We start from the raw sequence: 144,179 nt of genomic DNA on the forward strand, positions 1-144,179 counted from the left end.
AGTTAGATAATTTCCATCAATGCCAAACTATGGGGTAAGATCTTTCAGAACAATCTTTGCACTATTGTACTTGGTGTGATATGGAGGAAACATCACAGTCTATAAAAGTTAATGAAATAGGAATTTCAATCTCTGCCCCCAACATTAAATAAACCAGAAAATTGGGTAATTCTTTAAACTCTATGAAATTCTACCTTCTCATCTAAAAAGAAGGGTATAATAATTCTTCCCTCGTAAATTATTTCCAGAATTAGTATAATATAGTTGATATATGAATTCCTTCTGTTCTATCACTTATGCTCTTACCAAGCAACTATTAAAATGACTTTTATAGAGTAGACAGCAATCAATTGAATGATATATAAGTTGTGCTTATGTTTACCATCGTGAGGCAAAATGACATGAAAGTTTAGAGAGGATCTTTGGCATCAGACTGACCTAATTCAAATTCTAACTCTGCAGTATAGTAGCTGATGTTAGTAGTTGTTACCAAAATGAATGAAAAATGAAAACCATGTCAGTTACCTTCAAGAGAAATAAATATTTTTCATGGCTATCTTGACAGATGAGTACATTCATGACTTATCTACCTTGTGTCATCTTTTCTCATGGTAACAACTTAGAATATTAATGGAAGATATAGAAGAATTACCTAGAATTACACCTATAATTTTGAAATAGAATAAGAGAACAGTCTTTTTAAAGCACTACATTTTGAGACATCAATAGATAAGGAATAGATATCTAGAAATCCCTTAACCTAAAACTCTATCTCCCATCCTCAAGAATCTGATTTACAAGGATTCTCAGCTTTCATGTGAGAAAATCTCATTTACATATTCAAACAAGGATTCCTGTAGAATTCACAAGGTTAATGTGAAATATGTCATTTGAGACAGAGAAAGGAAATCAAGGTTGGTGTGTGGAAACTGCAGATGGGGGAGAAAAAACTTTAGAGTTGAAGCACTGTGGAGAGGACAGCTTCATGGGCTGGGTGAGGCAGGGAGGCATTTGTGAGGTCAGAAAGGAAACCACTAAAAAAACACATGAGAATCTGATGGGGAAAAAAAGGGAGATATAAAGTAGAAATAGCAAAATAAAGTGTAAAAATAAAATAAAATAAAATAAAATAAAGCAAGGAGATAAAGGACAAAAATGGAAGTGAGAAAGTGGCAGGTAAAATGGGTGGTAAGATGAGGAATGTGAAGATATTTATGGAAGCAGGGAAAAAACGGAAATCGATCCTCCCCTAGAGACTCAAAAAAATATGCAGCCCTGACAAAATTTTACCCAGTGATTCCAGTGTTGAAGTTTGTCCTACACACATAACCTATAAGGTAGTAAATATACATTGATTAAACTGCAAGATTGTGTTGTTATAGCAACAGCCAAAAACTAATACAGTTGTAAAGGCCCACACAGCACCATCCTGCATCCTCATCCCTCAATTTTCAATAAATCTTGTCTCCAGCACTGCTTTGAGAAGCCCTACCCCTACCCCACTGTCTGTCTGCCTAAGCTCCCTGTCAATTAGATGTTTATTTTTATCCTCATCCCTCATTACTATCCAGAATGGCCTAAACTCCTTTTCTATTAGTGGCCCTGTTCTGAAAACTCATTCCTGATATAGGTTCTATAGAAAGATTTCTCGGTTAGCAATTCCCAGCTCCATCAATATTTAGTGACAGAACCCATTTTCACTATCTTTATTGTGAAGTTTTTGCCTCATGTCTCTCTAGCATTATTGTGTGATGGTGTGGGTATGGGCAGGCTTGAGCTTGGTGGCATCTATGAAGTCTGATCTTCTCAGAGATGAAGGATGTGACTCATGCATTACAAGGGAACTTGATCCTTGGAGTGGACAACTATCATACTCCCTTCACTTTTGTGTATTTTTTCTCACAGAAGTCAGAGACATGTCCATTCTTCTGGTAAATTCTCAAAGATAAATTTGCCACTAAAAGGTAGATATCTCTTTTTCAGCTTACTCTTTTGATCCCTAATTCTCAAGATGCCATGGTAGAACTGACCATCAAGCATGAAGAGGGTGCTTGCTGTGGTTCAGGGTCTACATACCCTGATTCCCCAGATCTCCAATTGCTGGATCAGGGAAGGAGGAAAAAAATCTCCAAGTGGAAACTCTGGGTCCAACCCTGGCCATGCACCCAACCTGCCATAAATATAGTCCAGCTGGGAAAATCCCTTTATGTTATTCCACGATCTCATTTTTCTTCCACAGTACTAAGAGGAAGGAAATGAGCAAAGGAATCAGGCACTGATATAGAACTGAAACTGACAGATCCATACAATAGCCCTAGAAACTAAGTACTATTACTATCTATCTTGATTTTACAGCTTAGTAATTTGAGGCTCAGAGAGGATAAGTAATTTGCTTATGGAAAATAGTAAGTAATAATAATAATATGCATCATGGATTTATAACATATATGCATGTAATATTTATAACAATAATGACACAATGGGGAAGGAAACAGCTATATATGAGAAACATTTCTGTATCTTATTGAAAAATACCAATGTAAATATGAAGTAGACTCTGGTTAATTAAGATGAAGATAGTACATTCTAGAACAACCTCTAAGAAAATTATTTAAAATATATAGTGAAGAGGGTACACAGGTGGTTCAGTGGTAGAATGCTCGCCTTCCATGCAGGAGACCAGGGTTCAATTACCATTCCATGCACGCCCCGCCCCCCAAGAAATATATATAGTAAAGAAAATCTTACAAAGATTAAAATGTTACACTGGAAAATATTCACACTGAAAAAGTAAAATAACTGCAATTAATATGTTAGATGATAGAGTGGAAAAGTGGGAAATATGCATGCGGTTGATAGGAATTTTAGGAGAAATAAAAAGTATAAGAAAGAAACAAATACAAAGATTAGAAATATGAAACGGTATGAAGATTGAAGAATTCCTTTCATGGACTCATTAGTGGATTCAACACATCTGAGAAAAGGGTCAATACACTTGAAAACAGGTCATATGATATGCACAGATAACACTAACTATTTCTGGTGTTATCTAGTTCATTGGAACACACTGAAACCATCAGCAATGATTGAGAGCTCCTATACCCTCCCATCCATGTCAACACTGGTATTGCCAGAGTTTTAGTTTTCCCCAAGCCAATAAGTGTGATACAGTTGATTGCTAAAAACACTTTGACAAGTAACCTAACTTGTCTGACATATATTTTCTCATCTGTTAGATGAATTGCATCCAAGGTTATCATCAGGATTGAATAGCAAATAAAGAATTAACATGGTCCTTAGCATATAATCCATACATACCAGTTCCTTTCTCCATAATGCTTCACACCCATAGAGTGTGCAGTAGGTGTTCAATACATAGGAATGAATCAAAAATTTTAAAATTATATTTTTAGTGTCTTTACCGGAAATATTTTTTCAGAGTCATTGGTCAAAATAACCAGGAGGTAAAAAGCACGTTGGAGTCCAACAAATGAGTAAAATCACAGTTCTGTGTGGTATTGGTATTTATTGCTAATTTTCATAAAATATCAAAGATATTTCAGTCAGGTTCAAAGAAAATAGATATTTGTGATGGCTAACCAAGAATATAAGAACTTGATTTTAATGCATACCACTGTTTTCTTATTCTTCATCAGCCAAGAAGTACTATTAATATAAATTTAATATTTTGAAGTATTTAATAAATGCCCGCATTCATGTAATATTAAGTATAGATCTAGAGGAATGTCTGTAAGAAAAAATAAATAGAAAAACGGAGAATTTTCTCAGGGATACACCATAGGTACTAGTTGGGAAACAATATTACTTTCACTATGGACATTTTACAGAGAAATAACTATTAAAAGATTAGTGGTTGAAAGCACTACTTGCTTGAGTTTTGCTTTTGTTTTTACTACGAACATATAACTAAGAAAACAGTCTGCATTATCTGGAGTCATGTATAAATTAAGTCAAAATATCAGCACATTTAATTATTTAATTTAAATCTCAAAGTATACGTAGGAATTATTTTGTGCTATGGTTACTGCATGTGTAATTCAAGTAAAAGTACATAATAAGCATTTCCTTATAGATACCTACATTGAGTATGTCTGTGCACATTAGTGAGGAGTAGAGAGGCAACACCATTAGGGCAAGAGCTATTGGGGTTTCATGGTTGTGTATGTGATAGTGGTGTTTGTGTGAGGAGATGCCAGCAACATGGAAAATAAGAGTTCTCAGCAGGTAGATATATCTGTCTCCCAGCTCCTAAGGCAAGGAAAAATAGGCACTCTGGCCCAAATAAGCTTGGCTTGCAAAGAAAGTGTAGAAGAATAGCACTCTTTCATCACTTAGGAGCAAAGGCCAGGCAGCAAAGACTGGGTCTTGGCACAAGATAATTTTAATGCCCCAGTGCTGCAGCTCTCCTCCTCCTATGTCAAGCCTTGGCATAAAGGAATTTCCTAGCTCTCTTGTTAGACAGATGTATTTGAGAAAATAAGCAAAAAGCCAAGGCATTATTTTACCACTTGAGATATAGGACAAGAATGGAAATATTAGTTGAGGAGAGGGGAAAAGAAGTGATAAGAATGTACGAACAGAGGGAGATCAGAGCCTTAACTCATGGTGAAAGGGAAGGGCAGGAAAGATGGAGAAAAGAGAGGATCTTAAGAATAGGGAAGGAAATGGAGACAGGTAGAAGGACAGGGGAGTTGGAGGAGGAATGAATGATGAATGAAGCAAGCAGCAAGAAGCGTGGGTGATGGCAAGGTTATGGAACTGTGGAAAGTATCTAAGGCACCAGTGTTCTTTTTTCTGCCCTCTTAGTTTGCCTCCACCAGCCCAGAGATAACTTAGGCCAATCAGAGTCTTTGTGCAAATTAGAAAAAGTCACCTTCTCTGGGCTAACAAATTAGAAAAACGGTATTCCTTCTGGTCAGAAAAAAACTCTCACAAACTAGACTTGGAGAGCAAAGACATTTATTTATGGAAAAAGGTTCCCTAGTCAGATGTACACCCCTCCTTCCAGGACACAATGCATTGTCAACATAGAGGGGATGCATTCAAGTCTCCACTCACAACCTTATTTGGTTCTTTCATGCAGTGGAAACTCCTCAGTAATGGGCATAGCTGAACAAAAATACTGGCTTTAAGCCTCTGTAAAGCATAGGATATTACCTGTAGAATAGTCATTTAACTCTTATTTAATTCTGCCCCCATATGCACCACAAAGAATATTAAGTAATAAGAAGAAGTTTAAGGTTTTCTTTCTCCGCCGGCCGCCGCCCGACCTCCTTCCCCCCTCTCTTTCTCCGCCGGCCCGCCGCGCGGCGCCCACGCCCCGCAGCAGCCGAGCCGCCCGACCTCCTTCCCCCCTCTCTTTCTCCGCCGGCCCGCCGCGCGGCGCCCACGCCCCGCAGCAGCCGAGCCGCCCGACCTCCTTCCCCCCTCTCTTTCTCCGCCGGCCGGCCGCGCGGCGCCCACGCCCCGCAGCAGCCGAGCCGCCCGACCTCCTTCCCCCGCCTCTTTCTCGGGCGGCTCGGCTGCTCTCCAACCACCACGGTGCCCTCTTCCCCCGCCTTCACCGTGCTCCTCCGCCACCAGCCTCGACAGCCTTGCCGCCCTCACCTTTCCTCCTCCAGAACAGCTACTGGGGGAGTGGAGATAATACAGAGCAGCTCCCGGAGCCACGAGGGAGATCAAAGGGACAGCGTACCCCATCCTGGAACGGCTGACTATCTGGGAGAACCAGCTCCGGTGAGATCACCAAGGGGCACGGGCTTTCCTGGGTGGGACGGCAAGCGACCGGAGTCCCTCCCTTCCACCTTCCCAGGCCAGCTGGTAGAATTGGACAGGCGGTCCCCTTAGGCCGCGGCGGCTGGTGCCCCCACCACACGAGGCCCCCCGGAACAACTGAGATAGTTGGGTCGGAAATCCCCAGACTGCGGAGAACAGTGACCGGGGGATCCCTTCCAAACACGTGACTCCCCCGTCGGCTGGGAACAGTGCACTCTCCCGGGCTGCGACAGCTGGCGCCCTCCCACCATGCTTGGTGCCCCGGGCCGACTAGCTAATTTGGCCGGACGCTCTCCGGTGCTGCGACGGCCGGCGACCCTCCCCGCATTCGGAACCCCAGCCCGGCTGGCATTCTTCCAAGACGCTTTGGCTGCCGAACCTCCCCTAAGGCAAGAATTTTCCAGAGTTAAAGGACCTACAGCAACTTTCACTGGTGGAACCCACAGACAAACGTGTGCCACGAGCGCCACCTACTGGGCAGGATAAGAAAAACAGAACCCAGAGATTGCACAGAAAAATCTTTCAACCTGTGGGGTCGAACACCCGGGGAAATCTGACTAAATGCCCAGACGCCAGCAGAAGATAACGGATCACGCTCAGAAAATTGAACATATGGCCCAGTCAAACAAAGAAACCAATAGTTCAAATGAGATACAGGAGCTGAAACAACTAATGCTGAATATACGAACAGAAATGGAAAACCTCTTCAAAAACGAAATCGATAAATTGAGGGAGGACATGAAGAAGACATGGGCTGAACATAAAGAAGAAATAGAAAAACTGAAAAAACAAATCACAGAACTTATGGAAGTGAAAGATAAAGTAGAAAAGATGGAAAAAACAATGGATACCTACAATGACAGATTTAAAGAAACAGAAGATAGAATTAGTGATTTGGAGGATGAAACATCTGAATTCCAAAAAGAAACAGAAACTATCCGGAAAAGAATGGAAAAATTTGAACAAGGTATCAGGGAACTCAAGGACAATGTGAACCGTACAAATATACGTGTAGTGGGTACCCCAGAAGGAGAAGAGAAGGGAAAAGGAGGAGAAAAACTAATGGAAGAAATTATCACTGAAAATTTCCCAACTCTTATGAAAGACCTAAAATTACAGATCCAAGAAGTGCAGCGCACCCCAAAGAGATTAGACACAAATAGGCGTTTCCCAAGACATTTACTGGTTAGAATGTCAGAGGTCAAAGAGAAAGAGAGGATCTTGAAGGCAGCGAGAGAAAAACAATCCGTCACATACAAGGGAAACCCAATAAGATTATGTGTAGATTTCTCAGCAGAAACCATGGAAGCTAGAAGACAGTGGGATGATATATTTAAGTTACTAAAAGAGAAAAACTGCCAGCCAAGACTCCTATATCCAGCAAAATTGTCCTTCAAAAATGAGGGAGAAATTAAAACATTCTCAGACAAAAAGTCACTAAGAGAATTTGTGACCAAGAGACCAGCTCTGCAAGAAATACTAAAGGAAGCACTAGAGTCAGATACAAAAAGACAGAAGACAGAGACATGGAGAAAAGTGTAGAAAGAAGGAAAGTCAGATATGATATATATAATACAAAAGGCAAAATGGTAGAGGAAAATATTATCCAAACAGTAATAACTCTAAATGTCAATGGACTGAATTCCCCAATTAAAAGACATAGACTGGCAGAATGGATTAAAAAACAGGATCCTTCTATATGCTGTCTACAGGAAACACATCTTAGACCCAAAGATAAACATAGGTTGAAAGTGAAAGGTTGGGAAAAGATATTTCATGTAAACAACAACCAGAAAAGAGCAGGAGTGGCTATACTAATATCCAACAAATTAGACTTCAAATGTAAAACAGTTAAAAGAGACAAAGAAGGACACTATATACTAATAAAAGGAACAATTAAACAAGAAGACATAACAATCATAAATATTTACGCACCGAACCAGAATGCCCCAAAATACGTGAGGAATACACTGCAAACACTGAAAAGGGAAATAGACACATATACCATAATAGTTGGAGACTTCAATTCACCACTCTCATCAATGGACAGAACATCTACACAGAGGATCAATAAAGAAATAGAGAACCTGAATATTACTATAAATGAACTTGACTTAACAGACATTTATAGGACATTACATCCCACAACAGCAGGATACACCTTTTTTTCAAGTGCTCATGGATCATTCTCAAAGATAGACCATATGCTGGGTCACAAAGCAAGTCTTAACAAATTTAAAAAGATTGAAATCATACACAACACTTTCTCGGATCATAAAGGAATGAAGTTGGAAATCAATAATAGGCGGAGTGCCAGAAAATTCATAAATACATGGAGGCTCAACAACACACTCTTAAACAACAAGTGGGTCAAAGAAGAAATTGCAAGAGAAATTAGTAAATACCTAGAGGCAAATGAAAATGAAGACACAACATATCAAAACTTATGGGACGCAGCAAAGGCAGTGCTAAGAGGGAAATTTATTGCCCTAAATGCCTTTATCAGAAAAGAAGAAAAGGCAAAAATGCAGGAATTAACTGTCCACTTGGAAGAACTGGAGAAAGAACAGCAAACTAATCCCAAAGCAAGCAAAAGGAAAGAAATAACAAAGATTAGAGCAGAAATAAATGAAATTGAAAACAGGAAAACAATAGAGAAAATCAGTAAGACCAGAAGTTGGTTCTATGAGAAAATCAACAAGATTGATGGGCCCTTAGCAAGATTGACAAAAAGAAGAAGAGAGAGGATGCAAATAAATAAGATTAGAAATGAAAGAGGAGACATAACTACTGACCTCACAGAAATAAAGGAGGTAGTAACAGGATACTATGAACAACTTTACGCTAATAAATACAACAATTTAGAAGAAATGGACAGGTTCCTGGAAAGGCATGAACAACCAACTTTGAGTCAAGAAGAAATAGACGACCTCAACAAACCAATCACAAGTAAAGAGATTGAATTAGTTATTCAAAAGCTCCCTAAAAAGAAAAGTCCAGGACCAGACGGCTTCACATGTGAATTCTATCAAACATTCCAGAAAGAATTAGTACCTACTCTCCTCAAACTCTTCAACATAATCGAAGTGGAGGGAAAACTACCTAATTCATTCTATGAAGCCAACATCACCCTCATACCAAAACCAGGCAAAGATATTACAAAAAAAGAAAACTACAGACCAATCTCTCTAATGAATACAGATGCAAAAATCCTCAATAAAATTCTAGCAAATCGTATCCAACAACACATTAAAAGAATTATACATCATGACCAAGTAGGATTCATCCCAGGTATGCAAGGATGGTTCAATATAAGAAAATCAATTAATGTAATACACCATATCAACAAATCAAAGCAGAAAAATCACATGATCATCTCAATTGATGCAGAGAAGGCATTTGACAAGATTCAACATCCTTTCCTGTTGAAAACACTTCAAAAGATAGGAATACAAGGGAACTTCCTTAAAATGATAGAGGGAATATATGAAAAACCCACAGCTAATATCATCCTCAATGGGGAAAAATTGAAAACTTTCCCCCTAAGATCAGGAACAAGACAAGGATGTCCACTATCACCACTATTATTCAACATTGTGTTGGAAGTTCTAGCCAGAGCAATTAGGCAAGAAAAAGAAATACAAGGCATCAAAATTGGAAAGGAAGAAGTAAAACTATCACTGTTTGCAGACGATATGATACTATATGTAGAAAACCCAGAAAAATCCACAACAAAATTACTAGAGCTAATAAATGAGTACAGCAAAGTAGCAGGCTACAAGATCAACATTCAAAAATCTGTAGCTTTTCTATACACTAGTAAAGAACAAGCTGAGGCGGAAACCAAGAAATGAATCCCATTTACAATCGCAACTAAAAGAATAAAATACCTAGGAATAAATTTAACCAAAGAGACAAAAAACCTATATAAAGAAAACTACAAAAAACTGCTAAAAGAAATCACAGAAGACCTAAATAGATGGAAGGGCATACCGTGTTCATGGATTGGAAGACTAAATATAGTTAAGATGTCAATCCTACCTAAATTGATTTACAGATTCAATGCAATACCAATCAAAATCCCAACAACTTATTTTTCAGAAATAGAAAAACCAATAAGCAAATTTATCTGGAAGGGCAGGGTACCCCGAATTGCTAAAAACATCTTGAGGAAAAAAAACGAAGCTGGAGGTCTCGCGCTGCCTGACTTTAAGGCATATTATGAAGCCACAGTGGTCAAAACAGCATGGTATTGGCATAAAGATAGATATATCGACCAATGGAATCGAATAGAGTGCTCAGATATAGACCCTCTCATCTATGGACATTTGATCTTTGATAAGGCAGTCAAGCCAACTCACCTGGGACAGAACAGTCTCTTCAATAAATGGTGCCTAGAGAACTGGATATCCACATGCAAAAGAATGAAAGAAGACCCATCTCTCACACCCTATACAAAAGTTAACTCAAAATGGATCAAAGATCTAAACATTAGGTCTAAGACCATAAAACAGTTAGAGGAAAATGTTGGGAGATATCTTATGGATCTTACAACTGGAGGTGGTTTTATGGACCTTAAACCTAAAGCAAGAACACTGAAGAAGGAAATAAATAAATGGGAGCTCCTCAAAATTAAACACTTTTGTGCATCAGAGAACTTCATCAAGAAAGTAGAAAGACAGCCTACACAATGGGAGACAATATTTGGAAATGACATATCAGATAAAGGTCTAGTATCCAGAATTTATAAAGAGATTATTCAACTCAACAACAAAAAGACAGCCAACCCAATTACAAAATGGGAAAAAGACTTAAACAGACACCTACCAGAAGAAGAAATACGGATGGCCAAGAGGCACATGAAGAGATGCTCAATGTCCCTGGCCATTAGAGAAATGCAAATCAAAACCACAATGAGATATCATCTCACACCCACCAGAATGGCCATTATCAACAAAACAGAAAATGACAAGTGCTGGAGAGGATGCGGAGAAAGAGGCACACTTATTCACTGTTGGTGGGAATGTCAAAGGGTGCAACCACTGTGGAAGGCAGTTTGGCGGTTCCTCAAAAAGCTGAATATAGAATTGCCATACGACCCAGCAATACCATTGCTAGGTATCTACTCAAAGGACTTAAGGGCAAAGACACAAACGGACATTTGCACACCAATGTTTATAGCAGCGTTATTTACAATTGCAAAGAGATGGAAACAGCCAAAATCTCCATCAACAGAAGAGTGGCTAAACAAACTGTGGTATATACATACGATGGAATATTATGCAGCTTTAAGACAAGATAAACTTATGAACCATGTAATAACATGGATGGACCTAGAGAATATTATGCTGAGTGAATCCAGCCAAAAACTAAAGGACAAATACTGTATGGTCCCATTGTTGTGAACGGACATTCGAGAATAAACTTGAAATATGTCATTGGTAACAGAGTTCAGCAGGAGTTAGAAACAGGGTAAGACAATGGGTAATTGAAGCTGAAGGGATACAGACTGTGCAACAGGACTAGATACAAAAACTCAAAAATGGACAGCACAATAATACCTAATTGTAAAGTAATCATGTTAAAATACTGAATGAAGCTGCATCTGAGCTATAGGGTTTTTTTTGTTTTTGTTTGCTTGTTGGTTTGTTTGTTGTTGTTGTTTTTTACTATTACTACTACTTTTATTTCTTTTCTTTATATTAACATTTTATATCTTTTTCTGTTGTGTTGCTAGTTCCTCTAAACCGATGCAAATGTACTAAGAAACAATGATCATGCATCTATGTGATGATGTTAAGAATCACTGAGTGCATATGTAGAATGGTATGATTTCTAAATGTTGTGTTAATTTCTTTTTTTTTCTTTCCGTTAATAAAAAAATAAAAAAAAATAAAAATAAAAAAATAAAGAAGAAGTTTAAGAAAATGAATCTCTTGTCCTATTCCTCTCCCAGAGTATTTCTATCTTCACCCCCAAACAAATATTTGCTAAATGAGAAGCATGCCTATCCTCATATTACCAATTTAGATTGGTTCTGGGACAAAATGTATACAATGTTACACATACTTTACAGTAGCAATGTGTTCTAGTTTGCTAGCTGCTGGAATTCAATATACCAGAAACAGAATGGCTTTTTAAAAAGGGGAATTTAATAAGTTGATAGTTTACAGTTCTAAGACGGAGAAAATGTCCCAATTAAAACAAATCTATAGAAGCGTCCAATCTAAAGGCATCCAGGGAGAGATACCTTGGCTCAAGAAGGCCGATGAAGTTCAGGGTTTCTCTCTCAAGTGGAGGGGCACATGGCGAACACAGTCAGAGTTTCTCTCTCATCTGGAAAGCCACATGGTGAGCATGGTCAGGGTTTCTCTCTCATCTGGAAAGGCATGTGGCAAACATGGCGTCATCTGCTAGCTTTCTCTCCTGGCTTCTTTTCACAAAGCTCCCTGGGAGGCATTTTCCTTCTTCATCTCCAAAGGTCGCTGGCTGGTGGACTCTTCTTCTCATGCTATGTCATTCTGCCCTGCTCTCTCTGTATCTCTCTTTCTCCAAAATGTTTTCTCTTTTATAGGACTTCAGAAACTAATCAAGACCCATCCAAATGGGTAGAGACACATCTCCAGCTAACCCAGTTTAACAACCACTCTTGATTAAATCACATCTCCAGGGAGATGATCTAATTACAGTTTCAAACTTTCAATACTGAATAGGGATTAGGAGAAACACCTGCCTTTACAAAATAGGATTAGAATTAAAACATGGCTTTTCTAGGATACATACATAATTTCAAACCAGCACACATGGGACCAGGAAAGTAAGCTATATGTCCAGTAGGAGAGGGCCTTAGAGCATTTGAAAATGCATGTGGCTATCTTGTAAAGAAACTGCTGTAAATTATTCAAAAGTACCTGGCAACAGGTCATGATGCAACAAAATGAGCATCTCTAACTTCATCCCCTCATTATGACACCTGTCCCACCCCAAATCTTCCCCGATTTCCTTCCTCTTCCACAAAATGCATTTTCAGAAATTGTTTATAAGAAAATTTATTGGGCTAATAGAGGCCTGCGCAAACATGCAAATTTCATTTCTCTAGGTCCTTCCCCATCACAAGGATAAACTTCCTTGACTTCAAAAGAGGAAACTAGCAGAACTTAATGCTGTAAGTTTCTACTAGCAGAGAATGGGTTTCCTTTTTCTCTATTTTGTCTACTTCCAAGAATTGAGGGTTATTTGTGCACACTATATAATTTTTTATGAGAATGATAATGATAAGAGAGGAGTTTAAATAATCTAGGATATTGAAAAATCCATAGCCCTTAGAACTGACTTAGAAAGTAATTAGTCCTTGAGGAGTTGACAGCAGTGATCCACATCACTTCAAATGGCCTCTTTGACTTTGTCATTTCTGAGAGTGAAGATGAAAGTGTTCAAGCAAGGAGTTACCACAGAAATCAACAAGGAAACTATCTTGTTGTACTTGGCTGCCTGTGTTTACTTGGGTTTCACATAGAGAAAGAAGCGGCTGCCAAAGCCATTCACAACACAGGTGAAGTGGGAAGCACAAGTAGAGAAGGGTTTCCTGTGGCCAGACTCTGAGGGGGTCTTGAAGATGGTGGAGATGATGAAGGTGTAGGAGACAACTGTAGGCATCAAAGAACCATCGATGATAAAAACAGCCATCAAGGGGGGTGCAAGTGTAGTTCATTGACAGAATTCTCGCCTGGCATGTGGGAGACCGAGGTTCGATTCTTGGCCCATGCACTTCCCAAACAAGCAAACAAACAAAGAAACAAATAAAAACCCCAACAAACAAAAATTCAGCAAATGGTGCTGCAATAAGTCACATGGAAAAAGAATGAAATGTGACCACTGCCATACAGCATTTAAAAAACAAACATAAGAAAAGAATTAATTGTGTGAAAATTGTGTCATCATAGGAGAAATTGAGCAATTATCCTCTGTCACTGAAAAAAATGGTCTAACATATTTTATTTACAATAGTTAAACTGAAAAGAGGCATAGACAGTCCAGTTCTGAATAGAACCCATATGTCCATGACAAAATCACTGCCAAAGATGCAGATGTGCATGTTCATAATGATGTTGTACTTCAAAGGGTTACACACAGCCACAAAGTGGTCCACAGCCATAGCTCTCAGTAAGGCAAACCCTATGGTCTCTACAGCAAGGTAGAGGAAGAGTTGGGTAGCACATGCAAACAAAGGTATTGTCTGCATTCCAGGAATCAGCAACCCCCATAGCATCACAGGGAAAGTGAAGTTTGTAATCAGGATCTCTAGGATGGAGCAATGACCAAGGAAGAAGTACATGGGGGACTGCAGACATTTATCAAGATTGACAATGATGATAACTGTGTTTCCCATCAATGTCACTGAGTAGGAAAATAATATAGCAAAAAGGACATGATGTGCTTTGGGGAACCCACAGAAACCCAGAAGGTGGAATTCGGAAGCACTAGAGAGATTGCCCCTAAGTTTGACTTTGCTTCTTTTCTTTGTGAAATCTGAAGATCAAAAGAGAGGTAGGTTCCACACGGTCCTGCTTTCAAAAGGGAAAAAAAGACAGATTAGGATGAGGAATTCTTTCCCACCTCGTGATTAGGTGAGTTGTCTCTACTAATATACACCCTATATAGCCAGAGCTAATGCTAAGTTATCTTAAATCTAGTAGTGCGGCTCCCACATTACTGTGTAGCTAGTTCCCAGGGATGGATGAATACCCCTTCCTCTCTCTTGGTGTGATGAAAACCTTCCTTTTCTTTATCTGCAATCTCTGCCTTCTCATAGGGAGCAAATACTAACAATTTTAAGCTGGATAGTTTTTGAAGCTAACTCAATTAGGCTCCTCTGCTTCTGGAATGGTCCTACTTCCTCTTAGATTAACTGTACCAATTCCAGCACTTCATATGATCTGATGACAGTTCAGATGATGTAGAAATGATGGAACTTTTGAAAGTTGTCTCATCTTTACTGCATAGAACCAACCTGGAGCCAGCAAAAAAGAGGCAAGGAGTATGACCAACTTCCATCTTTCCCTACATTACAGTTCTCTTGTTTCACAGACACAAGATCTCCAAATGGTATCACTGGAATCCTCAGGTTTGTCACAGTGTTAATTACACAGAACACTTCGGAATAATTTCCAAGGGCAGACTATGTTTAAGGACACCACCCCCCATCTTGTTCCCCACATTCCTAGGAAGAAGGAGATATGCCACGTGGCACTGCAAAGGAATAAATCTTAGGCCATCAGCTACCTCTGATGGGATTTCTGCCCCTCCCTTTATTTAGCCCATTAATCTAGCATCACCTCCTCAAAGGAATGTTACCAATCACATTACCCAAAAAGGGAAAAGAAAGACACGCTATTGGGCTTCAGTTTTCTGTGTATCACTTATTACCTTATATTATATCACATATTTAATTGTTTATCACATTTTAGAACAAAAGATTAATATACAAAAATCTATTGTATTTCTATAAACTAGCCATGAATTTTAAATATGGAAATAAAAAGTATAGATTACAATATCCAAAAACATGTAAAACTAAGAATGCAAATCTATATACTTGTAATGGCAAAACATAGCTGATATAAATTGAAGAAGCATTAAGTGGATGGAGGGGTATTGGATAATCATAAATAATAACACTACTTTGTAGAATTGATAGAGTCAATGAAATTGCGGTCAAAATCTCATAATGCTTTTTGTTACAATTGACAGGCTGATTCTAAAATTTGTATGCAAATGTGAAGGATATAGAATAAGCAAAATAGTTGAAAAACAAGAATAAATATGGGGGATTTAAAATATCTTATTTTGAGACTTACTGTAAAGCTAAAATAATCAAGACAGTGTGGTATAGGCAGAATATATCAATAGACATATAGGGCAATAAAATTTAATAGAGAATTTGTAGACAGGCTCAAATATAATTAGTTAATTAATTTCAACTCAACTAAGTGTTGATAAAGATGTGTAGCAAGTGGAACTCTCATATATGCACTGGGAAAGTGCAATGGTACAAAAAACAGCAATTAACCATATACTTATGATGCAAATCTAATGGAATTCTGCTCCACTATAAAACAAACAGACAGACAAACAAAACCAGAAAACTACTAGTACTGGAAAGGATATGGAGAAATAGCAAAACTTAATCACTGCTAGTGACTCTGGAAGGCAGTTTAGTGGTTCCTCAGGAAGTTAAGTATAGAATTGCCATTTGGTCCAGCAATCCCATTATGAGACATATATTCAGAAGAACTGAAGGCAGGGACACAAACAGATATCTGTACACTGATGTTTATAGCAGTATTATTCATGATTGCCAAAAGCTGGAAACAGCCCAAATGTCCATCAACGGACAAGTGGATAAGCATGCTATGATGAATACATATGATGGAATATTAGGCACCTTTAAGACAGAATAAAGTTTTGATGCATGTAACAATGTGGATGAACCTCGAAGACATTAGGTAGAGCAAAATTAGCCAGAAATAAAAGCACAAATTCTGTATGGTCTCGCTAATATGAACTAACTATAATCATCAAACTCTGAGAAGTAAGGTAGAGAACACAGGGTGGGCCACGGTGGCTCAGGAGGCAGAGTTCTTGCCTACTATGCCGGAGACCCGGGTTCTATTCCCATTGCCTGCCCATGCAAAAAAAAAAAAAAAAAAAACTAGAGAACACAGGTTATCAGAAGATAGAAAGAGGATAGAGATAGGGCATTTGATGCTGAAGGAAACAGAATGTTCAACAGGATTGATTGTAAAGATCCAGAAATGGATAGCATGATACTATCTGATGGTAGTACAATATTATAAGTACACTACACAAAACTGAGTGTGAGTATGGTTGAAAGAGGCAGGCAAGGAGCATGTATGACACCAGAAGGAAAGATAGAGGATAAAAATTGGGACTTTATAACTTAGCAAAACCTGGAGTGGGCAATGATGGTGATAAAATGTACAAATACTAGAAAGTTTTTATATGAGGGAGAACAAATGAATGTCACCATTGCAAGGTGTTGAAAAAGGGATGGCATATGGAAAAAATGCATTCAATGCAAACTAGGGTCTATAGTTAACAGTAACATTCTAATATTCTTCCATTAGTTGTAACAAAGGCAAAACACCAAAGCTAAATGTCAATAAGAGGGGGATATAAGGGAAGGGTATGGTATTCTGGTTGTTGTTTTTCCTCCTTTTTCATTTTTCATTCTTTCTTTCTTTTATCATTTTCTTTTTCTTTTTTAATTTTAATTATTTTTATTTTTATTTTGCCTCTTTGTAGACAGAAGAAATGGAAATGTTCTTATATAGATTGTGGTGGTGAGTGCATAACTGTGTGATTATACTAGGATGATTGATTGTACAATAATGGATTGTATGATGTGTGAATAAAGCTGTTTAAAATATATACAGATAGAAACAAGTGCTGGAGAAAAAAGAAAAATGCATCTATTCACTGTTGATAGGGAAGAAGCATGGAGGAACCCCTCTGGAGGACAGTGTGGTGGATCCACAGGAGGCTAAGTACAGGGTTCCCATATGGTCCTACAACCCCATTATTTGGTATATACTTGGAAGAACTGAAAGCAAGGTCATGAATAAACATTTGCACACTGGTGTTTATGGTGGCATTATTCACAATTTGCAATGGATGGAAGTAAAATAAGGGTATATTGATGGATAAATAGAAGGGTGAACTGCAGTGATAATAAAGTAGAATATTGAGCAGCTGCAATAAGGAATTAAGTTGTGAGGCATGCAACTAGATGAATGGACCTTGAGGACATTATGTTGAGTGAAATAAGCCAGAAACAAAAGGACAACTATTGCAAGGTCTTGCTAATATGAACTAACTATAATGAGCAAATGCTGAGAATTGAATTCAAAAGCCTAAGTCATCAGGGGATAGAATGTGGGCAGAGATTGGGTTATTGATGATTAGGAGTACAGAATGTTCAATAAAATTATTTGAAAGGTTCCTATATTGTAAGTTCTTACAAAAGTCACATCTGTTCCTGAGTTTAATTATTATTTCTAAATTCTGAGATGCTGAGATCTTTGTGTATAACCTGGTAGTTCCCTGGAATTGTGGCTATCTGTTTTAAACTTGAGAGTTGTACAGCTATGAAAGTCAGCATTACTCCATACAGCAACTGTTAAAGAAGTTGAAAAAGAGATCAGACTTCAATTAGAGGTATGAATGAAATGGACTTGCTTAGGATTAAGATAAATCAGAATACAAGGTAACGGATGATACTGACTAGTTCAACTTGTGCGAAAACAAAGAAAAAGATGTTTATTTGGTACAAAACATATTTCTGTAGCACACTATTTAATTTAACTCATACTGCCAGTTTATTTAAATAACATAATTAAATGGAAACTAGAAAAGGGAATTAGATCTTGTTTTTCTGTACAAGTTAGTATAATACCCTAATACATTCCAAAATATTTGGGACAAAAAGTAAAGTATTTACATAGGCCCCTCAAGGAAAAATGTGGAAATCTTAAACTTCTCCACCTTGGGAATTCCTGATGTTCTCATAAGCATTAGGAACTTTCAATTTAATAAGTCAAGCCCTTGATCTTGTAGACTGCCTTTCTGAAACTTATTCCCAAAAAGGACAATCTAAGCCTATGTATAATTATGCCTCAGATTCACCCCCAGAGAACCTCTTTTATTGCTCAGATGTGGCCTCCCTCTCTCAGCCAACTTTGCAAATAAATTCACTACCATCCCTGCTATATGGGTGTGTAAGTCTCCATGGAAACACAGGACATGACTCCCAGGAATGAGGCTTACCCTGGCATGATGCAATTGAGAATTTCTTGACTAAAAGGGAGAAAAGAAATAAAACAAAACAAAGTTTCAATGGCTGAGGGATTTCAAATAGAGTTGAGAGGTCATTCTGGAGGTTATTCTCATGCATTATATAGATATTCCTTTTTAGTTTCTAGTGTATTAGAAAACTAGAAGAAAATACCTGAAACTGTTGAACTGTAATCCAGTAGACTGTAGTCTTGATGATGATTGTATAACTATATAGCTTTTATCATGTGACCATGAAAACCCTGTGACTGGCACTCCCTTTATCCAGTATATGAGCAGATGAGTAAGAAAATAAAGACAAAATAAATTTTAAAATAATAGGGATATAAGGAAATAGGGTATTTTGTGTGTTCTTTTTTATTATGTTTTTTTCTTGGCATAATAAAAATGTTTTAAAATTGATTATAGTGATGAATATACAACTGTATTATGAAACTGTGAGCCGTTGATTATATACTTTGGATGGATTATTTGGTATATAAATATATCTCAATTGCAACTTAAAAAAAGAAATATAAATCCAAAGTATATATCAATGGATATTGCCCACCATTGGGGGTCTGTTGGGGAGAGAAATCATGCAAGCGCAGGGGGAGGATAAAGACAACATTGTAGTGAATAAGAAGGGCCATTAGAATAAGTAGACAGAGTGAATTGAGTAGATTATGACTCTGATTGATGTAAGGCAACTAAACAAGAAGAAAGATGTGAGGGCTTATTTACGCTAACTATTTCACAATAGGACAAGTATCTCCCAAGACCTTTCCCCAAACAGAGGTCTCTTTGGCAAGTTCTGTCAAAACTTGTTTGAGTAAGTTTCTGCAAATACCTCTTCAGGTAAGAAGAAATTGTATCTGTACAGAGGAAGATACCTCCATAATGTAGAATTTATAAGGGGCAACTTCAATGAAAGTGAAAGTGAAAAGATCTCAAGATAGTATAAGATCATGAAAGATGCATTAGAATTGGAATTATGAAATCAGAATCTAATTTCTTTTCTTTGTTATTACCTGTACAATATTCAATATGATACTCATCCTTCTGGGTCTGGTTTGCTCATCTAAAATTGCAGATCACTAATCTGCATGATATCTAATTTTTTCCAACTTTAATTATACAAAGTCAAGGAGGAAGGAACAGAAATGGAGCTCATTCCTCAATCCCACATGAAATAACTGGTTGACGCAAAGGTACAAATGCCCAGCACCCATGTTTCAATTTAGGGCTCAATTAAGTACAACTCTGAAGCGTTCTCCTAGCCACAGAATTCCCTTTGGATTGGTTGAAATCTGCCCTGGAACTTGATGGCAATTTACCTGCTTTTTCTGACCAAACATCTGCCTCACATCTTTATGGGAATTGTTTTGAAGATCACCTCCAGACCTCAGATAACCTTATTTTCTTTTAAAAATCACTATTTGAAATGGTTATTCATATTTTAAAACTTCAACTCCTCTGTGAGACTAAAGCAAGAAATGTTTATTTGGTGCAAAATTTGTATTTTGACTAGTGCATTTCCTAATTGAACTTCTATGGACAGTTTAATTGAACACCATAAGTACATGGAACCTTGAGTAGGGCCTGAGATTTTGGTGATTTGTCCAGGTTAGTGTGATGCCCTAATAAATCCCAGAGTGATTTGAACAGTGAATAAAGAAGTATTTTCAAAGTCTCCTTGGAAGAATGGGGAGAAAGAGGGGAAAATTCAACTTCCCCACATAAAGAATTCCGGATAGTCTTGCAAGCAGTGGGGACAACCAATTCAATAGGACAAGCCCTCAATCTTAGTATTTGCCCCTATGAAACTTATCCCTGCAAAGGATAGGCTAAGCCTACTTAAAATTAGGTCTAAGAGTTACCTCTAGAGAACCTCTTTTGTTGCTCACATGTTGCATCTCTCTCTCTCTCTCTCTCTCAGCCAACTCACTGCCCTCCCTGACTCTACATGGGACATGACTCCCAGGGGTATAAACCTCCCTTGCAAAATGGGACAGAAATCCTAGGATGAGCTGGGACTCAGTATCAAGGGATTGATGAAACTTTCTCGACCAAAAGGAGGAAGAGAGAAATGAGACAAAATAAAGTGTCAGTGGCTGAGAGATTTCAAACAGAGCCAAGAGGTTATCCTGGAGGTTATTCTTATGCATTATATAGATATCCTCTTTTGAATTTATGGAGTATTAGAGTGGCTAGAGGGAAGTACCTGAAACAGTAGAGCTGTGTTCCAATAACCATGCTTCTTGAAGATGATTGTATAACGATAAAGCTTTTGCAATGTGACTGTGTGATTGTGAAAACCCCATGTCTGATGCTCCTTTTATTTACTGTATGGACAGATGAGTAAAAAATGTGGATAAGAAATAAACAAATAATAGGGGAACAAAGATTAAAATAAATTGAGTAGATTGAAATATTAGTGTTCAGTGAAAGGGAGGGTAAGGTGTATGGCAAGTATGAGTTGTTTTTTTTTATTTATTTCTTTTCTTGGAGAGATGTAAATGCTCCAAAAAAATGATCATGATAATGCACACACAACTGTGTGATGACATTATAACCCATGTCAAGAATGCTTGCATGTCAAGAATGTTTGTATGTTGGTTTGCTGTTTACAATAAAAATACTTTTAAAAATCACTGTTTGTACTTGTATTTGTGTGAATGTGAAAAATGACTGTGATTCAAAAACTATTCTTATTAATTTTGTGATCTTTAATTTTAAGTAAGATTAAGCAATTTTCAAATGCAATTTATCACTTTTTACGTTTAAATTGATTTGAACAACCTGAAATTTATTTTGTTGAAAACATGAAGTGTTAGAATCATAGTTATACTTTTTTCACATAACCTGAATATTCAAAAATGTTTCTAGGATAAAGTGAAAGGATGAAGGGAGGAAGTGAGAAGGAGATAGGGAACGCTATAAAAAGAAGAAGGGAAGGGAGAGAAGATGGAAGGAAATAGAGACAGGGAAAGAAAGCGATAGGGGGAACAAGCACTTCCTTAGAAACCTGCCAAGGCAAAAAAAAACACAACTTTCTCTGGGTTGGGACAAAGAAATTGCTACATTGGGAGTTGGTAGAACAAAAGATTAGAATGACCAGTGTTTCTTTGGCTGCTCAAGAAAATACCATGCAATGGCCTGAACATGAGAAAAAGCAAACATAAAATAGAAACAGAAAACAAAATGACCAGCAAGAAGATAAAGGGGGGAGTGGGCCACAGTAGCTCAGCAGGCAGAGTTCTTGCCTGCCATGTTGGAGACCCAGTTCGTTTCCTGGTGCCTATAACATGCAAAAAAAAAAAAAAAAAAAAAAGAAGATGAAAGGAGAAAGTGGGAGGAAAAAAGCTGGTAGGTGAAATGGATGACATGGTTGAGGAATGTGAAGAAATTGCATAGGAGCTGTAAAACACAAGGGAATAGATACTCCTCTAGAGGCTCCAAAAAGGAATGCAGCCCTGCCAAAACCTTGATTTTAGTCCAGTAACACCTATGTTGAACTTCTCACCTGCAAAGCATGCAAGATAATAAATATGTATTGTTTATGTTACCAAATATGTGGTATTTTGTTGTAGCAGCAATGGAAAATGCAAACAGCCATAAAGATCCATATAACACCGCCCTGCACCATTATTCCTCAAGTCCCAATGCATCCTGCCTCCAATTGCACTTTAACAGCTACCCTGTTTGCCTGCCTGAACTGCCTGTTAACAAGATGCGCATTTTCTACCATCATTCCTAATACTATCCAGGATGACCTAAACTCTTTCTTTGTGTCATTGCCCTGTCCTGAAAATACAGTTCCAAGTTCAGAGCCTACAGAAAGATTTTCTTCCCAATAGCTCCCATCTCTGGCAGTTCTTAAACTCAGGGCTCATTTGCACAATCTTCATTTTGAAGTTTTTGCTAGATATCTCTTTAGCATTAACTTAGTGTGTTGATGGGGGTGTCAGCAGGCTTGAGCTTGGTGCCATCTATGAAATCTGAATTTTTCTGAGATGAACAACTGTGACTCAGAGATTACCAGGGAGCCTGATCTTTGGAATGGGTAAGGATCTTTATTCTTCACTTTTATCCTTTAGCTTTATGTGTATATATTCTCACAGGAGTCACATATGTGACCTTCATTTTGGCCATTTCCTAAGAGGTATCTATCAGAGACTCTGCCTATATCAACTCCTAAGCTTGCTCTTTTGATTCCCCAACTTCTCCAGATGGCACTTGAGAGCCAGAAGACAAGAGAGTGCTGTGGTCTAGACCTACATACCCTGATTACCCAGATCTCTAATCTCTGGATCAGAGAAGGAGAAAAAAAAATCTCCACATGGAAACTCTGGGTCCAGCCCTGGTCATGTACCCAACTGACCATGATTTTAGTACAGGTAGGGCAATTCCCTTCTGTTTTTCCATGATCTCATTTTTTCCCACTGTCCCATGAAGAAAGAAATGGCCCAGGCCCAGGCACTGAAATGGAAGTGATCCTAGTCCATCAGCTGCTTAGGTAGACCCAGGTCTCTGCCCCTTTCTTCATTCAAGTATTTTCCACAAACTTTGCCCCCCCAGAATGGAGGACCTATCATTATTCTCAGGAATAATAGCAGCTTCTCATAAGTCCCTAAAGACTCCTTCCTTTTACATCATTACCACAGAGATTGCTGGGCTGAAGTCTAAGTTTCCCATCCAGCCTAAGTTCATTTCTAAGAACCATCAAGAAACCAAAGCTTGGAGACGTGGTGGACAGAGAAAATCAAGAACACTGATCCTTAGGAGAGAAGAACAGAAACAGACACTTTTTCCTCTGGTCTTGTGAAGATTTGATTCCCACCTTCCAGCCCCACATAAGTGTTTCCCCCTTGGCTTTGTAGTGAGACAGAGTAAGCCTTTAATTAGAACATCGGCTTAAGCATTGGAGATATTTTAGCTTATGGAGTCACTTGCCCCGTGGTGTTCCCCCTTTCCAGCTTTGGACAAATTCCCTGTCTGCCCCTACAAGTTGCAAGATACTAACCAGGGGCAAAGGCCTGGGTTTCTCATGTAACGTGACATACAGGAATTTCCAGGCGTAGGTCTTAACCTGAGCAGCTCAAGAAGAAGCCACTGTTTAGAGGCTAAGGTGAGTACTTTAGGTTTGTTTTTCAGTCAGATTCTTGAACAGTGCAGACATAAGGAATAGGCTTGAATTTAGTTATTGCTGTGTATAGACTTTAGACTTAATCTTTCTTTATTTTATTTTACATGATTTATTTAAAACTGTATGGGTGGTGCAACGGTGGCTCAGTGGCAGAGTTCTCGCCTGCCATGCCAGAGACTGAGGTTTGATTCCCAGAGTCTGCCCATGCCAAAAAAAAAAAAAAGTTTACAAAGACTGAATTGTTCAAGTGAAGTTTTACAATCTCATTTTCTTTCAAACTTTCCAAAATAGGTACTATTTCTAAGAATATCAGTTACCATTTCCTGTCTCTGACCCATTTGACATTTGTTAATTAGGTGGACTCTAGACTTCATCTTAAAGCATGTGAGTAGGATGGATGCAGAGCTGCTGGGGAAGCAAACCTTCTTTATATTGTAATGCCATTGCTGGGTGGCCAGCACTCAACTTCAAATGAACCATTTATTGGGCCAGAAAGGCCAGAAAATATCTATATACAATTTTGCTTTTTATTCTCCTCATAGTTTGTGTTGTAATACTTATTTTTCTTAGATGTTTAAAAATCTTTTAAAGTATCCTTTTAATGAACTGAAAATCTAAGAAGCAGCATAAAGCTATGGAAATATTCACAACACAAAAATGTGCACATATACACATTCCTTTCAAGCACATACTGGCACTAAAGTAAAGTGGAGAAATGATGGGTAAAGACACTGAGTTTCATTGGCAGGCATAACAATAAAAATAATGAAAGCAAACACAACAGCTGCTTGTTGAGCACTCAATATGAACCAGACACTGTACTAAGTAATTTATTCCTTTAATATGTACAATAGTCCTAGGAGCTAAATTCTAATTTCTATTATTATCTATCTCATTTTGTAACTGAGCAATCTGAGTCTCAGAGAGAGAAAATTATTTGCTTATGGACAATAGCAAGCCAGTGTCAAAACCAGAATTCAAACACAGGCAGTCTGATTCCGTTGTTTATTTAATCTAAAACACTGTAAAAGAGAAAGGAGAAAGAGAAGAGTGAGTTAGACAGTGAAGCATCAGAGCTTTGCCATTAGCAGAATGCTGTCTATTTCTGATGTCCTCATAGTCTTCTTTAGAGCAAGAACCTGGATTCTGAGGCTTATCTCTTCATATCACCTGGGTCCTTTCTGCTTTTGGTCTTTGCAAACACATACCAGATGGTTATCCTCAAGGAAGCTAATTTATTGACTCAAAAGTCTGCTTACCACTAATTTCATGATCATAGCTGGAGAATTGTGAATGAGTGAGGATTCTCAACAGAGAGAGCCCAGAAAGACTTGCAGGGACCTTTTCAAATGGGTCATGATGCACAGCCTCTGGGTCATAACGCAGACAACCAGTACTACGTTAAACTTGGGGGCTTCTGGGCTGGGGGACTCCCACTAATTATATCTCTTTCTTTCCATGTTTCCCTTCCTTCCCTATCCCAATTTCTCCATCTTCCGTCTTTTGCTTTTCCTTTCCTGCTTCTCTCTGTTTTCTTGTATTCCTATTGCCTTCTCCCTAAATCTATAACTGTTGTTATGTTGTATATCTTACCCAGTTTCTCTATTTTTCCTCTCTCCTTATCAATGACTTTCTATGTTCTTAACTTCTCTCACTTCCTAACTCTGCTTCCCTGTGAAACTTATATTATCATTTTTATCTTTATCTCTGATTCTCTGCATCTTTCAGTTTAAAGCTAACCATCTTCTTGCCTCTCTCTCCCTGTCTCTCTTTCCATTGCTATCTCTGTTTCACAGTCAATGGTTCTTTCTCTATATCAATGTCTCTATATCCGTCTGTCCATCTGTATCTCTTTTTTGTTTCCATGCCAGGACTCAGTCCCTAAATCATGGCAAATTTGAGCTACCCTTCTGAATTTCTCCTCATGGGCTTTTCTTCTTTTGGTGAGCTGCAAGTTTTGCTGTATGGACCCTTCCTTGTGCTTTATCTTCTTGCCTTTACAGGAAACACCATTATCATTATGATGATCATGGCTGATACCCATCTACATACTCCCATGTACTTCTTCCTGGGAAATTTTTCCATGCTAGAGATCTTGGTGACCATGACCACTGTGTCCAGGATGCTGTCAGACCTACTGGTCCTCCACAAGGTCATTTCCTTCATTAGCTGCATGGTCCAGTTCTACTTCTACTTTTCCCTAGGATCTACTTCCTTCCTCATCCTGGCAGATATGGCCCTTGACCGTTTTGTGGCCATCTGCCACCCACTACGCTATAGCACGTTGATGAGCTGGAATGTATGTGTCCGGCTGGCAGGAGCTGCTTGGGCAGCTCCTTTCCTAGCCATGGTACCTACTGTCCTCTCCCGGACTCATCTCAATTACTGCCGTGGCAACATCATTAACCACTTCTTTTGTGATAATGCTCCTCTGCTGCAGCTGGCCTGCTCAGACACAAGACTGCTAGAATTCTGGGACTTTATGATGGCCTTGGCCTTTGTCCTCAGCTCTTTCCTGGTGACACTCATCTCCTATGGCTACATTGTGACCACTGTGCTACAGATCCCCTCTGCCAGTGGCCGCCAGAAGGCCTTCTCCACATGTGGGTCTCACCTTACCCTGGTGTTTATGGGCTACAGTACCACCATCTTCCTGTATGTTAGGCCTGGCAAAGCATACTCTGTGGAGGTCAACAAGATTGTGGCCTTGGTGACTTCATTCCTCACCCCACTTCTCAATCCCTTTATCCTTACCTTCCGCAACGAGCCAGTCAAGGCAGCTCTATGGGGGCAGATGCAGAGGTTAAAAGGCCTTCACAAGGCAATATGATGAGCCTGGGAACTTGGACAGGTTTAGATAAGTAGTTCTGTGAGGAGACTTAATAACAGATGGTGTGGTCAGACCACTGTCATGTTTCTTAAGCTTTATTCCTCTGTGTCTCTGAGTGATAGCTGCAGTGAATGCTCAGTGCTACCGTGTCTGACTGGCTCTCATACACTGTGATGGAAATGCTTCCATATCTACTGGTAGCTACAAGAACTCTGAAAGTAGAGGAGTCTTGGAAGTCAGGAGTGGGGCTTTCAGTAAAGTGGATGTACACAGGCATTCCTTTCATGAAATAGTAGCTAGGAAGTGTTCTCTGATCTGGGAATATTACCCAGTCCCAGTGATGACTTATATGTGTGTTCAAGGTATGTTTTTTACTTTTCAGAAAGAGAAAAGGGGATCTGGATTAAATTTGGGCCCCATTGCTAACTGTGGGTGTCATAAGTACTGGGGATACATGGGACTAAGCTAAGGAATGATACTTACTGTGCCAGCTTGAATCTGTTGTGTATCCCAGAAAAGCCAAGTTCCTTAACCCTCATTCAGTATTGCTGGGTGGGAGCGTTTTGATTGTTTCCATGGAGATGAGGCCAACCCAATTGTGGTTGGTAACTTTTGATTAGATGGTTTCCATGGAGATGTGTCTCCACCCTTTCAAGGTAGGGTTGTTTACCGGAGCCCTTTAAGAGGGAACCATTTTGGAAAAAGTTAGAGAGCCACGAGAGTCACCAAAACTGACAGAGCCAGCAGAATGGACAGAGACCCAGGGGAATCCGTTGAAGAAAAAGCTAGCAGATCTCGCCATGTGCCTTTCCAGCTGAGAGAGAAATCCTGAATGTCGTCAACCTTCATGAACTAAGATTATCTTTCCCTAAATGTCTTAAATTGGACATTTCTGTTGCCTTACTTTAATTTGGACATTTTCTCGGCCTTAGAACTATAAACTTGCAACTTAATAAATCCCTATTTTTAAAGCTGTTCTGTTTCTGGTATATTGCATTCTGAGGGCTTACGTATTAGAACACTAATCAAAACAAAGTGATTGTTTCTTCCATGATATGGAGTTTTCCTTCTTGTTTAGAGGCCCTTCAAATCACAGGGTCTCTTTTAGCTCTTAGTTTCAGCTTCTGGTCCAAATTCTTACTTCTCTTCTAATTACATATTAGACCAATGAACAGTGTTTGCAATTTCTGTTGAACTATTTGGCTTCTTTCTATATTTTCCATTTCCTCACTACATTAAAGAGTAAATATTTGTAGAATAAAGGAAAGGATGATTAACACATTAAAGATAATTCTTCTTAAACTATCATACATTTGCATACCTCTTCACACTTCATGAATCACTTTGTACATTTATTTTCCATTTTGTATTATCTTCACTGTGATTCAGTCAAATAAGGAATCACTGAGTACTCATCGTGAGCAAAGCATTCTGCTCGGTATTATGCATCAAAGATAAAAGAAAAGTGATTTCTAACCTCAAAGAGTTCCCCATCTAGTGAGATAGAAGAAAAAGTACAACTAATTCTAATGAAGTTAATACATTTTCAAAAGGAAATTTGCGACTTATAACAGAGCTTCATGGAATCCCAGAAGGGAACTTCTGATTTTTGACCTATAACCAACTTTAATGCATAGGGGAACCATGGGACAGGAAAAATGAACAGGTCAAACTGACGGCAGAACTGACACTAGAATCTGGATCCTCAAGTTTCTTTTTCATCTCTCCATCCTCAGAATTTTTTCCCCCATGTATATCAAAAGTTGGTTTAATCAAAACTTGGAATCACCTGGATCTGCAGCCACTAAATTCAGCCTCATCTGCCCCCCTTTTTTACTGCATATCCATCAAGTTTATAGACTTGAAATGACAGTAGTTCTAGTAATACCTTCATAACAGTAGGTTTATGTTTAGTATCCCTTACTTGAAAAAATGCATATTGGCAGAACACAACTATAGATAACACTTACACATGCAAGAAATATTTTTTCAGTCCATACATGATATTAATTGCATGGTGAATTCACAATTGATCTGGTTGTTAGACTACATGAGGTTATTTAGCCTAATCATGCAGGAGGCAATAGTCTTACCACACCACAGACATAGTTTACACTGAAACATAATTGCAGGGGTGTAGGAAAGCAAGGTTACTTTTAATACCTAGAACTAGTTTAAATATAGGCAAAATCAGTTGTGAAGTTTCATGATTCTAAAGTGCCTGGCCGATCCCAAAATATCTTTCCCATTCACCTTCCATTTGTCTGACACTAGCCCCAGAGATATAGTCTTCTGATAAGTGACCATTAGAAATACAGGCTCTGAATGGGTTAAAATCCATTGGCATTGGGTTTACACATTCAAATCTGTAAATTTCAGTGGGAAGCTAAGAAGTTTTATTTCTTCCAGATGGAAGGAATGCGGAACAAGAAATTAATTCTTAATTTCTTAAGTTTTGATAAGGGAAGCTGAAAGAACCTAATCGTTTTTTTCAAATAAAAGTCAGGGCCTGGGTCCAATACTGACCAGTAGTAGCATGGAAATCTTTCATACATGGGGATTTGGGGAATGTGGTGAAGTGGAAAGTACTTTAAGGCAAAGGTGGAAAATTTTGATGTTGCCTATAGTAGACCATGTTCATCTCAATGTAGCTTACCAATGTTTTTGAACTTTAAACTTACTTTCAGAACGGACTTATGCCACTTACAAAATTGAAGGCAATAAAATTTCAGCACTAGAGGTACATAGCCCCTAGTTTGAATACAGTGTAACTACCCTACTATGCAAATATTTCCATATCAATGTTCACCTGCATTTACTTTGAAGTTTGTAATAATCGGATGTATTCTGTTATTTCAATGAGTGGGGCTTCTTTCAGAGGACACTTAAAGTCCCTGGAAACTTTGGTCTGTTAAATAAAGATATCCATGGTCACTCTCTAGAGAATGCATCTACTAATTCCATATCCCTTTGTTTCATGGTTGTCTACAAAATGTACCATTTTATGTCTATGTCATTTTCCACATTCAGTTGCCCCTCTCTGGAATTCACTTTTCACTTTCTCAGCCTCTGAAACTGCTCTTCATACTTTAAAACTCAATTCAAATACCATGCTCTCTTGGAAAAGACTTTTGAACTTGACCAACTAAAGAAAACCAGATACTTTCTCCCTTCTGTTTCCAGAGTGCTTTGCATATTATAATATCTGAGGTAAGTTGAATTATGTACCCCAACAAACACTTGTTCTTCATCTTTATCCACATCCCTGTGGGTATCCATTGTAAAGAGAACCTTCTGGTCATGTTACTTTTAGGTAAAATGTGATCAACCAAAGCAGGTGGGCTTTAATTCAGATTACTGGAGGCCCTATGAAGAAAACCCAGAAGTCACATCACCATGTGACAAGAGGTAGAATACAAGCCAAGGAACCCAAAGGATAGCCAGCAGTCAGTTCCAGAAAGGTACAGTCTTCAAAGAGAAAGCAAGCCTTGCCAATATGTTGATTTTGCACTTTTCCTAGCCTCAAAACTGTAAACTGATAAATTCCCATTGTTTAAGCCAATCCATTGTGCTATGTCTGCGGTAACAGCTCTGACAAACTAAGATAAGTAACTAATGCATAGTTTTGTTTCCCCATGCTAAATTCTGAGTTACTCGAGTTAGGGACTGTACCTTATATATCTTCATATCTCCTGTGCTTAGAACACAGCAGGCATTCAATAAGTGTTAGCTAGCTTCAATAATGAAGTCTGTAGATGAATTTAGAATATGAGCAAGCACTGTAACCTAAAACATGGAATACCACCTTAGCTCATGCTAATGGAAGTGTAGTTAAAAAAAAAAAACAAGTGTAGTAAACATGGCATACTACCTCAGTTAACTGTCTAAACTAGCACTGAGATCAGTTTCATGTTGTAAGAATTTGAGAGTTTTGCCGCGCAAAGGAGGACTCCAAGAGACGTTCTCTCATGCAACACGCAAGGGGTTTATTTACCACACATGCATGGGGCTCACTGAACACGCAGGAACAGAGAGCCCCGAACCTGGGTTTTGGGAAGCCTTTTGAGGGCCAGGATAAGGGTGTGGGGTTTGAGGGTTGAACATTAGTTACAGGTTCTGCTTTATGCAGGAAGTAGATAACGAACATTTTGCAAGAAGCAGATAACAAACATTTTTCGCGCATGAGTCATGGGAGCTGCTTCTTGCAAGAAGCAGCTGTCTCGTGCAAAACTCCCTTACTCAACCTTCTCAGTTGCATTCTTAGATAAACTTTCTCCGGCAGTTACAACCTTGCATAACCAAGGCAGCAGAAAACCTTGCATAACAAAGGCAGCAGATAACCGCCCCTGGGAAGTCCCGGGTTGTTTTAGCCTGATGGGGCCCATAACTCTTTTCTTTATAAAATCCTTCTTTACATAAGAAAAGTTAGCTACTGTTAAGTTTTATAAAATCCTTCTTTACATTCCCCACTCCTTTTTGTACATATCTCTAATCTTAGAGATTTTCTGGGTTATTTAATACTGAGTACTGTTGTCTGATGAGCATTAGTTTGACATTTCCAATCTGCCCCTGTAAAAACTGTATAATTTTATTTAGAATACATGGTCCTATAGTCATTATTAAAAGTAACACAGTTAAGGGCCCAGCGAGAGCAGATAATAGCGTTGTCAACCAGGGGGACTTAGTAAACCAAGATTCAAACCACCCCTGTTGCGCCTCTCGTTCTTTTTGTCTTTCACGAAGGCGCTCTCTGAGTTTTGTCATGGACTCTTTAACAACACCAGAGTGATCCGCATAGAAACAGCACTGTTCTTTTAAAGCTGCACATAGTCCCCCCTCTTTGAGGAAAAGTAAGTCAAGTCCCCGCCTATTCTGCAGAACTACTTCTGAAAGGGAGGTTAGAGAGTTCTGAAGGGCTGAGACAGATCTTTCTATTTCTTTTAAGTCTTGATCTATCGCGGCCTGTAATTGACTGGTTTGTTGATTGCTATGTACAATGGCAGCAGTCCCCGTGCCTATACCGGCAGCGACAGTTACCCCCATAAGGACTGCTAGAGTTATTGAGATTGGTTCTCTTTTGTATCTGATTTGGCTTATTAGTGTAGTTTCTAATTCTGTCTCTGAATGATAGAGAATTCGGGGGTATATAGAAACTAATACACAATAGTTGACAGAGTTGTTAAAAACCTTTGTAGATACACAAGGGGTAATTCCGGTGTCACATGCCCACTTTAAACCTGGGGGAGGTCGAAGGAATTTATTATTATCTTGGGTTTGGTTAATGGTGGCACATAAGATTTTAACGTGGGGAGGAGGGTTACCTATACAAGTTCCTTGTCCCGTAACTTCAGACAAGGTGAGTTTATGGTCGCTGTCCCAGTCGCAAGATGTGCCATTAGGGAGGATGGTATATGACTTATTTATAGCTATTCCTTCATCATAGGGCGGCGAAGCCGACAGGCAAAGCCAGCATGACTGGGTGAGATTAGCTCGGGAGTGATTGAGGGCAGAAAAGGCTCCTAGAATTAGGTTGTATAATCGGTCACCAGGAGTCTCTGGATTGTAGGGAGAAGTACTATTGGGAGTTGGAAGGGGGGAAGAAGTGGGAATTATGGAACTCGTGGGGTCCTGGGGAGTATGGCTAGGCCTTCGTGAGGGTGCAGGTTCTGTACGAGGCCCTGAGTTTTTCATAGTCAGAACAGGGTTGGGGCCTATCCGGATAGCTTTTTGGGGAATCTCTTCCTTCTTAATGAACATCAGTCCCCCCCTGTCTGTGCCGGCTTCGTAGAATCTGGTTCCCCAGGTCTTTCCAGTTATCCAACTATCGTCTGAAGGGTTAGTGATATTAAGCCAAACTTTATCACAAGGGTTGTATGAGTAATCTGTTTTAAGACTAGCACCTGTGGCGTGGGCCCTGAGACGCTCCCTGAGCCACCCTTCAGACCCACAGCCTCCGCGGTTAGTACAGTTCCATTGGAATCCTATTTTGAGGAAGGGGTCACCTGAGGTTGTCCATTTTGTTGCTAAGGTTTCACAGCCCCAGTAGGCACAATAATAATGTCCTGGGCTGTTACAATAACTTCTACCCGGATTGGATGCAGGGCATGGATAAATGGGGGTCAGGTCACAACAGGGTTCATTCCCCAGAGTGGTAAGTTTACAAGGGGGTACCAGGAACGAAGGCCCCCCTGCTCCCTCCCAAGTTTGTATAGTCTTCCCATTTTCCCATCTGGATATTGTCCATTTCCAAGGCTTATGCGGGTTGGAATTGGGTTCCCCTAGGGGAAGGAGGAGAAGGAGTAGTAACCCTATGAACCCGCAGCTTGAGAGGATTGTCAGTCCTTTCCAGTTTCCACTGGGACTCAGAGGGCGAAGGCGCAGGTTTGAGATGAGACGCATGGATCCAGGATGCGATGCCATCGACCTTGACTGCGGTGGGGGTGGTCAAGAGTACCTGATACGGTCCTTTCCAGCGAGGTTCAAGAGTCTGTACCTGGTGGCGGCGGACGTAGACGAAGTCTCCCACCTGATATTGATGCGGAGTTCTGTTATCTCCTGGCTGGTAGGAGGTGGAGAGCTGCTGCCACAGGAACCGCTGGGCTTTTTCCAAGGCTCGCAGCCTGTCAAGCAAGGGGGTATGGAGGGAACTATTAATCTCTAGAATGGAGGATATGTCTTTGACTGGAGGTGGCGCTCCATACAAGATTTCATAAGGGGTTAGATTACACATGAGAGCAGAGGGGGTATTCCGGGCCCTGAACAGGGCATAAGGCAGGAGCATGGTCCAATCCTTCAAGCCAGTCTCTATAGCTAATTTGGTTAGGGTCTCTTTAATTGTCCTGTTCATTCTTTCTACCTGCCCTGAACTTTGGGGTCTGTATGCGCAATGCAATTTCCAATCAATCCCCAATATCCTGGCCACACCCTGACTTACCTGGGCTACAAATGCGGGTCCGTTATCTGACCCTATTACCTTTGGTAGACCGAACCGGGGAAAAATTTCTTCCATAATCTTCTTGACTACGACCTGGGCCGTTTCTCTCTTAGTTGGGTAGGCTTCAACCCATCCTGAAAAGGTGTCTATAAAAACTAGTAAGTATTTAAGTCCATACTTTGCAGGTTTAATTTCAGTAAAGTCGACTTCCCAGAACTGCCCAGGTCGAGTTCCCCTTAGTCTTTTTCCGTTAGGAGCTTTGGTGGGGTAGGCGTTCACAATTTGACATGCCTGACACTCTCTGGCTACGCGATCTGCCAGTTCTTTCCTTTTTGAGGCTGCCAGAGGGTACAATTCCCTCTGGTCTTGCAGGAGCTGCTGTAGTTTCCCTGTCCCAAGGTGAGTGAGCTGGTGGACCTGCTGTATGTAAGCTAGGGCTTCCGATTCTCCTAGGGGTGCAACTTCAGATAGTGTTTCAGGGGGTTGCTGGTTTTCTTTGGTTACTAGGACTAAGTTTATAAGGTTCCTTAATGCTGCCGCTTTTGCTTCTTCATCTGCTCGCTTATTACCCATGGTTATTGGGTCTGAACCTCTTTGGTGGCTAGCACAGTGGACAATGGCTAGTTCTTTGGGAAACATGACTGCTGCCAGGAGTTTAAGAATTTCCTCCTTGTGTTTGATTTCTTTACCAGCTGAGGTTAATAGCCCTCTTTGTTGGTAAATTGCCCCATGTACGTGGGCAGTAGTAAAGGCATAACGGCTATCTGTATAGATAGTCGCTCATTTTTCTTTTGCTAATTCTAGAGCTTTTGTGAGGGCAATTAGTTCAGCTTTTTGGGCAGATGTTCCCTCCGGGAGGCTACAAGACCAAATAACTTTTGTCCCACTGACTACCGCTGCTCCCGCTCGCCTCTTACCGTGTTGGAGAAAGCTGCTTCCGTCCGAAAACCAGGTTACCTCCGAGTTAGGTAATGGTTGGTCTTTTAAGTCTCTGCGGATTCCGGTCTCTTCAGCTAATATCTCTTGGCAAGTGTGCAGCACAGGTCCCGCGGTCTCGTCCGGGAGCAGGGTAGCCGGGTTTAAAGCTGATGGGGCCCCAAAAGTCACCCTGTCTTTGTCTAGGAGGATGCTCTGATAGTGGGTAATTCTGGCATTTGACATCCATCTATCTGGAGGTTGGCGGATTATGCTCTCCAGGGCGTGAGGGGCTATTATGGTCAGCTTCTGTCCTAGAGTGAGTTTGTCTGCGTCTTTTGCCAGGAGGGCAGCTGCCGCGATGGCCTTGAGACAGCGTGGCCATCCGCTGGCAACTGAGTCTAATCGCTTGGACAGATAGGCCACCGGTCTCCTCCAGGGGCCTAAAGCCTGTGTTAGGACCCCTCTAGCCACGCCTCTCCTTTCTTCTATGTAGAGCGTGAAAGGTTTATTCATGTCTGGGAGGGTTAAAGCTGGAGCTGACAGGAGCGCTTTCTTAATGCTGTCGAAAGCTTCCTGCTGTTCTATTCCCCACTGGAAATCAGCACTCCCTTTGAGCAAGGGGAATAATGGGGCAGCAAGGGCTGCAAACCCTGGGATCCACAACCGGCAGAATCCCGCTGTCCCTAAGAACTCTCGTAGCTGCTTTCGGGTCGTGGGCGGGGGTATCTGTGTTACAGTTTTCTTTCTAGCCTCAGTGAGCCATCGCTTTCCATTCTTAAGAGTATATCCCAGGAAGATTACTTCCCTTTTACAGATTTGGGCCTTTTTGGCCGAGGCTCGGTACCCCAGTGTGGCTAGCTCACTTAACAGTTTTCGGGTTCCATACTCACAGTCCTCCTTAGTGTCTGCTGCCAACAGTAAGTCGTCCACATATTGTAGCAAGGTGACTCTGGGATGCTGAATTCTGAAGGAGCTTAAGTCTTTATGAAGAGCTTCGTCAAAAATGGTGGGGGAGTTTTTGAACCCCTGGGGCAAGCGTGTCCAAGTCAGTTGGTTCGGGGATCCCGTCTCTGGATCGATCCACTCGAAAGCGAACAAGGGTTGACTGTCCTTATGCAAGGGCAGGCAGAAGAAAGCATCTTTTAGATCAAGCACAGTATACCAAGTCTTTTCAGGATGGAGAGTGCTGAGCAGGTTATAGGGATTTGGCACCGTAGGATGTATATCCTGCACTCTGCTATTTACTTCCCGTAAGTCTTGCACCGGTCTATAGTCTCTAGTCCCTGGCTTTTTGACCGGCAATAAGGGAGTGTTCCAGGCTGATTGACAGGGCTTAAGTACTCCCAAGCCAAGGAATTTCTCTATATGGGGCTTGATTCCTTCCCGGGCTTCCTTGCTTAAGTAGTATTGTTTTACCTGAATTGGAGAGGCGGTGGGCTTTAGGGTCACTACTACTGGGGGCTGATTGACTGCCAACCCTAACCCGGCAACTTCTGCCCAGGAATTAGGGAATTCTTCAAGCCAGGCCTGAGGAATAGAACTGTGGAGCTGTTCTGATTTTACATACAGCTGATATTTTTCTTCGACTGGCAAGGTGAGGGCAGTTATTACAGGTTGGCTTACTAGCGGGTTTAAAAATTCCACCTTTGGCCCCTTAGGATTGAAGGTGATTCTCGCCCTTAGTTTAGTTAACAAGTCTCTTCCCATAAGCGGGGCAGGGCACTCAGGAATGACTAGGAAGGAGTGTTGAACCCTCCCCTTCCCCAGGTCCATGGTTCTTTTAGTAGTCCAGGCGCGGTAGCGACTGCCATTTGCTCCCCGCACTAAGGACCTTTTTGTAGAGAGTGGGCCTATAGGTTCTTGGAGGGCCGACACTACTGCTCCTGGGTCGACTTCAAAATTAATTGGTACCCCCTCCACATTAAATTTTACCCTGAGCTCGGGGAGGGGTGCCGAGCCCTGACTCCCCTAGTCCTCACTTTCTAGAGCCAATGTGGCCGGTTGTTGCCAATTTGGGGGCCTAGTACCCCTCCGTTTTTTCGGACAGTTTTTGGCCCAGTGCCCAGTTTCTTTGCAGTAGGCGCACTGGTCTGGACTAAGAGGGGTACAATAACGCCGACCAGAGGGATTTTCTCCAGCTCGTCCTCTACCTTCAGTGTTTCTTTCAACTACTGTGGCCAGGATCTTTGTTAATTCTTTCGTTCTCCTTCTCTCTCTCACCAACCCTTTTTCCTCTCTCTCTCTCTCTCTCTCCTTTGTTCTTTTTCCTCCTCTGTTTCTCTCTTATAAAACACTTTTTCAGCTTCTTTGACTAAATCTCGCAAGGCTAGGTCCTGCAACCCCTCTAAGCGCTGCAGCTTGCGTCTAATATCTGGAGCTGATTGGCCGATAAAGGCCATGGCCACTGAGGCTCTTTGATCCTCCGATTGAGGATCAAAGGGAGTATACCTACGGTATGCTTCCATTAGTTTTTCTAAAAAGACTGAGGGCGATTCGTCCGCTCCCTGAATAACCTCTCTTACCTTGGCCAAATTGGTGGGCCGGCGTGCGGCTGCTCAGAGACCCGCTACTAGAGTCTGGCGATAGATGGACAGATGCTCCCTACCTTCAGAGGTGTTCGGGTCCCAATTAGGGCGGCGCAGCGGGAACCGATCGTCGATGACATGCTGGAGTTGGGTGGGTCTCCCGTCTTGTCCAGGAACTTGCTTCCTGGCTTCCAGTAGGATCCGATCTCGCTCCTCCGTGGTGAAGAGAGTCCCCAGGAGTTGTTGACAATCATCCCAAGTGGGCTGGTGAGAGAACATAAGGGACTCCACCAATCCAGTCAGCCTAGTGGGAGCCTCGGAAAAAGGAGGGTTATTATTTTTCCAATTATATAAGTCAGAGGAGGAAAAGGGCCAGTATTGTAGAGCGGGCATTTCTCCCCCGTGTCCGTCATCCACTGGAGGCCCGTACGGTCTGAGGGGGAGAGTGACCGCCACATCAGATGGGCTTAGTGCTCGTCTGCTTCGTGTACTATGTGCCGGTCCTGGTTCATCTGGGATCGTCTGTTGGTGAACCTGCGGAGAGGGAATGGAAGAGGGCGGAGAGAGAGTACTAGAGGAGGGAGAAGGTGAGCTAAGAGAGGGGGGGTCCTGTACCGGAGCTGAAGGGTAGGGAGGAGGGGAAGAAGGACCTGCATCGAAGAGGATTAGATCCGATTGGGATTCTGGTAAGACTGCAGGAGGCAAAGAAGGATAGAGTTTTGGAGCTTGAGAAGGACCTGGCTCCTTGATTGGAAGTACAGAGTGAGAGTCATGTTGACCAAGAGGAGTAAGAAACGGCTTTACCCATGGAGGTGGGTTTTCACACAGGTCCTGCCAAACCATGATGTAGGGCTGCTGGTCCGGGTGGCCATACGGGTCAGGGCGGAAGATGACTGACTTGACGGCCCGAATCAAGGGTAGATGAAAAGTTCCTTCACGAGGCCATTCCACGTTAAAGGAGGGCCACTGGGCCGAGCAGAAGGTCTGCCATTTGCCTTTCTTTACAATAAGAGATAGATTCTGACCTCTTTCCCTGACCTCCGACCAGTGTCTTAAGGTCAGAGAAAGTGGAGTCGACATTCCCTGACCCATCTTTGGTAAAACAAAAACAATTCCTAACACACAAATACAGACAGACACACACAGAGCCGGCACACCACGTTTACACAGTTTCAGAGACACAGCTCAGACTGGCCCGATGACTGTGATCGAGTCTTCCCCCGTCAGAAGGGAAACAGAATCAGAGTCGGCCCTGTAGGAAGCCTCCAGGCGTCCCCGGAGGTCCCCCAATCCCGAGGCGTCCCTCGGGAGAGTGACCTGCAACCCCGGACACGTCTGTCGGTTGCAGTCGGGAAGTGCTCACGCGACTCCCCGACAGTCACTGCCAGTCTGACAGACTAAGCGATCGCACCTCAGACAAAAAAGGCCTTACTTACCCCGAGAGAAAGAGCTGTTGGAGCCTTCCCCTACGAAGAGCCGATCTCGGTGGAACCTCCAAATGTAAGAATTTGAGAGTTTTGCCGCGCAAAGGAGGACTCCAAGAGACGTTCTCTCATGCAACACGCAAGGGGTTTATTTACCACACATGCATGGGGCTCACTGAACACGCAGGAACAGAGAGCCCCGAACCTGGGTTTTGGGAAGCCTTTTGAGGGCCAGGATAAGGGTGTGGGGTTTGAGGGTTGAACATTAGTTACAGGTTCTGCTTTATGCAGGAAGTAGATAACGAACATTTTGCAAGAAGCAGATAACAAACATTTTTCGCGCATGAGTCATGGGAGCTGCTTCTTGCAAGAAGCAGCTGTCTCGTGCAAAACTCCCTTACTCAACCTTCTCAGTTGCATTCTTAGATAAACTTTCTCCGGCAGTTACAACCTTGCATAACCAAGGCAGCAGAAAACCTTGCATAACAAAGGCAGCAGATAACCGCCCCTGGGAAGTCCCGGGTTGTTTTAGCCTGATGGGGCCCATAACTCTTTTCTTTATAAAATCCTTCTTTACATAAGAAAAGTTAGCTACTGTTAAGTTTTATAAAATCCTTCTTTACAATGTCACACAAAATAACATGGACCAAAGGAAGCAATGTGTTTGTGAAGAGGCTTGCAAACTGTTCGGTGAAAATTTTTCCTTTGTAAATCTGAATATTTCACACAAGACTAAGCAGACCTTTTGTCTGTCTATCAAATAAGCAGAATTCGGACAAATTCTTTGAAAAATAGAATTATAATGGGATTTAACATAAGGGTTTCATCTTAAAACTAAGAATATTTTAGGCAGCACAGGAAGGGGTTGCCTCACATAGCTGTGAGTGGCCCATCCCTAGACTTGGTCAAACAGAGACTCCACGCCAATTTTATAAAAGTGTTGCAGTGAGGACTTGTCCACTCAGAGGGAGGGGGACCTGGATTGTATATAAACTCCCTTCCAATTCCACAAGGCTGTGATTCAGTTACATCAAGGCCCTAAATCTTGGGAGATTTTCATAATACTCATTTTGACTTAGAACTGGAATCCCAAGATTCTTCCAGCAAATTGAAAATGTCTATTAAAATTTTGTTCTTAGTTACGTCTATCTTGTTACGTCTCTATGTCACTGTGCACACTGAGGCTCCTGTGACATCAAGACAAATGTGCGGGACCAAACTATCTCTAGGTCATGCATGCTTCCACAGGATATGACCTCCCGTCCCTAATTCTACCAGGAAGTCAGAGACTGCACCATGTCACCAAAGTCACTCAAGAAGTTTAAAGTCAGCCCAGGATGAAAGCCTCAGGAGCCTAAATCCTTGTTCCTGTTTGCAGAAGTAAGAAGACCTGGGAGAAAAGTCATTAAGGAAGGATGGCTCCAATAATAACAAATGTGTCCTCAAATTCCTCTTTCAGTGCCCTTCACAGCTTTGAAATTGGACAACAGCTTTCTTACACAATTTCCTGATTGAAAATTCCACCAGCAAATTGTTTAGATCAGTGTCAGTCAAACATTAATGTGTATACAAATCACCTGGGGCAGAGTGGCTGTTAAAATGCAAATTCTGATTCAGGTTTCAAGTGGGGCCTGGGATTCAGCATTTTTAACAAGTTCCCAGAGCTTGCCAATTTTGTTCCAAAGTTCACACTTTAAACTGCACTGGACCACAAACAAGTTTCTTAAGAGTATCACCCCTGTGAGATGCTGGTTGCAATTTTGACAATTATTTGTGGAGGTCCAGGTATAGTTACACCTTTCCCAAACTGACCAATAAGAGATCCCACTCCCAAAGAAACATTATGAAAAATACATGATAGACTGTTGTAGGCTGTTGATTATTTTCAATTTTTTAAGAGGGAAATGTGCAGAGATGAGCCAGTAGCAGGAGGGAGTCTCTCAGGAGGAAAATCTGAGTGAATTTACATGATGATTATTTTAGGAGAAGAAGCCAAAGGAAAGTGTTTGCATATCAGAAGGAGATAATTGCTTCCCACTTAGTTCTTCAGCTTTCACAAAGTTTGCGAGGAAGTTTGTAATTAGTCCCTTGAGAGGTGGAGGAGAGAAAGTTCTCAAAATGAAAAACTGTTTTCCCTGCTGGCTTTTACAACAGAATTAGAAGTATCTCCCCACTTCTGGCAAGGCCCATAATTGGGAAAATATCTTGTGGCAGTTTAGAAAAACAAAGAACAAGCTTAATTAGGGATCAAGATACACGGGTGGTTACAAGAGACTGGTATCTCTCGGCTGTGTGTACTGATATACTGGGACACTAACAGCCTTCCCTGTGTCAGCTCTGTGGGGTGGTCCCTGCACTATGGTCATCCACATAACCAGTGCCTCTCCTCTGGTTATCCTATGAACAGAGCTAGCTTTGGAATTAAGAGGAAGTTCACATCTGCTAATCTCAGCCCAGTTTAGACTCAGTCTGATGTAAGAAAACAGACACTAGACCCATTCTCACTCCCACCATTTCCCTGTGACTTTCTAAACTATTCACAGACTTCCAAGGAAGTTCTTTCATTTGCCCTCCCTTTACCCCCCTTTACTCACAACACCAGCTCTATTCCATTTCCTCCTTTTCTTCCAGCTTCTACCATCTTTGCTTTGTCACTCAGTGAGATGATTATCTCCTGACCAAGTTGTTTTCAGGAAACCCAACTTCCAAGGATGTAGGCAATAGGTCTGTGGGAGATGAGAAGTAGTGGCCAATGCGAAGGAGAAGAAGTCTGAGAAGTGGCCAGCTTTCTCCTCCCTCTTAAGTGAATGGGAAGGATAAAATTCAGACAGGAGATACTTATGAGCTTTCTGCATGCAAAGTTTGGGAAAATGATACCCAGAGAGCCCTTTCTTTTTAAAGGCAAAAGGGGGGAAAGGAACGGAGAAGTGGGCAGCCTGGGTGTGAGCGATTCTCCTCCTCCAGGAGCAGTCCCAGAGAGACGGGCCAGGGAAAGGCACAGAGATCTTTCTGTGTTGGGGGTGCCAGGCCTCTCTGCTCTTATGTAGAGAATATCCCCTTTTGAGAACCCCAAACTGAACCTTGAAGCCAGTTCTTGAGAAAGCCAGTTCACATCCAAAATAAAAGTTACGTGCAAAGAAACATAAAACAAAGCCAGAGTCAGACTGGGGAGAAGAGATTTTAATAGCATGCTATTATACCAATAGATTATTTACTGAGCTCTTATGTATCAGATCCTCTACCAAGAGGTTTACTTGTATTATCTCATTTAATTGATGCCATACCACCATTTTTGCTTCACAGTCCCTCAAGATGACCATTCCTTAACTCTCTCAGGCTCACAGATGCTTGCCTTTGAGATATTCAAATGACGCGTGGTAGCCCTTTCTGCGGTGCAGAAGCAGAAACTTGGTAGGGTACGAGGTGAGACTAAAGGAGGTGGAGTACCTCCAGCCTGGGCAGCTAGGTGTCCTCCTGTAGGGTGCCATGACAGGAGCTCTCCACCCCTCTCATTTGTGGGCTGCTGGGTCTCCAAGGAAAATCTTTTTGGTAAAATCCTTAATGACCTCCTTGACCTTCTCATTCCGAAAGGTAAAAATGAAGGGGTTAAGAAAAGGGGTCACCACGGCAGTCATCAAGGCCACCATCTTGTTAAGGTGTGTGGAATGACCTTTGCCTGGCCTCACATAGATGAAAATTGCACTGCCATATCCCAGTACCACCACAGTGAGGTGGGAGACACAGGTGGAGAAGGCCTTCTTGCGCCCAGAGGAGGAGGGGATACGTAGCACTGCGGCCACAATGAGGACATAGGAGACCATGATAAGCAGCATGGTGGTCAGCACAAAGAGCAAGGAGAAAAAAAAGTCCATGCGCTCAATGTGGTGGGTATCTGAACAGGAAAGCTTGAGGAGTGGGGCAGAGTCACAGAAATAGTGGTCAATGACATTGGGGCCACAGAACCAAAGCCGTGTTTTCTGCAAAGTTGGAGAAGTGATGGAGAGGAACCCAATCACCCAGCAAGCTACCACCAGCTTCACACAAACTGGACCGTTCATGATGGTTGGGTAGTGCAGAGGGCAGCAGATAGCCACATAGCGATCAAAGGCCATGACTGTGAGGATCAGAAAGGTGGTGGAGCCCAGGGAGAAGTAAAAGAAAGACTGGGTCAGGCATTCAGCCAGAGACATAGTCTTGTGCGTGGAAAGCAGGTCTGCCAGCATCCTGGGAACCACGGTAGAGGTGACCAACATCTCCATGAGGGAGAAGTTGCAGAGGAAGAAGTACATGGGAGAGTGGAGACGAAAGTCAAGACATGTGATGGTGATAATGGTCAAGTTCCCCAGCATTGTCACCATGTATATCAGTAGGATGAAAGCAAACAGGAGGATCTGAAACTCATGGAGATGAGAAAATCCCAGGAGCACAAAATCACTGACAACACTGTAGTTATTCATTGCACGTAATGCCAGTCTCTGCTATCTGTGAAACCAGGAAATCTTAGAGAGAAATTGCCATCATCCTCTCTTCCGGCTATGCTCCCTGATGGCTGGCCTGAGTCCTAAGCAGACTGGTCTGTGTATATGGCTAATCTCCATGTCCAAAAGACATATTCCCAAAGGATAGAAGTTTCCATGAGGCAAGGAAAAGACTGGTGTGACAATAAGGTTCAGGGTCAACTAAACAACTGACCCCGTTTAAACACCTAAATTAAATATGGGTCAGTTTAGGTTATCAGCACTCTTATTCCCTTTGTCTTCTACTTATTTTTCATTTAGCCCATGTTAATTAAGCTCCAACTCTGTGATTTTTCTTGGTCCAGGGATAAAGTGGCAAACACCTCCTGACTGCCAAATGTAATAGTCTTTTAATCATAATAATGGCTGTTATTTACTAATTTCCTTCTGTGTGCTAGATATCAGATAAATTATTCCTTTTAATCTTTTGTGCTCAATCCTTATCCTCCTTGTCTTGTCTTTGACATGTCAATCTATGACTAACCCATTTTTATGTCTCCCTTTATATTTGTATTTCTATATCTAATACATACATAGATACAGAAGCAGATATACAATATATAGATAGACATATATATATATATATATATGTATATGTATCAGGAAATTTTGTTCACACCTTTTTCTTGGGGGAGAAGGGTGATGCATGGGCTGGGAATTGCACCCTGGTCTCCCTCATGGCAGGCAAGAATTCTGCCACTCGTGCACCCTTTGACTAACCCACTTTTGAAATTGCTTCTGTCCTTGACAGCAAGAACACTGCAACTTTTAAGTTCTCCTACAATTCCCTGTCTCCTTCTCTGGCTTCTTGCCTTTTTGCCATTTTCTAAATATGGGTGTTCTCCACATTTCTGTTCTTATTCTATTATCTCTCCTTCAAAAATCCCATGTTTTTTTTACACCAAAGCAACCTTGACAAGTTAAAAGTCTGGATTTTTGTGGTTTTTTGAGTTGCAGGGCCCATTTCTAACTGCCTGCTGGATGCCATACTCAATATGTCTAAAAATAAACACATCATCCTGCCCCTCAAAACCAGTATCATGTGTTGGCACCCTATTCTGCTAGTCATCACGGCTTGAAACCTTGACGACATCTCGGACTTTTCTCTCTCCCTTCTAATCCACTTGAAGTGATGCTCTTGAATCTGTCTGTCCACCCAGGTCTACTTTTTTTCCATCAACAGCACCCAATTCAAAAAATTTACTTCCTCATAATTTAATGATTGCAGCATTACAATGCTTTTTTTATTTGAAGGAACTCCTGTATTTGCCCTATTCAAATACAGTTGGTTAGCTATAACTATTTTTCCAAAGTTTAAATGTCAATATGTTGCTTTTAATAATCTGTAGCAATGTGATTTCAGTTATACATTACTCTCAAAATTAATTAATTGAACTAGCTAGCCATCTACATTTATACACTAAAGGACTAGAGGGACACATTTTGAAATATCAACAATGGCTATCTCTAAGTGTGGATTATAGACTTTTAAATGTTTACAAATATTTTGCTTGTTTTCCAGTTTTTACTTGAACACATAGTATATTAAGTTAGTGACCAGAAAAATTTAAAAAAGCAAACTTTATTTCTTCTTTTGTCTTTTTAATTAAGAACATACTCCCAGCCTTCCAAAGTTCTGTGCAATTCACCCATTAGCCTTACCCTCATCTCTTCCTTTCCACATATTTTGTACTACCACCAAACTGGACCACTTGCTATTCTGCAAATATTGTCAATTCCATCTTGCTTTCATACCCCTTTTTTATGAATTCTTATGCTTAGAATGTGCTGTCCTGTCATTTTTGTCTGACAAATTCCTACCTGCCCTTCAAGGAAGGGCATGTTAAATACCCCATCCAGAGATGAATTCGACTTGCCTGGAATTTTCAACCAGTGAAATTTGCCTGTTCTACCTTGCAATATAATTGCTTGTATGCTAGTCTTATCCCAAACACTCAATTTTTATTTTCTTTGTGGCCCTCTTCGTATCTAGATAGCACTCCAGATACCTAAACAGAGTAAGTACTCAGTAAATTTTGTTTAAACAAATGTACGCATAAATCTGCTGGTTTCTCATTGCTGGACCTGAGAAAAAAAGCTTTGACAGGTAAAAACATTTTCTGCAGTGCTTATTTGTATGCACGCATAGTAGACAGTAACAGAACGCAATGGGACAACCATGTCCCCAAAGTCTCTCATCAGAAAGACAAGATGGGACCAGGTATGTTTTAGAATCCAATCCTAGAAGGCTGTGGCAGCACCCTGTAATCAAACTCACTACTCCTTCTGCAGCAAAATACATGAATATTCAACACTAAACAGAATAAATAAAGTTTATATAGCTTCACATCTATTAGTTCAAGTCAGAGGTGACTGCCAAGTTAGTTTGGCATAAAACCATTCTATTTTCAAAACCATTCCATTTTCAAAACACTTTTTTTTTGCATGGGCAGGCTCTAGGAATCAAACCAAGGTGTCCAGCATGGCAGGCAGGAATTCTGCCTGCTGAGCCACCATTGTACCACCCCAAAACACTTTTTATTAAGCAATTGTAGATAAGGGGCTGAGAAGGGATAGGTTCCATTAATTGAGTATCCACTACATACTGGTTCCTGTGCCATAACAACAGTACAAAATAGGTATCACTTCTACATCACAGTTTATAAATACTGAGGCTCAGGATGCTGAAGAATTTCAACCCAGATTCATATAATCAGAAAATATTAGAGCTGGTATTTGAACCCAGAGTTTTCAGACTCCAATATCTATTTGTCATAGTATCCAAAACTCTAAATATGTGGAACCTGCAAAATTTTCAATCAAACACAACACCATTATCAATCCCTGGACACATGTGCTATGTTTCAAAACCTGTTAGTTATAACCATGAATAGGGAAAGTATTTAATAAACGGTAAATGAGGAAATATGTTAAAAAATGCATTCCCACGATCAGCTGTCAGTTATCAGTAATGTGTAGGAAGTAATGACATTTATCAGTAACGTGGGAAGAGTATCCCTTTCCTGGCAAAAAGGATCTAACTTGGGTCTCTAAAGCTATTGCAAAGCTAATCAAAATTTCCCCAAAAAGGTTCAGCACTCAGTTCTCCATCATTGCTGCTCCTCTACTCATCAGTTCCCTGTTGTGATCTCATCTACACATCCCCTCATTGCCATTATAAATCCCTGAGCACAGATGAGCAATTCAGTCTAGGGGCCTATTTTATGTTATTTACCATCCCTGCCACCCAGGCAGCTATGACTTACCTGACACGTTTTTGAGACCTCCCATCCTGAGGTTCCCAGTCTAAAACACTTGTAGTTCTGGAATGAGAGGTCAAAGAATTAATTCAGAGATTGCCCTTCAGTCAGGAAGAGTACAGTTGGAGCAGCAGGCTCACCTCTCCACCAAGCTATCTGGCATCCTATTAAAACTGGCCTTCAGCATAGTCCCCATTATTATACCCTTACATTTAACCCCACTTCCCCATCTTGCCCATCTTGCATTCCTCTTTCCAGCCTTTTTTCAACCTCCTGTAGTTTTCTTTTCCTTTTGAAGATCTTTCCTTCCCTCTTAGAGTCAATGATTATTGCTTTCCTCTTCACCCATGACTTAAGCCAGTTTCTGTTCATGCTGTTTGAAGACTTTTGTGGGCTCAATCTGAGGTCCAAAGCTCAGAACAAGTATCCAGGAGTTTATTTTAGTCCCTTCTGTACTTGCTGAATAATTTTATATTTCAAGATTATAGTTTACAAAGCTGATTGTTTAATACGAGCAAAATTTAAAAGGCAATGCTTAATTTGCATGTAGAATTTACTTTTCTCTGCATCAGTATCTTCTACAGAACAGATGTTCTTCAATGTGACCTTTGTAGCAGCGCTTAGAATATTCCCCTCCCTTATTATAAGCTTATAGAAAAGGTCTCTCAGGGTCAGGAGTCCTACATCCCCATGACTCAGCCAATTCAACTTTTCAAATGAGGAGGTGATGCAATGCCCCATCAAAACAGGCCAAGCACAGCCTTAGCTATTACAAGACAGAAAAATTAGGACTATAGTCAGCCACTGAGTATACACTTTGGACAGGATCACACATGATAAGTACTTGACAGTCTGATTTCTCAGTGTGTCCTCAGTTTCACCACTCCTTCCTGCTAGGGATCCTCACTGGTAAGAGGTCCTTTTAATCTCTAGCCAAATTCTTCATGCTGAGGGTTTTACAGTTCAGATCACTGTTAAAATAGTTCATCTTTGCCCATATAATAACCCTCCAGGAGCTTGGACGCATTTGGAAACTCCATTCTTCTTCTGCATCTTCCTCTCTCTCCAAGTTACCCTTCTTGCTTCTAGTTGAATTATCACAGCACCTTTTGACTTCTGAAACAACTTTCCTACCCCAGAAAATGGCTTTTTCCTAAGGCATTAAGTATGCAGAGGCGGCAGCAGAACCCTCACCTTGGCTGTTTGTAGCAGCAATTTTTTCATCAGTTTCCTAGGGCATGTTGATCTTCTCAAATGAGTAAGAGAGTGGGAGTTGAAGAATGAGACAGAGGGTTAGCAGGAAAAGAAACTGAACAATCCTTTGTGGTTCACAGGCCTTTGAAAGAGGCATGAGAGAGGAAGGGCACACACAGAGGTAAACAGAAGACTGGGTCAAGCAGACCAGGTAGCAGCAAGCATTAGAGGTAAAAGAAAGATGTAAGAAGACTGTGCTAAACATTCAAGGGTTTGTGAAAGCTCAAAGAAAGGAAAGAGACACATTAAGCAGTAACCTTGGATGAGCTTCCCTTGAATCTGGGCCACTGTGAAAGGGGTAGAAGGAGTGCTGCCAAAAAGAGCAGACTTAGCTTCTCTCCCTAAGGAAGAGCAGGATGAGATCGATGCAGGGAGTAGAGTTACATCATGACAAGATTCATTGCTGCACTCAAAATCTCCCTATAACTTCTATCAACAGTACCATGAGCAACAGTGTGAATTACTTACTTACTGGAAAAATATGATTGATGTTGCCAGACACTGTTGTAACTCTATGAATACAGTAGTAAAGAAAACAATGCTAGGCTTTATAGACAAGTTGGATAAATCAGACAGTAAATAAGCTTAACTAGAAAACTCGGATAACTCTTAAAGCTATGAAGGTTAGGGCATGGCAGAGAACAAGGTGAAGAGCAGGGGAACTCACGAGTTTTAGACCCCATCCTGCCATCCAGGTCCAGATGCACAACTCAGTAGTGGTGGCTGGGACCCAGAGCTCTGAGCCAGTAGACTAGAGAGCAAGTGAAATGGGTTAAGCGAAGCAAAGAGACCCCTCTCAAACTTCCTGCTGGAGACACAGTTACCAAACCTGAGACATCTTGGGCAACCCACAGTAAATAGAAGCCATGCAATAATAAGGAATCAGACACTCCACAAGGCCTGGCCCCCTCTCTCTATGGTCTCATTCTCTCAATTATTCAGGCCACTCCTGGTGCCAGAAGACTGAGAACTGAAACACACGCCAGATTTCTTCAGTACTTATGAGACGCTACAGCAGAATCTAGAAAAGGGGCATGACATTGGTTCCCAAGGAACAGCTGCCTCATTTGGGGATTTGGGCACATCCAGGCACCACCCTCAGTTTGAGAAATGTGAACTCCAGGGAACAAACAGGTAACTGTGTGTCCACAGGGGCCTCCAAGGGAACTGTGCCTACTCTCTATCTCACTCTCTCCAAAGAAATAGAGCTCATTGGAACCCTTTGAGTCTTAGAATCTGGGCTCTGGGGTGAGAAGAACAAGGCGTGGGGGCAAGAGTTGTGCACCACGTGCTTTAGATACAACTATCCAGGAGCAAAGATAATGAGCTAAGAATTATTCTTTTCTCTGGTCACTCAAGAGGGGAGAAAATCAGGTCCAACTGACTTGCTGTTCTTTCATGAACTAATAAAAAGAGGGATTCTGGATAAGAAAAAAAACATTTCTTTCAGGGAGAAAAAAAAATGGCCTGAGCATCAAAGTATTGGGTGGGGTTCACTCTCTTGCCTCAGATGATTTTCAAAGAATTTTCTATCAGGGCCTCAGTTTGACTACATACCAGGGGACTTGAAGCATAAATATGAATTCCTGAGTTGGTAATTGGGTGAGAGATAGCCATTAATAAAGGAATCATGCCCATGGTTACCAGAGATAAGATGTTAACTGAAAACAGAATCAGAAATTGAGAATCTGTTTATAATTATGAAGTATTAATACACACATTTTATACTGGTTTGAAGCTATTATGTACCCAGAAAAGCCATGTTGTTCTAATCCAATCTTGTGAGGGCAGACCTATTGTTGGGAAGGACCTTTTGATTAGGTTGTTTTCCTGGAGGTATGATATTATTGTGGATTGGACCTTTTGATTGGGTTGTTTCCATGGAAATATGACCCAGCCCTTTCAAGGAGGGTTTTAGTTAGTTTACTGAAATCCTTAAAAGAGCCAAAAAAGAGTGCAGAGAGTTCAGATGCTTGGAGACAGACAGAAACTCAGAGAGGAAATCACTGGAACTAGGAGCTAAAAGTAATGAAACCCAGGAGCAAAGGGCCAGCAGACGTTGCCTTCCCATGTGAGAGAAAAACCCCAGAAGTGATCGGCCCTTCTTGGATGAAGGTATACTCTTGTTGATACCTCAATCTGGACATTTTCATGGCCTTAGAACTGTAAATTCGTAACCTAATAAGTCCCCTTATAAAAGCCAGTCTATTTCTGGTATATTGCCTTCTGGAAGCTTTAGCAACAGAAACACACATATATATCCACAATTAAATATTTGTGGGTATATATATATATATATATATATATATATATATATGACAAAAATTTTTTCTTTCAATTTGCAAATTTATATAGGCTGGAAGAAAATGAAAAAATGCAGTCATAGAAAACTTTGATGAGGATAAAATTTCATTATTGTGAGTGAAAACACCAAGGGATTTTATATCTCTTTATCAGAAACACCAGCTTTCCTGAGTTCTCTGCTGCACCATGAACATGTATCATCTCAGTGCCCCAAGCTCTCAAGACATTATGTAGTTCTTCTCCCTTGTCTCTTGCTCTGCCTCACAGCAATAACAGCTTTTATTTTTTATTTTTTACTTTTTTTGCATGGGCAGGCACTGGGAAATGAACCCAATAACAGCTTTTTAACATGCTTCCCACAGACACTGTTTCATTTGAGTCTCTGAACAATATGCAAGAAGTAGCCATTAGTGGTGTCCTTATCTTACTGCTGGTATTACCCAGGAAGCTCTTTCTCTAGTTAGGGGCACTTGGTTTGAATCCTAAAGAGCATAGTACAGGCAATCTTTGACTTTTGTACAACATGACCTTGCATGTCCTCTACACTAAAGTACCAACGTCACCTTTCACACCCATATTTTCATGTATCTGTTGGTCGATGAACATTTCTAGTATTACAGGTAACACTGCCTGCTGTTTTGTCTGTACAATTATTTTAAAATTTTCATGAAAAATACTGAAAAATGATCATGGAAAACTAGAAAAATGATGATGATGATAACAAAAAACAACTTTAAGTGTCAAAGAAGTAATCAAATAAAATTAAGATGGGAATTATTAGGCATAAAACAAGCAAGAAATCCTTAGTGTCAGTCTTAAGCTCACTGAACTTAAGCTGGTTGATTCCATGTTCAAATACAAAAGAAAAGGTCAAAATTAAGTAACACTTTAGAAATCTTGGAATATGTTTTCCAGCCAGGGTTAGATCAACTAGAAACAGTTTGAGAGTAGAGGTGTATTTTTTAGAAGATTTAATCAATAGAGATGGAAAGAAGACAGGAAGACGTCACAACAAAGATGTGTTAATTTGAATATAGGAGGTGCTGGAACTATGAGATTTTTCATCGTTCTGATAACAGTTCTCAACATTTTCCCTTTCTTCAAATTCCCTCAACTATGACTTGTGCATATACAATTTTTCTCTTATTCTAGGAATCTGAACTCCTAGTAGAACCAGAAAGGAGCCTCCTATTTGCCCATTTATCCACTTATCTCCTATTTATCCTTTATCCATTTGCATGTATATCCAGAAGATATAACATAGTTATGCCTAGCATACCATCTTGCATATATACAATAAGGTAGGCTTGAGTTGACTATGTCAAAGAGAAACTGCATTAGACAGTATGAAACAGGCAAAGGTGACTTTATTCAAAGTTATGTGCAATAGAGAAGAGAAAGACAAGAAGGCTATTGTGATAGAAAGGAAGAAAGACTAGAAGAATATCACAATAGGTGAAAGAAAGAGTGCTGAACTCCACTGAAGCAGATGGCAGAAGAGTTTTAAGGACAGAGGTGAGCTACTGGAAAAGTACTGAGGGGGAAGTCAAGCATTGAGGTATGTCCATTACATGATGTTATCTCCTTAGTTGACTGTCAAGGCCAGGTAGAATATGTTCTGTGTGGATTCTGTAAAGGACAAGATGAAGGAGGTTAGGGACCTAGAGACAAGGGGAAGACTGCCCAAAGTTTAGTCCAGCTAGGAGAAGTTAAGGCCATCTTGGACAGTAAAATAATGGGTGAGGAACTTCTTAACCTATACTGTTTTCTAGAATCACAGGGCTTAGGTAAAATTATCAACAATAATAAAGAACCTGCTGATTTTCACCAGGCAGTATACACTGGGCTCCATCTGATAGGATCAGTAGAACTCTACACCAGTATTTCCCAATCTCCTTGCCTCTTCTTTCCTCTATTCAAAACTCTTCTGTTTTTTATGAATTTTCATTCACTTTCTCCTCTCTTGGTACCCTAACAATTATTTTTGATCTTTTAACTCCCTATCACCTGAGATGGAATAACTCTTCCAGTCCAATGATCTAGTTTATAGAATTATGTTACCCACATATCTGTAAGGCAAATATACCAACTTTAGACCAAGTTGCCACTAGCACTTGTGTTGGTGAATTTTATTTGCAGTACCGAGTTTATAGGAGAACTTTGGCAATTTTTTAAAGCACAACACAAGTGTCTCAACGACTTTAAGAATGATACAAATGTAACTTATCACAACAGCCTGTAACTATGCCCTCCTTTGCTAGATGGACTGTTCTATCTTTGAGCAGTTTCGGGGCTTATTGCACTTCCTGGGGACTGGTGGTTTATAGGATAAACCTGGATAAGACAAACTGGGGAAAATCAGACATTCCAGGACATTGTTATAGGAAGGGAAAATCATCCTTTCTGGTGTCTTTGACTTTGTATTATATAGGCAACAGAAAGTGTCCCAAAGCCAATGAGGAGAAAAATCAGACTGAAAACAGATCACGGATTTGGGACTGCTCTGGAATGGTTAGGTCATTCACTGGCCTGCCTGGAGGGGAACACATGGTAAGTGAGTGAATGCTTTGGTTGAGAGCTACCTCCGGAATTCTGGGGAGTTGGGGAACTATGCCTATGATTCCGTGAATGAGTACAGTTTCCATGCTCTGGCAGCCATTGCGCTAATTCCTCTTTCACTTTGTGGACTTGGAAACTAAATAAATAGGTGGGAAGAAATTATATCCTCTGAGGTAAAGCACAACTTTGCATATTCCTTTTTTCTGAAATAATAATCTTTCCCCAAACAGCAGCCCTGCCTTTATGTGTATGTAACTACACATACATACACACAGATACACACACACACACACACACACACACACACAGACAACTCCATCTTCTCAGGACTCTCAATCTGTGACCCAAAATATCTGGTTTGGGCCCAGGTTTGAGGCATCAGGTATCTTCCTCCACAGTTCTTTAGGTAACCTCAAGTATATACCAACATTACCAGCTCAAAACTAGTAGGGGTCCCTTATTATCCTTCAAATGAAGTTCACAAACTTCATTCTGGCAGAGGCTATTATAATGATCTCATTACTATCCCCATACCTAACAACATCCCTCATTCATGTTTCCATTCCATACTACCAAAAGAATCTCTGTTCCTATCAGGTTAATTAATCATAATAAGTTCTCTCTGCTTGGAATTGCTGCTTAGTCACTTCCTGCTTCTAGAAATGCTGTATCATAACATCTGCCCCCTTACCCCACATCCTACAACATGTTAAAAAAGACCTGTAAGTCCCTTTCCATTATCTTAAGCACCTTAACTGCTAATATCATTGCATTCTGATCTTCCATTTAGCACTTTGGGTTACAGTACATGAGACAAGCCATTTTAACATCTAATAAGGATTGAGAGGAAGGAAGAAAAGCAATTGGCAAGAAATTATGAATTTGATGCAAATTAATAAATAAGCTAATATACTGCTGTTCATAAATATACACAAAACTAAATTACCCCATAATCAGAATAAAGGGCTCAGTAAGAACTTTCTTCATCACAAGCAATTCACAGAACCTCCTGAAGAAGTAGGTCTTGGCAACTTCTCACTCAGCTCTTGGTTATCAGTCCCTGGTACTATTTCAAGCAGAGTCCAGCATCATTAATGCCATACATTACACATCCTGACAGTGAAATTGCTGTGCAGAAGCTATGCTTTCCCAAAAGGGTGCTAAACACTTATTACAACAAAATTATGTATGTCTGGCTACAAGTTTCTAGCAAATACTTGAACATTATTTAGGAAATGCTGTCTGAAATAATTTGGAAATCTCAAGAATTTAAGGCAATAGCATCTTTGGCTCAGGAAATTCAGGTTCAGAGTACCCGAACGGTAAGAAGATCACAATTGTAACCCAGATTTACAACTGTTTTATGAACCCAGAAGGACTGTTGATCTCCATGCCTTCCTAATCAAGCCACCTCTCCTCATGTAAGAGTTGAAACAAAGAATAATCTGACCAAACATCTTTCCAACTATTTCTTTTCTCTCTCCACAGAGGAGCTATGCAAAAACCATTGCCTTAAAGATGGCAGAACAGGAAATGTCGCATTCACTCCTACTCCAAGGAACAGCTGGAGAAGTGACCGAAAAATGACAAGGACAGCAACTCCAGGATATAAGAGAACTGAGAGGGTCTTCTACACCATATAGAGAGGCCCTGGTTGAAAAGGCAGAAGAATTGAGATGCAGAGAACTGGAGACCATCCAGCTAATGAAAACAGCCTAACACACCTCTTTCCAAATGGAGGCCAGGAGCTCTCAGGAATGCACAGACAGAGAGATGGGGACAAAGAAGTAAGCCAAACCACTTCCCTTGATAGCACTACCCTTGAGTGCCTGGCTCTCACCCCACGACCCGCGACTCCCCCTACACCCCACACACCTGAATGCCCCCACAATGCACACCAAGCAGCCCCGCCCCAATCCTGCTCCCCATGCATCCCTGCCACACACCCCCACTCTACACATGCGCACTAGCCTGTCCCAGCCCGACCCACTTCTTCTGCAGAAGTGCAGTCTGGCCCTGCCCCTCCCAAAGACCCATGCACCTGCGACCAGAGCCTGGATCCCCACCTCTCCCACCCTGCTCCCTGCAGGTAGTTACCTGTGCATATTGGCTGCAGAAGCTCATCTTCATACCTGGGCCAAACCCACACCCAGCCCATAGAGTTACACAACCGCGCCCTGCCCATCCTGTGCTCTGCCCACCTACACATCAGCATCTGGCTCCCCCAGACCCATGCACACACATGTGCTCACTCATGCCACACCCTCTCAGCTCTGGGCAAGCACTGACCTGCACATCTGGGCCACACCCACCTCCAGCCCAGGCAGGCACAATCCCACCTGCTGCCCCTGATCTCTGCACACGTACATACCAGGATGCCACCCCCCACACCCAAGCACACGCAAAGCTACAGCCTCCCCTCCAGCACCCATGTATCCATGCCCTAACCTCTTGACCCCTGCACCCCTCCCCACCCCACTCTGCCCTCATGCACACATTTGCCTCACCCCCCAGCACAAGTGCCCTTCTCTTACACCTGGCAGGTGCTCTCATGCACATCCGTGAGATATAACCTCCTCCTTCCACACTCATGACCCTTGCCCCACCACCATCCTATACCTGTGCACTCACATCAGAGCCTGGCCCACTTGACATCAGTTATCCTTGACACACGTCCAGCTACCTCTGTGACCTGGACCCCACTCTTATACCTTCGCACATCTGCATCCCAGCCCCCTGACCCTTCCCCTGCACAAGGACACAACCATGCTCTACACTCCTTGTGCCCTGATTTCTGTAGCCTATACCCAACACTCTGACACCCACGCCCTACAGAGTCCATGCACGCACCCACATCCTGGCCAAGTACCAGCCCCAGCATATCTACTCAGCACCCCCATCTGCCTCCCTCCATGCCCTCCCTTGTATCCCTCAGGTCTCACCCTGCTCCTGCACTCCAAGGTCTGCCTGAGCTGTACCTAGCCCCTACAGCCCCTGCACCACACTTCCACAACCCCACACCCCACACCCCACACCCCATGCTCACAGGCACAAGCATTGTGTCCCTGACCTGTGCATATACCTGTACCACAACCTATTACCGAATTGTTGTGACCCTCCCATGCCCCATATTCTGCTCCACACCTGTCTCACAAAAACAAAGTGTTAGACTACTGAAGGAAATCAGCTTCCAAAGTAACCCTATCAAGATATCTACAAGCCATTGAGACAAAAGGAGATCCTAGCCGTATGACGATACAGACCAGGCTAATGACCAAATGAAAACACCAGAGGAGGCACAGACTTTGGAACAACTAAGCAAAGATGTTCACATAACTCTACTAAATAAAATCAGTGGAATGGCTAGTAACATAGAAGAGATCAAGAAGACTCCAGAAGAGCATAAGGAGGAATCTGAAAGAATGAATAGAAAAATAGCAGATATCACAGAGATTAAAGATGCTGTAGATAAAATTAATAATATGCTAGAGACACACAACAGCAAATTTAAGGAGGCAGAAGAAAGAATAAGCAAACTAAAGGACAGGACAACTCATTTTGAACACACAAAAGAGCAAATGACAAAGAAGAAGGAAAAATTTAAATTGGATCTCAGGGAAATGGTGGACAAAACAAAGTGCACAAATATAAGAATCATCAGTGCCCCAGAAGGAGAAGGGAAGAGTAAAGGCCAGGAAGATTAGTGGAGGATATAATGGGGGAAAACTTCCCAGCCTTTATAAAAAACATCAATATGGAAATCAGAGAAGCCCAATGAACTCCAAATACAATAAATCCAAATAGGCCCTCCCAAAGACACATAATAATCAGCCTGTCAAATGTTGAGCAGAAGCAGAAATCCTCTACTACATACAAGGGGAACTACATAAGACTGAGTTCAGACTACTCAGTTGACACTCTGGAGGTGAGAAGGCAATGGTATAACATATTTAAGAACCGTAGAGAGAAGGACTTCCAGCCAAGACTTCTGGACCCAGCCAAATCATCCATCAAAACTGAGGGAGAGATTAAAATTTTCACAAACAGACAAAGGCTGAGAGAATAGGTCAACAAGATACCAGCCCTATAAGAAATACTAAAGGGAATTCTGCCAGCTGAAATAAAAGACAGGAGAGGGAGGTCTGTACTTGAAAATTTATTGCCTTTTTGTATATATGTTATATTCCACAACTAAAAAAATGTTAAAAATAAAAACCATTGCCTCTCACCAATGTACTTTTTCTTTGACTTCTTACAGCACATGGGTTTTCTTCCTCATGCTTACAATTAGATCTTCTTCTGCCCCCAAATTTCTGAATTGAGTTAGAGCTGATTTTCTCTACCTTCTATTTGTTAGTATAAAACTATTCAAGTCAAGACAAAAATGTAAAAGAATCATTATAGTAATGTGTCTAATGAAGAAAAATAATTGCTTTTAGAAATAAATTATTATTTCTGATCATCAGAAGATAGAAATAAAGTCAACTATAATCCCTCTCCTTAAAGAAAACCACAATTAATACTTTGGAAAAGCTTAAGTTTTGGATCAAATTAGAAATGACAAAAATAATCAGGAGAAATAATTTCAAAACCTTCAGGAAATGCACAGAAGATTCTTGCAGAGAATTAGTTAATTTCATCGCTCTGTCCTCATTCTCTAGTTATTAATCTATTTCTTTTCCAAGTATATTTTTATACATTCAATTTGTTGTTCTTCAGTTTTGTTTAATTACAAGTGTTGTATTTAAAAAATAGAAGAATATGTTTTTGTTCAATTTTATGTTTATTTAGCCTTAAGCCTTTTTTTTTTTGGAAATGCCACATATTCTCCTCTGGGGAGAATTTTGGACTGTTTCTTTATTATTTCTCACTTTTTGATGATTTAGCTTATATTCCTTTGCCATTTCACTTAGCCAGAGTGAGAAATTTTTCTTTTCTATAAGACAGTTGTGCATCAAGGTAGGACCAGACAAGCGACTTAGAAGAGGTTGTCTTAAAGATTTAGAATTGAGACCCTGCCTCAGCTACTACAGTTTAGGGAATAAATTTCCCACCAACTTCCTCACCTTTTATTGCTGTTATCGCTAACTAAAATTATGCATTTGAGAGGGTCATATCCTCAAGCTTCAGCCTTCTTCACAAAACCTTTTATTTTAGCTGCCAGGTAGATTGTGGAAGTGCATTTCTTGAATGTTTCCATACACCCTGTGGACATTTCTACTCTATTACGTACCAGGTGGTTTAGCTTACATCTCCTCTAGACTATTAGTTTTCCTGATGCCTGGCATTTAAGGTACCCAATAAGCATTTGTTAAACTGAACTGTCTTCCCAAATTCTATTGCCTTTATTCAATGATTTGATGGTTTTCTAATCACCTTAGTATATTCCAGATGTTCAAACAAATCAGAGTGAATTGAGAGCATGTTGGGATAAGGGTTACAGACTGCTTATCATTCACTCTGTATATAGAAGACATAGGCACTGAAGTCAAACAGCCTCAGCTTCATATCTTGACTTTACAATTTATGAAATCACTCTGAACCCTCCATTTTCTCATCTGTTAAAGTAGAGATAATAAAAACCTGATGAGATTGTTATATAAGTTAAAAGGTACTATTCACTTGAATCCACATGAAAATGCCTATCAAAGTACATGATACATAGTAGGACGGACTCTCTCTCTCTCACACACAAACACACACATTTATACATATACACTGGCATACATGCATGCAAACAAACACAAACAAAAAAATCATACCCTATTCCCCAATTTGGATATGGCCAGGCAGCTTGCCCTGACCAGTGAAATATAAATAGAAATGTCCTGAGTCAATCATAATGGAAGCGCTTAAGAGATTCTGTCTTCTACCTCTCTACTCTCTTGTTGACCAAGAAAACATGTAGTAGGATGGACAGGTACAAGAATGGTACCTACAATGTTGAACCAGAGCCATGTAGAAGGTTGCTGCTCTAGAGCTGCAGTAAACTTTGCATGGGTGAGAAAATTTTTCCGTCTATTAATGCACTGATGTTCATTTCTACAGCATAACCTAGATTGTCTATCTAATATATATTTGGACTTTGCCTCCACTGAAGGTTGGGCAGATAACTTGATTTACTTCTTTAGCATGAATAGTAAAGGACAGCTATCAGATGAGCCCTTTGCTGACAGTTATTGTATGTAATTTTATCTCTAAATATAATCTTATTCCTTCAAAACCCTCCAGAATGTTAAAGAAAAACAGGAAAGTGTTACAGAATACTGTCACTTTTGATAAGGGAGCTAGCAGCAATCCTTGTTATTCTTTGAAAAAAAAAAGAAGTTTTAACTCTGGTTTATCAGTAAGACAATATTTTGTAACCCGAATAAACCAGAGTTAGCTTCTTTTTTTTTTTTTTCAAAAAATAACAAGGAGTGCTGTTAGCTCCCTTATCAAAAGTCAATCTGAGGGTGGGCCACGGTGGCCCTGCTGAGTTCTCACCTTCCATACCAGAGACCTGGATTTGATTCCGTTGCCTGGCCATGCAAAAAAAAAAAAAAAAAAGTTAACCTGATAAACACTAGGGAAATGAGAGGAGAGCTTTGATATAAAGAAATAACAGCAAAATATTAGAAACCCCAAGCCAGCAGAAAAGCTATCACGTAGTCAGGGACTCTCAGATAGATATTGCATACTGACATTTATAGCAACATTATTCATGATAACCAAAGGATGGAGGTGGTCAAAGTGTACATTGAGTGAGAAGGAGAAGGGCAAATTGTGACATACACATATGATGGAATATCGTGTGACTACAGAAAGGAATGAAGTTATGAAGCATACAACAAGGTGAATGAAACATAAGGACATTATGTTGAGCAAAAGAAACCAGAAACAAAAGGACAAGTACTGTATTGTCTTTTTTAGAAAATACTTACAAGAAAATTGGGGCTTAGATTGTAAGCTCTTATAGAAGTCACATTTTTTCCTGAGTTTTAAGTGTTATTTCTAAATTCTGAGATGTTGCACTATGTGATATTTTTTTCCTGGAACTTTGGGTACTTCTGTGACACCTAAGACTCAGAGTTGAAGTTCTGCACTCTGAAAGTCAGCATTCTTACGTACAGCAACCATTAAAGAAGCCAAAAAAGAGATCAGGCTTCAATTAGAGATAAGAACAAACCCAATCTGTGTTGGGACTAAGGTAAATCAGGATATGGAGTAAAGGATGATACTGTCTGTATTTTAGAACTTCACCTGCCGTATGACACCAATGGAGGACAGGTTATTTGTCCAAAACCTAAATTTTCTGCAGCATACAATCTAACTTAACCTGTCTTGTCAGTTCAGTTAAACAACCTAAACAAATGGAGTCTAGAATTGGGAACAAGGTCTTGCAATTCTGCATAGCTTAATGTAATACCTGCATAAATTCCAGAGTATGTTGGACAGATAATTAAAAATTATTGGCAAAGAGCCCTGAGGGAATGGAGAAAAAAATAGGAAACTATTAAATTTTCCCTCTTGGGAAATCCCTGATATGCTTTCAGACATTAGAGACTTCCAAGTTAACAGGTCAAGTCCTTGCTCTTGAAGCCTAATTTTATGAAATTTATTCTTGTAATGGAGAAGCTAAGCCTAAGAGTTACTTCCGAGAACCTCTCTTGTTGGTCATATGTGGCCTCTCTCTCTCTAAGCCCAACTCTGCAAATAAAATCATTACCTTCCCCCTACAATGTGGGACATGACACCCAGGGTGTAAGTCTCCCTGACGATGTTGGAGATGACTCTCAGTAATGAGCCTGGCCCTGCACCATGAGATTGACAATGCCCACTTGATCAAAAGGGGGAAAAATTTAACAAGATAAGGTATCAGTGACCAAGAGACTTCAGATAGAGTTGAGGTCTATTCTGGAGGTCACTCTTGTGCAAGTTTCAGCTAGATATTGCTAACTGCCATGGTATGCCAAACCTGAACCAACTAACAGTATTCCTGTAAACCCTAAAGACTACCCAGGGCTCGATCTGAGACTCTATAAATAAACCTTCACTGACCGTGCCAGCTTGAAAGGATGTATGTACCCTCGAAAAGTCATGTTTTAATCCTAATACCATTTTGTAAAGACAGTCATTTCTTCTAATCCCTATTCAGTACTGTATGTTAGAAACTTTAATTAGATCATCTCCCTGGAGATGTGAGTCAATCCAGAGTGGTTGCTAAACTGGGTTAGGTGGAGACATGTCTCCAACCATTCCAGGTGGGTCTTGACTAGTTTACTGGAATTCTATAAAAGAGGAAACATTTTGGAGAATGAGAGAGATTCAGAGAGAGCAGAGAAAGACAAAAGAGAAAGCCAGGAGATTCTGAGAGAGCAGGGAATGAAATAGCTACAAGAAGCAGAGTCTACCAGTCAGTGACCTTTGGAAATGAAGAAGGAAAATGCTTCCCAGGGAGCTTCATGAAAGGAAGCCAAGAGAGAAAGCTATGCAGATGACACTGTGTTCACCACATGCATTCCCATATGAGAGAGAAACCCTGAACATCATCAGCCTTCTTGAATCAAGGTAACTATCCCTGGATGCCTTAGAGAGGATATTTCTATAGAGTCACTTTAATTGGGATATTTTTTCCATCTTAGAACTGCAAACTAGCAACTTATAAAATTCCCCTTTTTAAAAAATCTGTTCCATTTCTGGTATATTGCATTCCGGCAGCTAGCAAACTAGAACACTGACTAAGTATATTTTTCAGAAACCTGAAACTTTCAGATGCTTCCTACACCAGATAAGCCCTTAAAACCAGAATTACCAGTCTCTCCAAAAGTATCAAGTACTTGCATCCTCCTATCACATAATGTGGACCCCCTTTTCAACATGAAGAATTTAGAATGGTCATTGCCCAAATATCCCTAAAGATTTGGAGAAGAGTCAAAGGAGAAGGAAAAGTTGTAACAGAGAAGATAGGATTTAATAATAAGCATGTCATTGAATCATTAAATTGAATCTCTTTTTAGTCTCCAGTGTCTTCAAGAAGTTAGAAGGAAATACCTGAAATTGTGGAACTGTAACCTATACCATACTTTGAAATTTGTTCTATGACTGTTTGTTAAATTGTACTTTGAAATTTATAGCTTTTTGTATATACATTATATTTAACAACAAATAAAAGTTCAAGAAAAAGCTATCGTGTCCTAGTGTGAGTTTGGAGTGGGCTGTTAATGAAGATTGTTGCTAAGATTGAAGCCATGAGAAGGTCCTTTGTAGAAAATATTAATGTTTTGTGTTTGCCACTGTGCTGGTTTGAAAGGATATATGCCCCCTAAGAAAAGCCATGTTTTAATATAAATCCCATTTCTTAAAGGTAGAATAGTCTCTATTCAATGCTGTGTATTTGGGACTGTGATGGGATCATCTCCCTGGTTGATGAGATTTAGTTAAGAACGGTTGTTAAACTGGATTAGGGGATGACATGTCTCCACCCATCTGAGTGGGTCTTGATTAGTTTCTGAAGTCCTATAAAAGAGGAAACATTTTGGAGAATGAGAGACTCAGAGAGAGCAGAGAATGCTGCAGCACCATGAAGCAGAGTCCACGAGCCAGCAACCTTTGGAGATGAAGAAGGGAAATGCCTCCCGGGGAGCTTCATGAAACCAGAAGCCAGGAGAGTAAGCTAGCAGATGACGCCGTGTCTGCCATGTGCCCTTCCAGCCGAGAGAGAAGCCCTGACTGCGTTCGCCATGTGCCTTTCCAGATGAGAGAGAAACCCTGAACTTCATCGGCCTTCTTGAACCAAGGTATCTTTCCCCGGATGCCTTTGATTGGACATTTCTATAGACTTGTTTTAATTGGGACATTTTCTCAGCCTTAGATCTGTAAACTAGCAACTCATTAAATTCCCCTTGTTAAAAGCCGTTCCGTTTCTGGTATATTGCATTCCGGCAGCTAGCAAACTAGAACAGATTTTGGTACCGAGAGTGGGGTGCTGCTGCTGCAGTTTGCAAATACCAAACATGTTGGAACGGCTTTTTAAATGGATATGGGGAAGATTCTGGAAGAGTTGTGAAAAGCTTGATAGAGAAGGCCTAGAATGCTTTGGAGAGACTGTTGGTAGAAATGTGGACTCTAAAGATACCTCTGATGAGGTTTTAGAAAGAAATGAGGCACGTGTTATTGAAAACTGGAAGGAAGGTGATCCTTGTTTTAAAATGGCAGATAATCTGGCAAAGTTGACTAATGGTATTGGCTGGAAGGCAGATTTTAAAAGCCATGAACTTGGATATTTAGCAGAAGAGATCTCCAAATTAAATGTCAAAAGTGCAGTCTGGTTTCTCCTTGCAGCTTATAGTGAAATGCGAAAGGAAAGAGATAAGCTGAGAACTGAACTCTTGAGTAAAAAGAAACTAGAAATTGAGGTCCTGGAAAATGCTGGGCCTCCAGAAATGGAGACCCCAGAGAATAGTGCTCCATGTGAGGATTTGACCAGATGTGGAAACAGTCAGCCATTTCAGAGAAAGTCAGGAACGGACATGGAGTTATCCAGAAAGGATTTGTGGAAACTCCTTCTGTCTGATGGGCATGATCCAAGGCTACTGCATAGAAAGCCAACGAGAGTGCTGTGGGACCTGTATAAACAGAGCCGCTGCCAGTCTGGACTGAGGGGTTCAGAGAAGGGACACATTGGAGGAAAAATAACTTCAGAGGCAAAACCGTGGAGGCTGAGGTCTCAAGTCAGGAAGCCTCGGGCCAGGAGAGTGGACCCACCCAAGCCCGTGGAGAGGGTGAGTTTGCCCCAAAGGCAGAGAATGGGCCTTCCACCTCATTGCAGTGGAAGAGTCATGCCGCCTCAGGCCTTGGAGAAGGTGAAGCACATTCCTTGGGGTTTGGGGGGAGCCTGGCTGCCACCACATGGAGGGGTTAAGTGTGTGCCCCGGAGATGGCAGAGAGCCCGGGTGCGGCCCCAATGCTTGGAGAGGGTGGAGCCGAGAAAAAGGTGGTCTCCCCAATATCCCCCAAGGTTGCATTCAGAGAGAGGCAGGCGTAGGCATTTGGAAAGGGTGGGACTGCCACTTTCTAAAGCCCTGAGGATAAATGACTCTCAGACTTTGAAATCTAATGGACTTTGCCCTGCGGGTTTTCGAAACTGTATGGGTCCAGTGACCCCTGTGTTCCTTCCTCCCTATGGAAATGTGTCTATGTATCCTGTGAATGTTCCTTCTTTGTATGTTGGCAGCAAATGACTTGTTATGAGTTTTCAAAGGTCCAGAGTAAATGGAGAGAATTTTGCCTTAGGACAGACCATGCCTGTAACTGACTTGATGAGATTTTATACTGTCTCCAATTTTGTACTTCATTGTATTGCTACTGAAAGGTTTCTGATATTGTTATGAAGTTAATATATTTGTATATGGGAAAAACATGTCTTTTTTAGGGGCCAGAGGGTGGAATGTGCTGGTTTGAAAGGATATATGCCCCCTAAGAAAAGCCATGTTTTAATATAAATCCCATTTCTTAAAGGTAGAATAGTCTCTATTCAATGCTGTGTATTTGGGACTGTGATGGGATCATCTCCCTGGTTGATGAGATTTAGTTAAGAACGGTTGTTAAACTGGATTAGGGGATGACATGTCTCCACCCATCTGAGTGGGTCTTGATTAGTTTCTGAAGTCCTATAAAAGAGGAAACATTTTGGAGAATGAGAGACTCAGAGAGAGCAGAGAATGCTGCAGCACCATGAAGCAGAGTCCACGAGCCAGCAACCTTTGGAGATGAAGAAGGGAAATGCCTCCCGGGGAGCTTCATGAAACCAGAAGCCAGGAGAGTAAGCTAGCAGATGACGCCGTGTCTGCCATGTGCCCTTCCAGCCGAGAGAGAAGCCCTGACTGCGTTCGCCATGTGCCTTTCCAGATGAGAGAGAAACCCTGAACTTCATCGGCCTTCTTGAACCAAGGTATCTTTCCCCGGATGCCTTTGATTGGACATTTCTATAGACTTGTTTTAATTGGGACATTTTCTCAGCCTTAGATCTGTAAACTAGCAACTCATTAAATTCCCCTTGTTAAAAGCCGTTCCGTTTCTGGTATATTGCATTCCGGCAGCTAGCAAACTAGAACAGCCACACTCTCTGATTGCCTTGAACATTTTTTGCCTATTCCATAGAGCAGCAACAGCACCAAATGCTCATGTGAGGGGTGTGGGTTAAGGTGTTATAATAGGACAGCCAAGAACACTCATGAGGAGAAAAAGTTATGGAAACAGGATCAGACTGATCAATTGACCTTTGAATATTCTCTTCCACTGCCTTTCCTACAAAATCCATTGAGTTAGTAGATAATGACCAAATAGTCTGTCTCTCCCAAAGCTACTTCCTTTTGAAAATTTAAGAGTAAATCTCTGGCCAAAAGAGTTGCCTGGTGGAATGAAAGAAAATGATTCCTGAACTATAGTTCTTTGTTGCCTTGACTGGAACATGCTGCTTTAATGCTCATTCCATATGCTCTTTTATCTGGAAGAGATACAGAATAGTGTCTGAACTTTAGCACCTTCCTATCACACATAAACTGACAAAGTAGCTTCTATCCCAAGGGAACATGAGCTCAAAAGCCAAAACAATTAGACACCTGGAGAGTTCGATGTCTACAAAAGAAAGAAAAAAACGAAATGACATATTTCACCTGAAGCAAAATTGTTGGAAATAAAGCAAAATTTAAAAAATTAAAAATATATTCTAGAATATTCAAAGAGGTAAGGGAAGATTTTGGTCGAATAAAACATTACAAAATCATAAAAATTGTTAAGAGGAACTATTAGAAGTGAAAAATATAATAGTCGAAATAAAAAATACAACAAATTGAAGAGTGTCTTTCTGAGCTATGTTATATAACTGAGTAACCATCTCAGCATTCAGAAGACCAAGATGAAGAGATTGAAAATATGAATATAAATTTCTCAAAACCAAGGGAAAAAAGACCTTAGATTGAAAGGGCTTGATAGATCTCCCCCCACACACAAAAAAGAGATACAGAAAATTCTAGACCATATAGATACATTATATTAAAATTCAAGAACATCAATAAGAAAGAAAATATTCCAAACACTTCTAGAGAAAGGTGGGAAGATCTCTTGCACAGGAACTAGAACTATATTGACATGAGTAAACTCAACAGTAACACTGGATATAAGATAGCAATGGGGCAATATTTTAAAATGACAAAGAAAAAGAACTTGCACCTAAATTTATTATACACCAAATTTTATTTAAATTTGGCAATATATTTAAAAATATTCCCAAATACATAAGTATCACAATATTTACTCCTCAAAGACTTATTTATAAAACATTCTTAAAGGAAGAATTCTAAGAACTTTCTCCATGGAAGTTAAGCTACTCTAATCCCAGCTGTATAACTATCTAGCTGTGTGAGCCTGATATGTCTCATTTTCCCCACTTATATAATGTAAGCAATATATAAATGTGATATATATTTAAGAATATGTATATAATATATATATCCATCCAATGTATAAGAACGATACATTCCCTCCTAAGAAGCCCCAGGCTCAAATGGTTTTATAGGTGAGTTTGCCTAAATTTTCAACAAACTGTTAATTTCTGAATTATAATCCCAGAAAAAAAGTGAACAAAATACATTTAGCTCCTTTTATAAACTAATGTAATTCATATTCCAAATCAAGTATGAACAGGTATAATTTGTATTCCAAAATCAAATATGGAAATAAGCCAAAAAAGAAAAGTATAAGTCTAATCCATTTGTGAATATAAAAAACAAAAACCTAAATACATATCAGATAACCAAAATTAACAGTATACTTAATATACCATAAACAAGTAGGTATTACTCCAGGAATGCAGAAATGGTTCAACATTTAATTTAGCAATATAATTTATTGCTTCTATAGACCAAAGGGGGTAAAATAATATATTCTCAATATATTCAGAAAAAGAATTTGATAAAGCCCATGCCAACTTATGATTTTTTTTTTTGAAAAAAGGAAAACCTTAGCAAATGAGGAATAAAATGGAAAGTTCTTAACATGGTAAAAAGTGCATAACAGAAGCCAGCTATACCAACATAATCAATAGAGAAACTTTAAATGCATCCTCTTTAAGATTGGGAAGAAGGAAATGACATTCCATGGCCACTCTTGAAGGATATGACCAATGTTATAAACAAAGAAAAAGAAACATGAGCTGTGATTGTTTGAAGTTGTACATAGCACAGAAAAGTATGTTCTTAAAGTTAATCAATTCCTGTGGGTGTGAACCTATTACCAAACAAAGGCCACAGATTCTTTTGACCAACATGCTCAATAACCAATTCTTGACACACCAGAGTTTCAAAAAGACAAAGGGTTTATTATGAAGCACGTAGAAGGAAAGCAAATGGCCTATTGGCCCCAAATCTGCCCCCTTGCATTTAGGCAGTTAAAGGTTTTTATGGATTTTAGCAAAGGGAGATGAAGTCATTGCAATTTCAAATAGCAAGCTCTAAGCAGAAAAGAAGGCAGTGTTATCATTATCACAAGCCAAAAGGAAGGAAGAAAAGTTATCTTTTCAATAGCAGAGTCTAGCTGATACGATTTACAACTATAAGAGGCTGGAACTAGTTAATGGCTGACTTCAAATTCTTAATTAGCATTAAAGCTTTTGCTCTACAAATTACTTTAAGAAAATGACCAGATAAAGGGAGTAACATCTCTTACAATCACTAAGGCACAAGGGAAGAGTTTTTACAATCCTTTTAGATATTAGTTAAGGGATTTCAGGTATTTCCCGCTGTCTTCTCCAATATACCAGGAAGCAAAAAGGAATATCTATATAGTGATTCAGTAATCAAAATCATCCCTTGAATGGGCCATCACCCCTTAAGTACTAATTTCTTGATTACAATTCCTCCTTCTAATTTTTTTTTTTTTTTATTAACGGAAAGAAAAAAAAGAAATTAACACAACATTTAGAAATCATACCATTCTACATATGTACTCAGTAATTCTTAACATCATCACATAGATGCATGATCATTGTTTCTTAGTACATTTGCATGAGTTTAGAGGAACTAGCAACACAACAGAAAAAGATATAAAATGTTAATATAAAGAAAAGAAATAAAAGTAGTAGTAATAGTAAAAAACAACAACAACAAACAAACCAACAAGCAAACAAAAACAAAAAAAAAACCCTATAGCTCAGATGCAGCTTCATTCAGTATTTTAACATGATTACTTTACAATTAGGTATTATTGTGCTGTCCATTTTTGAGTTTTTGTATCTAGTCCTGTTGCACAATCTGTATCCCTTCAGCTTCAATTACCCATTGTCTTACCCTGTTTCTAACTCCTGCTGAACTCTGTTACCAATGACATATTTCAAGTTTATTCTCGAATGTCCGTTCACAACAATGGGACCATACAGTATTTGTCCTTTAGTTTTTGGCTGGATTCACTCAGCATAATATTCTCTAGGTCCATCCATGTTATTACATGGTTCACAAGTTTATCTTGTCTTAAAGCTGCATAATATTCCATCGTATGTATATACCACAGTTTGTTTAGCCACTCTTCTGTTGATGGAGATTTTGGCTGTTTCCATCTCTTTGCAATTGTAAATAACGCTGCTATAAACATTGGTGTGCAAATGTCCGTTTGTGTCTTTGCCCTTAAGTCCTTTGAGTAGATACCTAGCAATGGTATTGCTGGGTCGTATGGCAATTCTATATTCAGCTTTTTGAGGAACCGCCAAACTGCCTTCCACAGTGGTTGCACCCTTTGACATTCCCACCAACAGTGAATAAGTGTGCCTCTTTCTCCGCATCCTCTCCAGCACTTGTCGTTTTCTGTTTTGTTGATAATGGCCATTCTGGTGGGTGTGAGATGATATCTCATTGTGGTTTTGATTTGCATTTCTCTAATGGCCAGGGACATTGAGCATCTCTTCATGTGCCTCTTGGCCATCCGTATTTCTTCTTCTGGTAGGTGTCTGTTTAAGTCTTTTTCCCATTTTGTAATTGGGTTGGCTGTCTTTTTGTTGTTGAGTTGAATAATCTCTTTATAAATTCTGGATACTAGACCCTTATCTGATATGTCATTTCCAAATATTGTCTCCCATTGTGTAGGCTGTCTTTCTACTTTCTTGATGAAGTTCTCTGATGCACAAAAGTGTTTAATTTTGAGAAGCTCCCATTTATTTATTTCCTTCTTCAGTGTTCTTGCTTTAGGTTTAAGGTCCATAAAACCACCTCCAGTTGTAAGATCCATAAGATATCTCCCAACATTTTCCTCTAACTGTTTTATGGTCTTAGACCTAATGTTTAGATCTTTGATCCATTTTGAGTTAACTTTTGTATAGGGTGTGAGAGATGGGTCTTCTTTCATTCTTTTGCATATGGATATCCAGTTCTCTAGGCACCATTTATTGAAGAGACTGTTCTGTCCCAGGTGAGTTGGCTTGACTGCCTTATCAAAGATCAAATGTCCATAGATGAGAGGGTCTATATCTGAGCACTCTATTCGATTCCATTGGTCGATATATCTATCTTTATGCCAATACCATGCTGTTTTGACCACTGTGGCTTCATAATATGCCTTAAAGTCAGGCAGCGCGAGACCTCCAGCTTTGTTTTTTTTCCTCAAGATGTTTTTAGCAATTCGGGGTACCCTGCCCTTCCAGATAAATTTGCTTATTGGTTTTTCTATTTCTGAAAAATATGTTGTTGGGATTTTGATTGGTATTGCATTAAATCTGTAAATCAATTTAGGTAGGATTGACATCTTAACTATATTTAGTCTTCCAATCCATGAACACGGTACGCCCTTCCATCTATTTAGGTCTTCTGTGATTTCTTTTAACAGTTTTTTGTAGTTTTCTTTATATAGGTTTTTTGTCTCTTTGGTTAAATTTATTCCTAGGTATTTTATTCTTTTAGTTGCGATTGTAAATGGGATTCGTTTCTTGATTTCTACCTCAGCTTGTTCATTACTAGTGTATAGAAAAGCTACAGATTTTTGAATGTTGATCTTGTAGCCTGCTACTTTGCTGTACTCATTTATTAGCTCTAGTAATTTTGTTGTGGATTTTTCTGGGTTTTCTACATATAGTATCATATCGTCTGCAAACAGTGATAGTTTTACTTCTTCCTTTCCAATTTTGATGCCTTGTATTTCTTTTTCTTGCCTAATTGCTCTGGCTAGAACTTCCAACACAATGTTGAATAATAGTGGTGATAGTGGACATCCTTGTCTTGTTCCTGATCTTAGGGGGAAAGTTTTCAATTTTTCCCCATTGAGGATGATATTAGCTGTGGGTTTTTCATATATTCCCTCTATCATTTTAAGGAAGTTCCCTTGTATTCCTATCTTTTGCAGTGTTTTCAACAGGAAAGGATGTTGAATCTTGTCAAATGCCTTCTCTGCATCAATTGAGATGATCATGTGATTTTTCTGCTTTGATTTGTTGATATGGTGTATTACATTAATTGATTTTCTTATGTTGAACCATCCTTGCATACCTGGGATGAATCCTACTTGGTCATGATGTATAATTCTTTTAATGTGTTGTTGGATACGATTTGCTAGAATTTTATTGAGGATTTTTGCATCTGTATTCATTAGAGAGATTGGTCTGTAGTTTTCTTTTTTTGTAATATCTTTGCCTGGTTTTGGTATGAGGGTGATGTTGGCTTCATAGAATGAATTAGGTAGTTTTCCCTCCACTTCGATTATGTTGAAGAGTTTGAGGAGAGTAGGTACTAATTCTTTCTGGAATGTTTGATAGAATTCACATGTGAAGCCGTCTGGTCCTGGACTTTTCTTTTTAGGGAGGTTTTGAATAACTAATTCAATCTCTTTACTTGTGATTGGTTTGTTGAGGTCGTCTATTTCTTCTTGAGTCAAAGTTGGTTGTTCCTGTCTTTCCAGGAACCTGTCCATTTCTTCTAAATTGTTGTATTTATTAGCGTAAAGTTGTTCATAGTATCCTGTTATTACCTCCTTTATTTCTGTGAGGTCAGTAGTTATGTCTCCTCTTTCATTTCTAATCTTATTTATTTGCATCCTCTCTCTTCTTCTTTTTGTCAATCTTGCTAAGGGCCCATCAATCTTGTTGATTTTCTCATAGAACCAACTTCTGGTCTTATTGATTTTCTCTATTGTTTTCATGTTTTCAATTTCATTTATTTCTGCTCTAATCTTTGTTATTTCTTTCCTTTTGCTTGCTTTGGGATTAGTTTGCTGTTCTTTCTCCAGTTCTTCCAAGTGGACAGTTAATTCCTGCATTTTTGCCTTTTCTTCTTTTCTGATAAAGGCATTTAGGGCAATAAATTTCCCTCTTAGCACTGCCTTTGCTGCGTCCCATAAGTTTTGATATGTTGTGTCTTCATTTTCATTTGCCTCTAGGTATTTACTAATTTCTCTTGCAATTTCTTCTTTGACCCACTTGTTGTTTAAGAGTGTGTTGTTGAGCCTCCATGTATTTATGAATTTTCTGGCACTCCGCCTATTATTGATTTCCAACTTCATTCCTTTATGATCCGAGAAAGTGTTGTGTATGATTTCAATCTTTTTAAATTTGTTAAGACTTGCTTTGTGACCCAGCATATGGTCTATCTTTGAGAATGATCCATGAGCACTTGAAAAAAAGGTGTATCCTGCTGTTGTGGGATGTAATGTCCTATAAATGTCTGTTAAGTCAAGTTCATTTATAGTAATATTCAGGTTCTCTATTTCTTTATTGATCCTCTGTCTAGATGTTCTGTCCATTGATGAGAGTGGTGAATTGAAGTCTCCAACTATTATGGTATATGTGTCTATTTCCCTTTTCAGTGTTTGCAGTGTATTCCTCACGTATTTTGGGGCATTCTGGTTCGGTGCGTAAATATTTATGATTGTTATGTCTTCTTGTTTAATTGTTCCTTTTATTAGTATATAGTGTCCTTCTTTGTCTCTTTTAACTGCTTTACATTTGAAGTCTAATTTGTTGGATATTAGTATAGCCACTCCTGCTCTTTTCTGGTTGTTGTTTGCATGAAATATCTTTTCCCAACCTTTCACTTTCAACCTATATTTATCTTTGGGTCTAAGATGTGTTTCCTGTAGACAGCATATAGAAGGATCCTGTTTTTTAATCCATTCTGCCAGTCTATGTCTTTTAATTGGGGAATTCAGTCCATTGACATTTAGAGTTATTACTGTTTGGATAATATTTTCCTCTACCATTTTGCCTTTTGTATTATATATATCATCTCTGTCTTTCCTTCTTTCTACACTTTTCTCCATGTCTCTCTCTTCTGTCTTTTTGTATCTGACTCTAGTGCTTCCTTTAGTATTTCTTGCAAAGCTGGTCTCTTGGTCACAAATTCTCTTTGTGACTTTTTGTCTGAGAATGTTTTAATTTCTCCCTCATTTTTGAAGGACAATTTTGCTGGATATAGGAGTCTTGGCTGGCAGTTTTTCTCTTTTAGTAACTTAAATATATCATCCCACTGTCTTCTAGCTTCCATGGTTTCTGCTGAGAAATCTACACATAGTCTTATTGGGTTTCCCTTGTATGTGACGGATTGTTTTTCTCTCGCTGCCTTCAAGATCCTCTCTTTCTCTTTGACCTCTGACATTCTAACTAGTAAGTGTCTTGGGGAACGCCTATTTGTGTCTAATCTCTTTGGGGTGTGCTGCACTTCTTGGATCTGTAATTTTAGGTCTTTCATAAGAGTTGGGAAATTTTCAGTGATAATTTCTTCCATTAGTTTTTCTCCTCCTTTTCCCTTCTCTTCTCCTTCTGGGATACCCACTACACGTATATTTGTACGGTTCACATTGTCCTTGAGTTCCCTGATACCTTGTTCAAATTTTTCCATTCTTTTCCGGATAGTTTCTGTTTCTTTTTGGAGTTCAGATGTTTCATCCTCCAAATCACTAATTCTATCTTCTGTTTCTTTAAATCTGTCATTGTAGGTATCCATTGTTTTTTCCATCTTTTCTACTTTATCTTTCACTTCCATAAGTTCTGTGATTTGTTTTTTCAGTTTTTCTATTTCTTCTTTATGTTCAGCCCATGTCTTCTTCATGTCCTCCCTCAATTTATCGATTTCGTTTTTGAAGAGGTTTTCCATTTCTGCTCGTATATTCAGCATTAGTTGTTTCAGCTCCTGTATCTCATTTGAACTATTGGTTTCTTCGTTTGACTGGGCCATATGTTCAATTTTCTGAGCGTGATCTGTTATCTTCTGCTGGCGTCTGGGCATTTAGTCAGATTTCCCCGGGTGTTCGACCCCACAGGTTGAAAGATTTTTCTGCGCAGTCTCTCGGTTCTGTTCTTTCTATCCTGCCCAGTAGGTGGCGCACGTGGCACACGCCTGTCTGTGGGTTCCACCAGCGAAAGTTGCTGTGGGTCCCTCAACTCTGGAAAACTCTCGCCATAGGGGAGGTTCGGCAACCGAAGCGTCTTGGAAGAATGCCAGCCGGCCCGGGGTTCCAAACGCGGGGAGGGTCGCCGGCTGTCGCAGCACAGGAGAGCGTCCGGCCAAATTAGCTAGTCGGCCCGGGGCACCAAGCGTGGCGGGAGGGCGCCAGCTGTCGCAGCCCGGGAGAGTGCACTGTTCCCAGTCGACGGGGGAGTCACGTGTTTGGAAGGGATCCCCCGGTCACTGTTCTCCGCAGTCTGGGGATTTCCGACCCAACTATCTCAGTTGTTCCGGGGGGCCTCGTGTGGTGGGGGCACCAGCCGCCGCGGCCTAAGGGGACCGCCTGTCCAATTCTACCAGCTGGCCTGGGAAGGTGGAAGGGAGGGACTCCGGTCGCTTGCTGTCCCACCCAGGAAAGCCCGTGCCCCTTGGTGATCTCACCGGAGCTGGTTCTCCCAGATAGTCAGCCGTTCCAGGATGGGGTACGCTGTCCCTTTAATCTCCCTCGTGGCTCCTGGAGCTGCTCTGTATTATCTCCACTCCCCCAGTAGTTGTTCTGGAGGAGGAAAGGTGAGGGCGGCAAGGCTGTCGAGGCTGGTGGCGGAGGAGCACGGTGAAGGCGGGGGAAGAGGGCACCGTGTTGGTTGGAGAGCAGCCGGAGCAGGAGGGGGAGGAGGGGGGTAGGGAGGTCGGGCGGCTCGGCTGCTGCGGGGCGCGTGCGCCGCGTGGCGGGCCGGCGGAGAAAGAGAGGGGGTAGGGAGGTCGGGCGGCTCGGCTGCTGCGGGGCGCGTCCTCCTTCTAATTTTATAATTATCTCTCAATCTTGAGAGATATATTGGTGACAACTCTTATGTGATTCAAGGCTGAAATAGGCATTGTCATTAAAGGACAGGGGAACGAAACGATGAAATCAGTTGTTGTTCTTGGAGAGTTCAGCACTTCAGGGTTTCAGAGCTTGTCTGGCATTAAAACAATATGGAAGTTTTAAGTCTCTGAAAAACAAACTTAATAAGTAAAATTTTATATAGCCCAAGGTATTTTTCAGGTTTTCCAAGAATTCTGTTGGTTGAGGGTTGCCATTTTGTGACAGTTTGCAATATCTGGCTGAAACTTGCATATGAGTAATCTCCAGATGACCTCTTGACTCAATTTGAAATCTCTTAGTCATTAAAAGTCTATTTCTTTTCCCCCTTTTGGTCAACTAGTCCATGATACCAGGACCTGGCTTATACCCCTGGAAAGAGGTATAAGTGAACAAAGAGGGGAAGATCAGTTGGAGTTTGGTTTAAAGAGAGATGACAGAGTAACAACAAATGTTCTCTGAAGATGACTCTCAGGCACTAAATTTAAGTAGATTCAGTTTGCTATTAAAGAAATAAGTTTCATAAAGATAAGCCTCAAGATTGAGGGTTTGGTTTATGAAATTAGGAACCTGCTCTTGCTTAAGAAAATTTCAAGAATTCCCCAGGTGGGAAAGTTAAATAGTTCTATTTTCCCAGTTCCTTGAGGGACTTTGCAAACAATCCTCCATGTTCTGCCCCAAATACAATACTCTGAAATACATTTTGGTATAACATTAACTTGCACAGAATATTATGATTTTATTCCTTATTCCAGTTTCTATATGAGCTGAATTAGGTTGTTTAAGTAAACTGACCAGATATATTAAATTACATCATGTGTTACAGAAAATCCAAATTTTTGACAAAATAAAAATTTTTCTTCTTGTCATACACAAAAGTTATAGCTTAAAATTAGACAATATTATTTTTCTTTATCTGGGTATATTCATCTGCATTTTAAACAGATCAGTTTCAGTCACATCTTTAATCAGAATTTGATCTTTTTCAGTTATTTTAACAGTTGCTTTATGGATTTATTCTGACTTTCAGAGCTGGAGAACTAAATTTGAGTCTCAGGTATCACACAAATACATAAGGATCCAGGGAACTAGTACGTTATACAAAGAGCAAAATCTAAAGATAGCAATTAAAGCTTACAATATAAGCTCTAATTTTTATATGCATTTTTAAATGAAGCTACTTTTTAGAAATAAAAACATTAGACAGTTGTTTTATATTGACAAACATAGCAAAGGTTTTGATCTGTTTCACTTTTACACATTTGCCAAAGTATGCTTACAGATAAAATATAATTTATACATTTGTTCTGTCTTTCTTTTAAAGTTTCCTGTAACGGAGCTCTAGCTCTATGTTTTCTTTTTAAAAAAATATTAAAGCAAGGCAACTGGCAATTTGGCTCTTTTTATGATCTGTAGCTTTTTAAGAATAACTCAAATCATGACTAACAAGACCATACCATTGTTTAACAATCATACAGATTAGCATTCGGATATAACATGGACAGTGAGAACACTGTCAAAATTTTAGGAGTTTTAAGCAATCTCTAAATATATTAAAAATATTTCGCTTATACAAACTCAACCAGCCACAGGATAGAAAATTCCTTTTGACCACTGTTATACTTCCAAAACACATCTTATGCAATAGGTTAAACTAATTTAGCACCTTACTTTTATAAGGTAAAGTTTATAAAATTAAATTATGGCTTCTAAAAAAACTACTTCAAACTCTATTTATTTAAATGCTACTTTCTTATTTAAAGGTCTTACAAGTGTCCTCTCTTCTATAAGATCCTGTTGGGTCATTCTTTATCTATCTGCTTTTTAAATTCATCCAGAGAGAATTATGTCTCTTCAAATATGTCTTCTCTATTCATGAGAGCATTTACTAACAACAATATACAAATTGACAATAACAAAGCCACTAAAAATTCAAATTCTTCCTTATACTGAGGTAACAAATGGCCAAATAACCAAAAGTTAGATACTTTAAAATCTGAGTAATCAAGGTTATAAGAACAATCTATTTATATCTCTTAATTGATTTCTTGATTAGAATATGTTTGAAGCATTACTCTATTTTTACTTTTATTATAATTTTAGTATGAATGTTGTTATTACCAGTACATTGCTCAGTTTATGTAATATAACCTTTTTTTTGGATTAGTCTAGCTTATTTTATCAGCAAGATCCAAGAGATGATTTTGATTCAGTAATCACTATACAGATATTCCTTTTTGTTTTCTGGTGTATTGGAGTAGACAAAGGGAAATACCTGAAATCCATAAACTATAATTCAATTCCCTGATATCTAAAATGATGGTCAAATCCCTTCCCTTGAGCCTTTGTGATCTAAGAGCTGTTACTCCCTTTATCTGGCCATTTTCCTAAAGTAACTTTTAGGGCAAAGGCTTTAATGCTAATGAAGAATTTAAAGTCAGCCATTAACTACTTTCTGCCCCTTATACTTCTAAATCATATTAGCTAGACTCAACTTTTGAAAAGATAACTTTTCTCTCTTCGTTTTGGCTTTCACCTTTAGTATTGAAATGATAATGATAACACTGTCTCCATTTCTGCTTAGAGCTTGCTATTTGAAACCGTAATGACCTCATCTCCCCTTGCTAAAATCCATAAAAACCTTGAACTGCCTAAACCCAGGGAGGCAGATTTTGGGCCAACAGGCCATCTGTTTTCCTACTATGTGTCTCAAAGAAACTCATTCCCTCTCTGAAACCCAGTGTCTCAAGAATTGGTTACTGAGCATATTGGGCAAAGATTCCATGACCTTTATCCATTAACAAACCCATTGTAAGAAGGATTGTTTAGTGAGTAGGATCTTAACATAAGATGTGTCCCAACTTATTCACAGTGGGTCTTAATCCTCTTACTGGAGTATTTTATAAAAGAATGAAATTCAGATACAGAGAGAGAGAGAAAGCCATAGAAGCAAGAAGCTGAAAGCAACAAAACTCAGAAGAGCAGGGAAACCCCAGCAGATGCTGCAATGTGCCTTGCCATGTGCCTTGCCATGTGAAAAAGGAGTCCAAGGTTGCCAGCAGCCTGTCTTCAAGAAGAAAGCATTGTCTGATGATGTCTTGATTTGGACATTTTTCTCAGCCTAAAAACTGTATGCTTATAAGTTAATAAATTCCCATTGTTAAAAGTAACCCATTTCATATTATCTGCATTTTGTCAGCATAGCAAACGAGAAAACAAATTGCAAGGATTGGAAGAGAAAAATTGAAATGATTGTCTATTGAAGATAAAATAACAGAATCAACAAATTACTAGATCTGATAAAATAGTTCAGCAAATTTTTCAGAGTAAATATCAAAAGTAGAAATAATCAACTAGTAAATACCATTATATAAAATACATATACAATATCAAAAAAATAGGATGCATTTAATAATCACCTTAATCACAAATATGTAAGACCTCTGTGGAAAAGTTTATAAAATTATAATAAGAGACATAAACAAAAACCTTAATAAGTAGAGAGACATTTCACTCTCTTGGGTAGAATGACTTAAGGTTATACAGATAAAAGGTTTCTCAAATTATTACCCCAAACTTTATATGTTATATTTAATCAAAAATTCAGTGTGGATTTTTTGAGAAATTTAATAAATGTATTCTAAATTTTCTATGGAGAAATAAAGATCCATAATTAACTAGGTCAACAATGAAAGTAAGAACAATAGAAAAGAGCGTAATAACCACAATGAAGTTGACATACTACAAAGCTAAAGTAATAAAATGTGTATTAATTGCCTAAGAATAAAGAATCAAGCAGTGTTCAGAGAAGAAACTCACATACACATATATTAATATGCATATTGATACAAATATGCTACATATTATAATATACTAAATATGTTAATGTATAAATATGTATTGATATGTATTAAAAGTGGCACAACTAAGTGGATAAGATTGAATTTTTTGGTAGATGGTCTTGGCAAATATTGACTAACTAAATAGAATGAAAAATAAAACTGCATCTCTATCTAGCTCTATAATACAAAGGTAAAACTATGAGATTAACAAAAATACAATATAGGACGAAATTTTACTGTCATAGAGGTTGTAGGGAATTTCTTGAACAAAGCCTTCAAAGCACAAACTATAAAACAAATACATGATGAAATGATTTCATCAAAATTAATATTTGTTTAATGACTAACACAATATACCAAGTTAGCCAACAAAGATTGGGAAAAGATATTGCAATGTTTAAAAGATATTGCAAAGAACTAAACCTATAAATTTAAAGAAAAACGTTTGTAAATTAACAACCTAAGTTGAACCTCAGTAGGAAAACAAATGGAAACTCTAGAATGAAAGAATGAATAAATATATAAATAAATAAATAAATAAGTAGCTCAGTAGATAGATTCACCAGCAGAATAGAGGGGACAGAGGAAAGAGCAGTGAACTTGAAGATAGAACAATAAAACAATACATAAAATGACAGAAACAAAATGAACAGACCTGTGAGACAAATATAAAGAAGTGCTAAGAGAGGAATTTAGAGCCCTAAATATATACATTAGAAAAAAGGAAAAATCTAAATAATATAAGCTCCCACATCAAGAATCTAGAAAAACAAGAGTAAAATAAATTGGAAACAAAAGAAGAAAGGAAATAATAAATGCAAAAGCAAATATCACTAAAATTGGAGAAGGAAAAGCAACTATGAAAATCAATGAAACAATGATCTGGTTCTTTGAAAAGATTGATAATATTGGCAAACTTCTGGCAAGACAGAGAAAAAAACAGAGAGAAAATGCAAATTAATAATATTAGGAATGAAAAAGGAGATGCTACCACATGCACTGTAGACATGAATAGGTTAAGAAGGGCCCACATCGTGTTGAGTGAGGTGCTTCAGGGCTCAGTTACCCAATAGAACGTTTGAACAAACAGGAAGAACTCACAGAAACATCCTCCTCAAAGCTGCAGAAAAAGGACTGCAGTAACAGAGCAAGCCTTGACTTAAGAAAATGTGACTTAAAAGAAGTAGGACTAAGAAGCAAGGAAGCCAGGGGCCTAGATTGTAAGCTTTTAGAGCAGACACATTATATCTGGAGTGGTGATTATTATTTCTGGATTCTGAGAGGCTGTTTTATATGTATAACCTGATATTTACAAATAAGAATGAAGCCAGACAGGTTGGCATTAAAGTAATTCAGAACATAGGGTAAAGAAGACAGTGTCTATATTTTAGAACCACGCATACTCTTTGAGATCAAAGGAAGAAAGGTTTATTTGATCTGGAACTGAAACTTTCTGTAGTGCATAATCTAATTCAACCTATCTGTATAGCTCATTTGAACAACTGATACACAGAGAGCACAGAATGAGAAAGAGGTCCTTTAATCCGGTATAGATTACTGTGATGCCTGAAAACATCCTGGAGCATATTAACCAGATAATTAAAAGGTATTGGCAAAGTCCCTGAGGGAGAGGGGAAAGACTAGGAACTATTAAACCTTACCATCAGGGAATCCCCTGGTACTGTGTCAAACTTTAGGGACACCCAAATCAATAGGCCATGCCCTCAATCATGAGGCTTACTCTTGTGAAGCTTATGTAGGTAGCAAAGAAGCTTAGACTACCTAAAGGAATGCCTAAGAGTTACTTCTGGAGGACCTCTGTTGTTGCTCAGATGTGGCCTCAGTCTTTTTAAGCCCAACTCTACAAGTGAAATCATTGCCTTCCCCCTACATGGGACATGATATCCAGGGGTGAAAGTCTCCCTGATGACGTCCCAGGAATGAATCCAGAGCTGACACCGTGGGATCAACAATTACATCCTCATCAAATGGGGGGAAACAAGCGTAATTTATAAAGTATCAGTGGCAGAGAGAGTTCAAATAGAGTCGAGAAGCTACTCTGGAGGTTGCTCTTATGGTCTTCAGGTAGACCTTGCCACCTATCATAACCTGCCCACTGCCATCCAGGACCATTCCAGCCAATACTAAAGAACACCTAGGGCAATTTATAAGATTCCATAAGGGTTCCAGGCACTAGAGTAACTTGCCAGAAACCTACAACCTCCAGATGGATCCCTGGTCCAGATAACTCCTGTCACCTAGCCCAGCCTCTCCAGAACATTAGATAGTTCCATTTCCCTACCCCATATCAGTGACAGATCCTTCCAATATCAAAAATTTAGAATAACCATAGCCCAAACAACCCTAAAGAGAGGTATGGAAAGATCAAAGGCAATAGCGGAATTATACCTAGAAGACAGAGCTTAACAAATGAACATGAATGCTGACTCATTAAATTGATATCTCTTTTAGTCTCCAGTATTTTAAAGCAGTTAGAAGTAAAAACCTAAAATTGTGAAATTGCAACCCATGTCAAAGTCTGAAATATGTTCTACAACTAATTTCAAAGCTTTGAAATTAATAGCTTTTTTTGTATATATGTTATTGTTCACAAAAAAGAAGGAAAAAGAAAGTTGATTGTGATGATAAAAATGTATTTAAGCCCTCTAGCCTCCTATATTCTGGAGCAGCTAGAAGGAAAAATATGACAGGATCGTACGCTAGCCCATGACAAATTCTGGAATCTATCCCGTAACCACTTTTTGAAAAGTGTTTTGAAAATTATCGCTTTTTTATTTCTTTGCTTTGCATATACTTTATACTATACAATAAAAAAAAAGTTAAAAAAAAAAAGCAAGGAAGCCATCTGCCAGAAGTTCTTGGACCCTTATTAGAACAGTCAGCACAGAAACTGAGCCTTTTGAGGCTACTAGATGTTCTTTACTCTAGTGACTCTGTCCTGACTGGTTCCCTGGAACTTGAAGTATCTGTGTGACACTTAAGACTCCAAGTTAGTTCTCCAGCTCTGAAAGTCAGATGTGACTGAAACTGATCTGGTTAAAACTAAGAATCTCAAAACCTCCGGACTGTTCCAATGCCAGATGAGCTATGAAACCCAGAAATACTGGACTTTCCAAGAACAACAGCCAGTTTTATCCCTCTGCCCCATTAATGACAATGCCCCTTTTCAGCCATGATAAAGTTAAAAGAGTTGTCACACACATATCCCTCAAAATGAGAGAACATTATCAACAGAGAGGGAGAAGTTGCAACCATGAAGTTAGGAGTGAAGGGATGATTATTATTACTGAATATTATATAGATATTCCTTCTTAATTTCTGGTGTATTGGAGTTGACAGGGAGAAACACCTGAAATCTTTGAATTGTAATCCAACTGCCTTGATCTCTGATAATAACTGCATAGCCTTTATCTTGTGCCTTGCTATTATAAAAGCCTTCTGCCTAACCTACAGTTGTACCCATTTATCCAGTTTTTCAACTTCAGAGTCTTATGATCACTAAAGACAGCCCCCAATGTTTGTTAATGAAGAGTTTTGGGCCAGTCCAGAACTAATCCATCCCAAGCTGAAAGTTACCATGATAACCAAAACTGGGTCTAACCAAAATGGGTCCACCTGGCATGCACAGTAGCTTAGACTTTAACTTATAAGTCAATTATAGCTCATTATAATATAAAAATCAAGTCCATCATCATATTCACATCACCATTTTCTTACATACATTCTGTGGCTAAGCATGTAATCAATCTGCCTAGGCTCAATAATTAAATCACCCCTAATTACATCATCTGGGACGATTGTGCTTATTATCCTAAAACTTGCCCATCTTTTAATGCCATAAAACTATCAGAATTAATGGAAAAAAAACAGCAGTGGCTTTTTTCTTGTAGCCTGGCTGATCCCTATGCTACTCCTCACAGGTTTGACACAGAGCCAACCTGCACTCCCAAAGAGAATCCCTTGTCCCAGTTCAGGAAGAAACAGAGTAATCCTTGTGCCCACACTGGAAGCATGTGTGTCTGACCCAATATGTGGAAGTAGCCTGAGGGACTTACCTTCCCAGAATTTACCCTGCTGTAAAAGGCAACACACTGAGCTCTCCTACAGATTGCTCTAGGAGAGTAGTCAAGTCGTGCTGCCTGGGGTAAGGGATTGCTGGGTGTCAGTCCAACAGTACAGTGCTCAAGACCATGAGGAACCTGGTTCCTAGGGAAAAGGTGACATTCAGAACCATGTAAACAGGTGATTCCTAAGGTCACATGTGCACGCCCAAGACAAGACACATATGCAGAAAGGATCAGGGCTACTGTGAAGGACACTCTTAAGCAAACCTCAGTTAGGCATTGCTACCTATTGTAACTTGCCAAACCCCAATCAAAACAATTTCAGCCAATCTTAAAGAACATCTAGGGCAATATATAAGATCCTACAAATATTCCTTGTACTAGGGTAACTTTACAGAAACCTACAACCTCCAAATGGGTCCCTGGACCAGATAAATCCTGAAACCTAGAGGGCCCAGCCTCTCCAGAACATCAGCTAGTTCCATATCCTTACCTCATATTAGTGACAGCCCCTTCCAACATGAAAAACTTATAATGGCCACAGCCTAAACACACCTAAAGAGAGGGATGGAAAGATCAAAGGTGACGGTGGAGTTATACAGAGAAGGTAGGGTTTAAGAAACGAATAGGATTGCTGAATTATTAAATTGTTATTTCTTTTAGTCTCCAGTATCTGAGAGCAGCTAGAAGTAAAAACCTAAAATTCTGGAATTGTAAACCCATACCAAACTCTGAGATCTGTTCTACAACTAATTGTTGTGCTGTACTTTGAAATTTATTACTTCTTTTGTATATATGTTATTTTTCACAATAAAAGAAAAAAAAGTCAATTGTGATGATAAAAAATATGTATCCCTTCTAACCTCCAGTGTTCTGGAGCATTTAGAACGAAAAACCTGAGAGGATGGAATGGTAACCCATGACAAACTCTGGGATCTGTCCTGTAACTACTTGTTGAGCAGTGCTTTGAAAATTATCGCTTTTTTTCTTTCTTTGCTTTGTATATATATTATACAATTAAAAAAAGTTAAAAAATGGAAAATAGAAAAAGAAAGGATCAGGGAGGACCCTACACCTTGGACTGGAGCTCTTTAAACTCTCTGAAGGGATAAACCCTGAAGGAGGACACTTACACAGGTCAACCTGCAAAGACCGAAAAGGTGTTTTATTTTTTCCCTACTTTTCTTGTTATTTCTTCAAGGAAAGCCCTGTCATAACACTAGCTGGATACAAGCTTAAGGAATAGAGCCTTCAGAGTCTAAATTTCAGTGACAGCATATTAAAATGTCAAAATATCTGCGTTTCAAGAAAAGGCAATAAAACATACAAATAAACATGAAGTTATGGTCCAGACAAAGTACAATAAAACACTATAAATCATCAATAAGGAGGACCAGAACTGGGACATACCAGACAAAGACTTTTAAAAATGGCTTTAAATATGCTCAAATATCAAAAGGAAAATACATACAAAGAGCTAAAGGAAGTCAAGAAAATATAGATGAACACTAAAAGAATATCAACTGAGAGATGGAAATTATGAAAAGAAACCAAATAGAGCTGAAAGCCATAGTTATACAAATTAAACATTCCCTAGATGGGTCCAATAGCAGATTGAAGCTAGCAGGAGAAAGAATCACAGAATTTGAAGGTGAGATGATTGATATCATTTAGTGCGAGAGGCAGAAAAAAAAGAAAGAAGAAAAGTTAGCAGAGACTGAAGAACCTGTGAGATACCATTATGCATAACAATATACACAGTCATGAAGTCCTGGAAGGAGGAGAAAGTGAGAAAAGGAGAGAGAATGTTCAAAGAAATAACATCTGAAAACTTTCCACATTTAATGAAAGACATGAATATACCCACCTCAGACATTCAGCAAACCCTAAACATAATAAACCCCAATAGATCCATGCTGCATCCTATTCTAACCAAACTGCCAACTGCCAAAGATAAAGAGAATTTTGAAAGCTACAAGAGAGAAGCAATATGTCATGTACAAGGAGCTTCAATAAGATTGTGTTGATATCTCCTCAAAAACCATGGAGGCAAGAAGGCAGTAGGATGACATATTTAAAGTGCTGAAAGCAAAAAAAAAACTTCCCAAGAATTCTATATCTGGCACACTGCTTTTCAAAAATGAGGGAAACCTTAAGGCATTCCCAGATAAGCACAAGCTGAGGGAGTTTGTTACCACTAGACCAGCCCTATAAGGATGTTAGAGTTCTGCAGGTTGAAAGGAAAGGGCAATAGACAATAGCTCAAAGCCACAGGAAGAAATACAGATCTCTGGTGAGAGTAACATCATGGATAACTATAAATGCCAGTACTATTGTGTTTTTGGTTTGTAACTACACTTTTTACTTCCTACAGGATCTAAAAGAAAAATGGTAAATCAATGGTTTTAAACTCATAATGTATAAACATGTCATTTGTGATAAGAACTACATAAAGGTGGGGGATCATGAGGTATAGGAGCACAGTTTGTGTATACTATTGAAGTCGAGGTGGTATCAAAACAAATAAGACTGTGATAGATTTGAGATGCTAAATTTAATCTCCAAGGTAACTCCTAAGAAAAAACTGGAGCTCATACAGACAGAAATTAGAGCACAGTGTCCCCCAACTGGGGGGCAGGAGGAATGAGAAAGTAATGCAAAATAAGTATAAGGCATTTATTTGGGGAGATAGGAAAGTTTTAGTAACGGAATGTGGTGTGGGATACTACAAACTGTGAACATAATTAATCCCATTTAAAGGTATGCTTGGGAATGGTGGAGATGGGAAAGTTTGTGTTATATATGTTCCCACAATTTGAGAAAAAAAAAGAGCAAGCAACTACAGAGACAATGACAACTAAATGCAATATATGACCCTAGATACGATCTAATAAGGAAGGAGAAAAGACTCAAAGAGATGATAATTGAGACATGAAAAAAATGGAATATAGACTGTAATCCTTATTTCAATGTTAAATTTTTTGAACTTGATAACTGTATTTTAAGATGGTAACACAAGCGAATATCCTTGTTCTTAGGAAATGTTAATATCAGTCTTAATTGTTCAAGGATAATATTGTATACAACCTACACTAGATAGAGAGAGATGAGATGATATGGCAAATGTGGCAAAATATTAAAATTAGTAGATTTGGGTGTATGGGAGGTAGGGGTATGTTGGAGTTCTTAGTATAGGATTTCTATTATTTTTGTAATGATTCTATAAGTTTGAAAGTATTTCAAAATAAAAGAGTTAAAAAAAGAATAATAATAGAATAAACTATGAACAACCTAACACAAATAAATTTGACAACTTAGATAAAACAGGCCTCTTCCTTAACTACTATACTATCACAACTCAGTCAATATGAAATAGATCATTTGAATATCCACATTACTATTGAGGAAATTGAAGACAATTTTCTTTCTTTCTTTTTTTTACGTTGGGATATAACCTTTATTCAGCTTATCCACCAGAGTGCAAATAATGTCTGTACAAAACCAAATGTTTGCTACTTTAACTTCTGATCACAATTAAAACCTAAACAGTTTTTTAAATATGGTTAAGATTCAAATGCAGAAGTTTGGTTAGAAAGCTAATTATACTTCCAACCTGTTCAAATAGAATTACAAAAGGACAAAATTGTGTTTTTCCCAAAGATACAATCCACTGGAATTACCAACACTGGACAGCTGGTAAGTGTAATAATAAGGAATCCAGGCACCCTTTAGACAGTACTCTGCTGTCCTTTCTTGGCAAACAGAAATTTGTAGATATGTGGAATAACACCAGCAATGTAGCCTTGATCAGAGAGTCCAATTCTTCATCTACACGAATAGCAAGGTGCAAACGACAGGGGTAAAACGCTGTACCTTGAAATCTTTGGATGCATTTCCTGTCAATTCAAGTACCGGGGCAGTGAGTTACTCCAGGAGGCTGACCTGTGCACCGCGGCCGTAGCTCCCACACGCCCGTGGCTGATAGTCCTACAGTTCAGGACGCCCACTAGAAACTGCAAGCCGGCTCTCTGCGAGCGGGAAACCGCCTTTGTCGTATCTTTTCCAGAGTCCTTCCCACACTTACCTCCAGCCATTTCTAATTCTGCTGAAGGTCAAACAAGCGAGGCAGAGAAAGAGCTAGTCAAATATCCAGCGAGATCCCGCCGCCTACTCCTTCGTCGCACCGCGATTCAAACTGCCAGCACATAATTTATTTAGAATTTTTGTGTACAAACATCGTATCCACCAACCTAAAACTCCCTCTGCACCTCCCTCTGGTAACCTCTAATCTACTTTCTGAGTCTGTGAATTTGCTATTTCTAAATATTTGATAAATGTGACATCATATAATATTTGTCCTTATGTGCCTTGCTTATTTCACTCAGCATAGTGTTTTCAGGTTTCATCCATGTTGCAGCATGTCTCAGCACTTCATTCCTTCCTACAGTCAAATAATATTCTATGTGTATATGTACCACATTTTGTTTATAAATTTATTTGTTGATGGACATTTGGATTGCTCTCACCTTTTGGCTATTGTAAATACGCTGAACATTGGTATACAATTATCTGTTTAGTCTCCAGTTTCAACTTCTGAGGTTATATATCTAGGAATTGAATTGCTAAGTCATATGGTAATTCCATATTGAACTGTTGAGGAAGAGCTATATTGCTTTCCACAGTGACAGAAATATTTCACATTCCCACAGGCAATACGTGAGAGAGTTCCTATTTTTCTGCATCCTCTCTAACACTCGTTATTTTCTCTATTTTCAATAATAGTCATCCTTGCAAGTGTGAAGTATAATTTAAAAACTCTTCAAAAAGAAACGTCCAGTTCCAAATGGTTTCACTGGAGAAACTTGCCAAACATTTGAAGAAGAATTAATATCAATTCTACACATCTTTTTCAGAAAATAAATTGTGAGGGGACATGTCTCAATGCATTTTATGAAGCTAATATTACTCTGATGTCAAAACCAGACAAGACAGTACAAAGAAAGCAGGCTACCAATATCTCACAGTAATAAATATCAAAAAATTCTTTATAAAATATTAGCACATAGTATCAACAATGACAAAGTGAAGATTATTCCAGGGCAGGATCAAAATTCAAAGCTCAATCAATGTAATCTAATGTTTTCGTTAGTTAATATTGCTGGAAATGCAATATTACAGATATGGAGTGACTTTTAAAAAGGGAATTTATTAAGTTATAAGTTTATCATTCTAGGGCCATAAAAATGTCCAAACTCAGGCATCAGAGGAAGATATCATTACTTAAGAAAAGCCAATGTGTGTCACATGGGAAGTCACATGTGTAGGCACATGGCTAGCATCTGCTGGTCCTTGTTCCTGGTTCCATTGCTTCCAGGTTCTGATGCCAGTGGTTTTCTCTCTAAACATCTGTGGGCCTTCACTTAGCTCCTCCAGGACATATCTATGGACTCTGACTTGCTTAGCATCTCATCAGAAGGCACATGGCTATGTCTGCTGGGCTCTGCCTCTCCACACTTCTATGTCTAGATATCTGCCCTCTCTATTGGGACTCCAAGCATCTTCAAATGTCTCCATCTGTGTCAGCTCTGAAGCAACTATCTAGCTTCTGTCAGCTCTTTCAGCTCCTGGTGTCTCCTGGGGGTGTCCACGTCCGGATCTGAGGTTTCTCCAAAATGTTTCCCCATTTAGAGGACCCTGGTAAACCAATCAAGACCCTCCTTGCATGGATGGGGTCACATCTCAATCTAATCAAAGGGTCACACCCACAATTGGGTGTATCACATCTCCATGGAAACAATCCAATCAAAGTTTCCAACCCACAATATTAAATCAGGATTAAAAGAAACATGGCTGCCTCCACAAGACTGGATCAGGAAAAGGACATGGCTTTCAAACCAGCACATCTACCATTTTAACTGGCTAAATAAAAAAAAAAAAATCATATGATCATGTCAACTGATGCAAAAAAAAGCATTTGAAAAATTCAAGTCTCATTTATAATAAAAATTCTCATAAAAGTAGGAATAGAGGATAACTACCTCAATATGGTAAACAGCATTACATTATACTTGATGTTGAAACTGTTGAAAAACTGAATGCTTTGCCCCCTAAGATTAAGAACAAGGCAAGAATGTCTGCTGTCACCAATCTTATTTGATAGGATTCTAGAAATCTTAGCCAGTACAATTAGGCAATAAAAGACCATATGTATATGGTCAAAAAGGCAATATTTATATCCCAGAAAGAAAGCAAAATATAGAATAAAATGCCCTTGTTTGCAGATAACATGCTTATTTATGTAGAAATTTCAAGCAGTATTAAAAAAAAAATTCCTAGAACTGAGTGCAACAAGATTGCAGGATACAATACAAACATAAAAAAAAATTATATTATTTCTATTAGCTACCATGAACATCCAGATGCCAAAACTAAAAATACACCATTTACAATCTCCAAAAATAATGAAACACACAGGTGTAAATCTTACAAATTATGCAGGGACTTGAATGCCAAAAACTACACAATGCTGATATAAGGAGTCAAAGAAGATTTAAACCAATGGAAGACATACCATGTTCATGAAGGCTCAACATAGTAAAGATGTGAATTCTCCTCAAATTGATATACAGGTTTAAATTAATTCCTATGAAAATCTCAGCTGAGTAGTTTTTAGTTGCAGACAAGATTATTCTAAAATTTATTTGGAAAGGCAAAGGAGTTAGAATAGCTCAAACAACTTTTAAAATGAAGAAGAAAGTGGGAGAAATCAGTTTTCCCAATTTCAAACCTTATTTTATAGCTGCAGTATTCAAGTCTCTGTAGTATTAGCATTGGTATACAGACAAAGATCTAGTAAACAGAACAGAGAACACAGGAGTGGACCCAGACAAATACGCCCAACCGATTTTATTACAAAGGTGCAAAAGCAAGGAAATGTAGCTTTTTCAAAAAATGATGCTGTAGCAATTGGACATCCATAAGCAAAAAAGTTGTAGCAGTAGTAGAAGAAAGAGGAGGAGAAAGGAGATGTAGTTTAAGTCTCATATCTTAAACAAAAATTAATTCAAAATGTATCATGGACTTAAATGTAAAATAGAAAAATAATAGGAGAGAAAACATATGGGAAAACCTTCAGGATTTAGAGGTAGGCAAAGAATGCATTTGACACCGAAAGCACAATCCATTAAAAGGAAAATGTAATAAATTGGAAGTTATCAAAATTTACAACATTAACTCTGTCAAAAGACTCTTTCAGAGAATGAAAAGTCAAGCTCTATGCTGGTAATAAAACCACATATCTGACAAAGGATTCATCTCTAGAAAATATAAGAACTCTCAAAACTTAACATTAAAAATCAATAGTCCGAAAAAAATGAATAGTCCAGTTAGAAAATGGACAAAAGACAAGAGTCGTTCACTAAACAAGATATACAGATGGCAAAACACACACACACACACACACACACACACATACGTGAAAAGATGTTCAACTGAATTAGCCATTGGAGAAATGTGTGCTAAAATGACCATGAGATATAATGACATATCTATCAGAATAACTAAAATAAAAATACTGACCGTATCAAATCCTGGTGACGATATGGAGAAACTGGATCACCCATACATTGGTGGTGGGAAGGGAAAATGATACAGCCACTTTAGAAAAGAGTGTGGTGGTTTCTTATAAAATCAAACATACAACCCATCATATGACTCTGCAATTGCACTCTTAAGTACTTATCCGGAAAATGAAGATATATGCTCCTACAAAAGGCTGAACATGAATATTGATAGTAACTTTATTCATAATAGCCCTAAATTGAAAACAATTACATGTAGTTCAGTAGGCAAATGGATAAACAAACTGGTACATCAGTACCATGGTGTACTACTAAGCAATACCCATGGTGTATTATTAAGCAATAAAATAAGGATTGCGCTATCAATACACAAAACAACTTGGATGAATCTCCAGAGAATTATGCTGGGTGAGAAAAAAAAAAAGCCACTTACAAAAAGTACTATGTGATTGCATTCATAGAACATTCTTGAAATTCTGAAATTACGGGAAAGGAGAGCAGATTAGTGACTGGCAGTTGTTCAGAAGGGAGTTGGGGTGAAAGGTGGGGGGGGTGGGATGGAAATGGGCACGGTTATAAAAGTGCCACATGAGGTATTCTTGTGTTGATGGAAATGTTCTACATCTTAACCATCAATGTCAATATCCTGGTTGCAATATTGTCCTACAGTTTTCCAAGCTGTTATCACTGGGTAAACTGGGTTAAGGGTGCATGGATCTTTCTGCTTACAATTTCATGTGAATCTACAATTATCACAAAATAAATATCTTAAATAATAAACTAAAAATACCCACACACAAGGGAAGTGTATATGTGAACTCTGTACTTTCAGCATGATTTTTCTGTAAACCTACAACTACTCTAATAAAAGAAAAAAAACTTAAAAAAATACCCACCCACAAAACTTCATTAAGTGTTTTCCAAGAACAAATATAGAAAATAGAAATTGAACGTATTAGAATGACTGGCTGGCTAATAGGGAAAATTAGGGGTGTGAGAGTGGGGAGTGAGAATAAAGAAAATATTTTGTTAATAAAATATTTTTTATTAAAAAAAATAAACAAATATAAAATATTTTTATTTGTTTTTAATAAATTTGTTTTTAGTAAAACAAATAAAACGAATATAAAATATCTGTTTTATTAACAAAATATTTTAAATTAAAAAAAGTTCATTTTAGTCAGTTAACTCTTGGTGCATTACTGGTTAGCTGACTAGCCAATAATGAATTGTGGCACAGGGATTCATTATTCCACACTGAATGCATTGAAAGTCATGAATCAGGGGTCAAAACAAACAAAAAATTCCTTCATAATAGGAAGTTTTTATAATGTCCATGAAGTTCCATATATAGTCAAAGGCATAATATAATTGTCTCAGTAAGTATGACAAATTTATTTCCATTTTGATTTCAGCTTTTAGGTATTTATTTATACATCAACTGATAGAATTCGAGTCATTGTTCATGGAAAGATCTATGTAACTATAGTAATAGGTAAGTTAACATTTCAGAATCCCTTGATTTGAGCAGTTCTGCAAACTGGCTCATTTTACTTGTTTAGATAATTAATCTGCAAAGGCATATTGTCATTAAGTAACAACTACCTCTCTATTTTTATGTCTTTTAATTCTCTTATTAAATTTTCTATCAAAGTATAATGTCAAAAGAAAAAAAGAGGAGAATTTTCTGCCTAGGGTTTTCAGTAGACATTTTAAATTAATAAATAAATCATTGAGAAAAAATTTCTTGTATGTTTCAGGTCCAATTCTGAAAAGGTTTTATACTGATAAATCCTTTTCTGACCATATGAGGAAACAATATACTTTTAAAAATCAGAACTATTTGATTTTTAAGAATGTGTTCAATTAATAAACATCAATTAAACTACTGCTATATGCCAGGAACTACATTAGATGCTGATAAAAATTGAAAATGAGACATAAACTGTCCACAATTTGCCATGGAAAGGAATAAAGATAAGAGAAAACTGTTATAGAGCAAAGAGTGGGTTGTAACTTCTGGGATGTAGGGGTGATACTCAAAAAGCTTTTAAAGAGAAAGTAGATGTTTGGGTGACAGAGAAGAGAATGAAGTGCATGTGAGACAAAGAGACAGGTATACGATAGGCATGGAGCCATGAGAGGCAACATCTTCAAGGAGCTTTGTCTTTCTCACTTACCGTGCTAAATCAGAGTTCTCCCTAGGGTTCTCATGATTGCAATCTAGGAAAAGACAACAAGGTTAGGATCTCTGACGACTAGCCATCCTATCTCTTCTTGACACTCATGTCATGCTTTGGCTTCTCTAACTGCTCTCTCATTCTCTTCTCTATCCAAACCAACTTCCTCTTAGTCTCCACTACCTGAAAAACTAACACGTCAAAGACCAACATGAGCACCTGGCCCCAACTTATGCCCAACCTTCAGGTCAGATGTTCTCCATTAACTTGTGTTTCCCTACAATTTCCTAAGAGAGAAAATCTATTTGGTCACTGAACATCCATAAAGTTTCAGATGATGAGCAATTAGCCCAGTACAATATATGGACAAAGGAAACATAGTCTCCTTTTTTATTCCTCTTTCAATAACTAGATGCCCTGTTGGATATTCTGATTCAAGTTGCCAGAATAAGAGGTTCCCCAATTTCAATGTTTTGCAACATTTAGAACCATCTCTAGAATGTTTTAAAAATGCTTATTTCCAGGGCCATATGTAATTGGTCTTGGGTGAGGTTCCTCAGGTGATTTTAATGTGCAGACACATCAAGAACCACGACGACTCTTAGGTCACTGTTAGAGGAGAGATGTGACTCCCCTCAGCCCAGTGACTAATGAAGTCCTTTCAGCTTTCGTTATCGGAGTCAACCTTATACCAAGCTCCCCTCAGGCAACATGTTAGCTGATACCCCTATACCTTATGCATATATTGTCAAAAAATAGACAGTATTGCCTTGAACAAAGGAAGATTATTCTCTTAGACTCATATCCCTCCCTTCACAGATACAGTCATTCCAGATTTTAGAATTGGGGATTATTTAATAAACTCCCTTGGAGGCAAATGGAGAAGGTAAGATGGTATACAATAGACTGAATTCTCACTGGAATTCCTGGATTCTACTAACTGGTGGTGACTTAGCTATCTGGCTTATGCTGTGTTCCTGGAGCAGCTGGCCTTGATAGACAGCATCCTTCACACACCCATCACCATCTTAATGATGTTTGGTATAAAGCCAGTTTTTTTCCAACTGTCAACAAGAAAAATCCTTATCATGGGAAAATTAGAGAGGAAGGGACTCACCTCTTCATCTGGATAATCTGCCTGGTTGGAGAAAAACTTTGGGGGTTATGCTTTTGGGATGCCCCCCACAGAAGTTTAGAAAAACAGTTCCTTCTTCAATAATTAATAAGAGAGACTTCACTCCTGCACAGCCTATTCCATGACTAGCAGTCACAAGGTTAATTTTCTATCCCAAAAACCCATGTCTCCTCAGTCATCCAAAAACAACACTGGGAAAACAATATGCCATTTGTGATTTAGCCCAACGCTTCTTGGCACGGGCCTGGAGACGGATGTTTATTCTCTGGGCTTGGACTTCCAAGGATATCATAGGAAAATGAGACAAAGCGTGAACACACAGGTTCTGCTGGGTGTAAACATTCATGTCCATTTATTGGAACTCACAGACCCATATGAAGAAAGACACTGACTCCTATTAGAAACACAAATACACAGAAACATGCGTAAGCATATCAGCTCATAATCACCAGAACTAGCGTAAAGAATAATGAACTTGAGCACACATGCTTTTCCCCTTTCCCTGCCCCATGACTTATGATCCATATTCGGAAGGGAAATAAATTCTAACTACCGCATGCTGCTTTCACCTCCATGTAAGTAATCAAAGCTATTTACTCATACTCCTTTCTTATCTCCTAAGAGATCACTTCACAGATGATATATTCAGAGGTGTGGCATCTTTGCCTATAGAGAAGTAACTGTGCTTCCTTTAGAGGATAAGTGAACTCCACTGCTTTCCTCTGTGTCTGGTGAGAGAGGGGGAGCTCTCTCTCCTGGAGCAGGAGAAGCCAGAAGGTGAACCCACACACTGAAGGTGGGAAACAGGGCTCAGACTTTTAGATGATGAGAAAGTTTTTACCTCAAATTCTCATCTCTCCCTCCATGAAAACACTGGCTACACTGGAGGGCTGAGAATCCTAATTCAGTGCATCTCTCCTTTCCATCCTTCTCCTTCTCATATTGCCTATCACTTATGGCTCTGCCTCTAAGGAGTGGCTGGAACTTCAGTGGTGATGGCATACTATTCCATCCTCTCACTTCAGCTTTTCTCACTCACCTCTCTACAAGGTCTCCCAGAAATCAGGAAAGCTCACCTGACTGGAGTCACATATCAATGCCTGAAGGCTCTAGCTGGGTCTGGCCTGGCACAATTCCATGGTGAGGTTCTACAGGGGTTGGATGATAACTTGAAATAAATGTTCATTTTTCCAAGTCTGGATAAGTTGTCTAGTTCAGGACAGGCTGCCTGTACTGGAAACTCTCTGTCCCCTACATTCCACCTTCTAAAACTGGCTTCCTTCACATTATCGTAAGGTCCCAGTTGGAGGGAAAGAGAATCAGTGTCCAGAACACAGCACGAGTCTTCACATATGACCAGTGCTGAGTGTATGGAGCTGTGAATTCCATGATTTAGGCCACAAAAGTGTTCAATATTTAGAGTCCCCTTTATTCTTCCAGATTCCTGGGTCATTTTCATCTATTCGATAAAGAATTTTGACATTTATTCTGTGTCAGAAATTGGAAATACAAAGGTTTTGACCTCAAGGAATTCCCAACATGTACTTCTCAGCTCACATTCTGATAAGTGTAGTTTGGATTATTTTTGTTTATGAGCATTCATTTTACTCTATTTGATCATATCAACCTCACAAGCTATTTTCCTTTCTATTCTTTAATCTTGAAAATCATTCTTGCAGCTAATTGCCTCATGGATTTATTTGGATTTATTTGGTAGAGGAATCAATTCATGAAACAGGAAGACATGACATAAGACTCCAGAAGAAAATAAGTTTCCATGGAATATATGCAAAGTTGCATGTATATGATAAATATGTAAAAATATAGATATGGGAGTTTATGCAAATGAAAAGGAATTGCTCTCATTTAGTAAAATTTTAAAAAGAAACAAGAAAAGAAGAAAAACCATTTCCTTTCACTTAATTCATTTTTATGAATTTCAAATTTATTAATATGAAATTTTCAAAATAATAATGTGGACACAATTACTGACTCAATGTACATAATAATTTGAGGGAGGATAAGGGGGAGAAGTGGGATATAAGAGAATTAAATCAACATCTATCAAATAGAAAGTTAATAGAAAATATCTAAATTTACAAACCAATCAAAAACAGTACAAGTTTATTATTAAGAGGTGTGGAAATACTTACAGGAGAAGTTTTCTCTATGGGGGGTACTGGGTATGTAAGAAGGAGAAATGCAGGGACCTATTACTTTTTAGTACAGTTCTTGTAGTAGTATTTTATTTTTAAAGCTATATATTTTATTTCGTATGAAAATTTTTTATTAAAAAATTTTAAATTATCTTACACATCAGGAAAGATTCTTGTAATCATGTTTGACTCTGGATATGCTATTAAGATTCAGGGTGTTTATATGTATCAGAAACTTAGTCATCAGTATTGAACTTGGGTAACTTAGTCAATCATTTGTTCCTGACCACAGTGTCCAAGGTCAAGGAAATAGAAATAACTATATATTGTTCTTATAAGTGATAAAGCATAAACTATGGTCAGAAGTGGAATAACCACCCCCAAACACTGTAAGTTATCTTTTTTTTCCTCTCCCCACCACTTTTGGTCAGACCTCTAACAATACCATCATCTGAATCATTTCTGTTGTCTCCAATTTTTTGACTGCTAGTCATCTTTCAATACTCATCAGAAAAACTTCTTATTGCATAACTGTGATATGAAAGACACTCTGTTAAGTGCTGCAGAATTTCATTAGACATGAACACAAGTAGGCAAAGGACTATAATGCAAGGTAAAGTAAAGTAGGTTCCATATGAATGGTATACTTGAGATACTGTAGGTTAAAAATGTGTATTATGACATTAGTTTTGATGGATTAGAATATATTTCATACAGAAGGGGGTATGTGAAACAAACCTCAAAGAATGCATTTAACTTTGATGTTGGAAATTTGACTTGTGTAAGGCATTATGGAAGTGTGGAAGTATGAACAAAGACTTGACAGCAGGTCATTTATAGGTGTCAATGAAAAGCCTAATGTAGCCAGAAGGTATAAGGTGTACATACAGAATAGTAGTAGGAGGTCAACCTGTAAATGTAGACTGAGGAATTTTTATTTACCTCAGCAGACAAAAGAGCATATAAAGATTTTTTAGTAGGAAAGTGCCCCAAACAGACTTCTCTTTAGAAAGGTTCATTTGACCTTTTAAGATTACTTGAATTAGAAGAAAGAAACTATAAGAATAGCAGTTAGGAAGCTATTCTAGCAACTACAGTGAAAAGTTGTGAGGGCCTGAACTAATGTAGTCAAGAAGGAAATGAAAGAAGTGTGGGTGAAATTCAGTACAGGGAGACTTAAGTGATTTGACAGCTGATTGATCCATCTTTCTATCTCTCTTGCTCCATACAAAAAAGATGACTCTAGTCTTCATGTCTGGTATGTGGGAGAAATGTGGTAGCAACAGCAGGAAGAGATTGTTTGAGTAGGCTATGTTTTTGATACACTGAATTAAGGTACTAGTAGAACATCTAGCTGGAAAGGAGCAATAAACAATGAGGTTAGGAGCTCAGGAATAAAGTCAATTGAAGATTGAGGTATTTCAGCACTGTTTTGGTTTGCTAAAGGTGATAAATGCAATATACCAGAAATGGGTTGGCTTTTTAATAGGGATATATTACAATTTACAGGTTCTTAGGCCATGAAAACATCCAACTTAAGGCATCAACAGGTCGATACTAGGATTCTGAAAATAGGCTGCTGGTATTTGGGATACCTCTGTCACATGGGAAGGCACATGACTGCTGCTGGTCCTTCTCTCACAGATTTTTCAGCTACTGCTTTCAGTGTCTTCTTCTCTATTTTTTGCGTGTCCTTGTCTCTCAGCTTCTCCGAGCATTTTTCCTGTGTGTAGTCCTTTTATAAAGGACTCCAATAAGTGGATTAAGACCCACACAAGACTGTGTGTGACCCACCTTGAAGGAGGTGGGTCAGATCTCGATTGAAATAACCAAATCTACATCTATAGGAATGGATTAAAAGCAATGATTTTTTAAATACATTGCTTCAAACCATCACAAGCACTAATATTGTATTTAAAGCAGGAGTCATATACAAAGAAGAAGACCACAATTAATAAAAATTATTAATAAAAATAATTAAAAATTATTTGTTTATGGAATTAGGTAAAAAGACACAAAAGAAGAAATAGCATCATAAGAAAATAAACCTTTTTTGCTGTGATGTGCTTTTCATTTTGCCCTGCTTCATTTTTTGTGCTATTTATTTATTTCAAGGAGAGAAAGGAAGGAAACAAGTGGAGCTAATTTTGCCACCTTGAGCTGAAAGTTCATAAACACACAGACTCAGTGTAGATTTTAAGGTTTGTATCCCAAAGGAAGAGAACAGCCCTGGAAAGGTTTATTTTATTACTCCCCTCTCAACACAGGTGTGGGCCCCTGGAAATTATGTTGAGATCTGAAGGTCTTAGTGAGCTAGCAGTTGAGGATTAGGTAGGTGTATTAGCTACACATGAACCTGACCATCACAGATGAGACCTGAGTGACTCATCATTCTTAATTTGCCTGAGACTGAGAGGTTTCTTGAGACATCGGACTTTCAGGGCTAAGACTGGGAAAATTCTAGGCAACTCAGGGCAAGATGTTCACCCAAGATAAAGAAAATGGGCATAAATGTCATAGCTTAATATCAGTTCTTTCTCAAAAGTTTCTCAAGACATGTTCAGGACTTTGAAGCAGACATTTACAGAGAGATCATGGGTGAGCTCTCTATGTGTACAAACCAGAGAAGCTACTGGTTGGTGTAGAGGTCTCTTGTCAGCAACCATTTACCAATAGAAATAGAGTCCCAAAGATTCAACTAGGAAACTTTTCTGGATCTAATCCTAAAGGTTGCTATAAAGCAGAAGGCAAGATTGGAGGGGGCTTGGGGTCATCAGGGAATAAAAAGGCTTGGATCAGGGTAGTGTCAGGCTGGCAAAAGAAGATTCAGCAAAAACAATTGTTTCACATGATTGAAGTGGTTGAAATGGCAAGCAAATTAAGATCTCTAACACAAGGATAGTATTTAGTCTATAAAACCAGGAAGGACAGCCTGTTTTCTGTCCTGGGGATATGTGCATGACGTGTGCCATTGTACAGCTACTGTTGACTTTTGTTATAGAAGCAGAATCTGTCTAAAAGGGCATCTTTAAAGGGTAAGAGAGTGTGTTGAGAACCCCTGCCAAGTGGCCTAAAGGAACTCACAGACCGTCTCTTCCTCATGATTTCTTCAGAAACTTCAGTGGGCACTGCAGACTCATTAATCTTCCTTCTATCTAGCTGACCTGCCAGTTTAAGGATATTAGTTCCTACCCCTAGAAACAGAGATCAGCCACAAAAAATAAACTATAATTGTAAATTGTGAGAAGCAGCAAGGAGTAATGATGAGACCATGGCTTTTGGAATTAGAGAGACCTTGAGATTTTATTTAGTCCTATTACTTACTACCTGTGTCATCTTGTGTACATTAATTTCTATGATACTGAGGTTTCTTCTTTATAACATTGGTTGAATAGTACATCTCAGGAGGTTTTATGAGACCTAGGAATAATCATAGGAAAATTCCAAGCACACAGCAATGCGGCCCAACTCTATTTGTTAAGCTATGTGTGATTGTGTGTGGTTGTGTGCATGGCATTGTATGTGTGACTGTGTGCATTTGATTATGTACACATGATGCTGTGTGTGTGCGCGTGTGTGCATGTAGCTCTTAGGTTGATATTTTGGCTGAGAATTTTATCTGGGAACAGAAATCCTTTCTTCTTTCTCATTCTTCCTCAATAGCTCTGTTGTAGACTAGATGCTGTATCTCTTTCAGAGGCAAAGAGGCTCAACTTCTCCAACTCCTCACAGCTCCCCCATGCTCAAAAACATTGGTGGATACAAAATATGATTTATTTTTGAAAGAAACATTCTGGCTCTAAATCATAGAAGAGTTTAGTACATATGAGAGCAAAAGTGGATGGAAGGAGACCAGTTAGGAAGTGTTATGGTAGTTAGTACTAGTGCAGGTGAGAGATGAGTGTGGTTTGATTAAGGATGAGGCAATTGGAGATGGCAAGAGTAATTGCATTCTAGATATCTATGAGATAGAGACCACAGGATTTGCTGATGGATTGGATTTGGCTTATGAAAGAAAGAGAAGTATCAACGATACCTCCAAAGTTTTGACCTGGACAACTGGATTCTCAGAGGAGACATTTTCTAAAATGTGTGGAATGGTGGGGCAATGAAGAATCAAGAATTCTGACCCAATGTGCTACCTTTGGGATGCTGTGACAGCCACTGAGGTTGTTATACACAACTAGATGAACAAATCTGGAAGTCTAGGGAAAGATAAGAGCCAGAGATAAAATTCTGGAACCATTACCTCATAGATGTTGTTTAAAACCATTATGATGGGCAATCACGAGTGGGAGTGGATAGATAAGGAAGAAAATAAGTGAACAGAACCCTGGAGCACACGAACATTTAGAGATCAAGAAAAGGACAAAGGGGAGCTAGCAAAGGAGAAATGGTTATTATAATCATGCCAGAAAAGTCAGAACACAATTAATAGCACAAGAGAAACATATTGGATAATGAAAAAAAGGTTGTTTAGTTGATGTTTCTGCTTTTAATAATAACTGATAGTGTTTGCAAGTGTGAGGAACTGGCCATGTAACACACTGCTAAAGGATCATAATTTTGGAACAAACAATTTGAAAACAAATGTGAAAAATTTTTAGCATTCAAAATATTTTTGATGCAGTAATTCTACTTCCAGAAATAATTAATCATTTGCTTATTCCTTTAGTCATTTATTCATCCACTGTTTATTGAGACCTCTATATGCCAAGCACTGTTCTAGAGCCCAGGAATATCACTGTGAATACATACAATGAAATGCTATATAGCCTTTCAATGCTCTGTAGTCACTAATATATACAAAAGAGATTTAATTACAGGGACAAAGATTTACAATATATTCTAAAGTAAATAATATTCAAAATAGGATTGCTATATAGATGTGTATTTATAAAAAAAATGTTTATGTATGTGTGTCAAGATAATTTATTGAGACATTATTTTTTAGGGTTTTGCTGTTGCTGTTATAGGAATGAATAAGAGATATATCTTTGGTTTCTGAGCTGTGTTCCATACTTAAGATGTCTCTCAGAGATTTGGCAGATCAAGGCCTAAGGATGGACATATAGGTCCAATAGAGGAAACTAGAAGGTCCCATAGTGGAGGCTAGAAAAAGTTAGGAGTGTTGGGGTGATGGAAGGCAGTCATTCAACCTTAGGGGAGAGAAAGTTGGCTTACAGAACTCTGGAGAGACCCCTTTGCGGGCAGGTTCCATGAGTAGTTAGTACTTATTCACAGCTCACACTGCACCCTGCTGCAGTGCCTTGGAAGTGAGAGGACTGCTGATGAGGTAGGATTGCACATGGATGCTGCATAACTGAGCATATCTCAGAAGACAGCTCCAGGCCTGCTTTGGGCAATGAACACCTCAGAGGTGACAAAGAATAAAAAAAGGTTACAGAATAGGGGTACCTAAATTCATCACTGAAATGGAGATTTTCCAAACTCTGAAGAATAGGGCAATTTCAGATTTATCTAATTTAGGGAAATAAAGAATATGATGCATCTTGCGGAAAAAGAAATCTTCCCCACATTGTCCTCCCCCACCATCTTACCATGACCACCATCTTACCATGACCATGGCCTTTTGCTCCAGGCCCACCCACTAGGTGCTTTCCAGTTTCCAATCCCAATGACAAATGTACCTCTGACTCTTTCATTCGTCCATGAACAAGGAACTCTTGTATGATTCAGTGAGAAGTACAATTTTTTCAAACAGCATCAGGCACCAAAATCCTGGCTGACTAGTTGATTCAAAACATGGTTAAATAAAAACATCAACTTTGAAGTTCCATGCCTCTTAAGGATTATGAAAAATAAAAAATACCAGAGAAACCTGAAGGATTACCACATGATGGGTGCATGCACAGTGGCTCAAAAGGAGGAAAATGTTATCTAATAACAGAATATGGCCTCTCTAGCAAGAAACACCATCAAGGTTATATCAATCTGACTCTTGCATCACTAACCCAACAGGATCATCTGAATGGGAGCTATCATCATTCCAATGAAAGTCCAAGGACTTAAAATCACCCTAAAGTGAAAGACATTTGCACATGTAAATTCCTCTTTAATAATTGAAAGGAGCTATGTGTCAGTACACAAACTCTGGAGCGTGACACTATCCTGTTCTCACATAGCCGCCAAAATGAAATGTAAATATCACACTTGAGAAAATATAAACTCTTGAGCTAAACAGTGTCTGGGTTTAGTCAACAGTTGTGTGGAGGGTATTAATTTATGTAGATCAGGGTACACTGAAAATGATCAACTGTTCCCTCCCAGAAAACTCACAAGAAGAAATCTTACAACTTTAAGTAAAATCATCATGAAAGTAAAATCCCTACTGAAAAATAACAATTATGATTTTGTTGCCTAATGATATCTTGGCATTTTGAAAGCCAATAAACTCCTCCCAAATTGGTATCCTGTAATACCAATCACTATATTCTAACAAACACCAAAATTCAAGAAAGTCTACAAAAGAGATTTACCATACTTATTCTAGTCCCAATTTGACATAAGAATTTCTGATATATTTTCTTTATGAAAATTATGGTGCATACATGTGATGGAACTACTGCTTTCATTAAAATGACACAAGGTTCTATTTACAGGCACTTACCTTAAATTCAAGCCATAAGAAAATTGAAAGTGAAAGGATGGAAAAAATATATCATGCAAGCAGTGACCAAAAGAGAGCTGAGTAGTTATAATAACATCAGAGTTAAAGTAGACTTTAACTCAAAATGTTATGAGGGACAAAGACAGTCATTGTATACTGATAAAGGGGTCAATTAAACAAGAGGACATAACAATTAAAAATGTATATTCACCTAACAATAAAGATCCAAAATATATGAAGCAAATATTGATAGCTTCAAAGCGAGAAATAGATGGTCTTGTATTAATAGTAGAAGATTTTTAATCACTTTTGATAATGGTTATAATATCTAGACAGAAGATCAATAAAGACAGAAAACTTGGAAAATAGTATAAACCAACTAAACACAGCAGACATATATGGAACACTCTACCTAATAGCAATACAACATACACACATGCACTCACAACATGAGTGCATATGGATCATTCTCCAGGATAGACCATAACTTAGGTCACAAAATATATCCCAATAAATTAAAAATTATCAGAACCATTCAGTGTATCTTCTTCAGTCAGAAAACTAGAAAGAAGTAACAGAGGAAGAAATGGAAAATTTACATGCAAAAAAAAAATGTGGAAATTGAATAATGTACACTTAAATAACCAAAAGGTCAAGGAGGAAATTGCAAGGAAAATTGGGAAATATCTTCAGGTTAATGAAAATATTTCATTCAAGTGATATGAATGAACAATATACCAAAAGTTTTGGGATTCAGTAAAGGCAAGGCTGAAAGAGAAATTTCTGGCTCTAAAAGCTTACATTTAAAAGGAAGGAAAATGCAAAATTAGAGACCTAACCTGAAAACTGGAAGAAATAGAAAAAGAAGAGCAAACTAAACCCCAAGTGAGAGTAAGGAAAGAAATAACAAAAATTAAAAGAGGGAAGGTATAAATGAGTAAAATCAGAAGTGAAAAGGAGACATGACTAGTGACCATCCTAAAATAAAAAGGACTGTAGGAGGAAACTATGAACAATTGTACACCAGGAAGTTAGATAATTTAGAGAAAATGGACAAATTCCTAGAAGCAAACTACGTACACTGACTCTACAAGAAATTGCAGCTCTCAACCACCTAATAACTATTGAAGAGATGGAATCAGTAATCAAAAAGTTCCCAAAAAGGAAAAGCCCAAGGCCAGATGCCTCCACAGGAGAATTTTCCCAAACAATTCAGGAAGAATTGACACCAATCCAGCTCAAACTGTTCTACAAAATCAAAGAGAAGAAAACACTCCTGAATTCATTTTACAAGGCCATCATCCTCATTCCAAAGCCAGATAAAGATAACACAAGAAAAGAAAATTACTGAACACCATCTCTTCTGAATACAGATGCAAAAAAAGGACCCAATAAAATACTAGCTAACTAAATCCAACAGCAAATTAAAAGAAATGTACACTATAATGAAGTGGGATTTATCCTAGGTATGCAAGGGTGGCTCAACATAAGAAAATCAATTAATGAACTATACATTAACACAATGAAGGGAAAGAAAAAATATGATTATCTCAGTTGATACAGAAAAGGTATTTGACAAAATCCAGCACCCTTTTTGATGAAAACACTTAGAAAACCAGCAAAAGCTTCATACCCAGTAGCATAGCTACTATTAAAAAAAAGAAAAACCGAAAATTTCAAATGTTAGGGAAGATGTGGAGAAATAAGAATACTCATTTCTCGTTGGCTAGAATGTAAAATGATGAAGCTGGTCTGGAAAAATTTGGTAGTTCCTCAGAAAGTTATATATAGAATTACCATCTGACCTAGCAATCCCATTCCTAGTTATATACCCTGAAGAACTGAAAGCACGGAATCAAACAGATATTTGCACACTGATGTTTAAAGTGGCATTACTCACAATTGCCAAAAGATGGGAGCAACCCACGTGTCCATCAATTGATGAATAGAAAAGCAAACTGTGGTATATATGTGCATTGGAATATTATTCAGCCATAAAAAGGAATGAAGTCCAGATATATGCAACAACATGAATGAAACTTGAAGACATGATGTTGGGTGAAACATGACACAAAAGAAAAAATATTGTGTAATCTCACAGATATGAAATAATTAGAATAAGCAAACTTATACAGCCAGAAACTAGAATACAGGTGGAATGGGGGTAGGGAATGGGAGTTAACACTTAAGTTGTATAGAGATTCTAGGGGTTGATAAAAAGTTTTGGTAATGGATGGTGGTGATTTCAGAACAACATTGTGCTGTTAATTAACAACACTGAGTAATATATTTGAATGTGGTTAAAGGAGGAAATTTGTGGTTGTATATATATTCCTAGAATAAATGTTTTTTTAAAGACCCATGAAACTGTACAATACAGAAAATGAACTGTACAATAAATCATTAACTAAATAGTGCAATTATAGAAATGTGCTCTGACTGTAACAAATGTACCACAGTTATGCAAAGTATTAATTATAGTGTTATATGGAAACCCTGTATTATATTCATGATTTTTCTGTAGACTCACAACTTCTTTAATTAAAAAACAAACAAAAAAAAATGGTACTAGGTACCATTCACTGAACAACTAATATGAGAGGTAAAGAAACCAGTACAAAATTAGTTAGTGACAGAGGCAGGACTTCTACTCAAGTCTATCTTATTTCAAGATCTGTGCTCTTGACTACTCTGCTACTCTGTTTATTCCCAAATGAATAAGCATAAATTACATTTATAACTTTTGAAACAAAATGAAGAATATTAATTTTATTTTTTTACTTAATCATTTCCTTTTATCCCCATAGCCTACTCCTCTCCAAATTTATATGTTTCTCAAAATATATAGTTGCTTGATATGTATAGAGGTTTAAATTTTAGGCACAGATGTTTAGCTATTCTTTTTAATACCTCATTCAGTTTCTTACTTTTGGTCCTCAGTCCTAAATTTTTAGATTCATATATGATGTAATTTGCATATCTTAATAAGTATTACACCACAATTTATAAATCCACATTCTTCCTATAATGGACACCAGATTGCCTCTGCCATCCTAAATAAGGCTAAATAAATAAGGCTGCAATGAATAAACTTAAACTATCACCTTATAGACCTCTGTGAGAATTTCTTGGAGGTGTATGTCAGTTAACCATTGCTATAAGAATAAAAAGAATAAAAAGGCCATTTCATACATTTCATAATTAAAAGGATGTCAAATTTTATGTAATCACTGATAAGTTTGCGTTTAAATCTATCATTTTACTCTTTTTTCTATTTCAGACTTTTATTTATTGTTCTTTTATTTCCTCCTTTTTGCCTTTTTCTGAATTAATCAAATGTATTTTGTTATTGTATTTTCTTCCTCTATTACTTTATTGTTCATTATTTGGATATTCTTTTATTGTTTACCCTATAGATTCTAACATGTTCCATTGATTTAAAGCAATTTATCAGTGCTATTAACAACTCCCAGATTATGAAAGGACTTTTACCTTGCTTTTTTGAGCTATTGCTACCATGAGTTTTAATTCTAAGAATATTTTAAAGTTTTATATAACATGATAGATATATGCTGAATCAAGAGAAAAACATTGTGTATAAGAATATACAAAGGTATACATTAAACATACTACAAAAATATATCAAGCAAACATTAACTAAGAGAAAGTTACCATACCCCTATTAATATAAGTCAAAGGACACTAAGAGAAGGAGCAATAATACAACTGATAAAAATGTAAATTTGAGAAGATACAACAAATGAAAAAGTTGTGCACCTTAAATTAGGAGCCTCAAAATAGAAAAGAAAAATTAAAGAAAAAACACTAAAGGAAGAAGGATTAGACAAATCCAAACTCATAATATGAGGCTTTAGAACAACTCTTTTAGATAACTGATAGAATAAAAAGATATAGACAATACAAATACCAGAAAGAACAATTCTTTTACCCTTAATAGTACACTTAATTACTACAGAGTAAATATTCTACTTAAGTACAAATGGAACAGTTACCTTAGTAGTCAATGCTGGACTTTAAATTTCCACAAATTTCAAAGCATTTAAATCATATGGATTTAAGCTAGAAAACACAACAAAAATTCTGCAAAAGTTGGAAAATTGTAAGCAACATGCTGTTGTCCCATGGATTATGAGATTTTCACTTTGATTACAGGCATTCTTCCTGGCCCTGTATGAATTTTGGTGTGATTCCTTCTAATCTTTGTGAGTGGTTATGTCCCTGGCCTCAAGTGGTTTCCTCACAAGCACGCACTTATGCGTTCTCTGATCAATTCTTTATGAATATTCAAGGAGAGTTTTCACATATAGCATTTTTCTCTCTGGGCAACTCTCATTTTTGGGGGGGGGTGGGGGGTGGGGAAGGTCTTCCTTGACCTAGCTGCCTTGACCTCTAAGTTTTCCAGATCCATCTCCTCAACTCAAAGGAATTTTCCTGCTCTGCATGGATTCTCCCTTCCTATGCTAAACTCTGGAAATTTTCTCCAGGGGTAACTTTTTTTACATTCTTGCCCAAGAAGCACAAGGCAAAGAAGAAACTATACCCAATTGAATCTGTCTGTGTAAGAATACAGAAAACACACTGTCATACCTCAAACATCTACCAAGTACATCAGATGACCATGTGTTTTATCTCACAAGGTATATCTTATTGCCCTTTTGCATTTGCAAACTTTTCTATGTAAACACTCATTCAACATCCCAAATATGTTTGAACATCCTGGTTCAAAATGCAAGAAGTCTAAAAGAGACAATACTATCTACATACAAAGACTTTAAATGAAAATCACCAAATCCTGCAGAACTGGCTCTTCAACGTACCACTAGTGACTGGTTTGATGGTTTTATATATAATTACAATTTCTTATGCTGTCTGCTGTCAGGTGAAGCCCAGAGTGAAGGTAAGAATGCTACGAGAGAATTTCCAGTAATAGCAACAAAATTAATTTAAAAGAAGATTACTCATTGAATCAAATTTTTCATTTTGACAAAATAGGTATCAATTTATAAGTCCTGAAGAAACTATACATTCACAGGCAAAAAACATGCCCCAGGATTTAAAGCGTGAAAGATTGTTAAATGTGATATTCAGAGCTGACACCAAACCAAGGACAATTAACTATTCTCCTCCATATCTTATGTTATATGTTCCATTTGATTTCAGAGAACTCTCCTTCCACCATCTCACAATAACTCAGAAGCCATGACCCTTCAAGAAGCAAACTTCAGGTCTTTTTTCAAATTAAAGTATTTATTGTAATGTTTATGTATTTCTTAACCATTTAACATGTGTAAAATTGTGCTCCTGTTTTTATTAGATTTCCATCTACCACTGACAAGAATTTTAAGTGTTATGTTTATAACCCAATAATCCTATAAACCCTATGGTTTTAATTGTGGAATTTTTCTTAGTGGGGTGATTTTTAAGAACACATATTTCACATTCTAGCACAACAGACTATATATACCCCAAATAAATGAGCGAATACTTCTAATAAAGTTCAGAACAGTTTTATTCAAACTGGAAAAAAAATTAAAATAACCTAAATGTCCATCAACAGTAGACTGGAAAACTAAATAATGGTATATTAAGATGATGGGATTTTATACAACAATGAAAAAGATTTAATTACTGATAAGTGCAACAATATTGATAAATCCTGCAGACATAATATTAATAGAAAGAAGTCAAAAAACTAACATGCAAATACACTATGATTCTATTCACACAGAGTTGGAGAAAAGGAAAACAAAGTCTTTGGTAACAGAAATTAGAATGGTGGCTTAATATTTAGAGAATTTGACTTGAAGGGCACACTAGAAGCCTTCCAATGTAAAAAATAATAACATATACTTTAATTTGGGTGGCGGTTTCAGAGTGATAATTTTTCATAAAAAGTCACTGAGCTCTACTTAAAAATTGGGTATTTTACATATGTTATGCCCCAATAGAAATACTAACAGAAGTTTTTAATTAAAAAACTGAAGGAAGAATAAAAATACACAGCAACTAAAAGAAATCACAGAAGACCTAAATAAATGGAAGGGCATACCATGTTCATGGATTGGAAGACTAAATATACTTAAGATGTCAATTCTACCTAAATTGATTTGTAGATTCAATGCAATACCAATTGAAATTCCAAATATTTACTTTCCAGAAATAGAAAAAACAACAACCAAATTTATCTGGAAGGGCAGAGTGCCCCAAATAGCTAGAAATATCTGAGAAAGAAAAATGAAGTCAGAGGCCCCACACTTCCTGACTTTAAGGTGTATTACGGAGCTACAGTGGTCAAAACAGAATGGTAATGGCATAAAAGTAGATATACTGACCAGTGGAATCATTAGAGTGTTCAGATATAGACCCTTTCATCTATGGACAACTGATCTTTGATAAGGCAGTTAAGCCAACTCACCTGGGACAGAAAAGTCTCTTCAATAAATGGTGACTAGAGAAATGGATATCTACATGCAAAAGAATGAAAGAGGACCTGTATCTTACATGCTATACAAAATTTAACTCAAAATGGATCAAAAACTTAAACATTAGATCTAAGACCATAAAACTTTTAGAAGAAAATGTGGGGAAATATCTTATAATAGGAGGTGGTTTCCTAGATCTTACACCCAGAGCATGAGCATTGAAGAAATAAATAGCTAAATGGGAACACTTCAAATTAAACACTTTTGCACATCAAAGAACTTTGTCAGGAAAGTAAAAAGACAGCCTACGCAATGGGAGACAATATTTGGAACCGATATATGAGATACGGGTCTAGTATCCAGAATGGTTCAACTCAACAACAAAAGACAAACAACACAATTACAAATTACAAAATGGGCAAAAGACATGAACAGATACTTCTCAGAAGAAGAAGTAAAAATGGCCAGAAGGCACATGAAAAGATGCTCAATTTTCCTGGCTATTAGGAAATGCAAATCAAAACCACAATGAGATATCATCTCACACCCACCAGAATGGCCATTATCAATAAAACAGAAAATGAAAAATGCTGGAGAGGATGTGGAGAGAGGCACACTTATCCACCGTTGGTGGGAATGTAAAATGGTACAACCACTATGGGAGGCAGTTTGGCAGTTCCTCAAGAAGCTAAGTATAGAATTGCCATATGATCTGGTAATACCATTGTTAGGTATCTATTCAGAGGACATGAGGGTGTGGACACAAACGGACATTTGCACAGCAATGTTTATAGCAGCATCATTTACAATTGCCAAGAAATGGAAACAGCCCAAATGCCCATCAATGAATGAGTGGCTAAACAGGCTGTGTTAAATACATACGATGAAATATTACACAGTGTAAGGCAGAATAAAATCATGAAAAGCATGTAACAACATGGATGGACTGTGAGAACATTATACTGAGTGAGATTCGCCAGAAGCAAAAGGACAAATACTGTCTGGTCTCACTGATGTGAACTAACATTAATGAATGAACTTGGAGAATTTCCATTAAGAACAGAGACCATCAAGAGATAGAAATAGGCTAGATTTTGGGTAATTGGAGCTGAAGGGATACAGATTGTGCAACAGGACTGATTGTAAACATACATTAATGGATAGCACAATACTACCTAATTGTAGTACAATAATGTTAGTCAACTCAATGAAGCTGAATGTGAGAATGATAGAGGGAGGAGGGCTGGGGGCACAAATGAAATCAGAAGGAAAAATAGATGATTGATTTGAACAGTGAATAAAAAAGTATTTGCAAAGTCCCCTTGGGGGAATGATGAGAAAGGGGGAGAATTCCTGATATTCTCGCAAGCAGTGGGGACAACCAAATCAATAGGCCAAGCCCTCAATCTTGGGGTTTGTTCCTATGAACCGTATTCCCACAAAGGATAGACTAAGCCTACTTAAAATTATGCCTTAGAGTCACCCCCAGAGACCCTCTTTTGTTGTTCAGATGTGGTCTGTCTCTGTCTCAACCAACACGGCAAGCAAATTCACCACCTTCCCCCTCTCTATGTGGAGCATGACGCCCAGGAATGTAAACCTCCCTGGCAATGCGGGACAGAAATCTTAGAATGAGCTGGGACTCAGCATCATGGGATCGAGAAAACCTTCTTGACCAAAAGAGGAAAGAGAGAAATGAGACAAAATAAAGTGTCAGTGGCTGAGAGATTACAAACAGAGTCAAGAGGTTATTCTGGAGGTTATTCTTATGCATTTTATAGATATCCCCTTTTTAGTTTAAGGTGTATTAGAGAGGCTAGAGGGAAGTGTCTGAAACTGTAGAGCTGTATTCCAGTAGCCATGTTTCTTGAAGATTAGTGTATAATGATACAGCTTTCACAATGTGACTGTGTGAGTGTGAAAACCTTGTGTATGATGCTCCTTTTATCTACAATATTGACATATGAGTAAAAAAAAATATGAATTAAAAGTAAAGTAAATAAATAATAGGGGGAACATGTGTTAAAATAAATTGAGTAGATTTAAATACTAGTGAACAATGAAAAGTAGTAAGGGGTATAGAAAAAAATTGGGGGAACAAAAGTTAAAATATATTGGGCGGGCCATGGTGGCTAAGCAGGCAAGAATGCTTGCCTGCCGTGCCAGAGGACCTGGGTTCGATTCCTGGTGACTGCCCATGTAAAAAAAAAATTTTAAATACATTGAATAGATGGAAATACTAAAGGTCAATGAGAGGGAAGGGTAAGAGGTATGGTATGTATGAGTTTTTTTCTTTTTTCTTTCTATCTCTTTTTCTGGAGTGATGCAAACATTCTAAAAAATGGTCATGGTGATGAATATACTACTATGTGATGATACTGTGAGCCATTGATTGTACACCATGCATGGAGCATTTGTATGTTAAGAATGTTCATGTTTGTATGTTGTTTTGGTGTGATAATAAAAAATAAATTAAGAAAAATAAATTTAAAAAAATACACAGCAATAATGGTATAAAAATTCAGGGATAAGGGTAAAAGGAATTAAAGTGGCCTAAGACTCTATATTGTCAGAGAATGAGTTGATGCAATAATTAATATTGGACTCTGTCACATTAAATAGGCACATTAAAGTTTCTAGGATAATCACTAAAAACAAGATAGATGAACATCAAAGCTAACATAGAGAAAAAAGATAATAAAATATCTTATTCTGAAAGTAGACAAGAAAAGATAAAAAAAAGAACATGAAGGAGGTTGGAAAATATAAATTATGCAGAGTATATTATTTTTCTATTGCTATAACAAATTTTCAACAAACTTAGTATCTTAACACAACATAAATTTATCTTATAGTTCTAAATATCAGAAGTCTTAAAGTCAGGGTGTCAGCAGGGCTGAATTCCTTCAAGATGTTATAGGGGAGAATATGTTTCCTTAGCTTTTCTAGCTTCTGGAGGCCACCTGCATTCTTTAGATTCTGACCTCTTTCTCACATCACTCCGGTCTCAGTGTCTTTCATCATGTCTGCTTCTCTCCCTCTTTCTCTTATAAGAACCCTTTTCATTACATTAGGCATGCCTGGATAACCTAAGATAGTCTCCCATCTCGAGATCCTTAACATAATGATACCGGCAAAGTCCCAATGCATTTGCAAGTTCCAGAAGTTAAGGCGTGAACATATTGGGGGATCATAATTCTATGTACCCCACATACTATATCCTCCACAGTCAATATAAATAAGCTAAAATCAAAAAAAATTTAAATCCATATATGTGCAAATAAAGATATGCAACTAAATAAGACATGGATTTTGGACGAAATCAAAGTAAAGGTTATAATGCATGGCTGTGCAATGGTAACTCAGTGGCAGAATTCTCACCTGCCATGCTGAAGACCTGGGTTTGATTCCCAGAGCCTGCTCATGCCAAAAAAAATTAAATAAAACGAATTCAACATGGCAACTTGTGGGATGCAGCTGAAATTACACTTTGAGGCAAATTTTATAGATTTAAAGATATACATTACAAAATAAAGAAGTTGAAGATTAATTAGCATCCTATTCCTAAGAAATTAGAAAAAATAGCAAATTAAATATAAAGATATTAGTTAGAATTAAATGATAAAAAAAAAAGCATAAACCAAAGAAAATCCACAAAGCCTAGAGATGGGTTTTTGAAAAGATTAACAAAATTGATAATTGCAAGATGGACTGACCAAAGAAAGGACCCAAAAATGCAGAAGTGGGGAACATAATTACAGATCTTACTGACATTAACTATACACTTGGAATATTATGGAAAACTTTATGCCAATAAATATGAAAAATTAGATGACATAGACAAATATCTTGAAGAAAGAGCTTAACAAAAATACCAGAAAAAGAAATAAAAAGTCTGAATAATTCATCACTTATTAAAGACATTAGACCTAAATTTTAAAACCCACAAAGAAAACACCCAGCCCTATTTGCTTTCCCAGAAATTCTACCAAGTATTCCAAGACTAAATAATGATTTCAAGTTTTATGGGTTCATGTGATTAGATTGGGCCCACCTGGAAAAATCAGGTTAATCTCCCCATCACATTGAAAATTCCTTTTGCCATGCAAGGTAACGTATTCACAGATTTTAGGCATTAAGACTTGGACTTCTTTGGGAGGCCACTGTTCTGTCTATCACAACTACTAATAAAAGGAAACTTCTTTAATCTTATACAGAATATCTACAAAAAAATCTACAGGCATGAAATTTAATATTGAATTATTAACAGCTTTCTCTTTATAACCAGGAATACAACAAGGATGTTCACTATTGTTTCTTCTATTTAACCTTGTACTGGAGGTTTTAGGTAGTGCAGTAAGTCAAGAAAATATATAAAAGTATAAGGATTGGGGAAGAAATGTTACATTTGTAGGTGACATACTTGCATGCACAGAAATTCCAAAACAAGCAATGAGAAATTATGACAACTACTAAGTGTGTGGAAGGTTTCTGGGTATGTAATTAATCGATAAACCAACTATATTTCTATATACTTGTAACAAACTATTAGAACATGAAATATTTAAACCATAGCAGTTACACTGGTATAGAATGCCACATACCTGAGAATAAATCTAACAAAAGATTTTCCAGAGAAAACTATCAAACTTTATTGGAAAAATTAAAGAAGGTCTAAATAAATGAAAGGAGATGCCATATTCACGAATTATAAACTCAATATTGTAAAAGTATTAATCCCCAATACTGATTCATAATCAGTGTAATCCCTAGAATAATTGTAACTGTTTTGCAGAATTTTACAAGCTTATTTTTAAATATACATGAAACACAAATGGTCAAGAATAAAGGCAAGATAAGAGAATCTGGGAAAAGAAGAGCCAATTTGAAAGTATTACTGTGCCATTTGCCATGAGTAGTTTTTATTAAAAAGTTATGGTCATTAAGGAAGAATGGAAATGACATAATGAAAGCAAGTAGACCAATGAAAAAATATGTACACTTGATTTACAGCATTGGCGTTGCAAAACTGTGGAGAAAAATGTTTTTACAACAGTAAAGAGATAATTGAATATCTATATGGAAAAAAATTAATCTTGGCCCCTACCTCACATCAAACACAGAAATCATCTACAGGTGGGTTATTGATCTAAATGACTAAAGTAAAAAAAAAAATCTTCTGAGAAATAATGAAAACAATATTCATGAACTTAGAATAGAGAAAATATTAACCATAAAGGAAAGACTGAAAAAAGTAAGCATTAAAATTAAGAATTTCCGTTCACCAACAGACAACATTAAGAAAGTGAAAGGCATTATACAGACTGGAAGAAGTAATCTGCAAAAGGGATCATACCCAAATTACATAAAGAAGTCCTATAATCAGTAGGAAATGTTATACAACCCCACTGAAAATGGGCAAGACCTTTGAACAGGCACCTCACGAAAGGCTCAATATCATTAACCAGAAAACATGAAAAGGCTCAATATCATTAATAATCACATATACTCAAAGTAGAACTATAATGAGTTCCACTGCACAGCCATTAGAATAGCCAATATTAAAAGGACCAGCAATAACAAATATCGGTGGGAGTGTAAGAGCAATGAAAGCTCTTATGGCCTTTTGGTAGCTGTCAATAGGTACAGTAACTTTGAAAAAATGTTTGGTATTATTTACTGAAATTGAGGATGAACATACCACGCAACACAGCAATTACACCAAACGCATTCTTCTTCCCTCTTGGGCATAGGCTAGTCCACATTTCCCAATCTCCCTTGCAGTTTGGTGTGCCCATATACCTAAACTTGACCACCGGGATGCAGGATGAATGATGTAAGCCACTTCCAAACCTGGCCCATAAACCACCCCTGCATAATCCTCCTTCTCTTTTTCACCTCCTATCAATGCCCAAAGTGACACTTTAAAAGGACAGATTTTCTTAGAGCCGAGTCACACTCCCACTTCTCTGACAGATTTTATGTGAGCTACAAATAAACTTCTATTGTGTTTAGCCACTGAGGTTTCATAATTAATCCATTTAGGTAGCTGTAGTGCTTTACCTAATACACTCATGCACACACTCATGCTTATCTCAGGCTTGTGTCAGTTCATATCACAACACTTCAGAACTCAACTCAGATGTTACTTCTTTGGATAAATAATTCATTACATCCTCATTATGAATTAAAGGCCCTGCATGAAAGTCCTAAACTATTCAAAATTTTATTCATTAGGAGGCAATATACAGTAGTCATTATGAGTGCCAACTCTGGATTCACATTTGTATTTGAATAACAATTTTATTTGTTGATTGAGTGACTTGGATAAGTTAGTAAACCTCCATGAGTTTCCTTTCCTCAACTGTAAGATGTTGATTACATCAAGAAACCATATAACTAAGTGCTTGAGAACAGAGACTCTGGTATCAGACTACTTGATTTTGAACCCCAACTTTGCCAGTTACTAATTGTAACCTTGAGTAAGTTACTTATCTCTCTAGGATTCAACTTCTGCATCCATAAAACAAGGATAATAATACTTCATATGATTACTTTGAGAAAAAAATGAGCCCTTAGAACAGGGACTGACTTGTATTAAGCACTTTCTAAGTTATTTGTTCTAATTGTTGTTTTGTTATTTGAAAAAGCTATACCCAATAATTCTATGGTAAGTAATTCTTATGAGAAATGGAGACAGAGAAGGAGTTTACCCTACTTCTAGGATGTTTTCACAGTGGGATGAAGGGCCATATTGCAAGAGTATACAGTGTATATAAGTAATAAGAATGGTTAAGCATCAGATTGGTGAACACATAATATTAATGAGAGAGGCAAGGTGCAGTTTCTGGCAGCTACCATTAAGAGGAAAAAATTGGGATCAAGGAAGATATCGAGGAGTATATTTAGAAAGATGCTATACAATCTATAAATCTTCTGCATTCTCCTAGAAGAATAACTATATAAATATCTATGATATTATTCAAAAATTTGGGATCAGATTTGCTATTTTATTGTTTTTAAACATGTTTTTTTCACATATATGAATGACAGAAACAGGTCCCAAGACTGTCCAGTTCCATTTAAATTACTCTTATAAAATACTAATAGTTCTTGATAAACAGAAACCATTATTACAATCCTGATCATTGCCTATTATAATTGCAATTTTTTACTGTCTTTCCTACATGTTCTGTCTATTCATCTCTGTATATCCATTACCTAAAACCTTTCTGAAACGGGGGTGATCAATCAATATTTATAGAATGAATTGTTTGAAGGGATAGGTGGATGAATTTACAAAGAATTGAATAGAGAGAAGTAAGGATAAATGCTGAGAGTGTTCATATTATCTTTATGGGGAAATACCCTAAAATGGCCAACAACGGAAATGTATCTTTAGTAATGAGCCTCGCATTTACCCTCTTTGGGATTCTCTGTTGGTCTTTGAACATGCCTCACTGAGGAGCATTTGTCGAAACCACTAGGCAGCACAGTGGATCAAAGCCCAAGTTCTAGACCAGATTACCTGAGTTCAAATTCTGATTTCATTCAAAGGAGCTTTGTCATTAAATTAATAACATATAAACCTAAGGGCCCCTCATTGGCAGAGGACTCTTCTAAGTTCCCATAACACTATTCTGTCTATGTAAATTTTTATTCTGTTTCTGAAAGAGTACCCCTAACATTGTAAAATAAAATTTTCATTGCAAAATATTGATACAAAGTTGGCTTCACCAGTTTACTGGTTGTGTGACCTGGGCTATATATTTACTGCCCAGGGACAGTGTCTTGCACATGGTGTGTGCTAAGTAAGTGTTTGTTTCTATTGGTCATTTTTTATTGTCCTCTTTCAAGAGCTCTGTTAAGCTTTGGTTGATACTTGCAAATTCAGCCAGTCACAAACTTTTCCTTAGCCCTTAATCCCTTCCCTTTGGGCCTGCACATATTCTCTTCTACAAATTTCCTGAGATGTTTACAATCTGATTTTTTCTTTTTTTGCATGGGCAGGCACCAGGAATTGAACTCAGGTCTCCAGCATGGCAGGTGAGAATTCTGCCTGCTGAGCCACTGTGGCCTACCTTACAATCTGATTTTATCATCCTCTCTTTGGTTTCTTAAACATACCAGACCTATTGATCAGTTAACATAGGATAATCTTGGCTTGTTCTTCCCTACTAGGAGCCATCTGCTAGACTGATTTTCTGAATGATAACGTTTGGAAGCATGTGCCATTATCCTCAAATTTTTGTCACAAATACATCCTGAAAACATTCCCATACAATTACAAAACTGTAGCAGCTATTTAGAGTCAACCATGCCTCTGAAAAATTGGCATTTTCAGGCATATTAAGACCCCAAAATTCTGACACCTCTGTGTCTACCTGTGGAACAATCTTGGGATACCAGGATTTGACTCATCACTGATTTTGAACTAAACCCAGTGATACATACATATATATAAGAAAACACCCTGCTGCAGCATTTTCAAGATGCTGTTCATCTCCAGTCAATTTTTTATGCAGTTTGGGTAGACTTGAGGGAATTAAAATTATGTTGCAATAATTTATTGTTTGAGGTATAGAACTTATTGTCCCTCAAGCCAGGTCACTTTCCAGAATAACTATCCCTTGCAATTTAAGTGAGAATTGTTTGATCAATGTCTGTAAGCATTTAAATCAGGCTGAAATACCCAGGATCCCTATCATGAAATATACATGATAAAATGAAAGAGTAGAATACATAAATCATGGTCATTCCTGCTGGTCCTTAAGAAATTCTCATCATTTTCATTATTCTGTGGCCATCATGTTCCATGATTTCCTTGGGAACTATGTGACCATCAACTTTTCTAAAAAGATGAGTTTTTAATCTAATACATAGGTCAGTATCATTATATAGTGCATTCAGAATTATGTTCAATCAGCAATAGTTTGTCTTAAATTCCCAATACTTTACATATTGCATATTGATGTGGCACTAATAAACCCTGCATCTCAGCCACAATGGCATTAAGAAGTCAACACAATATGCATAAGTGACATTTTCCCCACTCCCCATCTGCTATTTTCAGTTGGAATTCCTGCTATCTTATGGGCTTAGAACTTGATTTTACCCTCAAGATATCAAATACACTTTCAACTAATATAAATTCCGACCCGTTTAGGTTCAATGTTTATTATCCCTTCCCAAACATCAGCAATGATCTTCACAGTACTTCTGCCATGCACATTAAAGGTTCTGGGAATTGCAGTCTCTACTGGTGTTGCAGGAGAACAGCCTCTCATTTTCAATAGTTTCTCCCAGCATTTTAGGGAGCACTAGAGGGTATGTCCTCAAGGCTGGACTGTGCCTCCAAAGGAGCCAAAATTCCAGCAAAGACAACTTTCTGGATTTTCCCATGGGAACACTCCTAGATAATTTTGCATTGTTCTTTCATTAATCTCAGTTAGCAAGTCTCTGTGATGGAAATTATTCAAATAAGTTAACCAGACCAGGTATAAAGAAAATCAAGATGTGTGCAAAATGTTCAGGAAGAAAGGTCATGGTGACCAGAGCAAGATAGAGACTATTGTTCTTCTGTGTGAGAAACTGAAACAGAGAACAAAGCACAATGATATCTAAGGTTCTAAGTGAGGAAAGACATGAATGAGGTGTGATTCAAAACAATGAGGACAGAAATGCAGAAGTAGAATTACAAGGCAGAGCAATTCAGAACGCTCATCTGGAAACCAGAAGCACGTGTCTAGGCTTTTCTTTAATTTTAAATCTTGCCTATGGCCACATGCATAAGCAACTCCAAGAGCTCTTTTTATCCCCGATGTATCATGGAGGACCTTCTTGGGCTGCCATCTGTCACGTAAAGGATAGCAACAAATTCCACAGTGTCACAAAATTCCACAATGTCATGGGTTAAGGAACAGATTTAATTGAATAAAGACAAATATCACAATGCCGATGTCAACAAGGGGGAGTCTACCCCTCATCCCCATCTCCTTCCTAGACATGCTTTGGATTCTCTTTCTTCCCATGGTAGAACTTCCCAGGAACCTTATTCTGTGAGAAAAGTATGAAGAAATGGCCATATCAATAGGGAGATGAGAAAACTTCTTGGTTCCAAGAAGTCTGACTTGGGAATGCCAGCTTTTTTATAGAAATTATCTAAAATTAAAAAATTTTCTTTCATTTGGGGACTTTGGAGTTGCTGGAGATATTAGAGGGGACATTATATTACTACTCACTAGTCCAGAGGCCTCACTTCTCAATCTGCCAGAACCACCTAGCTCGTCATTTATTCTCCCCACAGAATGACTGGTGGCCCTAGGGAAGTCTTGATCACCCTAGGTCCCCAATAAATTCTTCAAATGACATATCCTTTAACTTAATATAAGGGAATCAAACAAATGTGCCTAGAGCTGTGATCAGAAAACTGACACCACAGCTAGGCTCTCTGCCTCCAGAGCCTAGGGGATCCGTGACTGAAATTAGGATAGCACATAGGAGAAAGACAAACCTGATATTAAGAGAAATGAAACCTTGTTTTTTTTAAAGCTATGGATGGGCTGGTGTATCTCTTGGAGTCCCGACATTCTGAGAAACTTTGATACTGAAAAAATGAGGAAAAGCAATCTACTCCTTCCCCTGGTTCTGATACTGTAGCTGAACGTTGACATTTTCCATAGCAAAACAAACTTTGGCTCAATAAGGAAAGATCATGAGAGGGGAGAGTGATTGGGTGATTGACCACATGGATGTGCCTGGCAACATTCCTACTTCCTTGCTTTGCATATAAATAGCATGCCTGGCACCTGGGACTCTACTTCTTTAGGACCTCAGATTCTGTGTCCTCCAGCATGTATTCTTTCCAGTTTCTGTTTAGGGCCAGCCCTGCCACCTTGCTCCTGGTTCTCTGCCTGCAGCTGGGGATCAGCAAAGCTCAGGAAGACATGTAAGCCATACCTTTCTCCTCCCCACTATAAACTTCATGGGGACCACTAGGAGGAGGCTCATTCCCTAGCCTGGAAACCCACATTTCTCATGAAGATCTTTTCAGCTTCTCAGAACTCTAGCCCCAGTAGCTCTCAGTGGAACCCCGTACCAGATTCCACTCCCCTCCTTCTAGGAAGCCCACCAACTCCCCTCACATTCTACTGGATGCTTCTAAGTTGTCTGTCGGTATGATCTGTGAGTACAACAAAAGCTGTGAGAAATTTTGGCAGGACTCATGGGAGGATCATAAGCTCCAGTCATGGCCCCACAGCCCAAGACTGAACTAGCCCAACAGCTTAGATACTCTTCCTGTTCTGAAGTCTGAAGATGGATGTGAGGACCACTTGCCCCCTAACACACTGGGAGCTGGGAGCGCAGGTTCGAGGCCAACTCTTGAGGGCAATTTTTGAAGGAAACAGGAAAGTAACATAAAATAAAAGTTGGGATGAGGAAATGGGGCCAGAGGTCTAGAAAAAAGGCTCACAGCAAACCTAGAGAGTCTCCTTTACAAGTGCAGTGCTTCAAATGCTGGGTTTCTGGGTTGTGATTTTGGCAACAGGGGTCCTATGCTGAAGGAAACTGTCTGGGTGTTTTGACAAACTGGTATTAAGGAGTCAGGTTACCAGATGGCTCAGATTCAGATCTCCGCTTAGCCTTGAAAGGCAGTGAGTTGTTGAAATGAAACTACGCTAATTAGAGTGACAAACCAACCAGTTTGTCCAGGACTTTCCTGGTTTTAGCACTAAAACCTAGGAACCCCTCAGTTCTGGTCAAACTGCATTGGCTAGTCACCCAGCTAAGCCGGTAATTTTATCAATCCTCAATTCATTGACAAACTGGCAGAGATTTTGAAGACACTTTGCCTTAGGAAAATGGGGATGGGAAGAATTATGGGCCAAACATTGTGGACTAAGGATATGAAATCCCTCCTGTCCCATCCCCAAATGAAAGGGCTTATCTAGGAAGCTCTGAGAAAGAGAAAGTAACCCTTCTGGCTCTGAATCCAGTCCTTAAATACTGAAGAGGAATATGTGACCATTCTCTTTGATATTTTCCAATCAGCTCACTGTGTATGGCCTAAATTTCGTGTGGTATCTAAATGAAAAGTCTCCAAATGTGTGTTCAAATCTCCTGCAGATCTAAATAAACATGAATTCCTGGGTTCCACCCAGGAACCAAAAAGAAGAAACTCCTCCAGTGCATTGGGATGTTTACTGGTGATATGAAATATCCTCCTAATGATGAATTGAGCCCTCCCTCTCAGGGTACAATCAGCAGAACCTATAGAATTTTTTTAGGAAATTACATGTAGTATTACATATTTTTCTTTTTAAATTTATTTTTTGTCTCTGGAGGGAAAGAATATGCTCAGTTTTAAATGAAAGTGTCCAAGCTGATTTAATAAAATTAAATGCATAAAAAATAGGCAAAACAGTCAGCAAACAAAAATTCCCAGGGATTGATGCTCAGTAATAGATCCAATCCCCATGACCTCTCTCCCTTTTACTTCCCCTGCCCCCTCTGACCCACTCATTGTGCTCCCTTCTTTCTTGTGGATCAGCCTCCAATTACTGTACCCTAATCTTCTCTTCCTTTAACCAGACGGAAGGTGATGATAATGGATCTCCAAGTGCCACAGACAGCAAAAGCAAATGAAGCGTTCCCTGTGACACTTAAAATCCAAACTGATTTGAAAGAATGCATGGTGGTAAGTACAGGCCTAGGGGAGTGAACTCAAGAAAATTCCAACTCCATAATCAAGAATGTAAATAAATTGATCACTCACCTATATATTGTATATTATACCTAATAAGATAATTGTAATTAATAAAACATTTTCACATATGCTATTCCACTTGAACCTTATAAAGGAGGTAGCTGGAGATGGATGACTATTCTCATTTCTAGATGAAGAAACCATGGTCTAGAGAGGTCTAGGGAGGTTGAGAAAAAGAAAGAAGGAATCGAGTGAGAAAGCCATGGCAAGAGAGGCAATACAAAAAACAAAAAAATAGTGTGAAAGTTAGGGCAGAACTGGTGAGAATTTCTCCAAGACCCTTGGCATAATTGGTTCTGAGGGGGCAGAAGAAAATATGTTATCCCCCATTCTATAGAAGGGCGAAGTTGCAGGGCACATGTAAATTATAATTCCTCCTTTTCCATAAGTTCTGAGCAGAATCTGCTTTCATCTAATTTGATCTCTGCTCTTTTATTCTGAGTCACCAGAAGGCAACTTTTGTTCCAGCCTTCCCTACCTGATATAGAACACATACTCTCCTTCCTTTCCCCCAGTTTAGCAGTTGTCTGAGAGAGATGCAACCTCTGAACTAGATCATAGTTTCTCAAACACTAATATGCGAAAGGATCATCTGAGAATCTTGTTAAAATGCAGATTCTGTGGAGTAACACTTGTGTTGTTTCCACATTCTGGCTATTTTGAATAACGATGCCATGATCACTGGTGTGTAAATATCTGTTCAAATCCCTATTTTCAGTTCTTTTGGGTGACTACCTAGAAGTGGAGTTGCTGGATCATACAGTAATTCTATACTTAACTTTCTGAGAAATCTTTAAACTTTTTTCCACAGTGGCTGCACCATTTTACATTACCACTGAGAGTGTACAAGAGTTCTAATTTCTCTGCCTTCTCTTCAACGCTTATTATTTTCTTATTTTTTTAATCATACCATTCTAGTAGGTAGGAAGTGGGATCTCATTGGGGTTTCGGTTTGCATCTCACTGATGACTAATGATGTTCAGCAACTTTTCATGTATTTATTGGTTATTTGTATCTCTTCTTTGGAGAAATATCTATTCACATCCTTTGCCCATTCTTTAATTGGTTTGTTTGTTCTTTTTGTGGTTGAGTTATAGGAGTTCTTTTTATATTCTGGATATTAAACCTTTATCAGATATAGATTTGCAACTATTTTCTCCCATTCTATAGGATGTCTTTTCACTTTCTTTATAGTGCTTTTTGGTGCATGGAAGTTTTTAATTTGGTTATGTTCATTGCATATATTTTTTTCTGTTTTTGCCTCTGCTTTTGGTATCATATCTCAGAAGTCATAACCAATCCAAGTACATAAAGGTTTTCCCTGTTTCTGTTCTAAGAGTCTTAGCTCCTATGTTTAGGTTTTTATCTATTTTGAGTTAATATTTGTATATGATGTGAAGTATCCAATTTCATTCTATTGCATGTAAATATCCAGTTTTTCCAGTACGATTTCTTGAATAGATTGTCCTTTCCCCATTGAATTGTCTTGAGACCCTTGTCAAACATCAGTTGGCCATAGAGGTGGGTTTCATTTCTACACTCTTGATATTGTTCCATTTGTCTATTTGTTTGGCCAAAAAAGTGACAACACTCTTTTGATTATTGTAGCTTTTAGTAAATTTTCAGGTTGGGAAGCATGAGTCCTCTGACTGTTCTTCTTTTACAAGATTGATTTTTTGAGGCCCTTATAATTCCATATGAATTTAATGACTGTCTTTTACATCTGTTAAAAGTTGCCTGTTGGAATTTTAATTGGGGTTGTGCTCAATTTGTAGATCACGCTGGGTAGTAATGATGCCTTAACAATATTAAGTCTTCCAATCCATGAACACCACATATCCTACAATTTATTTAGGTATTCTTAAATTTCTTTCAAGAGTGTTTTGAAGTTTTCAGTGCACAAGTAACTTCCTTAGTTAAATGTATTACCATATAAATTTATTTTAGATAACACTTGAGATGGAATTGTTTTCTTAATTTCTGTTTTGGATTGCTTATTGCTGATATATAGAAACACAACTTATTTTGTGCATTCCTACAACTTTGCTAAATTCATTTATTATCTCTAATAACTTTCTTGTGGATTTCTAAAGAATTTTCTACATAAAGGATCATGTTACCTGTGAATAGAGATGATTTTATTTCTTCCTTTCCAATTTCCATGCCTTTTATTGATTTTCTTGCTTAATTACTTTGGTTAGAACTTCCAGTACAATATTGAAAAGCAGCGGTGAAAGCACTTTGTTCCTGATCTTAGGGGAACATTTTCCAGTGTTTCACCATTGAGTATAATTTTGGCTGTAGGTTTTTCATAAGTGTACTTTATCCTGTTTAGGAAATTCCCTTATATTCCTATTTTACTAAATGTCTTTATCAAAAAGTGTTTTGGATCCTATCAAATGCCTTTACTGTATCAATTGAGATGATCATGTGTTCATTCTGTTGATGTGGTGTATAACATTTATTCATTTTTCTTATGTTGAACCACCCCTGCATTTCACTTGTTATAATTTCATTTGATCATGATGTATAATCCTTTTAATAAGCTGTATGATTCAATTTACTAGTATTTACAAGTTGAAGAATTTTGCTTCTAAATTCATAAGAAAAATTGGTCTTTTCTTTTCCTGTGCTGTCTTTATCTGGCTTTGGAATCAGGGTAATATTGTCCTAATAGAATGAGCTAGGAAGATACCCCCTTCTTGAATTTCAAGGATGGAAAAACAAAATGTGGTACATGCATACATTGGAATATTATCTGGCCATAAGAAAAATAAAGGTCTGATACATGCTATAACATAGATAAACTTTGAAAGTATTATATTGAGTGAAAATAAGAAAGATGCAAAGGACGAATATTGTATTATTACACTTACATAAAATATCTAGTATCTAAAATAAGCAAATTTATGGAAACTGAAAGTAGATTAGAAATTACCAGGGGCTGTGGGGAGGGGGAAATAGAGAATTATTCTTTAATGGGGACAGAATTTCTATTTGGAGTCATGAAAAAGTCTTGGTAATGGATGGGGTTAATGGTAGCACAACTTTGTATTTGAATTGATTCCACCGAGCTGTACACTTAAGAAAGGTTAAGTTAGAAATTTTTTGTTTTATAAATGTTACCAAAATAATGAAGAAAAAATGTAGGTTCTGATTCAGTAGTTCTAGAGAGAGGACTGAGATTCTGCATTTATAAAAAATTCATGTGGGCATACTGAACTAGGACCATATTTGAAGTAGCAAGGGGTTGGAGTGCTTTCCCTCCTGACTGGTTGCTCTCAGCCATGAGGCAAAGGCACATGTGCTGGAATTAAGTCCCAGTACCCTGATTGTGTGTCTTTCTCCACCTAGCCAGAGGTCTTTTCAAATGTTATCTGAAACACACAGTCTGAGACACACAACTGCCTCTATTCTAGGGCCAAGACCCATGTGTCTCCCCTTCCTCCCCAAAGGACACCTTCTAGGGCAGCACTAGTGAAACAATGTGAGTGTTCCAACCCAGCTCTTAGAGGCTTGACTTGGGGAAGCCTGAAGGCCAAAGAACATGGTAGGCAGAGTTAGACATAACTTTTGACTAGGACTTACAAATAGGAGATATTCCCCAATGGCGGCTGGCTGTGGAAAATGAAAGTTAATGCTCCTCAAAAGAGGTGGGAGGAGTGCAAGGGCTTATAAGGCTTTATGACAAGGGTTTGACAAAAGGGTTTCAGCAAGGTCTCATGACACAGGGGTTTGGAGTCTTATCAACAGTGATCAAGGGAGAGAAATTTCAGTGCTTTGTTTCCAATACCGTTTCTCCCCTGAGGAGGTTTGATGACCTTTAACATCTGTCCCAGTCATGTAAGTGATTATGTGAAATGACCTGTTCTCAATATGGAGGGAATCCTGTGCCTTGGATGCCCATAGTAAGTTTCCTAATTCAAATTAGATGTAAAGAAATTTATTAAATAGGAGAAAAATTGGGAACATGAGGATTGCTACTCATTAAAATGCATTCTAAAAATGGCCGCCATCCCTGCAGAAGAAAGACTCCCAAGCACTGATCAAAGAATAACACTACTGTTTTGCCAAAGTTATTGTTTACACTCCAACAATATGAAGTATTTATGTTAATTTGGAGAACACTCAATCATAATTTTTCAATTTTGTATTTTCTTTATTATAAACACAAGATGATAAAGACCATGGGAATTTGTATATAAAAGTTTTGTGATAATGATAGTTTCTGGTGGTGATGGATAATGAAAGTCCATTTCCATCCCTGAGAAAGTGTTAGCTGTAATACAATGGTTTTATTTTTTATTTTTAAATACTGTTTTGGGGGGATTTTGAAAAATATTTTTATTGAGATATCTTCATGCACCACACAGTCTATCCAAAGTAATGGCTCACAATATCATCACATAGTTGTGTATTCATCATCATCATTTTTAGAATATTTGCATCACTCCAGAAAAAGAAATAAGAAGATAATAGAAAAAACACATATATCCCATATCCCCTACTCCTCCCTCTCATTGACCATGAGTACTATAATCTACCCAATTTTTTAATCCCTTATCTCCCCTATTATTTATTTTTCTTATTTTTTTTTAACTCATCTGTCCATGCTTTGGATAAAGGGAGCATCAGACACACACTTTCTCAATCAGACGGTCACATTAAAAGGCTGTACAATTATACAATCTTCTTTAAGAATCAAGTCAACTGGAATACCATTCAACAGTTTCAAGCACTTCCCTCCAGCCACTCCAGTACACCATAAACTAAAAAGGGATATCTATATAATGTATGAGAATAACCTCCAGGACAATCTATTGACTCTGTTTGAAATCACAGCCACTGAAACTTTATTTTTTCTCATTTCTCTCTTTCACCTTTTGGTCAAGAAGTCTTTCTCAATCCCCTGATGTTGGGTCTCAGCTCATCCCAGAGAATCATTTCCCACATTTGCCCCTAAGAGTCTTGTCCCACATAGAGGGGAGGGCAATAAGTTTATCTGCCAAGTTGGCTTAGAGAGAGAGGCCACATATGAGCAACAAAAGAAGTTCTCTGGGAGAGACTCCTGGGCATAATTATAAGTAGGTTTCACTTCTTCTTTGCAGAAATAAGTTTCATAGGGGTGAGCCCCAAGATTGAAGCCTTAGCCTATTGAATTGATTGTCCCCACTGCTTGCAATAATATCAGGAATTCCCCAGGTGGGAAAGTTGAATATTTCCTCCTTTCTCTCAGTTATCTAAGGGGATTTTGCAAATACATTTTTATTCTCTGCCCAGATTACTCTAGGGTGTATCAGAGCATCACACTAGCCTGTACAAACCAACAAGTTCTTACTTCCTATTCTAGATTCCATGAACTTATGGTGTTCGAATAAACTGACCATACAAGTTAAATTAGATAATGCACTACACAAAATATAAATATTGCACAAAATAAACACCTCTTTCTTTGGTCTCAACAGAAGTTGAAGTTTTAAAATACAGATCATATCATCCTTTACTCTGTATGCTGATTTACCTTAGTCCTATCCTGATCAGCTTCATTCAGATTTCTTCTTGAAGTATGATTTCTCTTTCCACTTTTGAACAGTTGCTATATAGGGTAATGCTGACTTTCACAGCTTCAGAACTCTACCACTGAGTCTCAGGTGTCTCACAAACACCTGAAGTTCCAGGGAACGACCAAGTTATACACTAATAGCTCAGTATCTTAAAATTTAGAAAAATGTTACAACTCCAGAATAGATGTGACTGCTGTAAGAGCTTACAATCTAGGCCCTAACCTGGTGACCCAAGCTCTTGACTCCAATTTTCCAAGCTTGTATAGTATAGTTAGTCCCTAAGAGTGAGACATAATATTTGTCTTTTTGTTTCTGACATTTCATTCAACATACTGTTCTCAAGATTCATTCACCTAGTTACATGTCTTACAACTTCATTTGTTTTTGCAGCCTCTCAGTAGTCCATTGCATGGCAATACAATGGCTTTAAATCAACAAAATGACATGTAATATGATTTTGTACGAGTGTAATTAATAAGACTATGCTTTTAAGAATAATGCTAGTACAATGAAATAAAGCAATTTTTTGCAACCTTCCCAAGTACAAGTAAAATACCAAAAGACTCCTTTATAAAAATCATATGTTATTCTTTAACTGGAAAGAATTTGTGGATAAGTAAATAAATATTGTCAGTTCTGGTAAACCAATTCTTATTTGTATCTTGCAATAAAAAGATAAATGTATAGCTATAAAACACCTTTATATTTTTACATTATTAAGATAATATAATTTCTTTATAGAAATATGAAATTTTCAGCACCTAATCCTTCTATTTCATTACTTATAATGTTTTACAACTGATTTTTTTTTTTTACATGGGCAGGCACCGGGAATCGAACCCGGGTCCTCGGGCTTGGCAGACAAGCATTCTTACCTGCTGAGCCACCGTGGCCCACCCACAACTGATTTTTTTTATAAAGTGAGGGTTCATGGTCACAACTATAAAACTGAAATAGAATAGATTATACTCCTGATCATGCAATTGAATATACAGACTATATAGCCTTTTAAGGCTAAGGAAAAACTATGGCAACTATGGGTTTATAAATATTTTTGTACTATTGGCCATTTTGCTGGTCTTGTGAAGTCTAGGGAAACATTATCAGAAAAATACTTTTAAATGCAAAAATAAAGTAAATTTGACTAGAAAGGAAAACCGTTATATTTAATAACAGTGATCAAATTATTAAAAACAAACTTGCAATACAGTAATACATGTCGGTTTATTGACACTTTAGCTGGTAAAAGGCAATACTCTTAAAATACAGACAAGTTAAACTTATTTTATAAAGAAATAGCTGTAAGGTGGTTGTTGTTGCTTAGCTTGAATAGGCACATTAAACTATGTGCTACTCTTTGACAACACATCATGTATGCCGTGTTGGACATCCAAAGGATTCTTATATTTTGCTTTGATTTTGCAAGTGTTAAAAATCCCAATTCATGCAGATATATTGTTGCAAACATAATTAAAATGTAAGCCAAGCAAGGATAGGCTTCTTCCAAGAAACAGCAGAATTCTCCAAAATTTTCTTCTTAAAATAAAATTCCGATTGTGAGAGTGTTTGAATTCACAGCTGGAGATGGAGGCGCTACAGAGTACACAGTTGTCAGTTGCCTGAACAAGCTTCAGAAGCCAGGCAGACAGCTTCCCCCATGATCTTACAGCTGATCTAATAACTACCATATTTTCAAATTAAATATGAGCATAGACAATAAATTTCAGGATACCTAAATCTACAATATGATATGAAATCTCTATTTCTCCTGGTGATAAAAGCACAGGTACTGCTAATTCTGTTGTAGTTTGTGGATGACATTCATAACTTAAAGAATGCCACATTTCAGCTAGAGCATAATGAATTTATTTTCCATTTGAATTCACAGAGCTACTAAATTCTGTCACAAAAGTGGACTCTTTCTGCATGCCTCTGGCCCACCTACTTACCTCATCCTCATCCTCTAAGAAAAATTCCCCTCCATCTTGCTGTCTTGTCTTTCCCTTCCCTTCCTACTCTCCAGCTAACACCGGGTGCTCTCTCTTCACCTTCTCTTCATCAGGTTAGAGCTTATCTCGCAAGCAACGTCTCGATGACTGGTGCTTCCCAGTTTAAACAAACCAGCTGCCTGTGTGACGATTACCCAAGAAAGTTCTTCTGGGAATTTCAGAGCAATGGTAAGCACAGAAATTGTCAAAGGAGGAGAACTTTCCATCAATGAAGGAAAATTATAAAGAGAAACATGGGCTGGAACAAGAGTAGAAACTCCAGGGCAGAAGGGCAGAGGAAGGAAGAGAAGGAAAAGAGAGAGAAGAGTAGACAGGGACGATGCCCAGGTTCTAAATGTGAGGGGTTGCATGAAAATAGCTGATAAAGCAGATACATTTGCAAATGGTTTAGAGAAGCTGAATCCCTGGGAAGGTTCCTGATACAAGTATAAATGATAGGAAACCAATCATTAGAGTGTCTTTAGAGATGATCTTTGTCCTTATCTCTTTCAGACACTGCAAAAATTGCAGGTGTGGTTGACATTGTTCGGGAGAAAGGTATCTGCCCTGAAAATCTTGCAGTAGTACCCATCCAAGCCAATCATTTTTATACCATCCATACGGTAACAGTAGAACCTTAATGGAAGCCACACCCAAGTAGTTTCATCCAAGGCAAGCTGCCTCTTGGCTGTGAACATTAGTGTGGTCAAATAAACTTCTTACAATCTTCTCTGTGTTTTGTTTCTATCTTCCAAAAAATCTACCCCTGAGAAGCCTGAAATGAATCCAAAAACCTTGGCTTTTCAAAGAGCCTTACTGGGGAGACTTTATGAGTCCTCACTGCCCATGTCTATAAAGAGGAAGAGAAGAAAAAGTGGGAAAGTAAGAGAGAGGTCATTCTCACAGAGTAAAAGTGAGGGACCTAAAACTTGTAGCAAATGAGTGGCAAAACCAGAACAGGCACCCATATCTCTCTGCTACATGGCTCATTGACATCCCACCCCATCCCCACCCCCAGCAACCTCCTTGAGATCTCAGGAGGTACACACAGAGGAGTCAGGGGGGAAATTCTGTGGCCTTCAGAATGAACCATAGCATTTTATTTGATTCTATTGCTTCTTTTCAACCAGTAAAAATAAGGGTTAAATGATTCTCAGGAAAGTTGGACTTCTATGGAACTCTGCCCCAAACACCTAAGGCACAATAAAGGTGGAACAGGAAAGGAACAAAAGGAGCCCTGGTGGACTTCTTCAAAGAGGGCTAGGGAGTCCTTTCAGATAGAAGTGGAATATAACCAAGGATCAAGGGCCCAAAGTGTGCAGACAAAATTCCAGCAGATAGAAGATTCCAAAAGCTCTTTGGAAAGAGCCCAAAGCATGAAATGGTGGCATATTCTAGGCAGAGAAGTAGTTTGATTCTGGGCAGTATTAAGTACAAGCTAGGAAGACTAGAGAGAGACTGGCAAGAGGACAAGAGAGGTGAAGTGTGCTTGGGAAGGAGGCAAAACTCTATCCTACATGTCAGTGATCCTAAGGGCATCAGAATTCAAGGCAGAGAGACATAAACATTCATTGGAAAAACTCATTTCATATATTAATTAGCATCGTAACTTTGTGTGCTTAACATGTGCTCTAAATGTGCTGATTATTTTCACTTACAAGTTTTTTCATGTGCCACATTATGATTAACATGCATCATATTCATTCAATAAATACTTATTGAGTGCCTATATGTGCTGTTACCTTTGTATTCCAGTTTGTCAGCTGCAAGAATGAATATACCAGAAACGGAATGGATTTTAAAAAAGGAATTTACTAAGTTACAATTTTACAGTTCTAAGACCATGAAAATGTCCCAATTAAAGCAAGTCTATAGAAACGTCCAATATAAGGCATCCATGAAAAGATGCCTTGATTCAAGAAGGCTGATGAAGTTTGAGGTTTCTCTCTCAACTAGGAAGGCATGTAGTGAACATGGTCAGGGTTTCTTTGGAAAGGCACATGATGGACACCGCATCATCTGTTGGCTTCTTCTACAGGTCTCTTGCTTTATGAAGCTCCCAGGGGACATTCTCCTTCTTCATCCCCAAAAGTCGCTGGCTGGTGGACTCTATGGTTCTCTCATCATTCTGTCATGTTTCTGCAGCTCTCTCCTCATTCTCAAAAGGAACTCTTTCTGCAATGTGTCCTCTCTTATAGAATTCCGGTAAACTAATCAAGACCCCCGTAGAATGGGTGGAGACATGTCTCCATCTAATCAAGTTTAATAACCACAGTTGATTGAGTCATACCTCCATGGAGATAATCTAATCAAGTTTCCAGCCTGTAGTGCTGAATAGGGATTAGAAGAAACCATTGCTCTCACAAGACTGATTAGGATTAAAATATGGTTTTTCTAAGATACATAAATCCATTCAAACCAGTACACACGGTTTTGCAGAAATGAATCAGGAATTTTCATTTTGATTTTTGAAGCCTAGTCACTTCATGGGGAGATAGAAAATTAAAAAGTCAGTACTATTTTTACCCTCACTTATGAGGAAATTGAGAAGTTGAGTAATTTGCACATGGACAAGGTGACACACCCCTAGGATTTGAATAATGCAGGCAGCCTGCTATAAGCCTGTGCACCTAACTCCACACCATATGCACACACACACACACTCCCCTCCCATCTTACTGGGCCCCTCAAAAACCCCAAAAGATGGCATTTAAAAATTGCAAATTTTGGCTTCTGTGCAATTTCTGTGTATATTGTTCTCCTGAGGGTTTATTTGTCCTCCACGATAGCTAGAACTCTTCAGTGCCTGTAGAGAAGCTGTATTAGTTAGGGTTCTCTAGAGAAACAGAATCAACAGGGAACACTCTCAAATATAAAATTTATAAAAGTGTCTCACATGACCATGGGAACACAGAGTCCAAAATCCTCAGGGCAGGCTGTGAAGCTGACGATTGTGATGGAGGTTCTGGGCAAACTCCACAGGAGAGGCTCACCAGCTGAAGCAGGAAGAGAGCCTGTCTCTTCTGAGGCCTTAAAAAGCTTCCAGTGATTAGATTAAGCATCACTCATTGCAGAAAACACTCCACTTGGCCGATTACAAATGGAATCAGCTGTGGATGCAGCTGATGTGATCATGATTTAATTCTATGAAATGTCCTCACTGCAACAGACAGGCCAGCACTTTCCCAACCAGACAAACAGGTACCACCACTTGGCCAAGTTGACACATGATCCTGACCATGACAGAAGTACTGCCCAGTAGAAATATATTTTAAACCTCAAACATAATTTTGAATTTCTGGTAGACACATTAAAAACAATAGCAAGAAACAGGGAAGAAAAGAAATGGTGAAAATAATATTTATATTCTTTCTAATTCAAGATGTAATTAATAATATATATTTTTTTAAATTGATGATATACTTTTGCATTCTTTTATTCATACTAATCTTTGAAGTTTGGTGGGTATTTTAAGTTTGCAACACACTTAAGTTAGACTAGCCAGATTAAAGGCCTCAACGACCACATGTGGCTAGTGGCCAATGTATTAGTGCAGATATTGAAAATTTTCTCTATCTCAAAAAGTGCTATTGGATAGAGCAGGCCTAGAGCCTCAATAGAACAATGCGTAATTGCTACCAGTTATGTCAGTTCCTGCCAACTTTCATCATAGAATAGAGGGATGCAAACTCCCACAACTATCATCATCATTTTCAATGCCAGCCTAATATTATTTGCAAAAATATATATATATGCATACATATATATACCAGTCCCTCTCTTTGAGAATGGCTTTTCTGCTGAAATTTACTACTAGCCACTTCATTTCTTTCCATTTCCTCAGCAATCTGGCTTTTGGCTTTCATTGGAGATCTCCGTGGCTATATAATTCTTAGTACATAACTGAAACATTTATTTCTAACTCTAAAAGGCAATTTGCAGCTCATCAAGTATCTGTGGAAGACTGCCAGAGGAAGTAGTCAAGCCAGGGAGATTAATTGGGCATGAGAGCTTGGCTGATGGCAAATGTCAAAGAGACACAAATATGAATCCAGGAAGTGTCTATAAAATCAATAAAACATATCTTGGTACTTTACATGTACAAAGGTGGTCCTGGGTGTTTGGCAGGAGGTTGTTGAATATCTGAGGACTCCCTAGTTGAGCCCTGCCAGTCCTCAAACAAGGTTAGCCCAATAACCCAAGAATGAGAAACTGAACATTTTGTACTGAAACCCATGACATATGAGGTTTCCATGACCTACTTCTTAAACAAAGAATTAAGTGCTAAAGCAATGGAAATAGAGTTATAATAAGAGGTAGCCACATCAACACCCACCACACAGAAGTAAGGACAGCCATGGACCAGTCAAGCCTGATTCTAATTCCTACCTCAGAAAACAATAGGAAGTGTGCTGGTTTGAAATTGTTAACGTTTCCTCAGAAAATTCTTGTTTTCTTTCCTTATCTAATCTTGTGGGAGCAGCCATGTTTCTTTTAACCCTGATTCAATATTGTGGGAGCAAACTTTGATTGGATTGTTTCTATGGAAATATGACACAACCAGTTGTGGGTGGGTCTTTTGATTGGATTACTTCCATAGAGATATGGCACACACAATTGTGGGTATGAACTTTTGATTAGATGGAGATGTGACTTCACCCCTTCCAGTAGGATCTTGATTAGTGTACTGGAGTCCTTTGAAAAAGGAAACTTTTTGGAGAAACCTCAGATGCAGATGTTTGGAAATGCAAAAGCCCCAGGAAACAAAGTTGCTTCAGAGCTGACAGAGACACAGACATTTGGAGAGCTTGGAGTGACAAAAGAGAGAGCAGATGCCTAGTCACAGACATTTAGAAATGCAGAGCCAAGCAGACATCACTCTGTCTTCCTATGAGATGCCAAGCAAGTCAGAACCTCAAGTTGTGTCTCAAATGAGATAAGTAAAGACCCACAGGTGCTTAGAGAGGAAACTTCTGGCATTATAAACTGGAAGTAATGGAACAAGGAAGAAGGACCAGTAAATGCCAGCCACATGCCTTCCTAAATCACCCTTTCTTATGTCAAGGTGTCTTTCTCTGGGTGCCTTAGTTTGGACATTTTTATGGCTTTTGAACTGTAAACTTGTAACTTAAGAGGTTCCATTAAAAAAAAAAAAAAAGCCATTCCATCTCTGATATGTTACACTTCAGCAGCTTTAGCAAAGCAGTACAGGAAGGAATCTAGAAATTTTCCATATTTTCTCACACAACTGCAGATATGCATATATGCATATCCAAGAGTCATGGTTATTGGAAAGTCAGAATAGGCAGATTTTCTCCTTTTTATACATCTGTACAGTACAAACAGAGAAAGACTCTGCTACAACTGGCCAACCCCTCCCAAAAGATGCCTGAGATCATTCTAGACATTTTGGAGGCATTATTCCCATCATAATGTCACAAACACATAAGTCCATTTTCCCCTTCCTGCAAAAATATGGGAATAGAGACACTGGCTGTTCTGTACCCAATTTAAGGGAAGCCTAATAGATTTAACAGCAAACAAGAGACAAGCCAGTTGCTTTAGTCACATATGCAGACACCACTCCTATTCTGAGCACTAGACACTATATAAAATAGAGAATAGGGAAGTTGATTGAACTCAGAAGGGACTGAATTTTAAACCAAAGCAAGCAGTGGCTTAAAACAATGAAAATTTATTATCATGCAGTTATATGGATCAGAAATTTGACACAGACTCAAATCAAAGCATCAGTTCCTTTCTGGAGGTCTGTGGGAGAATATATTTCCTCACTTGAGTTATTACATAATTCACACAGCCCACTACATCTCAGAATCACCAACAGAGCATCAAATCCTATCTCTCCCTCCCTCCCCCAACACTCTCTCTCTCTCTCTCTCTCTCTCTCTCTCTCTCTCTCTCTCTCTCTCTCTCTCTCTCTCTCTCTTTCTCTCAATCTCTCTCTCTGTCTCACCACAGCCAGAAGTTCTTCACGTTTAAGGACTCATGTTATAAGATTGGATCCATCCAAGTAATCCAGAATAATCTCTCCACCGGTTCTAGTTTGAAAGCTGCCAGAATGTTATATAACAGAAATAGAACAGCTTTTAAAAGGGGAGAGTTATTAAGTTGCAAGTTTACAGTTCAAAGTCCATGAAAATGTCCCAATTAAAGCAAGTCAATAAAAATGTCCAAATTAAGGCATCAACAACAGGTTACTTTCACTCAGGAAAGGCCGATGAAGTTCAGGGTTTCTCTCTTAACTGGAAAGGCACATGGTGAACATGGCAACATCTGCTAGCTTTCTCTCCAGGCTTCTTGTTTCATGAAGCCAGGGGCATTATTCATCTTCACCTCCAAAGGTCTCTGCTGCATGGGTTCTCATGGCTCTCAGGGCTTTTTAACTTTCTCCAAAATGTTTCCTCTTTTAAAGGATTCCAGTAAACTCAAGACCCACCTGGAATGGGTGGGGTCATAGCTCTCTCTAATCAAAATTCATACTCATAATTGGGTGTGTAATAATCTGTGGAGTTAATCTAATCAAGTTTTCCAACCTACAGTGCTGAATAGGGATTAAAAGAAATGGCTACCTCCATAAACTAGATCAAGATTAAAACATGGGAGACAGCGTACCCTATTCTGGAACGGCTGACTGGCTGGGAGAACTTGCTCCGGTGAGATCGCCGAGGGGCGCAGGCTTCCCCGGGCCAGGGCGGCAGGCGGCCGGAGTCCCTCCCTCCCTCATTCCCGGGACGGCTGGGAGAATTGGACAGGCGGTCCCCTCAAGCCGCGGAAGCTGGCCCCCCCCCCCACGCGCGGCCCTCATGGACCAGCTGGGAGAATTGGATTGGAGATCCCCAAGCCACGGAGAATGGCGACCAGGGTCCCTTCCAAACACATGGCTTCCCGGTCCGGCTGGGAACGGTGGATAGGCACTCCCCCAAGCTGCGTCTGCTGGCACCCCCCCGCCACGCTAGGCACCCCGGGCCGCCTGGGAAATTTGGACAGGCGCTCCCCCAAGCCACGGAGGCTGGCGCCCCACCACCATGATTGGTGCCATGAGACGGCTGGGAAATTTGGACAGGCGCTTCCCCAAGCCGCGGAGGCCGGTGACCCTCCCTGCACGCGGATCCCCGGGCCAGCTGGGAGATTTGGATTGACACTCCCCCAAACCACTTCGGCTGGCGACACACCCCTACAGCGAGAGTTTTCCAAAGGTAAAGGAGACACAGCATCTTTTACTGGTGGGATCCGCAGACAGATGAGTGCCACAAGTGCCACCTACTGGGCAGAATAAGAAAAACAGAGCCCAGAGATTTCACAGAAAAATCTTTCAACCTGCTGGGTCTCACACCCAGGGAAATCTGATTAAATGCCCAGACGCCAGCAGAAGATAACGGATCACGCTCAGAAAATTGAAGATATGGCCCAGTCAAAGGAACAAACCAATAGTTCAAATGAGATTCAGGAGCTGAGACAACTAATGCTGAATATATGAACAGAAATGGAAAACCTCTTCAAAAACCAAATTGATAAATTGAGGGAGGACATGAAGAAGACATGAGTTGAAAAAAAGAAGAAACAGAAAAACTGAAAAAACAAATCACAGAACTTATGGGAGTGAAGGACAAAGTAGAAAAGCTGGAAAAAACAATGGATACATACAATGGTAGATTTAAAGACACAGAAGCTAGAATTAGTGAATTGGAGGATGGAAAATCTGAATTCCAAAAAGAAACAGAAACTATAGGGAAAAGAATGGAAAAATTTGAACAGGGGATCAGGGAACTGAATGACAATATGAAGCACACAAATATACGTGTTCTGGGTGTCCCAGAAGGAGAAGAGAAGGGAAAAGGAAGAGAAAAACTAATGGAAGAAATTATCACAGAAAATTTCCCAACTCCTATGAAAGACCTAAAATTACAGATCCAAGAAGTGCAGCACACCCCAAAGAGAATAGACCCAAATAGGCGTTCTCCAAGACACTTACGAGTTAGAATGTCAGAGGTCAAAGAGAAAGAGAGGATCTTGAAAGCAGCAAGAGAAAAACAATCCATCACATACAAGGGAAAACCAATAAGACTATGTGTAGATTTCTCAGCAGAAACCATGGAAGCTAGAAGACAGTGGGATGATATATTTAAATTACTAAAAGAGAAAAACTTCCAACCAAGACTTCTATATCCAGCAAAATTATCCTTCAAAAATGAGGGAGAAATTAAAACATTCTCAGACAAAAACTCACTGAGAGAATTTGTGACCAAGAGACCAGCTCTGCAAGAAATACTAAAGGAAGCACTAGAGTCAGATACGAAAAGACAGAAGAGAGAGGTATGGAGAAGAGTGTAGAAAGAAGGAAAATCAGATCTGATATATATAATACAAAAGGCAAAATGGTAGAAGAAAGTACTACCCAAACAGTAATAACACTAAATGTTAATGGACTGAATTCCCCAATCAAAAGATATAGACTGGCAGAATGGATTAAAAAACAGGATCTTTCTATATGCTGTCTACAGGAAACACATCTTAGACCCAAAGATAAACATAGATTGAAAGTGAAAGGTTGGGAAAAGATATTTCATGCAAATAACAACCAGAAAAGAGCAGGAGTAGTTATACCAATATCCAACAAATTAGACTTCAAATGTAAAACAGTTAAAAGAGACAAAGAAGGACACTATCTACTAATAAAAGGAACAATTAAACAAGAAGACATAACAATCATAAATATTTATGCACCAAACCAGAATGCCCGAAAATACGTGAGGAATACACTGCAAACACTGAAAAGGGAAATAGACACATCTACCATAATAGTTGGAGACTTCAACTCACCACTCTCATCAATGGACAGAACATCTAGACAGAGGATCAATAAAGAAATAGAGAATCTGAATATTACTATAAATGAGCTAGACTTAACAGACATTTATAGGACATTACATCCTACAACAGCAGGATACACCTTTTTCTCAAGTGCTCATGGATCATTCTCAAAGATAGACCATATGCTGGGTCACAAAGCAAGTCTTAACAAATTTAAAAAGATTGAAATCATACACAACACTTTCTCAGATCATAAAGGAATGAAATTGGAAATCAATAATAGACGGAGTGCCAGAAAATTCACAAATACGTGGAGGCTCAACAACACACTCTTAAACAATGAGTGGGTCAAAGGAGAAATTAGTAAATACCTCGAGGCGAATGAAAATGAAAACACAACATATCAAAACCTATGGGACGCAGCAAAGGCAGTGCTAAGAGGGAAATTTATTACCCTAAATGCCTATATCAGAAAAGAAGAAAGGGCAAAAATTCAGGAATTAACTGTCCACTTGGAAGAACTAGAGAAAGAACAGCAAACTAACCCCAAAGCAAGCAAAAGGAAAGAAATAACAAAGATTAGAGAAGAAATTAATGAAATTGAAAACAATAGAGAAAATCAATAAGACCAAAAGTTGGTTCTATGAGAAAATCAACAAGATTGATGGGCCCTTAGCAAGATTGACAAAAAGAAGAGAGAGGATTCAAATAAATAAGATCAGAAATGGAAGAGGAGACATAACCACTGACCTCACAGAAATAAAGGAGGCAATAACAGGATACTATGAACAACTTTATGTTAATAAATACAACAATTTAGATGAAATGGACAGGTTCCTGGAAAGACATGAACAACCAACTTTGACTCAAGAAGAAATAGATAACCTCAACAAACCAATCACAAGTGAAGAAATTGAATCAGTCATTCAAAAGCTTCCCAAAAAGAAAAGTCCAGGACCAGACGGCTTCACATGTGAATTCTATCAAACATTCCAAAAAGAATTAGTACCAACTCTCCTCAAACTCTTCAAAAAAATTGAAGTGGAGGGAAAGTTACCTAATTCATTCTATGAAGTCAACATCACCCTCATACCAAAACCAGGCAAAGATATTACAAAAAAAAGAAAACTACAGACCAATCTCTCTAATGAATATAGATGCAAAAATCCTCAACAAAATTCTAGCAAATCGAATCCAGCAACACATTAAAAGAATTATACATCATGACCAAGTAAGATTCATCCCAGGTATCCAAGGATGGTTCAACATAAGAAAATTAATTAATGTAATACACCATATCAACAAATCAAAGCAGAAAAATCACATGATCATCTCAATTGATGCAGAGAACGCATTTGACAAGATTCAACATCCTTTCCTGTTGAAAACACTTCAAAAGATAGGAATACAAGGGAACTTCCTTAAAATGATAGAGGGAATATATGAAAAACCCACAGCTAATATCATCCTCAATGGGGAAAAATTGAAAACTTTCCCCCTAAGATCAAGAACAAGACAAGGATGTCCACTATCACCACTATTATTCAACATTGTGTTGGAGGTTCTAGCCAGAGCAATTAGACAAGAAAAAGAAATACAAGGCATCAAAATTGGAAAGGAAGAAGTAAAACTATCACTGTTTGCAGACGATATGATACTATACGTCGAAAACCCGGAAAAATCCACAGCAAAACTACTAGAGCTAATAAATGAGTACAGCAAAGTAGCAGGTTACAAGATCAACATTCAAAACTCTGTAGCATTTCTATACACTAGTAATGAACAAGCTGAGGGAGAAATCAAGAAACGAATCCCATTTACAATTGCAACTAAAAGAATAAAATACCTAGGAATAAATTTAACTAAAGAGACAAAAAACCTATACAAAGAAAACTACAAAAAACTTAAAAGAAATCACAGAAGACCTAAATAGATGGAAGGGCATACCGTGTTCATGGATTGGAAGACTAAATATAGTTAAGATGTCAATCCTACCTAAATTGATTTACAGATTCAACGCAATACCAATCAAAATCCCAACAAATTACTTTTCGGAAATAGAAAAACCAACAAGCAAATTTAACTGGAAGGGCAGGGTGCCCCAAATTGCTAAAAGTATCTTGAGGAAAATAAACGACGCTGGAGGTCTCACGCTGCCGGACTTTAAGGCATATTATGAAGTCACAGTGGTCAAAACAGCATGGTATTGGCATAAAGATAGATATATCAACCAATGGAATCAAATAGAGTGCTCAGATATAGACCCTCTCATCTATGGACATTTGATCTTTGATAAGGCAGTCAAGCCAACTCACCTGGGATAGAACAGTCTCTTCAATAAATGGTGCCTAGAGAACTGGATATCCATATGCAAAAGAATGAAAGAGGACCCGTATCTCACACCCTATACAAAAGTTAACTCAAAATGGATCAAAGATCTAAACATTAGGTCTAAGACCATAAACAGTTAGAGGAAAATGTAGGGAGATATCTTATGAAACTTACAATTGGAGGCGGTTTTATGGACCTTAAACCTAAAGCAAGAGCACTGAAGAAAGAAAGAAAGAAATGGGAGCTCCTCAAAATTAAACACTTTTGTGCATCAAAGAACTTCATCAAGAAAGTAGAAAGACAGCCTACACAATGGGAGACAATATTTGGAAACGACATATCAGATAAAGGTCTAGTATCCAGAATTTATAAATAGATTGTCCAACTCAACAACAAAAAGACAGCAAACCCAATTACAAAATGGGAAAAAGACTTGAACAGACGCCTCTCAGAAGAGGAAATACAAATGGCCAAAAGGCACATGAAGAGATGCTCAATGTCCCTGGCCATTAGAGAAATGCAAGTCAAAACCAAAATGAGATATCATCTCACACCCACCAGAATGACCATTATCAACAAAACAGAAAATGACAAGTGCTGGAGAGGATGCGGAGAAAGAGGCACACTTATCCACTCTTGGTGGGAATGTCAAATGGTGCAACCACTGTGGAAGGCAGTTTGGCGGTTCCTCAAAAAACTGAATATAGAATTGCCATACGACCCAGCAATACCATTGCTAGGTATCTACTCAAAGGACTTAAGGGCAAAGACACAAACGGACATTTGCACACCAATGTTTATAGCAGTGTTATTTACAATTGCAAAGAGATGGAAACAGCCAAAATGTCCATCAACAGATGAGTGGCTGAACAAACTGTGGTATGTACATACGATGGAATATTATGCAGCTTTAAGACAGAATAAACTTATGAAGCATGTAGTAACATGGATGGACCTAGAGAACATTATGCTGAGTGAGTCTAGCCAAAAACTAAAGGGCAAATACTGTATGGTCCCACTGATGTGAACCGACATTCGAGAATAAACTTGGAATATGTCATTGGTAACAGAGACCATCAGGAGTTAGAAAGAGGGTAAGATAATGGTAATTGGAGCTGAAGGGATACAGACTGTGCAACAGGACTAGATACAAAAACTCAAAAATGGACAGCACAATAATACCTAATTGTAAAGTAATCATGTTAAAACACTGAATGAAGCTGCATCTGATCTATAGGTTTTTTTGTTTGTTTGTCTATTTGCTTTTTTGTGTCTTTTTTTTCTTTTTCCTTTTCTTTTTTTTATAATTATTATTATTTTTATTTTTTTCTCTATATTAACATTCTATATCTTTTTCTGTTGTTTTGCTAGTTCTTTTCCTAAATCGATGCAAATGTACTAAGAAATGATGATCATGCTTCTATGTGATGATGTTAAGAATTACTGATTGCATATGTAGAATGGAATGATTTCTAAATGTTGTGTCAATTTCTTTTTTTTCTTTAATTAATAAAAAAAAAGATTAAAACATGGCTTTTCTAGGGCACATGTGCCTTTCAAACTAGCACAGCACCTCAAGGTCCATAACCTTGGTCACATCTGCAAAGTCACTTGTGTCATGTAAGGTAACATTCACAGGTTCTGGGGATTAGGGTGTGGACACTTTGGGGTAACATTATTCGGAGGAAGTCATACCGTATGACTTGGATCAAATAATTCCCTATACTGTTTATCAATCTCTATAGCTTCTATTCCCATGTAAGGCAAATAATTCTGACAATAACTATTTCCTCATTTGTGGTAGGATTATTAGTAAGATTACAGAAGTAATGATAAGATTCCTAATCATTAGAAACTTTGCCTTTGTTTAGGATATCTAGACTGAGAAAATTCTTGACTTTGACTTTTCTCCCAGAGTGAGCTGTATTGGCATAGAAGACCTTCTGATTTACTTGGGCCATCCCCATATTGCTTACTTCACCTCCAGTAGTTCTTTGGCACATAACCATCCTTTAAAAACAGCTTTGGAACTTTGACTCTTTCTTATCCTAAAAACAAACTCAAAAGAGGAAATATAAATACTGAATTTTCTTCCAGTTGACCAACATAAACAATGTGATTTACTGTCCTAGTCATGGTTAGTTAGTGAGTCAATAGGTTTTCATCCTCTTAAAATAAAATTCTAGGCCACTGGCTGGCGCCGGGGTCTGCCGACGCTCTCGGCGGCGGCTGAGGCGGCACTGGGGAAAATGGCTCTGGCCGCGGCAGCTGCGGCGGCTCCGGTTGTGGTGGGGGCGGAGGCTCAGGCAGCTTGAGGTCTTAATCTCTTGGAAGCTACAAGAAAAAATAAGTAGATTAGGAGAAGACACATTTGGTCGCCTAAGTGGACATGGCACAGATATCCAGTAACAACGCATTTAAGCAATGTCCATCTTCACATATGGAACCAACAAGAACAAAAGATGTGGACAAAGAAGAAGCATTACAGATGGAAGCAGAGGCTTTAGCAAAACTGCAAAAAGGCAGACGAGTGACTGAAAACCGGAGAAGCCTTGAGTTGTCAAGCAGCACCAGACAGAAAGCACAAGTTCATAACAAACAGGATTGTGATCTCATGGTGTTTCCTGAATCATATTCCAAAAAAAGAGCAGTAGATATTGATGTGGAAAAGCTTACCCAGGCTGAACTTGAAAAACTTTTGCTGGAAGACAGTTTTGAAACTAGAAAAACACCTGCATTGCCAATTACTCCTGTTTTGAGCCCTTCATTTTCAGCACAGTTCTATGTTAGACCTACTATTCAGAGAGAACAGTGGCCATCTGGATTATCTGGGCCTTCCACTTATACTTTACCTTCTATTTATCACTCAACTTACAGTAAACAGGCTGCATTCCAGAATGGCCTCAATCCAAGAATGTCCACTTTTCCTTCTACAGAGCCTATATATTTAAGTCTTCCAGGACAGTCTCCATACTTTTCATATCCTTTGACTCCTGCCACACCGTTTTATCCACAGGGAAGCTTACCTTACCATCCAGTAATCAGTCCTGATATGGCAAAGCTATTTGATAAAATAGCTAGTACATCAGAATTTTTAAAAAATGGAAAAGCAAGGACCGATTTTGAGATAAGTTCAAAAGCTACAGTCAGCAATCTACAGATATCTCCAAAGTCTGAGGATATCAGTAAATTTGACTGGCTGGACTTGGATCCTCTAAGTAAACCTAAGGTGGACAATGTAGAGGTGTTGGATCATGAAGAAAGGAAAAATGTTCCAGGTTTGCTAGCAGAGGATCCTTGGGATGCTGTTCTTCTTGAAGAGAGATCACTAGCAAGTTGCCATCTCGAAAGAAAAGTGAATGGAAAATCTCTTTCTGGGGCAACTGTAACAAGAAGCCAGTCTTTAAATATTCGAACAACTCAGCTTACGAAAGTCCAGGGCCAAATATCTCAGGTATAGTCTTTTCTTACTAACTTCTCAAGTTTAGTAGTTATAATAACAGAGCTCATATTTGTGTGCATAGTTTATTAGAAAAAAGAAACATTTTTATTTTGAATATTGTTTTCTTTGCTCCCAGATGTGCTGTGATCCTTGTATCATTTGGCAAAGGATTAAATGTGCTTATGCCAGTTGAAAAATTGCTTGTTTTTGATAATATTTTGTCTAGGATTGTAAGTTTAAAAAACCTCTATCAAGGATCCAATAGCCACTGAGAGGCATTTAAGATAATTTTTATTTGTTTCTCCATGTCTCCTCATTATATACGGGCCTTTCTTTTTCTTTTTCATCCCTTTTATTTTTCAGAGCCAACAAGGATTTTGTTTTTTAACTCCATTATAGAAATTCTTGTGCATTTTTTGTTGTTTTAGCCATGAATAAATGAATGAATGAAAAAATAACCCCAAAGAGAAGACAGAAAAGTCATTGAAAGAACTCTCCCTAAATACTCATAGTGATAAAAACAAAGATTGGAGCAAAGTTATATAATGTAATTTCTAAATTCATAGGGGCTTACTATTTGGAAAAATTAGTGCAGGAGTGGATTGGATAGGCTGTCTCCCTCAGAAGAGAGGCAGCAGAACTTACACTTCTCCCTCTTCAAAATGGTCCACCATTGTAGATTTGTACTTTCCTCTTACAATAGCTGTGAGTCCTGGGAATGTTTAAGCTTCATCCTCACCTTAAGGTGAATTATATCATTCAGCTAATTAATTAGCACCTAATAATATTTTTGTCTTGGGAGTCAACTAACATTTAGGAAAAGAATTATTTGAATAGGCTTATGTTGAATTGTTGACTTAAAAAAAACATTTTTGGATGTCTGGGGAAGAAGGAAGCAGGTATTAAGAAGTTCGAGAAAAAAAGATAAGTAGTTTTTAGATGACTTGATCAGAATCCAGAAAAACCTTAACAAATGTGATGTTTTTTCAAATTAATTTGAGTACAACTTGTACCAAGAAATACATTATACAGGGCAACCCAGTATATATGTCTATAATTTGATTAAAAGAAATGTTTTATGAAATTGGATTTATCCTAAAAAAAAAAAAAAAAAAAAAAAAATTTTAGGCCACTGACCTGGCATCATAGGATTGAGAAAGACTTCTTAACCAAAAGGGGGAAAAGATAAATGAGACAAAATAAAGTTTCTTAGCTGAGAGATTTCAAACAGAGTCAGGAGGTTATCCTGAGATTATTCTTATGCACTGTATAGATATCCCTTCTTTAAAAACTATTTTTATTGATAAACAACATACAAACACAAGCATTCTTAACATACAAACATTTCATACACGGCATACAATCAGTGGCTCACAATATCAAATAGTTGTGTATTCATCACCATGATCATTTCTTAGAACATTTGCATCACTCCAGAAAAAGAAATAAGAAAAAAAAAGACTCATACATACCATACACCTTACCCCACCCTCTCATTAACTGCTAGTATTTCCATCTACCCAATTTATTTTAACATTTGTTTCCCCTATTATTTATTTATTTTTAATCCATATTTTTTTTACATATTTGTCCATACTGTAGATAAAAGGAGCATCAGACACAA

General features: G+C 38.5%; 3 protein-coding genes and 2 pseudogenes across 4 annotated transcripts; 2 read left to right on the plus strand and 3 right to left on the minus strand.

Moving 5' to 3' along the window:
• Positions 1-13,293: 13,293 nt before the first annotated feature.
• On the minus strand, positions 13,294-92,570 carry LOC143681961 (olfactory receptor 9A4-like; annotated as a pseudogene). Its single transcript, XR_013175000.1, has 6 exons — positions 92,385-92,570; positions 91,268-91,310; positions 46,212-46,268; positions 18,643-18,672; positions 13,699-14,360; positions 13,294-13,442 (listed from the first exon to the last, which is right to left on the minus strand). The product of XR_013175000.1 is annotated as an olfactory receptor 9A4-like (transcript).
• On the plus strand, positions 25,686-26,627 carry LOC143681977 (olfactory receptor 6V1-like). The gene has a single exon (XM_077159078.1). It carries the CDS (start codon positions 25,686-25,688, stop codon positions 26,625-26,627), a length of 942 nt encoding a protein of 313 aa, XP_077015193.1.
• Positions 41,724-42,885, minus strand: LOC143687551 (olfactory receptor 6V1-like). The gene has a single exon (XM_077164614.1). It carries the CDS (start codon positions 42,883-42,885, stop codon positions 41,938-41,940), a length of 948 nt encoding a protein of 315 aa, XP_077020729.1. The 3' UTR covers positions 41,724-41,937.
• LOC143687558 (histone H2A.Z pseudogene) lies at positions 85,182-85,601 on the minus strand (annotated as a pseudogene).
• A 25,865-nt stretch (positions 92,571-118,435) lies between the features above and the next one.
• PIP (prolactin induced protein) lies at positions 118,436-128,680 on the plus strand. Its single transcript, XM_077148344.1, has 4 exons — positions 118,436-118,580; positions 120,224-120,329; positions 128,025-128,139; positions 128,464-128,680. Exons 1-4 carry the CDS (start codon positions 118,486-118,488, stop codon positions 128,589-128,591), a joined length of 444 nt encoding a protein of 147 aa, XP_077004459.1. The 5' UTR covers positions 118,436-118,485; the 3' UTR covers positions 128,592-128,680.
• Positions 128,681-144,179: the final 15,499 nt, after the last annotated feature.

This window comes from Tamandua tetradactyla, chromosome 1, assembly GCF_023851605.1.
Source record: "Tamandua tetradactyla isolate mTamTet1 chromosome 1, mTamTet1.pri, whole genome shotgun sequence".
Classification (NCBI taxonomy): domain Eukaryota; kingdom Metazoa; phylum Chordata; class Mammalia; order Pilosa; family Myrmecophagidae; genus Tamandua; species Tamandua tetradactyla.

What these genes read in the sequence shown, in the direction of transcription:
- LOC143681977 (XM_077159078.1), top strand. Translation starts at nt 25,686, where the DNA reads ATGGCAAATTTGAGCTACCCTTCTGAATTTCTCCTCATGGGCTTTTCT.
- LOC143687551 (XM_077164614.1), bottom strand. Translation starts at nt 42,885, where the DNA reads ATGAATAACTACAGTGTTGTCAGTGATTTTGTGCTCCTGGGATTTTCT.
- PIP (XM_077148344.1), top strand. Translation starts at nt 118,486, where the DNA reads ATGTATTCTTTCCAGTTTCTGTTTAGGGCCAGCCCTGCCACCTTGCTC. An exon ending in AGCAAAGCTCAGGAAGACAT is followed by an intron (nt 118,581 to 120,223) that starts GTAAGCCATACC and finishes TCCTTTAACCAG; the next exon opens with ACGGAAGGTGATGATAATGG. An exon ending in CTGGGAATTTCAGAGCAATG is followed by an intron (nt 128,140 to 128,463) that starts GTAAGCACAGAA and finishes TATCTCTTTCAG; the next exon opens with ACACTGCAAAAATTGCAGGT.